The sequence below is a fragment of the Neolamprologus brichardi genome, chromosome 15 (genome assembly GCF_056152115.1).
Source record: "Neolamprologus brichardi isolate AB-2024 chromosome 15, ASM5615211v1, whole genome shotgun sequence".
Taxonomy (NCBI): Eukaryota; Metazoa; Chordata; class Actinopteri; order Cichliformes; family Cichlidae; genus Neolamprologus; species Neolamprologus brichardi.
In genome coordinates, this window is record NC_142118.1 from 16981310 (window position 1) to 17118316 (window position 137007).

At 39.9% G+C, this 137007-nt stretch overlaps 2 protein-coding genes across 4 annotated transcripts; both read left to right on the forward strand.

Annotated features, from left to right (window-relative positions):
- The first annotated feature begins 2842 nt into the window (after positions 1 to 2842).
- Positions 2843 to 24513, forward strand: nudt14 (nudix (nucleoside diphosphate linked moiety X)-type motif 14). 2 transcript variants are annotated; one of them, XM_006792711.3, is made up of 5 exons: positions 2843 to 2995; positions 12599 to 12642; positions 18478 to 18542; positions 19999 to 20290; positions 22512 to 24513. In XM_006792711.3, the coding sequence occupies exons 1-5, from the start codon at positions 2915 to 2917 to the stop codon at positions 22759 to 22761; spliced, it is 732 nt and encodes a 243-aa protein (XP_006792774.2). In that variant the 5' UTR covers positions 2843 to 2914; the 3' UTR covers positions 22762 to 24513. The 2 variants fall into 2 exon arrangements, with proteins under 2 accessions (XP_006792774.2, XP_006792775.1); XM_006792712.3 differs by lacking the exon at positions 2843 to 2995 and adding an exon at positions 7180 to 7240.
- Positions 24514 to 42808: 18295 nt separating this feature from the next.
- Positions 42809 to 86436, forward strand: jag2b (jagged canonical Notch ligand 2b). 2 transcript variants are annotated; one of them, XM_087852012.1, is made up of 25 exons: positions 42809 to 43132; positions 43785 to 44105; positions 59861 to 59915; positions 65315 to 65572; positions 66193 to 66253; positions 68598 to 68728; positions 70069 to 70188; positions 70492 to 70602; positions 70720 to 70833; positions 72403 to 72516; positions 72889 to 72995; positions 77083 to 77245; positions 77355 to 77516; positions 77650 to 77763; positions 77921 to 78034; positions 78203 to 78316; positions 79895 to 80011; positions 80300 to 80327; positions 80846 to 80931; positions 81802 to 81915; positions 82190 to 82305; positions 82709 to 82957; positions 83052 to 83183; positions 83416 to 83566; positions 83694 to 86436. In XM_087852012.1, the coding sequence occupies exons 1-25, from the start codon at positions 43064 to 43066 to the stop codon at positions 84215 to 84217; spliced, it is 3645 nt and encodes a 1214-aa protein (XP_087708138.1). In that variant the 5' UTR covers positions 42809 to 43063; the 3' UTR covers positions 84218 to 86436. The 2 variants fall into 2 exon arrangements, with proteins under 2 accessions (XP_087708138.1, XP_087708139.1); XM_087852013.1 differs by lacking the exon at positions 72403 to 72516.
- The last annotated feature ends 50571 nt before the right edge of the window (positions 86437 to 137007 follow it).

The following is a 137007-nucleotide window of genomic DNA, read 5'->3' on the forward strand; positions in this document are numbered from 1 at the left end:
TCATTTGTTGGAGGAAGTCAGCCCCATCGAGATTGGAGCTGTGCAGATTGTTTTCCATTATAAGGCTGTTATTGATGTGAGAGGGTGACATCATGCTGCCTCGCCCTCACAGGCAGCGTTGGTGAGAAAGAGCCTATCTCTTATTCATTACTCAGCACAGCGAGGAGGATGGACTTGTCTTCATGTTTCATCCAAAAATAAGTTGAGTGGAGGTTTTAAGAGTCCCCCCATCCCGCAAAAGGGTCACTCCAATAGCTAAACTCAAAGCAGAAGACTGGAGCATGGAAATTGACTAGTAAGTACCTAAATATGCTGTAAAAGCAATAGTTTAACATTCTGGTGAATCAAGCAGTCAAAGCTATAGCCAGGCCTAGAGAACAGACACATTTTGGCTGAATCTTGGTTACTTTCTGGCACTAATGACTCACTTACTGCACTTGCTAATGCTGAGGGGGGCCAGATGTGGCCCAGAAGTCGTAAAGAAGGCTTGTCATGGGTCAATGCAAGTATTGTGGTTCAGATGTAGCCCAAATGCCACAGCACACCTGGCCTCTGGTTCACACAAAATGGACCTGTGGCTGTTGTCATATAGCAGAATGACTTTAAGAAGGATGAATAAGACTTCAAAGTTCCTATGACTTTCAAAAAGCACTTTATGCACCAGTCTGAGCAACTGAAACCCATAAAATACCAAACCTTTCTTTTATGTTTCAAATCTAGAGTGTAAGTTTTCTCACTTTTTCAGGGCATTACGGTTACATTTCAAAGGCTTATATTTACCAATGAAGACAATGAAGACTATTTAATAGCAGTTTGAAAATTAACCTTGCACTTTTTTACAGTATGTGTTAATCAGTGGCGTAATCTTGCATAAAGAGAATATGCAATGCCATTTTTAGTATATGAAATATATTTAAGGCCATATTTGAACACAAAGAGTTGTCTGTCTCTCTATGTTAGTCCAGGAACAGATTTGCAACCATTCCAGGTTGCGCACCGCCTCTTGCCCCATGATAGCTGGGATAGGCTCAGCCCCCCTGCCACCCTGCATTGGATAAGCAGAAGAAGATAGATGGATGAACGGACCATGTATAAAAATATGAAGGTACAGGAACCCTCTTTCATTAGATAGATTAAAATAGTGAACTACTTTCAGCTTCCTCTGGCAAAAAATGCCAGACAATAACATAAGTCATGCTGCGGCCTGTGAATAATGCAGTACTAATTTGAGACTGTTGGTAATAGCTATGCCACTTTTATGTAATTCTAATTCTTAGCTTAATCTTCGTAGATATATAGGTATAATCTAAATATTTTTTCCTGCATACTTCGCCTTTTTTCCCTTTTTTTTTAGAAAGTCCTTTCCTCGTGAAGACAACATCTAATAGGCATGCAAAGGGGAACGAATTAATGGAATGCCAGCTTTATAATAAAGGCAGAGTAACACCATGTCCTGGCTTGCATGGCCGCTCATAGCTGGTAGAAAGCTACAGCTATGGGTCCAATCAGCAGCTGGTTACCCTATTTGAAGCCTGTTAGTACTGATCAGGGTTTTATGACAAGCTCAAACCTGTACAAGTAAAATTGTAGAAGACTTATAATAACATAGCCCATCTTCATATCTTAAGGGTTTAATTCAAGTGCTCACATTTTACTCACATGTCAAAAGTTGCCAGCAGGTTTATTTACAGCAATAAATTGGTGTCTGTGTTACGATAATAGCACTCGGTCTCTTGTGATCTTTCACAGGATAAAGTAACTTTTATTTGTATGGCCCAATATCACAAGGCACAAGGCCTCAAGAGACTTTACAGAAATCTTTGCAGCATACAATACCCTCTGTGTTCACAGTCTTGATTTAGATAAGGAAAAATCCCCCAAGTATCAAAAGAAAGAGAAAGGAAAAAAGTGTGTACAGTTGATGGACAGACATAAACAGTACTGTAATAGTTTGTCTTCCAGACACATATTGGCTACAGCTGCCTGTCTTAGAACATCTGCCAATCAAAGTGGGCTCAAATCCATGACTGAGTAATGAAAAAGGAAAATTCACCCAGCACAGAGGAAAACTATCCACACAGATCAAAAGGCTGTTAACTTAAAGCCGTTAACCTTGGGTTCTGTGCTGAATTGACCCAAGTGGTATTATTAGGTGGGATAAACAGTCAATATAGGGTAGAACCTCATGTTAGAACTGACTGGATTTAACATCCTGGATGTGGTTGTCAGTGGTGATGTATGCATGGAGTTACAGAATGTACAAGTCAGGGTTAGGAGAACGGAAGAGTTTTTTGAGGTTTTTGTTACAGTAGCCTTTTTTGAAATGCAGTCAACTTGTGAGAGCCAACCAGTCAGAGAATACAGATTTTTCCCTAGCAATCAGATGCTGTTAGAACAGTCTCTAGGCCTGCGTGAGTGAAGCCTTAGATGGTTTGACTGCTGTAGCTGGCTTTGAAAAGCTGACAACTGCAGGCTGTTGCATTTTTATTGGTTTCAGTCATCAGCCACCACGTTTCCCTTTGCACAAAGTACATTGTCTTGCCATCTAACAGGTATCAGAAGATAGCTACATCCTTTATCCTAGTATTATGGGCAGCACTGGTGAGTCACGTGGAATGTATAGTGTGCAATTTTGCATTGTCCTTGGCTCTTTAGGTTAATTTAGACTAATCATTTAAAGATAACTGGGGCTAAGATGATGCAACAAGATAAATCTGCTCTTTTCTTCATGTACATGTATTTATATTGTTATATAAATTAACGCCATTCATTTCATTCCCCCCCCTTTGTTGTTCCCTTACTGCCAAGTCTCATGTCCTTTCCCGGCTTCCGTAGGCATTCCTTCACTGTCAGTTAGTGTGCGGGTGACAGACAACAGCGGTGAGCCTCCAAATCTAAGCTCCAAGTGTAAACTATGGAAGAGATTAACAACATTGAAGTGGTTCCGTGCACAGAGTCTGACTATCTAAAGCCGTTCAGGGTGCACTATAGCCAGGTGAGTTATTATTGAGTAATAACGGCTAGTAGATGCTGTTGGATGATGTAGGCTAACCCAACCCCCCCACCCCCATTCATTTTTTTTTAGCATAACATGAAGGCTAAGCCGACCTTAAACACAATCACTGACAGCAAAAATTGGCATTACATGCATCACGACGACAAAAAGAGGTCTGTATTTGGTCTGGTTTGAAACGCAGTTACCTCTGTGTTTTACGAGACAGCTAAGCTAACAGGCAGCTATGAGCTACCATGCTAACGGTAGCCTGCTGCTACTGCAGAGGGTTTTTTTTCATGGTTTAACAGAGGCACATGCTTTATATTAGAGCGAGGAGATGTAGATGGCTCGAGTTGGTCTTTTTAACGTGAAAAGAGAGGGGTTTTTTTGCGCTATTTGCACTGTAAAGACAGGCGAGACTTGTTGATCTCAGCTGTCAAAGTGACCCAGTCTGGTGGGTCTAATAAGGTCGAAGGTTTTGAAAGTTCAGATGTGTAGAGAGCTAAGTTGCCCAGGCTTGTGTTTGAGCGACACTGAGTAGTTTTGCCTGTTCATATCGTTTCGGGATTTAAAGTGTCATGCGTGTGTTTGTGTTTTATTGACCTGCAAAAATGTGCAGATCGTGGACAGAACATAGTGCAGAGAAACATGCACCTACCTCAGATCAGCATCACTCTTTTGCATTAAGTTTCAATTAAGAAAATATAACTATAAGTCTTTTTGTTAGTATCAACCTCATGCTCCTGTCTTAAATATAAACCATAGTAGATGTGCCTTTATATTCAAACGCTTTAGTTTAATAAGGCTTACCCAGTCATTTTGAGTACCTATATTTGGTTTTTCAGTTATCAAGCAATTTGAGTCAGCATTATTAAAAGATGCAGAGAGGAAAGGTTGAGATTGTTTGGAGGTGTGCAGAGGAGGGATAGTGAGGATATATCCAACAAAGGATGTTGAATATGGAGCTACCAGGTAAGAGGAAAAGAGGAAGACCACAGAAAAGGTCCATCGATATAGTGAAAGAGGACACGCAGAGGGTTGGTGTACCAGGAGAAGATAGAGATGGGGGGCAGATGGTCTGCTGTAGTGGTACCTAATAGGAGCACTCGAAAGAAGAAGAGAAAGAAAATTGGACTGTTACTGACCATGCCCAATAAGTTTCCTTAGTGAGGATGAATAGTAAATAAGTCAGTATACTTTTGCTAATGTGATTACTAATTCTGCTTGTAGGTATTTTTACGGACTCTCTTAGTGGCTCATCATCAATTTTAGGTGTGTAAAAAAATAAGCCTACTGAACTTTTTTAGAAGCACTGCAGTTGTTACTTTCACTGCACCTGAACACATGGGAAAAAACAGGAGAAAAAAGTATTTGCAAAAGGAAAGCTACTCCTCTGAGTTTGATTGTTTTGAGAGATGTAGCATACACTGATGAAATGAACTGATAAGCTTGTGAACTGGTTTTGATTCCCCTCCCCAATAAAATTTGGTTTCTTTGTCAGTGCCACAATGATATTCACTATTTCTTCCTATCAGTTACAAATTATTCATTCAGTCATTCATTTAGTCACGCTGTGACTCAGATCATAGTGCCACAGTTATCTCACATTTTTCTGAATATGAATGCAATGCAGTTCAGTGAGGTTGAAATAGCGAGTGCTGATCTCCAAGTCACCTAAAAGAGGGGAAAAATGTGGGTGTTTATGCTCATGTTGATGGGATTCATTTTTTCTAACTAGACTTTGCTATTCCTAGTTAGCATTCAGGTGTAAATATGACTTAATCGTTTCAAACATGTCCTTGGTTTTGCAGCGCTTCTTGTGCAGAGTCAATTGTCTTGTAGGTCGATAATATTTATTATCCAAGGACATGGGTGTCTCAGGGGCTTGCGGGTGCAGTTTTAGTCACTATTCATCCATCCATGCCAGCATCTATCTATGATCTATCCACCTTTAGCTTCTCATCCAAGTGGTGGTAAAATAATTTAGGCAGTGCTGATTATCTCTGACCAAAATCTGATATTCATTCTCATCGTTTACCTCACTGCACTGCTTTATATATGCATCTTAAATATGAGAAGGTCTGGGCTTCCTAAAGTGTCCCCGCCAATGAACTTTGATTGACTTTTTTTTGGTTAGCCATTAAAAATTTACTATAAAAATTGTCCTCCCACTAAAAACAAAGTGTGATGACTGTGTCCTGATGGTCTCCTTGCAAAGTGAGAAGTGCTTCCTTACCCAAACACGGGCGGCAGTCCAGGATGAATTTATTTTTAGGTTTCAAAATATTTGTGCAGTTTCTCTGTTGCTGGGCTATGGATGCATCTCTTGGTTGTGTAAAACCTGGATAGTGACTGTGGTGCTGAACTCATTCTTAAAACTTAGGAGCTGCTGAGTTACTTACACAGTAGATTATAAGAGCACATTAATGACATCTGTTTCATGTAATTAGTACATGCCAAAAAAGATTCTTTTGTATATTTTGTTTTGGAAACAAATGGGGGAAAAAGGGCTTTTAATTGGTATTTGAAGTGACAAAGTGGTTTACATGTATGGAAGCTTCTTTTTTGTATTGTTGTTTTCAGTGTAATCCAGAAACTCAAGTACCATGGTACTCTTTTTGGGAGTTTGTCCCATTTGGGGTACACACCTGTGACAGCAGAGGGGGAAGGTTAAGCTTGTCAAGAGGATGGTGGAACGGCTAAAGACAGCAGATGGACAACAAAAGAGATGACGGGTGGACCCTCTGTGTTTCTCTCTCTGTCCTGCCTTCTCTTTCATTCTCATCATTTCTGCCGTGCACCTCAGGAGGGGCTGTTCAGAGACTCCCCACAAAGGCTTTTCAATCATGCCGAGGGATCATCTCTCCCACAATCCTTTTATGTTCATCTGTACATCTTCAACTTCTGCTTTTGGCCATTAATCGAAATCTACTCACACTCACAGCAACACACTCCAAAAGTACATAATGTCATGCATAAGAGGCTCTCTGCATCATTAGTGTTTATTGGTGTTTTGTGTCGCTGCTCTCGCCTCCTTCTCCAAAGCAGGTGATTGTGCTCTGTTGACTCTGGGAAACCCCTCTTATCTTTGTCGCCTCGTGCTGACAGCGAATCACGAGTTTGTGCTTAGAGCGATATGATTACCTTCTATTTATTCATTATAATGATTTGAATTATTCATCTAGAATTATGTACCTCGTGCGTCTTTTAGCCAGTGAATGAATATGAGATCTTTATGATCTTGAAGCGCACATTTTCTTACGTGAATGGTTATTTATCTGCTCGTGCTTGAATCACAGCAGTTAACTGATTGCCATAGTGATTATCTGCTTATAAATAAGGGCACAGTTCCAGGAGGATATAATTATTAAAATTATTTGTTCACAACACAATAACAACATGGGTTATCACAGTTTAAACAGTCTAGATTTAATGAATAACGGTTCCATCAATTGTAATTATTTCAAATGTAATTATATAGGTTTGCCATGAGATAAATGCGTTAAAGCAGCGGTCCCCAACCCCTGGGCCTCAGACCGGTACCAGTCCGTGAGTCGTTTGGTACCGGGCCAGGGTCAGGGTTTTTATCGGTTTTCAGCGTTATTTTGTTATCGTTTTTATCGTTAACTCGGTTTTCCTGGGTCTTTTCAAGTGTGTTATGAATAAATCTTCTTTTTTTTCCGTACCGGTACTAGTTTTATTTTGTTGTATTTATCCGTGACACCTTAAGGCCGGTCCATGAAAATAATGTCGGGCATAAACCGGTCCGTGGCGCAAAAAAGGTTGGGGACCGCTGCGTTAAAGTATTTGATTTCTTCGATACTCTACGAAACTTTTCTTTCACTGAAAACACTATGTCCATAACAGAAACACTATGTTATGTTCATTTAGACTCAATTTAGGCTAATGATGACAGAAGATAGTGCACCAACTTTCTATGGTCAGTTTAGTTAATCCAGAGAGAGCATCTAGTTTTTGTTCCCCTGTGAATAAGTTCCAGAAACTAACTAAAATCCACCAGAGTTGTCAAAAAAAGACATCAATACTGAAATATTAACCAGTACTAAAAATGTTACTATTGGATACTCAGTTGCAACAGTATTGATACCAACAGTGCTGTCTTGCCTCTTGCAGTTGGCATACAACTTCAAACAGTAGTGCTGGAGACAGACTGGCAGACAACCCTTCCTTCAGTAGCAGCTGAAGTAGTTGACATTCACAACACTTTATAAGGAATTTTGAGAGGTCAGTAAAGCTCCTGTTTCAAGAAGAATGACGTATTGTGCTTGCTTTATGGTACTACTTTTGTGTCTGGTGAGGCTTAGAGTTAGGAACACGGCGGTTGTGACTGCTTTAGCCTCCTGTCTGCTAATCGTATCACTGACCTGGACTTCTCAACCATGTTCGTGGAATAATAATGTAATGGAAGTATCTAAATAAAATAATATGTCTCAGTGTGTGTATGGTACAGACCAGGCAGGAGGTTTGAAGTTCAGTTTGGTGAGGTTCATATTGATGGCACTGATGTATACTGGCCTTGATTTGAGGTTTATATACTCTCTGTGGATTTCACTGGAGGACACAGTCAATTTGTACTTGGAAACTGCGTCCTTGAGAAGAAACTGCACATGCTGTTTTTTTCCCCCCCTGCACGTGTAGATGTTTTTTGTCACTTTTAAAACACGGTTGACCGTTGTAATGATAGTCCTGCTGCCTTTGTCGAGACAGCAGGGTCAAACAGAGAGACTATAAATGAAACCAGGAAAAAAACTGGAGCGCGTATGATGAGACTCAAAGGGAGCTATTGTATTTGAGGGTGGTAGTTAATTTTTTTTATTCTTGCTGCAGCTGTCTGCTTTATAGTCAGCATAGAAGGTGTGTGTGTGTGATGGTTATTAGACTTTAAGCACCTAAAAGATCAAGACCATACATCCCTCCCTACAACAGCCATTCACGTACGAGCCTGTCATTTCGGATGGCCAAAGCCAGAGGGACCACATTAATTTCAAGGTCCTGTGTAGCCTGCTTCTGCTTGCCTTGCTCTCTCTCTTTCTTTCTCTGCCTGTGTCTCTCTCTTTCCCCCCGTGGGCTAATCTCTCTGTCGTAATCCGTGTCGGCCATGATTCTCCATCTCCCCTGGGCCATTCAAGCTGTCCCCGCCTCCCCTCTCTCAGCAAGTGGCCTGAGTAATGAGGGGAACCCCGCCATCTGTGAGTGGTGACAGGAGACTAAAGAGGGAATGTGTGTGCACTGACACATTCATGCAGTGCAGTTTTACCTTATGTAGTAGGTCACTGCTGGAAGATAATGTGTTGTATCTACAGTGTTTTTAACAGTAATCATGGCCAATTAATGGTGATGTACTGTAAACAAACCCTATTCGAGGTGTTTGCTAGTCTCTTTGTGGTGCTGTCTGAAATTGCTGACAACATTAAGGTATTTCTTTAATCTTGAAATCCAGATGACTTTTTGTTCTGTTTTGCTTTTTTAAATAGAAAGACCTTCTTGGATGTTATTTTTATCCTCACTGTTTCATAACCTTGAGTTTGTGTTGTTACCAGAAATGTCTGTATAGTAGTTGCAGTTTACTCTGAACTGATGGTGCACCTTTCCTGCACATTTCTTCTGCACTGAGCAATTTCAGAAGCTTGCTTAAATCAGCCTTTAGATGCATTATTGACCACCTAAGCATTTTTGACTCCTTTTAGCATTTGTTCCAAGAGATCTGAAGGTTTTCTTCGGAAGGTTCAGTCTCTGTCTTAAAATCTTGCTCAGATTCTTCTTGTTTTGTGTTTCTTTACCGGGAGGTTGACCAGGTTGTTCTGGGGGTTCTCAAGATTATTCAGCTGCCTTCACACAGAGTCTCTGGTCCTGTGAGAGGTCTTGTTTTTGTACTTGGCTGTAGGGCCACTTTAACCATAACCTGCCATAGCTGGAGGACTGGATTATAAAATGCCATTTTATCTCAAAGTATAGCTCTATTGTATATTTTAATGTTTCTGCTGTACAGCAATGCAATGTATAGCCTCAGTTTGACAAAGGCTCAGTTCTGAACAACATGGATGGGTTTAGGGGCCCTAGTGCATGCATTTGTAACCATTCACTTATGCAAATCCCCTGCAATTTCCATGTAATAGGTTCAGTGATGGCAAAAATATTCAGCCTCAGCAGAGCATTTTCCAGAGCCAAGCATTTTTATAAAGCAACAAGCCACGAAACGTGCATCCCTACCTCAGTCATGACAAAATGATTTATCACACACTCCATCACCATACCAGCTTTGCTTTCATAAGGAGAAGTGAAAGGGCTTGGTTTCATATGATGGCATGTAAAACACATATACTAATTTCTGACATGGAAGGATTTTGTGAGTAATTACACCTGCAGCATGTCTGCAGTGTTTTAATCACATAATATCAGGCCTTTAATAATGGCTGAGCATGAGATTATGTATGACTCTCATTGTTCTATCTTTTTTTCTTTTTTTAGTTCAGTCAGTTAAAATGTATTGTTTGAATTTAATGGAGATCTGACAAAATAAATCTTCTTTTAATATTTTTTTTGTCACTGAAATTGGAGTAAAAAATGTATTTTTATTTACAGCTGCAATTTTGGAATAATTTATACAATTACATGAAGTTTAAAATGTAAAAGCTTTTCATTGTCAATTAATTAAGAAAGGGAAAAAAACATTTCAGAGGCTTCAGCCAATAAATAATTAGCATTTTTGAGTGACTTTGTTGCAGTGACTTTTTCACTCTTTCATGACCTTTAGACAGGAATTCCTCTCTTATTTGACAAAGAAAATGTCTTCAGTTAATCACTGAGTGTTGCTATCTCAGCTTTAAAATAAAAGTATGCAGTAAAATTGCATATGTAAGTGGGCAGTCTTTAACTTGTGGAACCAAATAAATGAACATAAATGTTTTATGCTTCCATTTCACACCAAATCAGGACAGTTAATGGTGCATGAACAGAATTATCCTGGCTTGGCTTCATGCTAAGGTCATGTGACTATGACCTCTTACATCATGCGCTGGATGGCGTGTTCTTGCAGTAGCTTGCATTTTGTTGATGTGCATTTTAGTTCCTTTGCTTAGACGCAGATTTACAGAGGGGATAGTCATGTAGTAACACAGCTATTGTACAGCGCAAATTATGATATTCACTTGTCTTCAAAATATTTATCAAGCAAAGGTAATCAACATAAGACAGAACGGTCTCCTAAAATGTGAGTTTTTTTGGTCTTGTAAATATCATAGTTTTGAGTCGTATGGCTATTTTGTTTGTTTGTTTGTTTGTTTGTTTTTTGGTGAAATCCGTGTACCTCTTTATGATTAATTATACCTGGTTAGTTCCAGCAATCACTTGCCATTCGGTGAAGGAATATATGTTTTATCTCAAAGGATTTGTAGTTCCCAGAGAGTCACTGACCAGTTTGTAGGATGGAGAGACTGGGATCTAAGGCATTGTTTTCATTCAGTCATCCATCTTTTTTCTTCTGCTTTATCCCATTTAGGGTCACAAGAAACACCCGGACAGGTCGCTATTTTATCACAGGGCTAACACAGACAGAGAGCCACATATGCTCACATTCATACCTATGGGCAATTTAGAATAACCAGTTAACCTAACCTCACTAACTGCATCTATTTGGAATATGGGAGGAAACCAGAGAACCCACAAAACATGCAAATTCTATACAGAAAGGCCCCGGCCATTTAGTTACTACGCTACAGATGAAACCCTGAATAAATGAATGAACTTTTTTAAAAAAAGAAATGAGTAACTGATAATAAGGGTGCTAAATAAAGCCTCTTCCTTCCTTCCAAGCTTGCCGTGCTCATTTCTTTCTTCTTTTTTGGGGGGGGGGGGCTGATTTTGTTTGTGGAACATACTTTGAAAGGAAATTAACTTCCACACAATCAAATAGTTGTGATTAAACTTTTCCCTTTCAGATAGAAATCTTTAAGTTCCATATTGCAGCTTTAACCACAAATCATGTTGCTACAACAGCAGTTATGTTGTCTGATTGAATCAGTGAAATTAGCCGTACCACCTCCCTTTTTCTTGGGTGGTACTGAAAACAGCTCACTAACACACCGTGTGTTGTAGCTGGGATAAGCCTGTTCTAGTAAAAGTGTCATCCCTGCGTTTGAAAGAGCTCGTAGGTGGAGAGGAGGTGCAGCCTAAATTTGAATCAAGGCCATATTTCTTCAGGCATAGAAAATGTAGGCCAACTTTACCATATTTAAACAGCACTGGATGCAGAGATAGGAATATGCTAGGTTAATGTGGTTATTTCACACAGGGAGAGCTTGTTGATGGTACATGAACCAATTATTTAAATGACAAGTAAGAAGTCAACCTTTGGCAGCAATGATGGCCTCAGGTCTTCTTGGTAATGATCCTATAAGCTTGGCACACCTTTTCTTTGGAAGTTACTCCTGCTTTTTCAGCTGTTTCCGGAAAACAGACGAAAAAATGTTGTTTTCCATTACTCGTGTAATTGTAGCTTTGATGAATGTTGTTTTTATCTGCCCGACTTATTCTTCAGTGCCACTGTATTGGCTGAGTAAATGCTGGAAATAGACAAACATTTTGGTATTATTTCACCTTGAGTATTGTAACATTAGGTCATGCTAGCTTTACACTGGCCTTGCTGTATGTAGAAAGCAGGTTGACCTTGAGCCTTATCCTGACATTTTGACCCAGGTGATTTATCCATGTAGCTAAATGTAGCTTTAGGAATTCAGTTGATTGAAGCAATGACATGTATTGGCTAATACATGCTAAAAGAAGTGGACATGCCAGTTTTTATATTTTCAAAAAGCAGCAAAGCTTAGAGCATGTAGCTTTCCATTGAACAAATTTGGCTTTATACATTTCGGAACAAACTCCAAATACCTTTTCCAGCCATTTTTACTGAAAATAATTTAAAAGAAAGGAAACCAAACTTTCAGGATGTTAGCTCATCATTTTACAGATGAGAGTCACATGCCAGACAATGCATGTGTCACAAGCTATAAATTGAAGCCCTGTGATTTCTGGAATATCTTTGTCTGTCTTTTGTGTGGGTAACACACTTCCTTTGCAGCTTGATCATAATTATACAGATGGAAATTTACTGAAAGAGTGAAGCTGCATGTTATGTCAATGTGCTGATGTGTCCACAGAGCTTTCAAACACAACAACTTCTGTCACTTAAGTGTTTTATTGTTTAGTTATCATGAATCTCTCTCTGCAATTGCGAGGCAATTGCAAGGCATAAAAAGAAAACACGTTTTTCGTGGTGCTTTTCTTTTGCTTTGCATCTGCAGATGTTTTTATTGGGTGCGCTTTTTTCAATAAGACAACATTAATTGTGCGGCAGTTGTTACTCTCAAATATTCTTGTTAACCAAATGAGAGGGGATTTGATATCTTGTCATGCAAATCATATGAAATAAAACAGGTTATAATACACTGATTGCAAACTGTAGGCACTCTTTATCTTTTTAAACACTTTGATTGACGCAGCTGGAACCCAGCAGTGTTTGAGAATTACTATGAGATCATACTTTTTTTATTTATGGTGTTTTATTGTCATCTTATTTCTACGCAGAATGGCACAAAGAAATCGTGGGACTTCATGCGGACCCATGACAGGTAAAAAACACTTTCAATTTACTTTTACTGCTCCTGTCCTTTACTTGCATGTATATTTACTCAATACATCTTATTGGCAAACTAAATGGCTAATAAATAATACCAGACTACACAGAAGAGGTAAGAAAACATTAATGTAGCCTGAAATGAGACCTTGACACACAGCATTGTTATTGTTGAGAAACTGTATAACATACATGTTTATGTCAGGAGAGGTTATTCAATCTCGAGAGCTTGTTTTAAACATAAAGCCGTGCTCAGAAGTTTTCTCATTATTGGCAGTTTTTTTCCATTTGTCGATAATGGCTCTCACTGTGGTTTGCTTGAGTCCCAAAGCCTTAAAAATGGCTTTGTAATCCTTTCCAGACTGATAGATGTCAATGACTTTGTTTCTTACTGGTTCTCAGGTTTCTTTAGATCATGACAAGATTTGTTGCTTTATAAGAATTCATAATTTCACAAGTCGGAGCAATAACATTTTTAACGTCACTGGGATAGTGAAGTGAAGTTTAATGTTAGATTGCTTTATTCATTCCAAAACCTGTTTTGATGTGTGTTTAGCATCATTCCAGTTGTGTACAAGTTTTAGTTGTCTAACTGTTGAGTAAAGCTTTAAGAATTTGGAGGTAGTTCTCGTTTTTGATTATTCCATCCACTTATGCAGTGTACCATTACTACAGGCAGTAAAACAACCTCAGAGCAAGATGCTACCACCACCATGCTTGGCAGTCAGTCCAGTGTACTTAAGTTTAAAAGCCTTTAGTCCTCCAGACATACCTCTTGTCATTCTGGCTATGTAAAACGGCAGTTTTCGGACCATGGTAGGCTTAAGCCTTATTGGTTCCTAGATTGCTCCTGAACATCCAAACCAATTTCCTCTCATCTGACTTCTCTGGTATTTTTACACCACAATGATCTGGTTTCTCTTAAAAATGCATTGTATTTGGAGGATCGTCAACCTTAACACACCTTGTTTTGAAGAAAGCAGTGCCATGCAATTCTACAGGGAAAGTGGCAATAAATGTCTGAACTTTATTGGGGCTCTGTAAGAGAAATATCACACATTTGCGTCAAAGCCGTAATTCCAACTCTCAGTCTGCCATAATGCCCTGAGGTAAGTCTCGGGTTATTTCAGCCCCATTTTGTTCTACTAATGACCCCAAAGAGAAGTTCTTCTGAAAAATAGTGCCACAGAGGGAAGAAGCAGTTAACCCAAACCTTCTCTACCCCATGTGGATATTGCGAAACGGGTTAGTCCCCGTGGGGCATGTATCAAATAGACCCTGGATTGTTTTGCATTTTTGTGCAAGTGTGCATAGCATTTTCTTCTCAGCAGGATGTTGTCTTTCAGAAGAACTAGTCAAAGATTTGAAAGACAGATTTTTTTTTTTTTTAATCAAAGGCAACATTAGACTAGAAAAGACTGTAGTCAGAATGGTATGAGATACATTATTGAATACATTTTTTCAGCTTGTTTCTAAAATTCTTATGAAGATGAGTTTGTGGTGACGTGCACAGTTATTCATCTGCTTCATAAGCATGCACATTTACCAAGATTTGTGGTTATTTGATAAGTGGCCTCCTGGGGAAATTACAGTAGTTAATAGAAATTTCATTTACCAAGATTATTAAAAGGTCTTTACCTGACAGTACTGCATAAATAAATACAATTAAACTGTAAGGTTAACTGATAACCTGGGTTTTCATGATATTTCATGATATTTCATGATATTTCATGGTGTATCTGGTTCAAAGTCTTTCCCTTTAGCTTCTTCTGAAGGATCCCAAGGGTTTTCCCTCACTATGTGGATTATCCACCTATTCACATGTATTCCACATGTTATGGATTCATCTTCTTGTTGGACAGGCCTCACCTCTTAAGGCCTGTCAATATTTAAATATTTTGACATTTGGTTGCTACTGGACATTCCAGGCTCTATTTGCCTTGTTAAACCTTTAATGTATTTGCCACCCATGTGTTTTTCAATCGACTGCTGCATATCCTTTGCTCTCATTGGTAGTCACTTCGATTGCTCTAAGATGGGAAAAATTTACCTCTGTACCTGCCCATATCGTTTTGCCCGGGGGTTATTTCTCCCGCTGTCACTTGAAATTGCTCAATGTAATTGATATTCTATGGACTCTGATTGCCACACAACTGCTAATAGATCCGTGTGTGGATATTGCCTTAGATATAGTACTTAACTCTGCACAAGGGGAACAATTTACTCTCAGTGTAAATACGACAGTTGACTGTAAAATGTTCAGCGGCTTTTGACTTAGAGGTGCAGATCCTCAATCCAGGAGCCAAGGATTCTGGAAGTACATGCTTCATTAGCTGCCACTTATCTAGAGAAAGTGCTTACTTTGTTTGCACAAGCAGGGTTTGACCTGAAAACTACAAAAACACATGAAACTGAATTGCTCTTCCATGGGCCTTTCAGACACAACAGCACAAATTACTTTATAGGTGAGTCACGGATGACAACAAACTCTGCAACATTTTTAACAGAATTAGCAATACCACTAGGGTAATAAAGTATCTGAACAGTATATAGTTTTACCTCTTTAACTTATTTAAGAAACTGTTATTTCTATAGAGCTTGGAGAGCATTAAAACTGAAGTTTGCATATTGCCTTCTGAGAAAAGCTACCTGACTGTAAAATCACACTTGACTGCGTGGAAATGGTTTTCCAAACAAGACAAACATAAAAACTACACTCTAAACTATAATTTAGATCATTCATACTTATGGGACATCAGCTTCATGTCCTTCTTTGCCTGATAGGATGTCCTGTTTTTATATATGTGTATTAAGATGCTTGCTGATAAACCTTTGGAAATAGGAGGTTTCTCATTGCAGAGGTGCCATTCTTATTGGTTTGTAGTCCTTGTTCATAACAGAAAGCTTCACATAATGAGTCTGAGAATAAAAGACGCTCAGAGGCAACAGAAAAGCAAAGATAAAAATACAATTATTATTGTGTTAAACCCTTGTTTGTTGTTTGTTCTAATGCATTTTAGCTTGCTGTAAGTTTTATTAGTTCATAATGTGGCTCTGTTTATATCAATAAAGAATTTGCATCTTATAATTCATTTAAAAAAAAGCATTTAACATTTAAAAAATATAATATTACGACACTTGACTCATTTAAACCAAAGCTGGTAAATTAAAGAAGGGATGTGGTTATGTCCTTGGCTCCGATCTGACAGCAGAAGATGGATTGTGTAGCCTTTAACCCATTTTTTTTTCTAGTGGGACTTGGGCCAAATAATAATAATATCCTTAAACCATAAGCTTTCTACCAGTAGTCACCTTAGTCCTGCGTCTCATACGTCTGCCTTAACCCAGATTTCCCGCTGTTCAGCCAGATGCCCCAGAGAGAAAGCTTAACCGTGCATGAAAAGTCCTGAGTGTCTGTTTAGCCTGCTTCTTGGTTTAACTGTTAGAGCTCTTTTTTTTCACCAGGAAGCAGTAGAAGAGCAGTAATGGTGTGTAACAGCACTATAAGACCATGACTTGCCACAAGGGACAGCTCCAATGCCTCAGGCCTGTGACCCACTTTTTGTCTACATCCTCCTCACTTGTGTCTTGTGAGGTGATATTGCCCTACAGCGCAGTCTTCTCGTGTATATCTGTAATCAGCTTCAGCAATATCAGTGTGAAAAAGAAGCTCTAGAAAGATGCAAGGGAGGAGGTGAAAATGGCTGTTCTGTGTTCTCAAGGTAAGAGCAAACAATGGAGTATGGCGAAAGGAGCTGAATAGATAAGTCGCAGAGTTTGCTCACTGGATCCAGATATGAATCAAAGGCTTTTTAATCAGTAACAGAAAGACAGTTGACCTTTTTCTGAAGCTGTTTTCAGGGCCATGAGGTGGTATATTTTATGCAAATTTATAAGGATCCCCACAGTTAATTCCAGCTTTGATTTTAACTTGTTATTGCTGGAAGTGCAAGTTCAATTCTGCAATTTTGAACACAAAAGTGTTTTGAAAAAGGACCCAACAAAGCAGCGAGCATGTTTGAATTTGTAAAAATGGCAAACAGTTAATGGCTGTCATAGTTTACAGGCCTACTTGCTGCTACATTTATTACCTGGTGTAGTCTCCTTTACCTTTTTTATCAGCTTTAAGTATGCACAGTAGAGGTGTTTTTAATGACTTTTTAATCTGTGTGTGCTATGATCTGTGTTTGTACCAATCAAAGTGAGGTCTGTAGTTACTTTTCCTTTGATTTAATGCACACTGTAGGGACTAGACATTTGTTTTCACTGAAGGTTAAATGAGGTAGTGGATTCAATAAAATAAACTACAGAGGGAACGATCCTGTTTTTAAGAAGGATTAACCAGTCAGCTGACATTACACATGTTTGAAAAGGCAAAACTGAAAATCTAAAACGCAAACAGACATTAACCAAGTATCAGCCCAGGAGCTGCAGCTAGGTGTTGTACCAGCAAACTCTTGGTTCCTTCTTTCCATGGGAAAGACAGGGCAGGGCTTCCTGCCGCCTCAGACGCATCCGCTTTCCCAACACAAACCCCAGGCCTCAAGTCGCCACAAACGGCAACAGTCAGACTCTCACACACATACACACAAACACACTCGAGCTGTGACCCACCTGTGCCTATAGAACTCTTTGGGTGCCAGTGGCGAAGCATATCATGCTGACCTTCCTTCTATTTTATCTCCATATCCTGCTTGTTAAGAGTCATTGTGAATATCAGCAGTGAAGCAAGACTCTTATTTTAGAAAAGTGTTCATTTTGGCATACCATTTTATTTTTAGTGGCATGTTATTTTTAGGTCTTTGTAACAGGAAATGTCTAATACAAAGGTTAAGTCAGGGGTATGATGGTTCCGTTTGTTTCTAGGTTATGATTTTTGTTAAACACTGAGATGTGTGTCTCCCTGAATGGCACAGAACTACGTAACATTTTGTATATTTCAGTTTCTTTTCCCCAACTTTCTTTTTAATGTTAGTAAGGGTGGATTTTCTTAACATGGGCGTCTCAGGCAGATGGCTTTTTTTTTTTTTTTTGCACAGAAGCCCCACACACCTGCTTTTCACATCTTCTATTTGTTAAGGGTAACCAATTGGACCTAGGTTTATTTAAATGGAGAGTCCCTGAAACAACTCGTTTCAGACAGAGGATGAACCAAAGGACTAAGACCCAGTAGACGATTAACCAGGATTAATTATGAACTGCAGAATCAAGTAAAACTACTTTCAAGTGGATGAACATTATAACGGAAACCAGACACAATGAAACACAGGTATGATTGTTTAGCCTCAGTCACACAGACATAGTGACGAGAAGCCCCCCCCCCCCACAAGTAGCATCTTGCATTAAGTTTAAAGTCACGACATTGCCTGTGTCGTGCAACAGCTGTGATGTCACTATTTATGGTGGCTTTATACTGGTTTTGGAGAATGTGCCAGGTAAAGAAATTTGGTAGAGTTGTAGTTTTTACCAGGCGGTCTTCTGTTTTCAGGAAGTCTAAGTATCTCTGAGCTCCTGTGCCATGCTGTATGAGCCAGGTTAAAAAAAAATCTAGCAGTTGTGATCTTACTTTTGGTTGTCAGCTGGCAAAAACCGGCGTTTGGACCCGACGCTTGACCACCTTTATACATGAATCCAGGGTTCTTTGACTTGTGCATGTTTTAGACTGGTGATTCCATCACAAGGGATTTAAAAATTGGTTCACCACTGACTTATTGCTCTCTTGAACTTGACGTCACTGCACCAGTGATGTGTCATTTTGGCAGGTAGAAAACATGTTCTTTGAGAATATTTTGTTTAACTCTGCCTTTCTCCCACACCCCAATGTCTGCAGTGTATCTGTGCTGATCTTCAACACCACCTCACACTGTTTTGTCCTCGTCAAACAGTTCCGTCCAGGTAAGTTTAGGCACACCAAAAACACTGCAGTAGGGCTGCCACAAACGATTATTTTGATAGTCGACTAGTCACCGATTATTTTTGCGATTAGTCGACTAATCAGATCATGCATCCATTGGACGTAAAACATATAGATTATTGCACCAGCAGCATCTGCTCTTATATAACTATCATTAGCTTACAGCTGTGTTTAAGGTATGTGCTAACTAAAAATAAAGACAAGTTGATGGTTTATTCAATTTTAATGAAATTTGCAGATTGTTTCGGTGAAGTTTAATAAACTCCTTGCTATCTAAAATCTAACAGGACACTCGAGCATCTCACACTTCTGATAATCAGTTGTCTGCTTGACGTTTGTTCAGCTGTGTAAAAACTATAACTTTAATCTCAGCCAAACCGATTTACTCAGGAACAAATAAAATACTAAACAAAAGCCAAACAATAACATTTTTAAGTTATCTAAGTGACTTATATATGTTTAACCTGAGTAGCGAAAGACGGCGGTGGGTTTGAAAACGATTTGCCGGGAGTCCGGTGTTCTCACGGGCTCTAGTGAGCCTTGCCCCCGGCTAGCTATCGAGCTAGTGGGTAACAGACGTCTCCGAAAACGTCGGAGCGCTTTTAAAAATATGTGGTGTCTTGATAAACTGAGCAGATATTTGAGGTTTACACAGCTACATTCTCGCCTGAAAATATGTTAAACGTTTATTTTGTGACCCAGAAAGAATAATAAGAGTAATATTAAAACTAATTAGCTGCCGCCATTGTTGTAAACTGAGCTGGGCTGCGCTATTAATTCTGGGACACAGCTTCTTCTTCTTCGGGGTTTAACGGCAGCTGGCATCCTTGTACATGCAGTGCTGCCATCTTCTGTTTCAGTCCGTTATTACACTCTTAAATCCTACTTATTCCTGCGTCTTTTGGGATCTTACAAAGCTTCAAACAACGCGTCGACTATTAAATCAGTCGTCGACGATTTTGATAGTCGACGTAATCGTGACTAGTCGACTAATCATGGCAGCCCTACACTGCAGTACAGTTTATTCAATTTCATTATGTTCACCAATCTAGATTAAGTTTGGTATACATCCTATGGACATCCTGTGCATACTTTTTATTCAAATGAATGGAAGCAACAATACAGACTCATAAATAGACTGCAGGAGGTCCCATTACAATGCAGCCTAGCCACCTTTGTTAGTAGTCACCAGAGACTTTTGCATAATGGCGTTTATTAAATTCAAGGACACCTGGGCACTGATTTATTTGTTTTGTCCGTTTGTTTTGCCATTTTTTTAAGTATTTATCTGCAGTGCAAAATGAGATTTTATTTTAAACGTTGAGCTCAATTTATCAGACAATAAATGTTTAAAGATTGAAAAGTAGCCATTGCAGTTAAAATTAGCTTTTTTTACCCGAGTGTATTGGCATTTTCTTCCATTTCTCCCACCATCAGCTGTATACATGTGTGAATGGGAAAAAGCCAAGACGCAGCCACCAAAGTCTGCTGAAAAAACCGAGGAGGGTGCTGCAGAAGCCGCGACGGAGTCTCAGGAGGGCCAGTCAGCCTCAGAAGGGGAGAGCTCTTCTCAGTGGCTGCCTGCCTCTGCGGGGGTCACCTATGAGCTCTGCGCTGGCCTGGTGGACAAACCTAACCTCTCTCTGGAGGAGATCGCCCGTCAGGAGGTGCTGGAAGAATGTGGCTACGATGTGCCAGCTTCCAAGCTGAAGAAGATTACTTCTTACAGGTTAGTTTTTTGGGTTTATTGTGCATAATTCCAAAATAATTTACAGCTGATGGTTAGTGTTAGGAGCACTCGGTCAAGGTCTTTTGTCAAGTGTCTATCAACTCAAATCACAGGAAAGTCTCAGTGCAATGTTTTTCATTATCTTATGTATCTTATCTACTTTAGTCACTCCCACTGGATTTCTTGTCCCTTAACAATTAATTTCCTATTGTCCTATTTTGTTATAATTTCCTTTAATTATACATTCTGAACTTCCTTGTGCAGCATTTACTAGTAAATAACCTACATTTGCAGTGTTTAAAACTTTTAAATGATATATACTGTAGATTATTGGAGCACACACACAAAAACTCCTGTCTGTTGGAAAGGCTTTGGAAAGCTTTATGGATGGATTTTAAAAGGTGCCAGACTGAAAGTGCATATTAGTCAAATCATGTGTGCAATTTTCCCGTGTGATGATCTGCCAGTGAATAGCAAAACCAGTGCTCCCCTTATCCTGAGCACTGGGAGTGATATAAAGTAGTTTTCAAGTGAGTTCTCAAAATTCACTTGGAAAATAAAGTAAGAAGACTTAAATAAGACTTAAATAACCAGGCAAATATTATAACTTTTTGCCATTTTACTCTTTCAGCTAATAGGTACAGCCATTGAAAATGAGCTTAGTCTATAAAAGCTGTCATTGTTGGATTGGTATATGACTGTTATTAACCTCTGATATGTAGACAGGGCTAATATATCAGACAATATTAGCTGACATATCTGTATCTGCTTTTATAACGGACAATAAATAAAGATGTAAAAACTTAAAGACGAGAAAGGAGGAACACCCTTCACAGCCATGCTAGTGGTGTTGATGTTACATAGTTTATCCACCAGAGGGCACTCTACAACATTCCTGTTGGCAATACTTGTTTGGAAACGCAACAACTATCTCATCCGAGAGTTGGGCAGAGCGTAAACGATTAGTCCATCACTAGTTATGACACTAAAGCAAGATTATTTTTAAACTGCATTATCATAATATTTTAGACTCATAAATACACATAACCAATCCGTTTATGCTTCGTGTGTCTTGAAAAGGCTATATCGTATTTTTTTCAAATCACTAAATATCGGTATCGATATGGGTCTTAAAAATCCTATATCAGTCTGGCTTTAAGTCGGATCATTCTTTGCTCTATATATGAATGTTTTTTGCTGTGATTTGGTGCTCTTTCACTAGTTTAGTCTGTAAAGGTGAAAATAATGCCTGACAATTACCCTTACAGTGGTTTAATAGTGCATTAACACTGTTTGGCAGTAGCTCAGAAGAGCACCTACTGATCAGAAGGTTGGTGGTTTGATCCCTGATTGCTCCAGTCTGCATGCCCAAATATCTTTGGGCAGGATACCAACCCCAAGTTCCTCTCCAATTGATTCACAATCCAGTGGATGCACAATCTGATGCTTCCATTGGATTGTGAATGTGGATTGGATTGCTCTCATGAATGGGTGAATGATGCATTTTGAATAAAGCGCTTTGAGTGGTCAAATAGAGAGATTTATAAGAACATTACTTAACAGTCTTTGTGACAGTGCAGGGTTTTTTGTATGGTTTTGTTTTTTTGGGGGGGTTCGAGGAAGTTCTGAAATTATAAACTAAAAGTGCACAATTTATATAAGTGACCTGAAAATAAGCATTAGGCTAGTCATCCATCTTTGTCAATGTATTATTAGCTGAGTAGAGCTTGAAGCGGCAGTGAAAAGACCCAGGAGACGAACAGTCCCAGATTAGACAGCAGCAGCTGGACAGCTTTGAGTGATGACTCTCATAAGGACGCTTTTGATATAACTCGCACACCACCTCCAGCTCTGTTGGTGTTGTCTATGACCATTGTTGTGTGTAGGCTGCTTCCATTATACAGACGGGGATCATCTTAACCCTCATAACACCTATGAGGGTGTTTCTGACAGAAGTACTCAGTATACTGAAGCTCTCTGCTAATAGCAGGCAACCTGAGGGCACTGTCGCCTGCGGCAGAGATTTAATATTTTATTGAAATGCTAAAGAATTTATTGTTTTTACACCATATGGTTTTTTTTTTTTATTATTTGTTGAGTTCTTTGTTTTGGTCTCTAAGAGTGTTGTGTTGATACTGAAGCACCAGCACAAGACACTCAGCCCTGTTTAAAAATGAAAGAAGATGTCCTTTTAGATTTTTTATTTTTGTCTCTCCTCCAGGTCGGGTGTAGGTGTAACCGGTTCCAAGCAGACCATGTTTTACGCTGAGGTGTCCGATGACAACTGCGTCAGCCCAGGTGGAGGTGAGCCAAAGGAGGGAGAGCTTATCGAGGTGGTCAAAGTCCCGCTGCACGAGGCCATGACGTTTGCCTACGACGAGCGTATACCCAAAACCATGGGCGTCATTTTTAGTTTCATCTGGTTCCATAATAACATGTCTCCTAAGTACAAGATCTCCACCAATGTGTAACTAGTATTAAAATAAGCCCTCTTTCTACAATTTATTCCAGATTAAATCAAACACTGGCCCAGCACACTTACTCCTCCCCTTAAGGCTCTTCATCCTGTATTGCCTTTTTGCTTATTGGTACATGATGAAGGGTGGGCCCCTTGTCTTGTTGCCAGCTGGTATCTTTAAGGTTTGTCCTATTAGCTTTTTTTAAAAAAAACAATTGTTTTACGTGGTCCTAGCGTTTTTCCTAAATACAAATATGCCATAGCTGGTTGTCACTGGCACTTTTTCTCTTCTTTTTATACGTAAATCATTCATTTACTGTGCCATTTGTTATCAGTGGCTGCATATCACAGATTTCATTTGCCTGCCCTTAATTAAAGGAATACTCCACTGTTTTTTAAATTTTATTTTAATGTCGATATTAAATATTATCTACATGTTAGTGTTTTTAAAATCAAAATTTGGTCGAGAAAAAGGCCTTTAATGTTATTTAAACTTGTATTCTCCATTGCTAGTTGCTTTAGTAAAGAGAATTTAAAGCTCCAGTATATATGATTTCATAATACTATAACAATATTGTATTTTCTATTATTATGTGGAAATGCCTCAAAACCAGATTGGAGGCTACTGAAAACCACTGTTCGACTAAATTAAACCCAGTTTCAAAATTATTTGTGGTCAATGCACTGTATTTCCGTTTTCACACATTTTTGCACATGATGAGAAGGCTTGCAAGTGAAAACATTCCTCTTTCTCACCTCTGCTACATTAAACGCGGCTGTCAGTATTCATGATTAACCTCTAATGTGCTGCTGGTTACCTTCAGTTTGCCAGCATTTCCACTGAAATCTTGAAAGCATTTTTGCTTTCCTGAAAAAGTCTGACTGTGACAATGCAAAGCACATATACAGTAGCTACTTTTTGCACTGTTTATAATGTAAAGAATAGATAGAGAGATAGATGAGGTTACAATAAACAGTGGAGTATTCCTTTAATCCATGATCCAGTAATGCAAAAACTATACTAGTCAATCATGGGGCCTTGTAATGATTGGGGTATTCAGGGATGCCCCATTTAAGTTCTGAATCATAGCCTTCAAGCAATACTTACCTAAGTACTCCAGGCTGAACAATCGTAGTATCATTGAAATCAGCCCTTATCCTTTTCATCAAATTCTTCGTGAAGTCAAACCAGTTAACATTAGCAAACACTTACCTCTGCGCAGAGGGCCTCAGTTTAATTAACTCAATTGCGCTGAAGCACGATCCTGATTAAAAACAGCCTATTTGTAGTTGGAGACACTTAAATCCACTTCTGGTGACATCTTCACACTGACGTGTTACAGGCGTTTTCAAGCCTGTAGCACATCAGTGGAGTCTCAGACAAACAACAGTTTGTTTCGTTTTTTATTTTGTATGTTTGTTTTTTAGAGTTTTGGAGGAGCTCAAATGTATACTGTTGCGGACATGATGTCTTAAGGCAGTAGCCTCTATTTTTCTGTTTTTTAGATTGTTTATTTTTTGCACACAACATCAAAGTTACATTATGAACCCGTAAATCACATCAATATTAATTAGAAAAATGTTCAGAAAATGTAACCCATGTGAAAGTCTGATTTTTATAATAATTCATTTGCAAAACTCACATGCTGAAAACCATTAATGCACAAACCTGCTCTGTCTCTTATTGTATGCTTCTGTACACTACATGCAATTCACACTGAGTACCTGCTGTAAACATAACATTTATTAAAAGTTGATTGGAGAATGCTTTTCAGTTGTCACTTATAGGCCTAGAGACTAGTCACCGAACTGTGTATTCCCTGACCAGTTGGTGAGTGATTCCTCGATGTTGTTGCCTTTTTTGTGATTGCTTTCATCGCTAGCAAATTGTTGCAGTCGCCCTTAGTTTTCATGGAAGACACAGAGATGAAAACACTAATTGACCACCAAGAATCTGAGAAAGAAAAAGTGGACTACATCCTGGACACTGGGAGTGGTTCCCTTCAAAGTAAAAGTTGTGCCTTACCGTTTACACCAACATCTTCCAAAAACCACAACTTTTACTCTGAAGACCAAGACTATCCATTTGTGTTTACATTGGACTCTTCACAGTTTTAGTACCACTTTTCGAACAGTTTTCAGGTGTTGGCAATATGTTACGCACTGTATACCTCTCTGTAGCCGATTTCACCTCACAACTAGCAACAGCCTCTAGCAACGACTCGCCTACTGATTAAGAAATACCCATTTTTCCCTAGTGACCAATTATTACCAACAAGCCACTGACTGGTCTCTTGTCAGCAGCCTATAGAAACCTTAACAATCAGTGGTTGCTGGAGTGACCAGTGGTTGCCAGGCTCCTGCAAACCAGTCTCTTGACTTGTATGACTGGACCCTTAATGGTTGAAGTGGAAAGGGAGGAGCCAGTGAACAATTTTCCACCAGTAGGAGCAGGCTAAATAGTTGCTGCGCACTATTTAGCAAAAAGCAACCTGTTTTTTTAGGCAGTGGATCTGCATTCGTAGCTTGGGTTGTTTTAGTGTAGGCAAAACTAGTTTTAGGTCAGTGATTTGTAACTTGTAATGCTGCAGCTATTGCGACAGTTCGAGTCACCTGCTACTATAGTAGTTCTCTGAGTGAACAGCTTGCCATGTTCAAGTTGAAATGACAGTACCCTGTCAAATGTCACACCCTACACAAGTAGGTACTTGGTTTACTACATCAAAATGAATATTCATAAGTATCAGAAAATGAGACGCGCCTCTGAACTCACAAAGTGATTCTCAACAGCAGCTTCTTAAAATCTCAGGTCCAAATAGTCCAATCTTTGATTATATTCAGAGTGGATCTCTGAATGTGATGATGACCAGCATGTCTGTTACTATATTTTCGCATTTCAAAATCACTTGCAGCTTCACTAACTAGGCAAGAAAGTTATCACTAATACTATAAAATGTTAGTGTTTTTCTTCACTCAAAAAGGGCTGGTACATCATTCATTATTTAATATGTGAGGAAGAGAACCACCCCACCTTGTAGTTTTGTTAACAAAATTACATATATAGATGTACAAAAACCGAAGCAAAGCCAATACTGTCTTAAAAAATTCACCTTCAAAGACACATTTCATTATATTAACATTAGTACAGTAATAATAATAAGAGAACTACATTTTGAAACAACCATTAATAGAGCTGAAATCCTTATGGTGCACCTGCAGAAATGTTTTTTTTTTACGTCAGAAATGCAATGAGTGAGTACAGATAGTGACAACAAGCTTAAAGTAATGCAGTGTAATATAATAGTAAATCCTATATTATATACAGCCGCATTTCTGTACTTATCTCTGTAGTTTGGGTGGAGAAAATAATTCTACTACTAGCATTACAGACAACATTGTCCAAAATCAGCACCTCTCTGAAAGAAGAGCACGTTTAGCTTTAGCAGCCAGGTGCGCATATGAATAAATACTCTAGGTTAATATGAGCAATCAGTCTAGCATTTTTTCATCATCTTTTCATGCACCAAGAACAGCTGACAATCAAAAGTTCAACATTAATTTTTCTTTAAACCTTATGCTTCTTATTCACTTGGTTTACGTCTATGTTTGTGAGGCTCTTCTCCTCTGCATACTAAGAAATCCAGCAGAGAGAAGAGCATAACTTTTGGGCATATCCCTATAAGTGTGTCATGGAGCCAGCTGAAATTCCATCACCCGCGCAGATTAAAAAAAAATCAAAGGTTGTATTTTATTCCACACACTGACGCAAACATTTGGGGAGTAACTTCCACCCAAATAGCTTAGAAAAATATGCATAATCCTAAAGCCATAAATATAATTTGTTGAGCTTCTTTGTCCTTCGTCGACCATGGATCGTTCCTCGATGTGCGATTGTAGAGTTTGCTCAGACTGCTTGAAACATTTGCTCAATAGGTTCATATTTTCTCTCTCAAATGCATTTACTTTTGTGAGCGTGATATCGGGACACTTTGGAAAAATGTGGAAAGCACCTTTGGAAAACCATGAGATTACTTATTAGTGTTACACATTGTACCCCTAACAAGACTGCTGTATGCTGCCTGACCAAGACAAATTTCAGTATTTTGCATTGATGACAACGTGCACTTGCCATGGGCTTGTTTCTGTAAAGTTAGGGAATACCCCAGCATTTATTTCCATCCAGAGTTCTATTAGGATTTTCCAAAGGTTTCATCATTGATGATGGGAGAGTCAGACTGCTGTATAAAGCCTTCTTCAACAAAGATCCTCAGTGTGGATAAAGCGCTCTCCAGTCTGCCGTAACCCTCGAACTTCCCATTCCCATTAATGGGAAAAACCTAGTAATCTTTACCTTACCTTACCTCAAGCAACTTGAGGCCACCAATGTTGTGATTTCGCAATATATAAATAAAATGGAAGTTAATTGAGTTCAGTATCTTCAGGTTGTCAGCTGACCTTTTTCTTGGGGCACGTAATGTTCTCGAACCTAAACCTGACCAACTGAAGCAACTTCAGGTCATAATGCTGATCCCACAGGATGTTGTGTGGTAGGCATTTCACCCGCCTGTTCTTCCCCAAATATTCCCATCAATCTGATGACCTTTTTCCATTGCTCCAGGGTCTGATCTCCATGCTCCCTAGCAAATATAAACCTCATTTAAGCCATGTTTTCTTAAAGCAACATAGCTTCCATTGAGCACTCAGTGTGCACTTAGAAATATTTACCTTCACTGTTAAACATAGCCTTGATGTTTTTTAGTAGTTTCACCATGTAGGCCAATAATTTGACCATTCTGAAATGGACTAATGGCTTTTCCACAACCGCAGAATATCTTCAAACATGGTTGCTTGAGAACTGCATTGGTTAGTGTTGGATAATCTGTTAGCAAAAACATATTAATTACTGCAGTAATTATACAGTTGGAAGGCTTTTATTTGTTTCCTTAGTTAAATTCAGATGTGACTTATTTTGGCCAGACAGTGTATTATATGTTCTAACATCATAAATTGCTGTTAGCGTTCAGAAGTTACTCAACACATCTGCAGTCCCTTTTCTCTCATATGACAATCGTACAGCCCTTTGTTTTTTTTTAGGTCAAAGTGGATCTCAGCACTTGTTGTTTGGTTTACTGGAGAACCTCAGTGAAGGATTTCCAATGGTGCTCACAGTTTTCCATTGTCTTGTTCTCATCTAGTATGGTGGAGTATAATAGAAGTATCACACTTGTGTCTAGAAATAACTCATGAAATGTGTTAGCCATGAGGATTCAAGGCTGGAAGAAACAAAATATTTTTAGAAATGTGTTTTACCAGTGTTTGCTTCTGATTTGGCTCAACGTAAAAGCCATGTTAACTTTTTAAGGCCAGTCTGTAACTTTTAACGTGCCTGTCAAAAGTGAAGAGCTGCACAGTGACTTCTCTTTAGGCTGAAATAGATTTGTTTGTTTGTTTGTTTGTTTGTTTCAGGCAAGTATTATCAGGTGATTATTTCCTAACACTTTCCCTTCTAGTTGTCAAGAGTATTTGGTGAACATTGCTGAGAATTTGCAGCAGCATTATGACTCACTGACTGAAAATAAAAGTACCGTCCATGCGGGTGAATAGCAGCTGCAAAGTGGGAAGGATCGTGTCAGATGTCTGCTAATGTGATTGATTGGTGCAGAGAATTCGGTTGCCAAAAGAAGCACAAACAGAGTGGTAGCACTTCAGGTTCAGCTGGTTCGGCCAGCTTCAGCCGGTATTTGAGTTATTTTAGTTTTGTTTAACCTGTGGAGTCAAAACGTATTACGTATTCTGTGTTATCAGGCCTGCTGTTAATTTTGTACTTAGGATTTTTTTTTCCCCATTGATTTTTTTTTAATCAGCTCTTGTGCAATCTTATTTAGTTAGAAACAGCTGTGTGTTTCTGTGTTAAACACACATCTTTTGAGTGTAAAGGCAATCTCTGAGGTCTTTTTTTACTGATTCAACACTGGTGACTAACATTATTCTTGGAGACTTATAGGAAAGGTTTCACAGTTTTGGAGGAATGTGGTTATTGGCCCTTTTTTTGGTGGAAATTAATTGCAGACTGATGACCTGTCTGGGCAGTTACAGGGATAAGGACTAGAAACAGAGGAAAACCCTGACACAATGCTCCCAATAGTCCAGGCCTGGGACCACCACACACACACACAGATCTTTTTTTTGCATTTAATGCACTATACTACGGAGCAGCGAACAAGAGACGTCAGAATATGAGAACAGATTCTCTTCTAAACTGTGAAATGTTTTCTTCACACTTCTGTGTAACGAACAGGATATCGTGTCCAGACTTGAGTTGAGTTTTGCTGTTTTCACAAAAAACATTTCAGCCATCTTTTTTTTTTTTGTCGTCACATCTGAGCGAACAGTAGGCATTTACGTTATTCAAGTCGTTTTTGCTCAGTTTTTAACTACAGTCATTATGTCTTTGGCTCCAGCACCTTCAAGCCGTGTACCTGAATGCCACAAAGACGGAGCATTTGCTGCTACTGCTTCTCTACTAGACGTACTGGTTGCATTGTGCTCTCTGTGTAGACACTCAGTTAGCTTTGGCTTGCTGATAACTGTTGGCTGCAGCTCAACTTCATTGTGTCGGCGCCACAGTGTCAAAAAAGCAAATAAGCACGTTTCGTCCGTTAACTGTCCCTTTAGGTCTACCAGTGCAACAAGCCTAACCTGCCCCTCTGCGACAAATCTAAACACATTTTTGACAGTTTAGAGTGAGGTTGCAGACTGTGCTACAGGTAAGCCATATGCTACTTGTATTTAATATACAGGAAAACTCATATTTATGGTAAGCAAATGACTGAGTATTTCATTCTTGCCTATGCTGGATTTTCAACCATTTGCCCAGCATTTCTACCTCCATCACTCAGGCACACAACAAAGGTGTTTTGTGTCCGTTTGCTTGACCCTAAGGTGTTGAAATTCTCAAAAACAGATCAGTAACGTGGGAACCCAGTGGTTCCCTGTCACAAAATACTTCATTCATCAGTACTTTTATAGCTGTACCCTGCCCCCATGGCTATGCTGTAATTGCTTCTTCAACTGTGATTGTTTTTTTGTTTTCTTTTGTTAATGGTTCGTGCACTGTTTGACAGTCTCTTTCTGTATTTTTTGACGATCTGAACAGCAGAAAATACATTTAAAGGTGCTATGTGTAGTATTGAGTTATTGAAGAAGGTGTAGTACTGTTAATGATTTTGTATCAAGTCCAAGACTAAGTCACTTTTGCTTCTTAATTAGCAGACTGGTAGCTGAATATTCGGAAGCAACAGAGGCAGTGAAGGAGCTCAGTGACTGTATGTTGTAGCACATGTTATTCTATTAGGCAGTGAAAATCCTACACATACTACCTTTAAGTGAGCAAAGTACTCTTTTTCTTATGGTAAAGACATAAAGAAATTTGTCCAGTTGTGATTTATTTTTTTTCCCTTTTTGGTGTCTTAAACTGAATTTGTGTTTTTAAGAAAATATTTTCAGAAAAAGGTACAGGTATGAACATTGCATATTTATGAATTTAACATGTATTTTATGCTTTATTAAAATGTGTATACTCATTGTGGGCAGTGTTTTTAGTAATGTTTCGATTTTGTTAATTTATTACCTAAATGTTAAAATATTTAACTTTCAAAACATGACACTTGGTACAAACATACAGGATATTTAAATATGATACTTTGCATGTGCACTGTGTTGGATTAAACTGCATTCAATTCAAATAAAAATGGGTTTGATGCCCAAAGTGTCTGTTTGTGCTCTGAGTATTTACTTACTTTTCTTTCTTTGCGTAGAATAAGGATCATCATATTTGTGCATATTTTATGTCATTTCTTTTACTGATGTTTATTTGTATCTCAATAGGCAAAGAACAGCTAAGTGGTTGAAAAAAATAAGGTTTTCAGAGGAAAGGTGTATAATGCTACTGATGACTGTGCTTGACATTTCATTAGGTACACTTTGCCAGTACCCTCTTTTGCCTTCAGAACCGCCCAAATTCTTTCATGTTATAGATTTAAGAAGCTGCTGGAAACATTCCTTAGAGATTTTGCATCCCAAGAATGCTGTATTGGATTGAGATTTGGTGACTGTTCAGGCTATTTGACTACAGTGAACTCATTTCCATGTTGAAATGATTTGAGCTTTTTGAGAATAGTACTCAGTGGTCATAAACAGATGGACATGGTTAGCAGCAATAATCAGGTAGGCTGTGGTGTTTAGATGATGCTCATTTTGTATTAAGGGGTCCAAAGTGTGCCTAGGAAATATCCTCTACATCGTTACATCACCAGCAGGAGCCTGAGCCGTTGATACAAGACAGAGTGGATCCATGCTTTCATGTTTTGGTTTTTTTAATCTTCTGTTGGCACCTTTTGGTGAACTTTAGCCTCAGTTTCCTGTTCTTGGTCGATGGGGTTGCCACCCAGTGTGGTTGTCTGCTGCTGCAGCCCAACTACTTCAAGGTCAGACGTGTTGTGCATTTAGAGATTTTTGTCGGCATACCTTGGCTGTAACAAGACATAATATATTTGAGTTACTGTTGCCTTCCTATCAACTTTAAGCAGTCTGACCATTCTCCTCTGACCTTTGGCATCAACAAGAGATTTTCACTCAGAAAACTCACCAAGTAGTTTTCTCTGCAAAAACCTACAGATGGGAATATCCTGGTAAATTGTGGGAATATCCCGGTAAATTAGATCAGCCCATTTGGCACCAACAACCGTGTCACATTCAAAGTCTCAAGTGTTGTCATTAAATTTTGTTGATGCAACTGCTTATGAATGTCATTGAGAGTCTAATCTGTTACCCAAAATGTATTGTTTGCATCAGACAGTTCCATTCACTTCATAGTAAAGCAAAAGATCTGCTTTTTCTGTGGCTACCATAAAATCTACATCACTTCTCCGTGCCTGCTTATATAAACCTGTCAGTGGCCTTTATGGGGCCCTGTGATATGAATCATCCCTCTTGAGAAAAAAAAAGGCATCTCGATAAGACACAACTAGCTGTGAATCAGGAAATGAGACAACACATTTATGCAAAGAATCCGCCTGTAAAGATAAGCCTGAGCAAGTGTAAATTCATCATGATTTCTTTTTTTCTTTTTTTTCCCCCAGAAATGAAAATGGGCTCTTTTTTTTTTCTCATTTTACCCGTGGTGATTTTATCTGAGGTGGCTCATTGAAGGTGTTGTCTTTCTTATGGAAGCATTGTTACAAAGACAAAAATGACTTTCCATCACAGTCAAAAGTTCATCAGTCAAAGGTGTTATCCAATCACAACTCTCTATCACTTTCATTTGGAGTATTATTTTCTTTTCTCTGGCTTTCTTCAATGCATGTTGCCTGGAAACAAAATCGCAACAAGTCACACTCCCTCCCATTTTAGCATCAAAACTTGCTTCTCTGGTAACGCAACTCCTGCAGAAAGCACGCACAGACACACAACAGAGTTAGTGGCAAGAATTTCTTTGACCTTTTAAAGACAGACAAAATGAGATGTTTCATCTGTTTGCAGGATTGGTAGGCAGTTTTCTACAGATTACAAAAGAGTGGTTTACATATCCTTCAGTAATGTATTAAAATATATTAAAGACTACTTCGAGTAGAGGGACATAGATGTTTCACTTCTTGGCAGGAAAAGTAGGTTGTTTTTATTATTTTTTATTATTTTCTTTCACCTACTGTATCCAAGGAATTGGGTGGGCCAGCCTATGCCGGCTTTCATAGGGTGAGGCAGGGAATACCATGGACAGGCCTGCAGTCTATTGTTGAGCCATTCACTAACCTCCATGTCCTAAGATTTTGGGTGGAAGCTGGAGAGAACCCACCCATGCAAACCCCACATAGAAATACCTAAGCTGGCCACTGACCCTCTCGCTGGAGGAAAGAAAAAGTAAAAACTAAAATGCAGAGGCAACTTTTGTATATTTGGATGACACGGGGAGCATGTGACAGTCTATTTAACAGAGTTTGCATTCATTTAGAGTCCAGCAGACAAATGTAACCCCAATGTGCAAAAACACTCTGTTTGTCATGCTGTTTGATTTTGGACATACAATTGAGTGAGTTGAAAGACAGTTAAATCAAGGAGACTAAAATATACCTTAAGATACTTTTATCTATGTATTTTTAAGTTGTTTTCACCATCCTTAGATCACTAGAGAAGCTGAATCTGATATTTGAGTCAGCTGAGTGGCTCCCCAATGAAGCCTCTATTCTTACAGACACTGCGCACATGATCGACAATTGTATCCTCAACACCATCTTAGGCGAGGGTGGAGGGGATGGGTGGATGCATCAGTCCTTATGTTGTGTCCCTGCTGCTTTCATGTTGTAACTGGATGCATGGGATGTCTCTGTTCTCCAGAGACCATCTGGATGTGTGTGTGTGTGTGTGTGTGTTTCCACAGCAGATGGATTACCACTCCTCTTTTTCTGAATACAGTCCATTCACAGGTGGGATCTAAAACAAGCCCTTTGAAAGAAAGTCCAGATCCAGTAACTACCACTGCAGGTAGAGGATACACTGAGATGCACCAAGCCAGAATTCTGACACACTCTCCATCTGTATGCTGATAAGATCTTCAACCTTATATCAATCAATACAAATCTTCAGTATGCCTTTGTGCACAGCAATTCTCCTAACCTGTAGATTTTTGTATTCTGTGTTTTTCTTTAACTGAAGGGCTAAATTCTGTACTTAGTGGGTAGAATTACAATCATATTCCCAGCTGATAAGATACACTGGTTAAACTGCCTCATCTGCTACCTTTTCTAAGAGCCTAGTGGGAAAATTTGGACTGTCATAAGTACACATGTTCAGACTTCTTCAGCTGAGGACAGTCTTGGCTGGAGAAGTCACTTTGACGAGCGACGAAATGTTTGCCCCACTGAAAACGTTACATCCAGATGAACAGAATCAACTTTTTGGAATTATGTGTACTCTACATTTTCTGGAGGTTTCATATTGCTCCTGTTAAATAATTTTAAAAAATGTAAAAATGTTGGTTTCTGTTCTCATTGTCATCCTATTAAAATTCTGAAAGCTCTTTATATTTACCCTGAAAACATCAGTGAATTTTCTGATTGGATCAAAGGGTCTATGATATATCGGGTACAAATGAAATCACTTCAAGATGTCCTGCCCTTCTGCCCTTAGCTCCTAAACAGTTAGGTCATAACCCTGGATTAACATGCCATTGTGCTTTGAGGAACAACAGAAGAGAAACTGCATGGTCCAAAGTGATAAACAGACTTCCATAGGGACCAGGTGAATACCCATAACCTGTTTCAACTTTAGAGAGATAATATCAAGCAGGCCATAAATGATTAACTGCTCTTTTTTGCAATCTGTTGAGTTCTTGTGCACGTGTACTGGCCTTATCAGTGAGGTAAATTTACAAGGCTCTGGGATTTCCCAGCTAGGTTGGGTTAAAGCGAGCCTCTGCTTCTAGTACCTCCATACCTGGAAGAAGTCAAATAGGAAAATGTTATCTGCTATGTTAACACTGACAATAAGGAATCTGAACAACATACCATATTTCACTTTAGCCCTTTAACCAGCAGTATTTAGATAATCTGAGCATCATATCTTATCTCTCAGTACAGGGGAAATGAAAGAGACAATAATTTAGGTTCAGAGGGATTAAGGACTAAACCCCTGCAGCTTTTTCTTTTCAAAATCTCACTCATTGTTGACGGTGGTTACCTTGCTGAAAAAACACTAAATCAAAAGGATCTTCGATCTGTTTTAGACTTGCAAAAATGTTTTAATAACTAAAAGATTAAATTAAGTTTCTTGGAAGCAGCTAAGAAGTGTGTCAAGGTTAAGTTGCTTGTTCATGTTGCCAAACATGACCAAGCAAATCGAGGCATACATTATGCAATGAGATTAACTTGCACAACTGGTTAACATCATGAACACAGGCGTTTCCTTTGTAAACCATTCGCAAAAGTGTGTGCGTGCTCATATCTTAGCTGGTGTGGACCGTTTCCCTGTTCGTCCGGTGTTACTGTAGTCCAACGATGCTTTTCCAGTTAGTTTGGAAATGTCTGTCACTTTTCCAATTCTTTAAACAATAAATGTGTCAAACAAGCCAGCATGGGCTTGGAAAAATGAGCTCTCTGTAAGAGAGCACAGAAATGCATGCGGTACTGTCGCTGGAGCAGAACATAAGGGTGTGAAAGAGGTAGAGGTACGCCTGGGTTTCAGCGGTGGCTAAACATGCGCTTTTATCGCAGCGGAAATGCACCCTTTCCACACACTTGCTGGCTTACTCAGCCATGGGGAATTACGGGACAAAAACTGGGAACTTAAGGTCACTGAGGCACAAAGCTTCTTTGACCTCATACTGATTCACGCTTCAGAAATTACACAAAAATTTAATCTGGTAGCCATGTATGAAAAATGTATACTAAGTTTGGATTTCTTAAGTCATCTGATTTGATATGGAAAATGTCAAGTATCAAATTAGCTTGGTGTCTAAGTAGTTCTAATGGAAGATCCAGTTCAACTGTAGGCTACATAAACTGCTGTTAACAGTACTTAAAACTGCCAATCCCTGCAAACGACTTCCTTTTTTTTGAAACTGTCTGTATGCCAAGGTATGGACGTTCAAATCCAACTGTCATATTTCAAATAGCTGAACAAAGCTTTCTAGTCCTGGACTGTCTGTTGCAAATTAAGAAATTATTTTCACTGAAGTGAAGTTGAAGTGAGCTAAAATTAATATATCGGTTGGTTTAAGTGTACTACAAAAAAAAAACTGCCTCAAGGTTGCAGAGCTTATTTTGTCTGCTAACTCGTCAGTCAGGCTCTGGAGAGTTCCCTTTGGCAAACATGCTTGGCGTTGTCCTCACTTCTGCTTGTTTAGGAAAGGTTACTGCAGTGTCTTCAGACGCTTTCTCCTGGCAATGCTTATCTCAGCTCTGCAACATCAAAAAAAAAAAGCAACAACCGTCAAGAGCCATAATTTCCTCCATTTGCCATACGATATCTTTGGTCAGTAGGTGTTACGTAGGCTATTGTTACACTGGACACACTGGTCAGCAGGTGTCACATATTGTTAACATGTAAACGTGGATAGTTTAAAGTTAGCCTCAGGATAGGGTGGCAGACTTTTTGGGATATTAAATATCATTCAAGTAGACATATAAATCCCAAATCATTAAAGATTTACTAGCCTTTTTAAAATGAATAGCTCATCCTTGCTAATGCCAGGTTCAACCCACTTTTTCCTTTCGACCTACCTTACTTGAGAAGGAAACATCCTCAGGGATTTGGGTCTGTACTGACATGTGAGCATCACACAGTTTCTTTAGTTTCTATTTGTCAGCTGCACATCCACGATGTAAATCTCCCGTTCCACCACATCCCAAAGGGGCTCTAATGGGTTAGGTAACTGCAGAGGCCGTTTGAGTACAGCGAACACATCGTCATGTTCAAGACACCAATTCGAGATGATCTGAGCTTTGTGAAAAGATGTGTTATGCTGCTGGAAGCAGCTAAGAGAGGATGGGTACACTGTACTATCCCCCACACCATTTCACCACCAGCACCAGTGTGTACCATTGATATAAGACAGGATGGATCCATCCTTTCATGCTGTTCACGCCAAATTCAGACCCTACCATTCAAATGTTGCAGCAGAAACTGAGACTTATCAGACCAGGCAATGTCTTTCCAACCTCTCATTATGCAATTTTAGAGAGCCCATGTAGCTTTAGTTTCCTGTTTTTAGCTGGCATCCAGTCTAGTCTTTTGCTGCTGTAGTAGATCTGCTTCAAGGTTTAACATGTTGTGTGTTCAGAGATGCTCTTCTGCATACCTTGAATGAAAAGAGTAGTTATTTGAGTTTGCCTTCCTATCAGCTGAAAGTAGCCTGGTCAGTCTCCTCTAACCTCGCCTGTTGAACTGCCACTCATTGATTATTTTCGCTTTTTTAGACCACTCCATAGCGTAGTGGTTTATATATTTGTCTGAGAAGTAAAAGGACTCCACTTAGAGGCTGAGAAGATAGACAGTTCCCTCAGAGATTACGTCAGGAAGGCCATTAACTACAAAAATCTGCAAAATGAAATACGCTACCCTGTGACAACCCCTTGAGAGCAGCTGAAAGTTACTTATTCTCTGTAAACCCTAGAGATGGATGTGCGGGGGAAATCCCAGTCGATCACCATCAACCACGGCACCTTCGGAGTCACTTCAATCACCATTCTTGCTCATTCCAGTGCACAGTTTAAACTTCAGCACGGCCTCTTGATCAGACCTGTGTGCTTAGTTTTTAATTACAATTTGCTGATTTTCTAATAGATAATGAAAATCTAGGTCACAAACTAGGATGGTCGTATTTATTTGTATTCTTAGAACATTATTGAGTTTTATGTTGTTGTGACACAGCTCATACTATACGTGATCACTTATACTGGTACTATGTAAGTCTGAGTGCTGATAACGTTGTACATGTCAAGATAGTTTATTTTCAAGGCTGAACTCACAAGCATTTGGCAATATGTTCTTTGAACACAAGTGCGCTGGACAAGCTGGATTTCTCAGCTAGCTTGGGCACAGCGGATACGGTAGTTTCCCCGTTCCTATCTTGAAAGTTTAAACTACGGGTGAGATGTTCTTTCAGCTGATATAAGTAGATAAACTGTACCTAAAACACTTTATTTTCATTTAGGTGCTGTGGGAAGGTATGATAACATTACTTCTGTAAGCGAATGAGTTCTTTTATCTCCACTGATAAATGGTACCTTCTTAAAATGACCTCTTAAAAGTGCAGATAATTCAGATAATGCCCTCACTTGAATTCAACCATTAATTATGCTTGTGCTACTGCACACACCGATCAGCTACAACACTATAACCAGTGATAGGCAAAATGAATAACACTGATCTTACTGATACAGTATGGTCTGTATGATAAACTTCCCCTGCATTCATGTGACCTGTAATAAGACTATTTGATTCAAAGTACTATGCATATGAAGAAAGAAAGGAGCATATGGTTCTTGGAGCACCACCGTCGGTTTTAAAACAAGCAATCAATATGTTATTGTTAATTCAAGGGCTTTTACATCAACTTACAGCCATTTTTACACACAATCCTCCATTTTTAGATGCTCAGACTCATATTGGACATTTGGCTGACAAGTACATTCATGGCCAGGTGAGGCTTGTTCCTCTTATTTCATGACAAATGAAGCAGACTTAATATCTAAAGTTAATCCAAGGTGTTGAATTTCACTGAGATGTCAGTGCAATCCAAGAAGGTTATCATTAAGATGAAAAGCTAAATAAAGTAGCCATCAAAAACCTTTGGAGTGGCAAAATCAACAACCTGGTACTTTCTTTAAAAGACTAAATGCACTGACCAACTCTGCAACACTAGAAGGCCTTTTAGTACCCTGATTATAACACTTAGACCTGAAAGTGAATGGCAGTGAATCCATGGTTAAGGAGAAACAGTCTCACAACATCTAATTAAATGAAGTACACCTTCGAGGAGGTAGTCTAAAGAGACGCCTTCATGAATGGAAATGCAGAGGCTTTGACTACAAGGTGTAAACCACTGTTTCCGCTGAAGAACAAAAAGACCAGAGTAGATTTTGAAAGAAGACAAATCTGAAAGAGCCAGCACAGTTCTGGAAAAAAAGTCTTTGGACTGGTGAAATCAAGATTATGTAGTACCACAGCGATAGGAAGAGAAATAAGTCATGACGCCGATGAGCTGTAGTGTACAGTGCAGATGAAACTGAAGGCAGAATGACTCACAGCCAAGCAGCAACTGAAGGTGGCCACATTAAAGGTCACTTCAGAGATACTGAAATCAAGAAACCTGACTTACACTGACTACAAAAATACACACTATATGGCCGGCGAAATGTCTTTTACCAGGTCAGGTTAGTTTGCTTTGGAGCAGCTACAATTCTTCAGCCTTTTCTGACATGCGTGTAGTGGCATAAAGCATAGACTAGATCAAAAAGAAAATAAAAAAATTATTTCACAGATAATAAAGACACTATCAAAACTACAGTAGATAAAACAACAATAAAAAAACAAAAGACCTTGAAAACCAGAAAGGACAAAGCCATCAAGGTGATCGTTACGTTCTGAACCTAAACTGCCTCTCTAAATAGGAATATTGCAGTTATTGATGCCAGTTAAGTAGGTCAAGGGGGAAAGGTTGTGGCCACGAAACAAGTTTGGTCAGTGAAGGCTGAACTCTAGAGGTCACAAACGGAGGTCTTTAATCATTCAAAGTCCCTTTTAGAGACATGAGTTTGAATAAATCCACAAGGGAAATAAACTGCTATTAAATAGTAGTGTTTATGGTCCATGTGGACCGGCCTCTATAATATTCCTCTGAGATGCAGCCATCTGCACTGTAGAAATCACAGACCTCACTAAGTATTTGGAATTCACTCTCCTCCGACCAAGGTAATGAAGCTACCCACCTCTATTAAAAATCCGAAGACATCAGCAAATGATCATCATCTTCGTAGCCATTAGAGCTTGATGAAAAACAGCACGCCTCAACCTTGACCCAAGCCACCTCCACCACCCCCGCCAAACACCACCACCGCACACACACACACACAGAGTCCCCGAAAGATGCTTAAAGATAAAAGAGAATCGACCCGTCAGCCGTATGTACAGAGACTGGAGATCTGAAAGGAGAAAAGCCATGAAAAATGGATGAGAGAAGAAATCCACTTCACCTCCCCCCTGGAGGCTGGCAAACCCCCCACAGCGCTCCCACTCATAATCCTTTCTCCTCCTGCACACACACTCCTCTCCCTGCGCCTCAAACACACGCATGTGGTGTATGCAAACAGGAAGACACGGTAGGCACACACACCGCCTCAGGTCCTCGGTAGGTGTTAGAATTCATCAGTTTGGTGCTAATATTAGTCTTTTATAACATTATAGATGTTATCCGTGACTGATGTGATAAAGCGAGGCTCCATGAATCTTAAATTTATTGATTTATTTTCTCTTGTTGGGATTCAATTCAGAATGCGGGTTTTTTTTCCCCTTTTTGATCAATTTTATAAAAAAAACTAATGTATTAAGAATCCTTGAGCTTAAAGATATGCTGAACAAATTGCATTAGTCACACATTTAATGGAGAGACTCATATTAGTGATTCATAAATGTCTAAATGCTTTCACAGACGCGTTTCTACTGTGACATGAAAACAGGTCTGGCTATTGAAGTGCTGAATATGGGAATAAAAGCATTTTTAAATATATGCTTTTAATGCAAGAGATTGGTTATGAATAACCTTCATATATAGAGGACTTTAACAGGTAAATCTAAAGCCACATCTATCTCTTAGGCTTTACTCTAGGGCTCTCTGCTAAACATTAACACCAGCATCCTAATAGCAATGCAAACATGCTGGTCACTGCCTTAGTTTAGCAACACCAAAAACCAATAAGACCAGTAGCAACAGTCCTTTCATCCATCCATCTTCCACTGCTTACCTAGGGTCATGGGGCTGACTTGAACCTATGCCAGCTGTCAGACAATGAGAGCACGGTGCATCCCGGGCAGGTCGTTAGCTCCAGTATTCAGTAAAAAAGAAAATTATTGGCTGTAGTTTGAAAATTTATGGATCCCAGAGGGGAACATTTGTGTTTGCTTCATTGGCAAAATATCCCAAAGCCACAAATACCACTCTCATGATTCCTTTTAAACAGTGCAGACATTGGGTCAGTAGGTTTAAGGTACCGCACAAGAATTTTTAAGCAACCAAAAATTTAAATACTGTATTTTGAGCCTGCATCACACTTTTTTGGGCTGACCACAAGCTGAACCATTATCTCCCAGCATGGAACATGCACACTCTTACACATTGTTCCTTTGCCACCCAAGACTATTTACTTATCCAACTTAAGGCACTAACATGTACTTGTGACAGCGTGTGAAATGTTCCAGTCAAAGCGACTGCAGTGGCTTAGGATATCGGCGGCCTCCTTCAAGGACTATCTGACAGGTTGGCAGGCGCCTGATGAGGAGGAGACAGTGACATGAAAGGAGGCTGAAGGCTGCTGTCACGTACATTTTGAGTGGCAGCTTATCCTGGTAGCGTGGCAAATGTCTACCTGAGCCCGTAGAATTGTTGTCATAGTTTTTGGCCAGTTTATCTGGGTACTCGTGGCAGTGAATACTGCCATTGTTTAACAGAGCAATGTTAGGTTTGAAACAGAGATGTTAGTTTTCTTTAAATACCTCCCATCTATGACCCATGCAGTTAATGCTGCAGTCAAAAACATCCAGTCCTGTTAATATGAGTGCACATCTTACTTAAAACCTTACATGATTATAGTATTTAGCAAAATAACAAATAAAGGGGCTGCTAAACTACTGGATATCGGGAGCTTTAACCTACAAATCGTGCTCATGCTTAGGTGTGGCTCATAGTACTGAAGAAAAACAATATGTGGACACTCTAGCTCAATCGGGTCGAAGATGAGGAAGTTGTAAAAGTGTAAATTAGCATTAGATTAAAGGAGAATTCATTCTTAGTTGTGGGTGAATAACTGGAATGGTTAAAGAGGGAGCCTTTTCACAGCAGCCTTTTTCACAGCAGGTGCTTTAGGTTTCGGAGTGAGCAGCCGCTAGTTGCAGCTTGCCTATTAGAAGTGGCCTTAATTCACTTCTTCAATGCAGGAAGAAAGAAATATCAAAAGAGCTTGAACATGCCTTGAGAAATGATTATTGCTGTGCTTATAATGGGCTTATAAAGCATGGAAAAACACTGGTAAGGACTGACCATCTGTCAGGGAGGACCAGATCACCTGAGTGCGCTGTGAGGAGATGCAGGTATCCCAAACATCTGTTTCTGTGAGCATGTATGCCTCTGTGTACAATCTGAGAGAAGAGGAGTCATTTTATATGACCAAACGCGCTTGCTGCTGTCGTTGTGTTCTTCGAGAGGGGGTCACCTCCACTCCTCGTGGAGTATAAAGGCAGCGGAATGAGCTGAGGACAAGGAAGCTCATTAAGTCAATAAGGGAGAGGTTTCGTTGTGGATTTATGTGGTCAAATCAAAGAGCAATGAGATGCAGCAGAGAACAGAGAAGCAAAGGAAACAAGAGAAAATGTATGATGGGAAATGCTGCACCAACAGTAGGTTTGTGTTTTTAACTTAAGATCCACGCAACACCTAAAAAATACAGGAAAAATTCGAACATGATTTCATATTTTTAAAGTTGACGAGTATTGCATAGACAGTAGAGGGCGCTCTAAACTGCAATTCGTGGACTGAAAAGTGTTGCGTTGTATGGAGTATTTTTTTTCCTTCCTCTTTTTTTAAACCTTTAATCGCAGTTAATGCTTCAGAAATGTTGATGATTAGATTAAATACAGTTGCACCTCTTTATTTCTCCATATCACTTCAATAACGGTGTTAGTGGCAACAATTTTAAGCATTATTAGATAAAATCAAAAGCAACCACTTGAAAAGAAAATGAAACTGTACTGTAAATGAATCAAATAATCCCCGCAGATTAACGCCAAACATTTAGCACACTTGTAGGGCTTATTATTGTTAACTTTAAGAGCAAATCTTTTTTTTTTTTTAATGTGCCTTCTGCCATCGGGCGTCACTTCATTTAAACACCCATCCAAATTTGTCTCTGGGCCTAATTAAGACTGTAATTAAAAGCAGTAAAGCACAGCAGCGCCGATAAATTCCTAATTTGACATAGGCTAATGGCCATGCTCATTATAATATCTTTGCGGCCGCGTTTAATTAAAGTCGACCCCTGCTTTGTTTGCACGCTGTAATGCGGTTTGTCTAAATGAAGCTCAATAGAAAGGCAGTACAATTCAAGTTTTGGGAGGAGGCGGAGGTGGAGGAGGATTGAAGCGGGGGTTATTATACTATTGTCCGCCCCTTAATCCGGTTGGCTCAGAGACTGCCCGCAGGCCAATTTGTAAGTGGTTTGCGGAGCTGCCAATCACAGCAGACATCCTCTCCTCAGGCTGTGGCAACGAAACATCTCAGTTGCTGTGTGGAGAGATTTGACGGAGGGACGCTGCTGTACATGGACCATCACTGCGCCTGCAATCCGCCGCCTGTTCACACACACGCATGTAATGCCTCGCTGAAATCTGGACGTACACGTTGGAGACGACACGCGTGTCAATATTCCATCTTTGCATGTATGGAGAGGAGGAACTAGTCGCCGGGTCCGCGGCTGTTTGTCTTTTTTTTTTAAATCGTCCCCCCCTCCCCACCTCCACCTCCACACATATCACTCTAATTAGTCGGAGGCATGTGGAATCTCACCAGGATTAGGAATTGCTTCCCAATAGTGTGCCTGCTGTTGACGTTATGGACGGAGGTAAGAGGGTGTTTTTTAAAAAAATAATTTATTTATTACTCATATTTAATTCTGCTCCGCATAATTAAAAAAAAATGTTTAAAATTAAAATTAAAAAGTTGGTGGGGGTGGAGAGATGCGTTGGCTCTCCGGCGACGCATATTCGCGTCACATTAATCGATAATTGAATTACGTAGCCGTCAGTTGTGGAGCATGTGATCGTGTTACCATGACAAGTGTAAGGAATTGATACAGGCAACTCTCCATTTTGGTTTAATGCTGACTCCTTTATTTGAATTTCTTCATCTTCTTGAGGGGAGAGAATTAGGCCTGAACCAAACAAGTTGTAAGTTGGATTGCATCAATTGGCTGCTGCAGCGGTTAATTCGCTCCCGTCTGAGAGTAACCTGATTGTCTAAAATCCCAGCGTGCAAACTGTACGCTGTTCACGTGCTCCATTCATGATGCAGAAAAATATTGTGGCACATCCACCCAATCTCCAAAACCTCTATACCGTTTTAAATGGAGAGTAAGACTCAGATTTGGCCACTTCCATACTTTTTTTTTTTTTTTTTACGCACCAGATTAAGATGCATAAATTATGCTGTAATTTCTCCACAAGAGCCTATATGTAGTCCTCTCTATTAAGAAAATGTATATACGTTGGTTGTAGGTGTCCCAGTCAACCGGCTATTTCGAGCTGCAGCTGATCTCCGTGGAGAATGTAAACGGCGAGCTGGCGGACGGGGAGTGCTGCGACGGTCCCCGGAGCTCCCAGGACCTGAGCTGCACTCAAGACGAGTGCGACACTTACTTCAAAGTGTGCCTGAAGGAATATCAGATGGAGGTGGCCACCACTGGCTCCTGCACGTTCGGAGCTGAATCTACGCAAGTTGTCGGTGGAAATACGTTTTCTCTTAAGGGCGCCAACAATAACCCGAATAAAGTCGACGATGCTGGCAGGATTGTGATCCCCTTCCAGTTTGCTTGGCCGGTGAGTGATTTCTCTTGCTCCAGTTAAGCCTTTCTTCACCCTTTCTTCAGACAGTGCATCATTTTGAACCCGGTTTAAAATGTAGGGCGGGTTTGGGTTTTTTTTTCCCCCTCCTTGTTACATGTACCCGCGGGCACACGCGCGCGCGCAAGCACACACCTGCAGAAACTCGTGGGTAGAAAACGCTCTGGTATTCTGCATAAATGAGGTTTTCCCCAGCAACACCTACCTGGAGAAAAGTTCATATTTTCAAAATAAGATCCACCAGATTTAAAAAACAAACAAACAAAAAAACCCCAAAAACTACAGCTAACAGTTGCTTCCAAATTTAGTTGACAGTCAGTTATTTTGTTGATTATTTCATCTAGAGCTTATTTCTCAAAGGTCTGAGCAACACATCAGTAGCTGAAACCCCCCAAGTTGGTTTTGCTTTTTTTTTTTCTTCCTATTTTAAAGTGAGTAAAATTTCTGACCCATTATGAAAACTATTGCAGATTACCTTTAACTTTTGAGCAGCTATATCAACAATTGCTTGCCACAGCTCAAATTGAAGCGATTCTCCTTTATACTGTTAAGACTGGAGGCAAGAACCTGTAAAGGAGTCGCAGTTGGAATAGATTTAAAGCAGTGATCCAAAAATGATTTTGTAGCATCTCCCACCTCCTGTCTGTCTTATTACAGAGAAGCTAGACCTCATTAAAGGGGGTGCTTAGCAGCATCCTGTCCTTATGAGAACTGACACACATCGGGGCTAAATGATTGCATGCTTCACAAGGATCCGATTGCAGTTACAGTGTTTCGCAGTGTCAACTGGGTCATCTTTTAAAGTTGCCCTGATATATGAGAATTGGCTTTGTTCCAGGCCACCAGCTTGCACCTGTCAAGGCCGTGATGGGGTGATTACTCTGAAATGCTTTGATATGTAGATGGTGGCGGGTGGGGAGTGCTTCTGCTTTTATGGAGAAATGGTTACGGCAATGCTTTTTACATCAGCAAATTGCTGATTTTAAAGTCAAATCAATTTATTGAGCCTTAGCTCGTTAACTTAAAGGTTGAACCTTATTGTTTGCTACTCGCAGTTTTGTGGGGTGATTGTCGGTGTGTGGGAGTGAAAACTCCTACTTTCGCACATAGCAACATTCAACAGCCAAGTTTTACAGGTGTAGGAGAGTGAGGGGATGCAGCCTGGTTGTAGGTGCTGGTTGGATGAATTCTGTAATACAATAATGAGTGTGTTACATTATGCTCAAAGTTTGAAATATGCATTCAGTTGGAGTGAATGATGCCTTTGGGTAGTAGCTCGGTGTGCACTTCTGGCTGGTTTTGACAACTCTCCGCACCTCTTCAGCACCCAGGAGCCTCCTCTCATGCTGTGCTTGCCAGGTGGCTGCTTGTGGTCCTTCCAGGCCAGTTAACCTCATTTCCCTCCAAATAACTGATAGCTGATAAAGGAGCAATTTTACTGTTTGAGGTTTTTATGATAATGAGTGCTTTCCTTTGGACACTCTAATGTCAAGCACTGTTTTCACACAGCCTCGAACACCTAAAGGCGTTCTTTACTATAAAGTAGCCAGTGGAACTCAATATGCAAACGCAGACGTCTGACACAGTTGGAGTAGACGTTAAAACATCTTTAAGGGGATGTTTTGTGTCAAAGGAACTGTACTGCACATTATTGGCTGCTGTTTAGACCAGGATGTGTGTGCTGTCTTTTGAACTGCTGCTGAGGATGGATGACAAAATCAGCAGCAGTTTCCTAACTAATTGAGTGCTTCAGGTTTTATTATGATAAACTAAGTGAACTTAAGTACAAGTGGTTGACCAATAGTGAAATAACAGCTGCATTTACTTACTTTTTAGGTTCAAAGGAAATAATGTCTAGAAGTATTTGGATACAAAGGCATAATTTTGAGTGTATGTGATTATTTGTGCAATAAATATTCAGTTTAAGTGGAGATGTTTAGCTTTAATTCAAGAGGCTGGGAGAAATCCTATTAACTGTTAAGGAATTAAAGCCATTAGGAGCTGTAATGTGATTGGGCAAATTAACATGATCATAAATTAAAATATTCATTTTCAATTTATTTATTTATTTTTTTTTTTGGGGGGGGGGGTCTGTTTTTTTGTTTCTTTGTTTTCTTTTTAACTTTTCACTGAATCTGAGCAAAACGTTGTGCTCTACACTTGAATTCATCGGTCTTTACCTGTCTTCTGTCACATTATTGCGTAAACATCAGCAAGCCAGTGACAGCTGGTTGGAAGCTCCGAATGGCCATATGTTAGACTCCCTGCCCAGTGTTGTAGAGGTGATGTTGTATTCCTCGGATCATGAGCCGTTTTAGTCGATTCTTGGCGTGCCTTATAGACATTTTATTCTGTTCCTGGCGCCAATTACTGGTTTGCACCTCATGCTAGTGGAACTGAACGATAATACATCTACCACCTGGAGCAGGAGTGGGCAATTAATTTCCCCATGTTAACCTGAGAAAATGGGCCTGTTGTGGAGGACTGCACCAATAAGCTTCTGACGAGATAAAATTAACAGTGAGCAGTGAGTTCAGCTCATTGTTGAAGTCTCTGCTCACTGTGAGCTCAACAATAAGGGCCCGTTTTCTCATGTGGCCCCTTGGGAACCTTAATTGCCCACTCGGGTACCTGGAGGTGTTCTTCATTTGAATTGATCCGACAAAGGGATTTTTCTGTACCATGGAAAGGATTCCGGGATAATCAACAGCTTTTGTGCAAATAGCCCAAAGGCTATGTTAATTGCCTTTGATCCTTTGAAAAGGATGGAGCACCATATTTATTAACGACTTAAAATGCCTGAAATCTTTCCTCAAACTGAGGCAGTCTGCTGTGTCCAAAATGACTTGATAAAAGGCTAAAAGACAAAAAAAGTCAATGTCTAGCAATATATATTCACCATCAAGTTATATTTCATTTGAGTTGAGTATTCCTTCGAGTCCAACTCAAACTTCATATGGACTAACTACATGGTTCATATCTCATAAAATATGAACCACTGAGGATCTCAACAACTTGAGGCAGAGGTGAAGAGGGCTGTTCTGGTGTGTCGTACTTCTGTTAAGTGCCCGGCTGATAACGTCGCAGTATTCCAGTGCCAGATGTCACAACAAGTCTTCAGGGTCACTGGCTGTGGCCTTGTTTCTTTCCTCACTGAAGAAACAAAGATGCAGTGTACTATTGGCTGTGTCATCTGGTCAACTGCCCATTTCGAGCCACATGAAAACCAGCGAGGGCTGGACTCTTCTGTCATCTTGAATCAGGCTTGAGCAGAATGAATGATTTTATTCCTGCTCCCAATTTTAATCCTTATCAGATGTTGATGTCAACAGAAAAAAATCTGCTTAGGTTTTTGATGATAATAAATGTTCTTGTTCTTCTTGTTCTACTTAAACATACACTTAATTAGTCTTACACTTTCTTATGAAAGCGGAAATTTGAATTCTAGGATCTTGGCTATGCAAGTCTGTGCGTAATTTAGATCGATGGTTATGTTGCTGCTAAAGACACTAAGTTTCAATTAAACCGTTCACCTAAGCTAAATCTGAAAGTGAACATTTAATCTCGGTCTTGTGTAGAGCACTCAGGCTGTAACAAAAAAAGGTCATCATGTATTCCTGGAGACGATTGTCTCCACAGAAATAATGGCTCTATACATCATAGCTTCTTGTTTCATCTGTTCTTCTATCATCACACCAGTATGATTCAGCTGCTAATGGCTGATTTTTATCCATCTTTGGAATTCTCCCAGTGATTCTCTATCTTGTTGTTCTCTTGACAGCATGCCAGTAAAAAGACTGATTAGTGATGCCACCTCTGAGCTCAGCCTCCACTTTCTTCTTCTCTCTCTCTTTCTTCAGTCCTAAATTTACTGCCTATACTCTCGTGGCTTTAAATCTTTTTGTTAGACCGACATTCATATTGTAATTAGGATGTCACCAGAACCAATACTTAGAACTTTTGATTCAGATATTCTGACAACACGATGAAACTTGTGTTTTTCTTTATTACCGTGGGTACCGTGTGCAGCATATCTGCCACTACAGTTCTTCTGGAACTGAAGGGGGCAGCATATGTCTACAAGTGTTCCAGTCTGTCCTTACATACTGAAGAAGAAAGATGTCCATAAGCACGCAAAAAAAACAGCACATGGAAGATTGCGACTAGTACAACTGCTGTGATGTGTCCACCCTAACTTGCGGATAGGAAAGGCAGTAAAACCAATATCCAAGTGATACTGTCCAGCTTTGTAGACAAAGGGAGGAAATCCTTTAAATTTAGTGAAGGAACTATCAAGATCTGTCCAAAGAATTCGAGGGGGAATGAGTTTCAATGCAACATCTCTTCTTAAAATATTATTTTTCTTAGGAAATATTGCTATTTTGTTTGAGATAGCTGGCATTGCAGCTGAAAAATCAACTGTGTTCCCAATGCTAACGTTCAATCTCGTAATGTTAGTAGGCAACGCAGGAGCCATCCTAGCATTTCAGTCTGTGTCCTGTCAATAAAATATAATAATCTTCGGAGGGACTCTGCGTAGAGCTGCTGCTGCTCCACATCAAAATGACCCAGCTGAGGTGGTTCAGGCGTTTGACCAGGATGAGCGCCTCCTGCATGGGGTGTTCTAAGCCTGTCCTACCAGAATAAGGCCTCGGGGTAGACCCAGGACACGCTTGCATCTTTCGGCTGGCCTGGGAACACCACTTCCATGTTCACTTGAATAGGCTGGAGGACGAGGGACGGGGAGGTCTCAGCTTCTCTGCTTAGGCTGCTGCCTCTGCAAGCCAGCTTCAGAAAAAGGATTGATGGATAAAAATCTGTTTCCCATAGAAATCAATCAGTCTTGATATTTTTTTTATTTTTATTTTTTGTTTATAATCGCAGCCATCGCCATCTGGTGGCCTTCAAATAGAATGCAGGTTTTTCCACATAGAATTCAGAATGCACCGAATTGGTTTCATTTGTCCAAACTGGAAACGAAATCTACCACATCTTTGTTAGACATTGCTTTGTGTTTGGCTACTATCACCCATCTTGTCTGTAAATTACTGAACATTATGGTGATGGAGCTGCTCTGATTGGAGGTTCTTGACTTGGGTCCCAGTTGATTATGTGCGGACTGGGCCAAAGGGGAAAAAAGGAACAGACTCAATGATGGTTAAATCAGGGTTAGGCTAGTCATTTCCCTGCGTTTCCATTATTTAGGGCAGACTAGGTTAATCACTGATTTTCTTAATCTTGGCCTTAGAAAGATTAAAAATAAGCCTATTTGCTCATTAAAATAAAAACAGCGTTCATGTTTAATAAAGCCCATGGACCTTATGCAATGTAGATTCACATGCTCCAGCTCGCAGATGAGCTGACCAAGTTCGTGCCTTGTTTGGCCACTCTTATTGAGTTTCCTTTTTGTTGGCTCATGCTGCGTGCGCACTTCTGGAGAGCAAGTGAAAGAGAGAGCCACGTCTTTCTTCCATTTAAACACTAATGAAATTGCCGGTGGAATTTCTTTTCCTATCTTTCTCTCATCCTCCCTGCCCTCAAGTGACATCAGCCGGATCCGTTTGATGTGATCCTGCCTGTAACTCTATCCGCTCCAGGCTTTGACATGTATCAAGCCTCCATCCTCACTCTGCTAGTAAATGGATGTAGGGAGGTAGTTTAAACTCTACTGGGATCTACACCAGGCATCAGTGTCTTTAAAATGCTTAAACTACATGTTTCTTAAAATAGTTTGTTTCCTAGAATAAAGAGTTTTTAAACACTCTGACCCATCTATGATAAAGGGATAGTGAGTGTGCTACAGGTTGGTTTATTTGTTCTTCCGCTCACGCACTCCCTTAATGTGTAGTTGGTCTCATGCGGCTGATTATTTCAACTGTGAGCAGATTTGATTCACAATTAAATGACATCTTAATTTAGCCGTACCTGCTAAATTTTATTTTACATAACTCTTTTCTGGAGCAAACATAAATTATTGGAATTCCTGTTTCATGCTTCTGTTGAGAATAAAAGTACAAAAACTTGACTGACTCCTAGAAGATGGTCAAGGACACAGTTGCCAACTCAATCATTGTGCTCGTATCAAGTTATGAATTATACATCCTAGGATAAAGATGCACATTCTAGGATACTAGGTAGTAATTGTGTAATTTAAAGTATGCTGTGCACACATTTGACAGGTGTGAAGTACTTGCAAGATGAACGGAAAAAGGAAGTGAAGTGGTTGGATACTGCATCTAGCAATATATATGCATATCCAACACCACATATCACCTATAACATGCGATCTATTTGCTCCTGACCCGTTACGAGAGTAAAACTCCGTAGCAGACGAAACCTTCTAACACAGAACTCTTTTTTTTATTTTATGTCTTATAAACGTCAGTAAACTTGAGCTTGAGCAGTAGAAAATGTTCTTGAGTATCATTGCATTTCTCAGACAAGCGGACAAGGATTCTTATTGATGCATCTGAATATGAGAATGAAGCAGAGCATTTCAGTGCTTTGGTGATGCAGTTTGGCTCATGTAATGTAGGTCTTTCCTCCTTCCTCCCCTCTCTGGCTGAGGCGGCAGCTATATTTTTTTTTTCAATGCGCATGCACACACGCAGAGAGAGAGGCTAATGCAGGCTGCCATGGTTAACCACACCTGATACGGAGCGTGTCAGAGCTGTTGCTAGGAGACGGCTGCATAGGCCTCTAGTAAACAATTATCTTTCCTCTGTGTGGCTCCCTCCCCCATCCATCCTCCTCTGGTCCCAGGGCTGGTCTGTGGAAAGCTACTCACACGAGTCTCACCTGTGATTCAGCGTTGTTCTGTATTGATTATACAATTAGCCACTCGCACTGAACTCCCAAAGTGACATAATGGGACGTAAGAGAGCCTTTCTTTTTTTAAGATGTGGTAGCCTACAGTTTTATTACTTTTATCTTTGCATGTTCCTGTAAGCTTTACTGCAGAATGAGATTTTTTTGTTCCTGAAATGATTGTCCATATTCTTCCAATTTTATTTTAAAAAAGCCTGTAAATTATTAAACAAAGAGGTAAACAGATTAAATTTCTCAGGCAGTAGCTCCACACTTTGGGTTCTGACTTAGCGGACTGACGTAAACAACACTCCAAATGCTCTATGCTACTGAGTGAGGGGGGCTTCAGTGAACTGTGATGAACTGACAGTTGGTTTACTCCTAGATTATCATGAAAGCCTCACTAACAACTGGATCATTTCAGTCTTTACAGCTCTCATCTTTTACAGTTAAGTGCGATTACAGATTCAATCTTTGGACATTTATTGCAGTTTCACGCTCTTTGACTCGTGTGTCTCAAATGGGAATCAAACCTCTCCTAATGAGCTCGTAAATACAATGTTCATGTTCTTCTCTGTGTGCTTGTCAAAAAAAAGAGGCGTGAGAAGAAAATGATCACTTCGGCCTCTTTTACTGGTCGCTAAGGCTACGTTCACACTGCAGGCGAAAGCGCATCAAATCCGATTTTTTTTTTCTTTTCTTTTTTTTTTTGTTTTGTTTTTGATCCTATGCTACCCATATCCAATCATGGTGTGACAGTGTGAACGGCACAAATCCGATATTTTCAAATCCAATCTGGGTCACTTATGTATGTGGTACTGAATCCGATACATATCCGATGTTTTAGAAAGCGACTGCTGTATGAACGGTCAAGTCGCATTAAATCCGTCTTTTACGTCACTGACACAAGACAGACGCCAACTATCAGCGCCGGAGAAGCGCCCAATAAGACACCGCAAACGCTTCCTGGCCATCCGGTGAAACTGTTGGGAAGACAATGTTGGAGAAACGTTAACATTTTATTTGTACTGTATAATCTGCAGATTCTGACAGAAATCTGCAACTATCCTTTGAAGCACCGCTCCTCTCTAAAACAGCAATAAGGATAATTATTAGGTTATTTACATTATTATGTAAATAACAAAAGCAAAAATTGGGAAACGTGAAGTCCGAAGTCTTTATATTAACGGCCATCAGTCAAACAATATTGTTTGCTCTGGGTCTAAACAGAGCGCGTTGTGTGTGACATCTTCTTTTGCGCATGCGGGCCGCTTTGAGCGTTCACACTATAGCGCGTTTGCTGTCGCATTTTATTTGTAGTGTGAACGAGCAGACAAAAAAAAATCGGATTTGATCAAAAAATCGGAATTGAGCATTAAGACCTGCAGTGTGAACGTAGCTTAAGTCTTGGTGAGTGAAAGTAATGCTTCTGTTTTATTGTAAAAACAGTCATCATAATTAACTAATTAATTGGCTTTGGATATTGATCTTTAAAAATAAGTCGACTAAAAATAAACCGTAAACGCCAAGTTTGTTTTTAAAAGGAACAAAATCTCTAGAATCACAGCTGTTTTCATCAACACTGGTAAAAATGTTGCAGATGGGTATTTTAAGATGTGACACATCCTGTTTCCACACTGTATGAAAATAAGCTCATTATTTTTCTTTGGCGTAAACCATATTTTAACCAAACCACTGCACTGTGAATGCAAATGGGCTTTAAGTTGCCATTGAGCCATTTCCCGTAGAGTCATGAGAACACCTTATGCAAACATAACCAGAGGCAAATTGACGCACAAAATTTCAAATTGCATCTGCGTGGTCCAACATGCAGACTCTTGTCATTTTCAGTGGTAAAGGTTTCAGTTCAGATTTCATTGATGTAAGCAGAAGAGGGAAAATGATAAATGAATAAAACGGCGAGATTTAGCACAGTGAATCTGTTCTACAGTGTACCTACTGTAATTTTATAACATCCGCTGTGTACTTAATGCCTTCCTTAGCTCGACTACATCCATAATGTATCGAAGTTTACTATCTAAATGTTTTTTTGTTTTGTTTTTTTTAACAGTTTATCAGTGTATGTAAGGTTGGTAACTGAAGGATTTTTGTTTTTAAAAAATCCTGTCTAGAAGGGGACTGCATGTGCTCTTTTGTTGTGATCTCACAGGTACTGAGGGTGTATTCATGAACGCGTTTAAGGCGCTGGTCTGAGTACTCTCTCGTGGATCTGAGCTCATGGGACAGATGGAGAAAACTCCACTGTTTACGTCTGCAGAGTCTCTGCTCAAAATGAAACTGATGTGTTTTCAGATTTACTGTAAATGCACAGTGCACCTGCTCCACCCTAGTGTGTGTGTGGATTTTTTTTTTTATTCTGCTAAAGATCAATGATATATTTGGTATTTTTCACATTTAAAACACTGCAGCAAAAGCACTGTCTGGTATATCGTCAGTCCATTTGGTAGCCAGTGTTCATATTAACAGAGGAAGAAGTGCAATTGGTCTAAATGAAGTAAAAAGGGGGGGGGGGGGGTGACACCTTGATTAAGGTGTTGTACTTGATCTACAGATGTAGGCTCAAAGTTACACCTGAAAGGACTCATAAGCACTGCTGTATGACATCAACTGAACTCCTTCATCACAGGTGATGGTCTTACTTTTTTTTTTTTTTTTTTTTATGGTGGAAACCCTTTAAATCATATCACAATTTCTTCTCCAGTATTTTCACCACATACTTTAAAAGTCATTATGTCTCTTATTGTAAAAACATTGCTTAAGTAGGTGGCACAGTGAACTGCTTGTCAACGAATGCTGCGCATGTTATTTGTATAACTCTGTTGTACAGTAAGTTGTGTGTCTGCACATGTGTGTATTTCCATGGTCACTCTGCATTGAAGCGTGTTGTTGTGGCCCACCACATCCCCTGCCTCTTGTTAAATGAATGGTGTGCAGGTGCGAGAGGCTCCTTGTGGGGGTAATTAAAGCATGTCATTACATGGGCAGTTAAATTGTCACTGTTCTGTTGAACTTGTTTGAAATGATAATGGGGCTATGCTGGAGGCGGTCCTGTGTTGCACTCCAGTCAGGAGCCCTGTTGCTTTGGATCAGGAATTAGCCTGTTAATGTTTCTGAAGCACGCTTATTTCTCTAGTACCTCTTAGACCTCTGAAGGCAAATTAACTCCAGAGGAAGTAATTTGCAAATATCCAAGACGCTGCAGTAATGGAGATTTAACCTGTTTGAACTCTGACTTGTTTGTCTCACTTGGCACGCATCGGGATGAACTCATGACATGTGGCATTTCTGTCAGTAGTTTTGTGACTGTCAGCCTTGTCAGTGAATTATTTTCAGCTAACTTGCAGCATTTATACATGTTCTTTACTCGGGCGTGACAAACTGCCTTTGTAGCGTCACCCCTCTCATCCCCACCACATCTTAGCTTTTAGCTTATTTTAATTGTAACTCTAAACTAGCACACGGCGACGCCGAGCTCGTTAGCCTTTGTATACACATGTGCATGTGTCAGTGTTTGTTTTGCGTGTAACACAGTCTTGGATTATGCTGGTTAATTAGCACCAGGAGGGGAGGGGTTTGTTGTATTGGAAGTGCATGGGTAATGACCCTGTTGGCATAGTAGCAGCATGCTCAATGGGCCGTGTGTGTGTGTGCACAGCCGGTATATGCCAGCCAGCCAAATGCCTTGCCTTCAGTACGAGATCTCTTGGCACACGACTCTGGCAGGCGTGCAGAACTCATAGCCCTCCACCTCTCTACCCGGAGAGATGCGACTGTCTGTAATCTGCTTCCTCAACTACACCTGTGGTTGCAATGGTGAAAATAAATGATGCCTAACTTGACTGCTAGAGGACATTAAAAAATAAACCAAACATAATCCTGTGATTTATTTGCCAGCTTCTCCTCCTTTAAAGATGTTAAAATCACAGGATTATGTCATAAATATTTGATAGGTTGATGACATTAATCATATATTTGTGTGCTCTGAATTCTAATTGTCTTTATGACTGAAAATTAATTTCCTAGTTTTCCTAGTTTTTCATACCTGGAATCCTGGAATGGCCACCGTGCTGTTCCAACACTGATGTCAAGAAGGGTCAAAAACCATCCAACCTTTCTGCCTGCCAACATATGCAAGGACTTTGCCACTGGAGGTCTTTGATCCTTGCCTCTGAACAGATTGAGGAGCTAGTCTGAGAGATTTACATTTGAAGTCCACTCTACTGGCAGAAGTGATGGGAAGGTCACAATTTTATTTTATTTTTCAAATGTTTTACCCTAAAATAGCTGTACTAATAGCTAAAATCCTATACCCGAGCATGCTTTCCTTCCCTTGGAAACTTCTCTGCTTTGGGGTTGCTTGATTACTGATCCTGATTCATTAGGAAATGGCAATACCAGATTAATTCTGTTATTTCTCACCTTACCTGGTACTAAATATTAAGGGTGACATAGCATGTCATATCTCTCATTAATCCAGATTTTTAGCAGTTCTTCCAGAGATCCTGTGTCACATGCTCTTGTGTCCAGTCCAGGAAGGACTTCTAGTGCGGTGCCTTTACACTAGAATAGTGTAAACTCGGCCCTATTAACATCAAAAGCTGGGATTGACATCGCAGATTAATGAAGATTACATGTGGCGATTACTGGCCATGGAATGAATTGTGATGACCTTTTGTCCCATCAGAAGGCAATAAATCAGGAGACATCAGTTAAACTCTCTGTAGACGAGCTTGGAGGTGGCCATATAGGCTACTTTCAGCAGACATGCGAAACAAAAATAGCTCTAGGACACAGACGGGGCTTTTTTTGTTTTTGTTTGTTTGTGTTTCCTTTTAAATTGCGAGTGCTAATCTGAGACCTTTTTTATAGTAACTATGTGAAAGTTGTTCTCAAAGCTCGGTTGATATCCCAACTTTCCCCAGGGGACAGAAATTAGTCAATCAAAGCTGTGATCTACAAAGCAGACGCACCCCTCCAACGATACGGAATTGTTGGCAGACGGGGATGTTGCATGGGATTACACACCAGCCCTGGATCTCACATTCTCAGTATTCTTCGAATGCAAACCCGCACGTCGCCCCCACATACAGAGGGCTGACCCCTCTTTTGAAAAAGAAGCGTGCAGATCCCATGCTTAGTGACCCCAACCTGCCCCGGCTTCCACTTCCCACTGCCACCTCTCTCTGTTCCCCGTCCCTTTTATTATTTCAACAGCCACCTTCCACTCACCCATCCACCCATCGTCTGGCGTGGGAACCTACACCTGTAGCTCTCCCCAGACATCACTAGTGGTACATCCTTTGCTTTTATCAGCATTGTGGTCTACTGTGGAGAGTTAAAATAACTACCTGGAATAGATAATGATTTTTTTTTTCCTTAAATGTCAGTGCATCATTACCTCAAAGTCACTGAGTGCATCCAACAAACATCCTTTGTTTCTCACCATTGCTCCCCCTTCTTGACTTGAAAGCTAGGATTTCTCCAAGTAAATCCTCTAATCCATTAGGAAGGGTTTTGGAGATTTGACTGCAGATACTTTGTAGTCTCAAATGATGTATTTCACGCTGTCAGACATGGCTGATGTGTTTTGAGTTGAAAAAAGGGCAGGTTAATGATGTTAGGATACTTTCTGAGTCTGATTATATGATTAGGACTTGCACAGGAGCCACTGGCGGCTTGTTTTGACTTCAGCAATTCAACTGTGCTGCTCAGGCTCAGTAGCACACATGCTGACACTAATTGTCCCCGTGCTGACTGTGTCTCTTCATGGACAATGGTTTTGATTGGAATGGGGGTGAGTTACGGTGTTGGGACAAGGGTCTTTGTTCAGTTGCCTTCACCCCCTTCCCTCCCCCACTCCTCCCCTTTATCCCTCTGCCCATCCATCTATCTTGTTCCAACCATTTGGGCAGCTGTCACTTAATCCAGCTAATCACAGACGGGGACGGTCTGTGGGAAACCAGACTAGTCCATGGCTTTGCTCATCCCCAGCGTGCGCTGATTCGGGACTGTTTACTCAAACGTTTACTACATGTAGACATGTAAGGAAGCCTGGACTTAAAGTAAACCCTAAAAGGTGCAAGTCACCGTATGACCACCCCTTCTTTGTTTAATCTTTGAATGTGCGTCACGACGAGGTTCGTCTCTCTGCGTAGTCTCACGAAACAGACAGGCTTCATTCTAAGATCTCCTGTTCCAAATGCATGTATTGCCACTTATAGTTCCTCTTTATATCCTCTGGCATATGCACCCACCCATCCAAATGCTCTGAGTGGGTCGGCCAGCCCACCCTTTTGTTGTTGGGGGAGGGTGGGTGTTTAGAAAGGTCAGAAGCCGTCTACGTGTCGTGGGATGATGCACGTTCATGTATAATAATCCACGTTTGAGCCTGCATCTGTTGTGTGTCTGCGGTCGGATGGGTTGCCAAAGCTTCCGGCAACAGAAGCACGAGTCTGCCGATGCCCTGATCCCCTGATTTCTCTTAACTCCTAACTATAGCTTTCCATCTCTTCACGCCAGCCGCCTTTTCTCTTCTAATGTTGTCTTGCCTGGATACGCACAATCTCATACACCTGCACTCCCAATCCTTATTAACCCAAGCCCTCCCGCTCACACCTATCCTGTCATCTTCCATCCCGTTCTCTTTTCACCAATGATCTTCCACAATAACACTCCCCTCCCCTTCCTCCCGCTGCCACCCACAGCCAGACAAGCCTCTTTAATCCCACAGCCCAGCAGCAACTAGCCTACCAGCTTGTTGGTCCCCCAGAACAACAACGTAGGCAGACGTACACATGTTTTACAGTGACCCTCCCTGATTTCTCCTCCTCATTTCATTCAACTTTAAGTAGCTCAAATACTACTACTATCTTTTTTTTTTTTTTTTTTCTTCTTCTTCCATCCACACTGAGATTAATGCCCCGTCATTGACATTACACTAGAGATCACAGCAGTCACACTGGCTACTACAACTGTCACTGGCGGTGACGTAACGAGTGCTATTTAGGTCAGCTAGTTGCCTAGCAGTGTGCCCTGCAGCACACCAGCTAGATTACTGTGATACTGGTTAGTTTGGTTATTTTGTGTGCTGGTGTTTACTCAAGCAGCATCAGCTGTGCAGAATGCTCAAGTTTTTGCTGCATCGTTGCTTAAAACGCAAACGGTCGTCTGGTTTCCATTAAGTGTGAATAAAACAATTTCAGTCCATAAACTGACTTGCACTAGAGTGGGCAGTCTCATCTGTCCATTGGTCAAGGTGAGTTAAGCAACCAGAGGAGCTTTTACGTTAATGAAACGCCATCAATAGATCATCAATCGTATCTTTGCTCGTCTTTATTATTAATTGCACAATAATTTCAGCAGAGGGTAAAACCCATGTAGTGCTGTCGTACTGGTTAACTGTAAAGCATAACTTGGACAGAAACAAGATAATCCCCTTAGCTGCTGCTTTCTTTCACTGTCTGACAACCAAGGATAAAGCCAATTCATCTCACACAGCTTATACTGGCAAAGTGACCGTACATTTTTGCAGATTTTTCTTTTTTTTTTTTTAAATTTCTTTTTTGATAAAAGGCAAACTTAAACTGGAAACTGAAGCAGGAAAGATTGGCTTTGGTTTTTTGGTTTATTCAGACAAACAATAAATCTATGGCTCTTTACCTGATTTGATCTCCATGATGGCACCAACCTTGGGTGCCAGAATCTTTGTATAATGGCTGCTAAACTTCATTAAAACAAAATCAACATGAGTGCCTATAGATTCATTCTGTTCCACTGGATTGAGCCAAAGAAAAATTAGACATCACTTTTGCACATTAGACTGAAATGTGTACATGTGATCATAGCCCCTGCCTGACATGTACTATATCTTGTAGTTGTATTCCTGAATGGCTCTTATCTCGTTTTGATGTGTTTGGACCGCTCTGTAAGGGTACAAAAACTCTTTTAAACCAGCTATAATCCCAATACCCAATGCGATGCATTATCTTCCTGTCATGTACTTTTCACATCGAAGTCCTGTTCCCTGTCTTGGCTCTTTTCCACAGTTGTACTTGTTGTCTTACACTGTCAATGAAACCCAATGATTCAGCAGTAACTTCAGCATACCTTTGGATAATGGGGCCGAGGTCCATATGAGACGCTGTAGTAGCAGTAAAATTGATTTTTGTATCCGTGCGTGCTGATGTTTGAGAGCAGCACAACTGAGGCTAAAATGATCATCTCCATGGTTCGGTCTGTTTTTAGGAAACGACTGTCGTTATTAATGCGTACTGCTGTGATTTTTAGGAACAAAATGACAAAGGCTGTTTAATGTTCCCTCCTCTCCCCCCCCCCCCCCCCCCCTAGTTACAAAAAACAAAAACTGATTGGAGAATATTTCATTGTCCTCAATTCCTCTTTGTCTTTAGATTTAATGTCAACAAGGTTACCTTCAAGACGAGTAAAATAAATTGAAATTCTGTCTTGCATTGCTCACTGGGTTTCGTGCTACAACAGCCATGTCACAATTGGACTGGTCACAGTAATCACTGAATAAAGTGGAACTTTTCATTGTACAGCAGGCATTACAGTGTGGCCTGTCATTAATAGTCCCAAACATTTGTGCGTGCATTGGAATATAAGGTGTACTCTGATAGACTCTGTTTGCATCTTCATTTACTGGAAATGCATTGATTTCTGTTTCATTACTGAAGAGTGTGATTGTAGAAGGAAAAAGAGCTGCAAAAATGCAGCTTATGGACACAACTATTACATGTGCATGATCCCGAAGACTCCTGTTGTTCACATTATACCAGTCAATGGCCAACACTTGGAAAGCTCATTTAGGCCCACCTGCACAAAACTGAAATAGTGAGTCATAAATACCATGTGACTAATGTCTTTGTTTTTGCTTTTTCCTTCAGCGGACATACACGTTGATTGTAGAGGCCTGGGACTGGGACAACAAGACACGAGAAAGTAAGTTTAAACCTCACCTTCATCATACTGCTTTGGATTTCACTATGTAGAGTTTGTCAGTAAGAAGTGTTCAGTACAAATCTTGACTGGCGCTGGATTTCTTTGAGTTTAGTATCGACATCCGTACTTGAGTTTCTAATTTGATTTGATTGCAATCCAGTGTGTGTAGTAAGGTTTTTTTTTAATGTATTTTTTTCATTATTTATTTATTTATTTTAATACCGTAATGAGAGCATCTTACAGTTAAAAACACATGACGCTACATTACGTTTAATCATTTCCACTAAAATGTGCCAAAGATCTTTCCAGCATATCCTCCAAATTTCTTAAATACTTTGTGACACATAGTTTATTGATAGCTTAATGGCAGAGGTCACGAATTACAGGACAAGACTCCTTATAAAGAATACAAGCCTTGGTTTTCCTTGGCTATGTTGGCTGTGGCAGTCAGTTTTGACCAGCTGTATCCTGTTTTCCTTTGTTATGTCCGCTGGGTGGACTCCTGTAGAGCCTCTTTTTTTCCCCCATCTGAGCAGTAGCCCAGTCTAGGAGGAAGAGGACACATTGAGGCATATAATGTCTGCATGTCTAGATGTAACTTTGATCTGTGAGGAAGGTGTCATTTTTCATGTGTCTCTATTAACTTTATGTGCATGCAAGGGTGAATTAATTTTTGTATTGAATCATGCCATCCTGTCTTGTCCAGTCTTGAGCTTGTTCTGTTTATATGAGGTCACTGCATCCTGTTTTGTCCATAACATCAAACACACTTCCACTTGAGAATGCAGACAATGGAGAAGAAATAGATTTTGACATCATCACTCTTTGATTAGACTGTGTAGTCTCCTGTTTCTGCACTGATTGTGTACATTTACGGTAATTAGTTCTGATGTTTCTGAAGGTGGTACGGCCCAGTTGTTGAGTAACAGACCAGTTGGTTATCTGCCAACTACTCTCGCTTTAGTCTCAGCCAAATTGCTATAAAGAACATGAATTTTTTTTTTTCCCCCAAGACATGGGACTCCTCACCAAGATGAGAAGGAAAATGCCAAACTATAGAAAAACCTTAATTACACTGTCCTTTGAATCTCAGGCAGCTTAGATTTTTTATTTTTTTTTATTTTTATTTTCATTGTCATTTTCAGATGTCATCGGATTTTATGTCCCAAATTTCTTACCTTAATGCAGTAAGTTCAAGAAATAACAATGTCTGGGGAAAAAAAACACATTTGTTTTGTTTTTTGTGGAGGATGGTGGGCCAGTCTGCAGTAGTAGCAAGCTTATGTCAGAGTTGGGCAGCTATTACAGCTTTTCTCAGCAGGTGGGAGGGTTGGACAGGTCACACGTGAATTTGTCTTGTCAGGTATCTTTTTATTAGCAGTGGTGTCTTGTGCTTTTCTTAGCAACGTGTTAGAAGTAGGTTTATTTCATGAGTAATGGTAAGGCAACTTTTTATAAATGGGGAGACTTGTTAGAAAGACATGGACCTCATTTCCAGTAGTTCTAAGACAGCGGTCCCCAAACGTTTTTGCGCTACATGTCAGACATGATTTTCACAGACTGGCCTTTAAGGTGTCGTCCATAAATACAACAAAATAAAACAATACAACAAAGACAAAAACTGTGGTATTTTGTAAATACAATAATAAACGTGAATTCACTGTGTAATTGTAACTTTATTAGCAGCGTCCTCCTGAAATGCGCCAACAACATTGAGAGTAACATCGTCCCCTCTGCCCCTTAATGCTCTCTGGTCGCTATGGTAACGCGTACATATTTCTTTCAAAATAAGACACACAACTACAATGCAGGAAAAGACCCAGAGAAACAGAGTTAATAATAATAAAAAAAAAAAAACAACCTGAAAACCATAAATTTCACACCCAAGCCTGAACTCTCGCATCCTGGTACCAAGCGACTCCCGTACTTGTCTGTGGCCTGGGGGTTGGGGACCGCTGTTCTAAGATGTCAAGCCTTCATCTAGATTTACAGAACAGAAAAGCATCACCTGAACCCCTTTGTTACTGATGGTAAAAGATTTTCTTCCACCAAAACATGCTTTCACTTGAGCAAACTTGTCATATATCATATTATATCATACGATAGCTAGTTAGCAACTACTAAAGCACCAGTCACACAAATCTAGAGACCTATCAGTGGGTTTTTTGTCTTCTTTTGTCTTCTTTGGCTGCACTGACTGGTCTGTAGGCCTTAGTAGAGCCAAGATCATGAACATTGAAGCACCAGTTCTAATACACCAGATCTATACTGGGCCAACGCCAGAACACCACATATTGGTGAGAATTGGGGTGCAACAACCAAATCCGTAGTTTGATCTATACTAATGGATACATGTGGAACTGCAGCTTGAAGCCATTGTAACTATTGCAAGAAAAAACAAAAAAAAGGAGTCTGTTAAGTCAGTTGGTAGTGCTGAAAAAACAGTGCTTGTATTAATATGGACACCAATGCTAATGAATCAATGCTGGGACATATTCAGTCTTCCTTCCTCATGTTTCCCTGTTCGTCCCCATTGTAGTGCTCCTTTGTCATTCACTTGCCTCTTCAGAGACCTCCTCACCCCAGTGGTGTACTCTGACTCACTGTGTACTAGAGGTGCACTCTAACTAGAACCTGTAGCAGGTGGAGACTTTGTTCAGAGTTTGCAGAACAGAACAGGGTCTGCATTTGCAAGCTACTGCAAAGTTGAATATTCTGGAGACACGCCACTCCAAGTGTAGCCATAATTCACACTTGTCATGAGCCAGCGATACTTAAGTTTTGCTTTTGCGTGTCATTGAACTATTTGTCGTTTTTGCACAGATGGATTCTTTCTTCTTTTTTTTTTTTAAGCAGCACTACTTAAAGTAGCACTCAAAGGAAAAACACAACAAATTCTTGAATGACATGTAAAATGCAGAAGGTGAAGGTAAATATGTTGTAGGTTTTTACACCGCCAGCAGGCAAGTGTTGTAATGAGGGGAAAAAGTAATTATGGTGATCGACCGCTCAGGTGATTATTATTTTTATTCTTTTTCTTCATTCATTTTCATGCAGAATGATGTGTAAAAGATCAGTTAAATTCATGACATTCTCAGTCTGAGACATTAAGTTGAACTTGTCTGGCCTGAGTCAGCATCAGGGTCATGTCTGGTCCTACGTAAGAGCCTACCAGTGTGTCGAAGATGTCGGTGAGATTCCTCTCTTCCAGCGTCATGTCCTCCATAGCACCCCTCTTCCCTTCCCCCTGTGTCCTCAGGAAAGGCCGCCGGCTGTTTTCCTTGTGTTTATCGAGCAGGAAGTGGACTGGACTGGGTGGCCGGGCTCAGTGTTTAGACGCTTAGTAGCAGAGACCAGCTTGGGCCCCGAGCCCATTGTTCTCTATCTGGCAACCACCGAGGGTTATTTCTGTTATTGTTGCTTAATTTTGTCTGACATTGTCAGACCCCAGCAGAGGAATGTGTGTGCGCTTGTGTGCGTGTTCCTGCTTTAAAATGTCTTCGGAGCATTGAGCCCAAAGCCAGGGAGGAAGTCACAGGCCCCCATATTTCCACAGAGATTGTTCTCCAGCTTTGACTCCACTGTGAAAAGATTGCCTGTTATTTCATTCTGCCCCTCAGAAGTAGACTGTTTGAATGCTAGAGGATGATTGGCTTTAAATGTTTCACAGATGCTTCATGATGGTGCTCGTTTAAAGCTCACAGATGATATGTGCTGTTGCCAGAAAATTGACAATGAATTTCAAGAGCGCTCTTAAAATTCAGTGGGTACAATTGAGTGTGACTGTACGAATGGATAGAGGGTTCCACATCGGCGTCTGATTTTCAACTTGCTTCAAGTAAATTAGTTTTTAGTCATCCTGATAAGTATACCTCAGCCTTTAAACACTTAGTTAACGGAGAGACTTCTGCATCAAGGTTTCACTCCTTAGATAGTGTTTTTTTTTATTTTTTAAAGTGCTTGATTGATCTTCATTACCTTTTAAGTTGATGATAGCAAGTGGAAGCTTATTTACAGAAAGCAGTGACTTCTGATGCTGAAAAGCGAAGCCACCAGAAAGTGCCACAAATTGCAGTATCTCAAAAAACCTCCTGAGAGTGACTGAAGATGCAAGTCAGGTCCAAGAGACTCTCATATTAAAGTCTCCAACTGTAATCTGTAATCTTCTATATAAAGTCTACTGTTGACACTCTGTTAGATGCTGTGGCTCGGTCTGTAACAGACGGACAGAAGCGTGCAATAGGCAGGGGGGAAAAAAGTGTGAGGATCTCAGCCTTGGTAGTGGGTATTTGTTGGTTATTGCACAGCATGTGTGCCTTATTTATGTGGTCCAAGTGTTTGTCAGAGTCTGAAATCGGATCTGTTACACTTTTCTGTATTTTGTCTGTTAAACTAGTCGATCATTTTAAATCTGGCTTAAATGTGGAGTCTACCATACGTGTAGGCACCGCCTGTGCAACAAACATTCAGACTTAATATCTCTGTAAATGCTCAATACCAGCCAGATTTTTTTTTTCCCATAGCCTTGGCTGTGTATTTTCAAAAGACATCCTCGCTATCCTTAACGGCAATCTCAGACACAGTTCTGGTGGTGAGCAGAGAAGGCTCCCTCACTTGCTGGTCAGACCATCGATTTGCAAGGGGCAGCCAATCAGAAGAAAGCTGGCTTAAAAAGAGAGACTTTGAAATGTCTTGCTTTTATAAACGGGGAGAACTATGCGGCTTTACTTTGAGCTATGAGGATTGTTATGAACTGTGAATTATACAAATTAACTTGAGGGTTGAGAATAAATATGGAGCATTACAGAGCTTCATAAAGTTGCACTGAAGTCTGGGACCGCCTAAAAATTTAAAATGAGTGACTGTAGTTGGTGTTCGTGTAGGGAATAAGCTGTGGTGTTCACTTTGAGGAAAAAGCTGGGAATGATTCTTTACATGGCACCAGGCAACATCAGGCTGTACTTAAACACCACTTTCAATTTACCTATTGCATACCTCTTATTTAGTCACGTTAGACTCTTCTCTCCCTCCTCTCACTGTAAGTGTAGCTGCTCTCAGCCGACAAGAGGTGTGAAAGTGAAATGAAGTGAAATATTAATTCAGTTTATGGCAGGATATTATTTTAGCACAAGTACAATAAAAGCTTCCAAACCTTGTGTTGAACATAACAAGAGAAAGGCAATAATGAAATGTCATCGTCTGAGCTTCACACTTTGTCGACTCAGTTGACCACAATGATCAAGTCAAAAAACTAAACTGCCCTTTAGATGGACGTTTTGTCAGGACACCTTTTGAGTGGACTAATATCTGATCCAGTGTCAGGTTGAGTTGCTTTATATGTGGTGAGAAGGAAGTGAGTCTGAATCGCACTAACTGGTGTTCACCCCGTTTTGTTTCAGCTGAGGAGGACCTGCTGATTGAGCGCAGCGCCCGCACTGGCATGATCAACCCTGGTGACCCCTGGCAGACAATCATGCACGATGGGCCCGTGGCTCGCATCACTTATCGTATCCGGGTAAAGTGTGACGAAAACTACTACACCAGCACGTGCAACATACAGTGTTCTCCTCGTGACGACTACTTTGGCCACTACCGCTGTGGACCTTCTGGCACCCGTGTGTGCCTGGAGGGTTGGATGGGCCACGACTGCACAATAGGTGAGCTCCTAGCACCTTAGAATGTCTTCAAAAATAAAAAATGCGTGAATGAATTGTAAAGATTCGCTGCCTTTTGAGATCTGAGATGTCTTTTAAACTGTTTCTATTAAGTTTGGGTTCAGATTTTCAAAGGGAGTCCGATCAGTTTACTCTTTACTGATCATCAAGGCTATAATTATTAAAGTAAGATGGCAGAAATGTGCAGTATGCATAAATAAACGTAGAATGTTTGGTCAGGTCATTATTCTAAAGTCTAGCAGTGTTGAGGTCATGCTTGTGGGTGGTGTTGGAGAGAGTGGGGGGCCCTCAATAAATCATCCAACTGACCTTAGAAGATGAAGGGTGAAAAAGGGGAGGAGAGCGCAGAAGGCCTGGCTTGTTTTTTAAAAAAAGAGGGTGGTGTTTTATGCAGGCCATAAAGTTGTCTAGTCAGGGTGCCATGAATTTTCATGTCTTGTTGCACTTGTTAGGATGAAGGCAAACAAAACAAACCAGCGTCTCTACCACCCACTTTCTGTCTTGGTGCCCCCTTTTCTCCACTTCTTTAATTACCTGGGTTGCATGGGATGGGAAGAGATGCATTTAAATAAACACATTTTGTTTCTCTTTTTCCGTCTTAGCGATCTGCAAGCAAGGTTGCAACCTGTTACATGGCTCATGCAGTGTCCCAGGCGAATGCAAGTAAGATGATTGGGAAGATTTTATTTGATATGCAAAAATGTGAATCATAAATGCGGAATCTTTGTCTGTTTCTGGCGCTGTAATTTTCTAAATGTATCACATGTCGTAAAATGTTAGATCACTGTCATATTGCTCATGCATTTTTAGATGAAACTTTGGGGGTTTTTTTGTTTGTTTTTAAAACATACAAAATTGCATCGGCATTTCTTAAAAATTCAGCAGAGGAGCTAAATCTGTGGGGGTGGAAAGGCTGGATTTAAAGCAGAGGCACCTTCACTTGTCGAAGCCTGTTGTATTTTGTGTGTGTGTGTGTGTGTGTGTGTGTGTGTGTGTGTGTGTGTGTGTGTGTGTGTGTGTGTGTGTGTGTGTGTGTGTGTGTGTGTGTGTGTGTGTGTGTGTGTGTGTGTGTGTGTGTGTGTGTGTGTGTGTGTGTCAGCCTTTCCCTCCCTCGTGGGCATCTCCACCTCGGTTCAGAAGAAAAGGGCAATGCCGTACCAGCCTTCTTGTATTTTTAGCTATCCGAAATCCTCCTTAGAATACCAAGCACCTCATCAGGCTTCTGCAGCTCGAACTGAAGAAAGGGACTCGTCTTGGTGTGTGAATTTGACCACTGCAAAACGTGCTGGGAATTGTCAGATGCTCTCCCCATCCGCATTGCAGTCCTCCTCGAAGGGCAAGGGACAGGAGCGGAAATGAATATCCCGCCGTGTTATGTACATTTCCCAAAGTGGAAACGACAATTAGATAAAGTGACGTTGGATGTCCCAGTGAATCCACGTTTCCAGGATGTGGTACATCCCGTCGTCATTTCGCCACCCCCGTCTTTCACCTGCTGTATCGGGGGGGGGGGACCGCTTGCCTCCATGTGTTAGGAAAGAGTGTTGGCCAAAAGCTGAGGAATGAGGGAATGGTGTTTTCTTGTGCCGTCCTTATTCTAGTTAGCGCATTCTTCTTAGTCATACAAAATGTCAAGTTGCAGTCAACAGGAAGTGTGACATCAATGGAAGAGCAGCAGTAAAGAGACTTCCTGCAGCGGCATGAATTTAATGATGCCTCAGGTCACAGAAAGCTTGCATCAAATCCCTTGCCATCTCCCTTTATTCCCTTTATTTCATCAAGGTTTTATGGGCTTTGCCTCGTCTGCCACGGGCTTTTGAGAAACACAAAGGCTAGTACGTGCCTGTTGTCACACTGCAGTATTGAGGCTTTTTATTAGCCCGCATTAGACTTGTTCTGACATATTTAAGAGGTTTGCTGCAGTGTTTCTAAGAACTCCTTAGATATTAATTGTAACCCTTCTATATGGAGTTTTGCCAAGTTTCATAAGTTTGCCATGATGATCCATTTGGCAAATGCCATGATGATCCATTTGGCAAAATAAATCCATTGGGTATCCTTGTTGGTCTTCAGACAACAATTCTGACGGCTAAAGAACCAAATGGGACAGGCAAAAAAAAAAAGTTTCATAAGTTTCACATTTGTGATTAATTATATCAGTAAGGACAAACTACAGAATTACTCTTTGGATACGTTAAAGCAGTCTCCGTGTTCTTTTTAGTGTTATTGCCAAATTGCTGTCAAGCTCTCTGGTGGTAATTGAATACAGTGGATGAAGCATGCCAAGTCTTACCCTGATACCCCTGGACCCCACAGTCTGAGACTGGCTGGAAGAGGGGGTTGGAAGGGGGTGCTGAAAGCTCAGAGAGGCAGCGGTGCCGTCTGCAAGGGGCTCAAAATAGCAGCCAATTGACAAGACAGCTGCCGTGACAACATTTCAGCCTTGGAATAGCCGAGTACAGTCCCGAAGCGTCGGACTGCTGCACATAAACACTGTATACACACAATCACCTCCAGCCACGCACTCACAGAAACATCACGTCACCCTTGTAGCCCCCAAATCTGCCTCATCGCATACTCTAACCCAATGCACTGTAGCTACTGGAAGTATCCTTAACCCCTGTTGCCCCGGAATGTCACCCTCTACTAAGATTAGTTGGCAGAAGTCCATGGGATGTGTTGACACTATAGCAGGTACAATATTAGGTTTGTTTCCACAGGCTCTCTGTCACTTGTGCATCATTAGTAGCTACAGCAGCTCACAGCCTAATGGATGTCTTTAAGAACTGTTCTCCTTAACAGACGCTATTTTGGTTGTGGTGATTTATAATCAAGCATGAAACCATATCAGTTTCAAAACTGTTGGACATAAGTTCCAGATTGTTTTATGTAGATATTTTAAAAAGATTGATTCATCACCGATGGGTGATTTCACTATATTAGGATTCGGACCATGAAACCAACAATTTTTCAAGAAGCTGTTCATGGCTGTGTTCTTGTTTGGCAGGTGCAGATATGGCTGGAAGGGCCAGTTTTGTGATGAATGTGAGCTTCATCCTGGTTGTGTCCACGGGACTTGCAACGCCCCCTGGCAGTGCAACTGCCAGCAGAACTGGGGCGGTCTGATGTGCGAAAAAGGTATGGAAGAAATGCTATTTATTTTATTTTTTATTTTTTTACAAAATGTACTCACAGGGACTCGCAACACCAGGCAGGGTGAGTCATTGTTGACGTTCCTCTGCTCCCCCTCCAGGTACAGTTTCTTGGATTTCATGAGTAATAGATGAGCAAGCTTCTCACACCCTGACCCATTAACATTGAGGAGTTACATTGATCTTTATATTATTATAGTTATTCAGTTGTTACAGAATTACACTGTTTACATGAGATCTGAATTATATTTACTGCTCATTTTCTCTGAGTGGAGACCGGCGGCTGGATAGTTTTACTGCTTGTGTGATCTGAGCGACAGCAGGGACACCCGATCTCCCCCCCCCCCACATCCCTTCGTCACACAGGGCTCTTCAGGGGATGAGAATGGGCCCTAAGATCCCCAGCGGAGACTGATCCCCCTGCTCATTTATTTACCAGCCTTTAGGGTGACCTGGCTTTTAGCCTAAAGCTGGTGTGCGGCGATCAGTTAGTTTATTTTTGGGAGTTTTAAAATAATGAAGCAAAGAATATAATTGTGAAAAACTGCATTTATACAGATAAGCAGACTAAGTCTACACAGCTAGTGGTCTGGATACAGTAAAATTAATTTTAATGCAGTGCAGCAGAGGGGTTGAGAAAACACTGTGCTTCCTGTCAAAGTGGACAGCTGGTGCTTCTTGCTGACTGAGGAATCTGACGAGCTTTCTCTGCTCCAACGGGATAAAAAGTGGAACAAGGCGAGAGCTGTTTGTTCCACTTGTAATTGTTAAAGAGAATTATTGGTAGTGTCACTTCAGAATATACCAATACAGATCAAATTCTAGTATTCAGTTCAACCAGGAACAGTTTTGTAAAAACATTATTTTGACCTGCATTAACTCATATTTGGCAGTGTGCCTCTGTACCCGTGTCAAGGTTGATGTGAAACATCACAAACACATGTGTGGCAAGGTCAGACACAGCATGATAATGTAGAGGTAGAGGTGGGTTGCAAAGGGGTTTGCATGGCCAAAAACTGGCTAGGCAGGTTAAAGCAAATAAAATGGCATTCTCAGTATGCAGTTTGCCAAATGGGTGTGTTGAAGTGTATTACATGAGCTAACAGCTGTCATCTTTGATTTTTGTTTCTGAGTGGTGAAGTTGTAATCCTCATGTTCTCTCTGAACATTCACTTATCACTTAATATCAAACTTCTCTCTACGTGGTTGAAAATATAGGGTAAAGTGAAAAAAAAGACAGCTTCATAGATTTTCTGTGCTTCACTCTTTGCAACCTTGAGTTGTCATTTCACTTCACGGTGCATCTCCCCGCTGTTTTTGCTCCAGATCTGAATTACTGCGGTCGCCATCAGCCTTGTGTTAACGGAGGAACTTGTATGAACACCCAGCCTGATGAGTACCACTGTGCCTGTCCAGAGGGCTTCTCTGGAAAGAACTGTGAGATAGGTGAGAGAGAATTCACTCCCTGGAGGTGGGCCTTCCATGTACAGCATATTTTCTGCCCTCTCCTCCGCTGCTGCCGCCTCCTCCTCTCTCAGCTTTACTGGCCTTTGTTTTGCTAGTTAGAAATACATGGCACTTTTTCTGTGAACTTATTTACAGTTTGTAGGGAAGGCATCCAGCAAGACAAATGGAGAATTGTATTTTATTTTTTTTTAACAATACACTTTTAAAAACAGGAAAAAAATACCCAAACATATCTCATATGAAATTAATTTTTCCCTTTCTTCCACACTATTGTTTCTTCAGCTGAGCACGCCTGTGTTTCCAGTCCCTGTGCAAATGGTGGTACATGCCGCGAGGTTCCAGCAGGGTTTGAATGCCAGTGTCCTCCAGGCTGGGATGATCCAACCTGTGCCAGTGAGTGTCTTCATTTCTTTTCTACGCACATTTTTATTTTTATATGATGAAAGTGATTTCCAGCCATGAAAATTAGGTTTTTGATTAGTCAGTCACTTACCTGAGTATTTTCCTCAGATTTGGATGACTGTGCTTCCAGTCCATGTTCTCATGGTGGAACTTGCATTAACCTGAAGGATGGATTCGAGTGTGTGTGCCTCCCTCAGTGGGAAGGAAAGACCTGCCAGATAGGTGAGTTTTGTGTGCATACACATATTAGAGTGTGTTTTTATTTCAGCCGGGGAAGATGTTTTTCTGCCCTTTTCCTGTTTGTTCCTTTTCCTAAAATAAATAATTGGCCTCTGACACGCAGGCATAGCATTGCTCATCATTTTGGAATGAAACTGCTATGTCACAAGGCCACAATATAGGATGTTGGTATCCTGAATGAGCTGGCAGCTTCCCACAGCGTGACCACCTTTTTCTCAATGACTTTATGAGATACCAAAGCATATCCGGCTGTTTGCTGGCCACTCTCTGTGGCATTCATTTCTGTAGAACCCCCCTCTCCGATGAGCGGACGTGACCAGCATAAAGTCAGGAAATGGATTACAACCGGTAAACAAAGTTGGGTTGCGTGTGTGGGGGTAAAGGCAGGAAAGAGATCCCAAGAGTTCAGTGTCGTTTTACCAGCTCCGGTCTCAGTTTACAGGCAGCTATAGGCCTCCTGTCTTACCTGGCCATTGGTGCATGTGTAGAGTTTGGGGTTTCATAGAGAAGACAGGTGTGTGAGGGGAGTGTAGCAGGACTCCCTGCGGACTGCCCTCTCCTCCCCAAACACCCTCCACCCTTTTGATACCTGCAGGTGGTTGATGTTTGTGAGTGAAACTGTTAATCTTTATTGAACAGGTCAAAGTGGTGTATAGAATTACTGTGAGGTTGTCTATATGGTGCGCAAAACATATTCAAGTTCTAAAATAAACTTTACGTAAGACTTAATTACAGTACTTTTCTCTCAGTCTGGCTAAAATCTCTTAAGCAGGGAAAAAACACCCTGTGATGCAAATGGGGAATTTGAATTTTTTGCGAAAATGACATCGACTCAATGCACTACAGGATAACTCGGTGCTAAATATTAAATTCAGGTGAACAGAATGAGGACTGCAGATTTTATCACTTACACTGAATTTGAAATTGAGATCCTGAAAGTAGCTCGGCACTTTTACTCTTCAAAGTTTGTTTCCATGTATTGTGGAGTAAAGGCTTGAATAAAGCTTTTTGTGGCTCTTAAAGCTGTGTGAAGTCTGATACAGTGCCTGAGGTGTTGTCGCCTGAGCCTGCGTCATCTAGACTATAGCTTTGAAAGTGGAGAGAACTCTCTGGGTACAGAAGCGAGCTTATGTGACCGCTGATCTTAACCAGCAATGTTTTAATTGGTCAAGAAACTGAAAAGAATGAATATATTTATATCAAATTTTGTGCTTTTGAATTCCAATAATAGGCAGGTAATTTTATAGAAGTACTTGGTTGACACCAACTGGACAAAAAACTTATTAGAATTAAGGCACTTGAGCCATTAAATATTAGACGTTCATAAAGTTTTGTAACTCAGAAGTTGACCAAAAATCCTCATCATTTAAACTGTTCTTTGATTAACTCTTTACTCCTCGAACTTTACCTCACTCGAACTTCCGAGTGTTCGATTATACAAGAGCGCAAGTGCCAGCAGGCCTTCAAGCTGGGTTGCTGGTCTCTTTCCTATCTTCTTGTCCCTTCTCTGGTTTCATTCAATTGATTGACTCCTTACTCCTGCCTTCACAGATGCAAATGAGTGTGAGAGACAGCCCTGTGTGAACGCTTACTCTTGCAAAAATTTGATTGGCGGATATCACTGCAGCTGTTTTCGGGGATGGTCCGGACAAAACTGTGACATCAGTCAGTATTTCTCCCTTTAAAGTCGCTCCTAAATCGATAACTATCCTTCTGGCTGCTCTCAGATGTCTCCTCCTCACTTTCTGGATGCACAGCTTAGGTGTACTTTGGCACCGCTTACTTTCCACACGTGTGGCAACGTGTTCCTTTCTCGTCTCACAAACCGAAACTCCAGCTGTGTTATGCATGCCCCGTTACATAAGAGTCTATCTGGCACCCTTCTCACTTCACTAGTTTTTTGTTTTTTTTTCTTTTCCAAACTTTTACTTAACCTATGCACAACTGATAGCGCAGCGTTCACTCTTTTAGTGGAGTAGCATTTTTAAAATGTATGTTTTCAGGAAACTTGCTCATTCTTGTTGTCTTTCTCTTCAGATACCAGCACCTGCCATGGTCAGTGCAAGAATGGAGCAACTTGCCGCGCTGTGTTGGACAGCTTTGTGTGCGAATGCCCACCGGAGTTCACTGGACAGCTGTGTGAGGTGAGTCTCATGTTACCCAGTTTCTACCAGTGAACAACTGCAATACATAACGTAGCAGTAGGCTTCATTTATTTATTTTTGCTGCGAGATGCTGACTAACCCTTTATTACATCTTGTGGTATAAAATATGAGAGGAGAAACTTGTTTTTGCTGTAATTCCATAAACCAATATCATGCAGGATTTATGGTTTGTGTAAAGTGCTTTGCTGCCTTTCACATTTCTGGACTTGTTGGCCTCACCAAGGCACATTTTTGGTTTTCACAATTTCCCGTTTTCAAAGTTTGTTTCAACAAACGCTTGTAAATTAGTAACGTTGATTATTTGATCGATCCAAAACCAGAAGTTTCACACACTACCTTAACTTGAGCTCTTTAGTGGGGGGGTGGGGGAATTACCTCCTCAACATGTCCTGAAGTTCGCGCTCGCTCAAAAGAAGTTTATGGAAGTAAAAATGGCAGCTACAGAGATGGTAGGTGTTGTCGCAGCAGTATATCAATTTCTGCACAGTTGTAACTTGAATGGAATTTTCTCCCCATATGCTAATCAAGTCCAAAACCTCAGTTTCTCTCCATTGACTCGCTCAGTCTCCAGTTTCCGCCGCCGCCATGCTTTCTCGTTTGCCTTCTCCGGCGCTGATAATTGGTGTCTGTCTTGTGTCAGTGACATAAAAGACGGATTTAATGAGACATGACCGTTCAAACAGCAGTCACTTTCTAAAACGGATTTGAAAATATCAGATTTGTGCTGTTCAAACCGTCATGACATGATTGGATATGTGTCGCATAGGGTCAAAAAAGTCCAATTTGAATGTAGCCTAAGAGACTGACCTTCAGCTGGAGTTGATCACACATCACACTGTGGCTGCCTGAGGCGCCTAATGCTTTGTGGTTATATGCATGTAAATCAGGAGATGATATCTCTTATTATAACCTAGTCTCATGACCGTAAAAAGGTGATCTGTTTGTTTCACAGATCTTCTGTAAACGTAGAACATTAACAAAATGCCATCATAGCGACTAATCATGTGCAATTGTACCAGCACTGATGGGGAAATGGTCTCCTGTGAAGTTGGATGCTAGAAAACGTGTTGTGAAGCAAAGCGGCCCATGAATTAGAATGTAAGTGTCATTAAGATGGACTAGAAACTACAGTATACAAATTGCCCTAAACTATAAAGACAACCAAAAAGCCATAACACAATAGTCATCTGACCCAGCAGATCATTAAACTCCCTACGTGCCAAATCGCTGCTGTGATCTGCCAAAACGTGCAATGTTGTCAGCCTCCAACCCTGCAAGCCAAGTCCACGTCACAGGGCAACTTCTCTTAATTCATACTTTTATTTCATAAAGATGCCACATATTGGTGTCCCTGCTGCAGCCCTTCATGTATGAAGCGAGTGTTTGAATGTAGGTTAGCAGTGAGGAAACCGACACTCGGCTGCATCTCTTGGGCCCTGAATGGAGGACATTGCTGGTCAGGAGCCAATCCTGATTTAGCATCTCTACTATAAATATGAGCCTCTCTGAATGAGGGGACTCTGGATTTCTGCCCGCATACTACAGAGCTGTAATGCCTGCTGTTGCAGGGCCGTATATTCCTACCCCGCAGTGCCAAAACTACAATGCCTCCAGCATCGTATTTCTCTGATTAGTATCTCTACACAATCAAGTGCTTACTGGATTAATCAATGTCATGTTTGCCTCGGTGTTTCATGTCTTCAGAGAAAATGGGTACAGAAAAAAGGGGACAAATATGATGCATTTACTTTTATGGTTGTAGACATGCTTAAATTTGGTGAATTTTGTGAATTTACTTAAGGGGCCAAGCAAAAAAGACCTTTATCTTTTTATATTCAAGCACACTTACTAGTGTGACTCTGTGAATATCACTTTTAGTCGGTCAAGCACTAGGTCCCAGCGTGAAATATCTCATATTTGCTGCCTTGAAATCCATTCATGGTTCCTAAATATCTTAGTGATCTGATTGGCCAATGTTTTTTTTTTTTTTTTTAAGACTCTTGTTATGGAGATTAAGCAATATATTAAACTATCTCTGAGTTAATTGAGGTCATGAGGTACCAGCTGCTGAATAATGATAAACGAAAGAAATTCTAATCATTACACGCTGACACAGCAGGACCCAGGTGGATGCCCGCCTCCATCTGCACAATTATACATCTGGTGGATGTAGTGCAATAGAAAGATAATATCCTACATGAAACTACTCGCAACACGGTGAATGCCATCTAGTGAGATTTTATTCACGCGAAAGCAAACATCTCTAAAGCAAGAGATAACCAAAAATGGGCAACTTGCATCTAAACAATCTTAGAGGTGTGAAGAAAAAAGAAAACAACAAAAAAACCTTCCAAGAATACCCAATTTAAACTTTGCCAGTTTTCTCTTCAGAGCCAACGTTTCTTGTGTACCAAAGGACTGTTTATGACCACTTGAAATGGTGCATCTTGCAATTTCGCTTAAACTTTGCCCGGGTGGTGCTGGTGACGAGAGCTTCTGTCTCCTGTAGAAAACTTGATGACAAGTGTTTTTGGACAACATGGATACGAGTTGAGAATAACAAAGAAAGAAAAGAGGGGGTCAGTAAAATGTGAGTCCTCAGTTGCCAATCTACATTTAATTGGGCCCTTTTTATTCACAGAGGACATGTGGGTGATCTAAGCGATCGCCAAAAAGTCTGGCTAGACGCAACAAAAATAAATTATGCAATGAAACGCACTAAATTCTGGGCTCTCGCCTGCTGCATTAACAATGACTTTTGTGCTCTGGACAGCACAAGCAGTTAACAGTGATGTTCTGCAGATTTATTACCTTCAGACGTGATTCCCTGACCACACACGCGCAAATACTAAAGAAAGAAGTCTGGCCCTGACACTTAAAATAAACTGTGTGTGACCACAAACTTCACCAACCCCGTTGCCCAATTCCATCTCCCTTTTTCAGCACCTTAAATGGCAACGGGTTGCAACCCAGAGTTTATGCACAGTTATGCTCTGTTTATAGGAACTGAAAGATTTTCTGTCCAATCCCAGAAACGCCGTACGTATAAATGGCTGAAGTTATCACTCTGACCTCTAGGCAGCTTCTCTTTGTGTCAGAGGATTTATATTTATGTGTTCGCTTGTCTCTGCACGATGTGGAACCAGCTTCATAATGGATAGCCGTTCTTTTGCCGGCTCAGTTTCGCATTCTGACTCCTCTCAAAATAATCTTGAATGATAACGCAGGGCAGAGATGTAAAACCGAAAGCATGGATTCTGTTGATGAGCTTAGTAAAAGTTTCTGAGGCTTACATTGCTCGTCCACTTACTCAGTTTGTTCTTAATCGCAGAGGCTTGAGCCAAGCTAAGCTGCTCACCTTCAGACTTTAGCTGTCCTTACTCCAGCTGGCCTGATTGCTTTATTATCATAGGCAGTTTAATGTGATGATAATGTTTTCTACCACTTAGAAACTCTTTTGTCTATAAAATGGACTGATTCTTATATAGCACGCATACAAGCATTTCCTTCTATACTCAAGTACAATCTAACCAACATTCATACACATTCACACTCCGATGGGCACATCCGAGAGCAATTTGGGGTTAGTATCTTGCCTAAGGATTTATATTTGGCATGTAGACTGGGGAAGCCAAAGATCGAACCACCAACCTTCCAGTTAGTAGCTGATCTGCTCTACCCACCCCACAATTCGTGAGCACTTGTTAAAGAAAACTTTGCTGAGTGTACTAAGTCACACCAGTTTACTGTATTGTTTGCCGGGGTTTTGTGTCCAACATCAGGCTGTTAGTTTGAGGAAGCATCCTCAACATTTGTGCTTGCGATGACCTGGTGAATACAAATGGACTGTTTTAACATATAGTGCTTTAGATCATCTTGGTCTCCATCATCACCTGAAGAAGACACCTGGCTGTGTAAAGATGATGGACTACTATGTTTACTGAGTGATTTTTTTTTTTTTCTTTTCTTTTTTCCCATCATTGGTCTTATAATTGCAACAGTCACTCTTTTAATGTGTATATTTTGTTTGTCCTCCCCCCCCCCCCTTCTCCTATTTTTTCTAAAGATCCCAAGCTCGACATCTTCTGATGCCTGTGATCCAAACCCTTGTGAGAATGAGGCCAAGTGTCATAGCATGGAACAAGACTTCTACTGTGCGTGTCCTGAAGGCTACGAAGGAAAGATGTGTGAAAGGCTCAAAGAGGATTGCCAAACCACTCCATGTCTAGGTGGCTAAAGGAATCTGCAGGGGGGAAAGAGGCTGGACTAGATCGATAATATAAGAAAACACTAAACCTGAAACTTGTTTTTTTTTTTTTTTGGGTTTATTCTTGACAGCTATTGACAGCTGCAGCATTGCTGTTGCAACCAATGACTCGGATGGCATACAGAACATACCCTCCAATGTCTGTGGTGCACGAGGACGCTGCATCAGCCAGCCTGCCGGAAACTTCACCTGCGTCTGTGATCCGGGTTTCAGTGGCATCTACTGTCACGAGAGTACGTAGAGACTTGAGCTTTCAGATTCTGGAGGTGCTGTGTGGTCTGTAATTCATTTTTGGGGTGTTTTTCTTTTCTTTTATCCCTTTCAGTACATCATTATATACGTCATATCATTTTCTTTTTATTTTAGATATTAACGACTGCATAGGCAACCCATGCAGAAATGGGGGAACCTGCGTTGACAGAGTGAACTCATTTCAGTGCGTTTGTCCTGATGGATGGGAGGGCCAGCTCTGTGACCACAGTGAGTGATTTCCTGCTAGTGTTTGCGTCCTTCTTAAACACAATCACGGCCCGTTTAAAGAATCTGCCGCCACTGCGTTGCTTTGTACCAAACACGCCACAGTTTATGCAAAAGTGAATGAAACACTTGAATCATAGAAACCTTCCTCCTTCCTCAGATGTCAACGAGTGCAGGCACAATCCTTGTAAGAATGGTGGACAGTGCATCGACCTGGTAAATGACTTCTACTGCAACTGCACCGATAACTGGAAGGGCAAGACCTGCCATTCCCGTGAGTTATCTGCCTATGTGTTAATGGGTGTGTTTATGTTCACAGCTCCAAGTAGTTCCAGCTCCACCTTTTGTATATTTTTACAGCTGTAAAACTGTAAACTGATGTCTACATTTATATCATTATTGGATGACACAAATGATTAATTAATTAATTTCCTCTTGCCAGGTGAGCGCCAGTGTGATGAAACCACCTGCAGTAATGGAGGAACCTGCAATGACCACGGGGATACCTTCCGCTGTGCATGCCCACCTGGTTGGGGAGGAAAGACGTGCAACACAGGTGAGGCAGAAACACAATACTTTAAGGTGTAAGGAAGCTAATGGCTTCGTTTTACGGGAGATTTTGTCAGAAATCCAAAAACTTTAAAATGTTTACTGAATGCTTTTCGCTCTGCTTTGCCTTCACTACACAGAAGACGCATGGACCAATCATTACGGCTGCATTTGTAGTTGCCGGGAGCTCTTAATGCTTTTCATAACTATGAAATGGGCTGTTTCCGTCACTGGCTTAAATTGTCATTAATGGACACAATGCCAGGCCTAACCTTAATCCTCTGAACAAGCTGAGAAATGTGTGTGGGTGAGGCTAAGCCAGAGTAATGCTTATGATGAATTCAAGGATGAAAAAGTTTGGCTGTTAATCAGCCCTGATTTTAAACCAACTGCAGTTCCTTATAGGGGAATAAGTAAATGTCAGACAGTTAATCATGTTAATAAGAAACTGTCACAAATTGACAGGAAACATCCACTTGTAAGATGTATTCAGAGTTTATCAGAAACTTTTCTGATGCTTTATATTACTGACATTATTGTATTTTAAAACTAAGTGTAGGAGACGGATCATGATCGTCTTTCACTCATAAACCTTATGGTGGGCAAACTTGGAGTAATAGACGGGATGTCTGTTGGCCCTTCCTTAAAGAAATGTCATGCAGTCTTATACCCCCTTCACTTCTTGAAAAGAACTGAGAAACAACCAGCTGTGTTAGTCTCGATTGGTTAGATTCAGAGCAAAACAGGCTACAGTGATTGCTGTAAATTTGCAAGACTTGGCGTGTCTTTTAATAACCACATAACTCTTAGAACAGCCACCTCTGACCGGCTTCCATTGTTGGTGTCGCATTTCAGCAGTTTAATCCGGTCTGATCGGTGAGCCAACTTTAGGTTGACGAGAAAGTTGGCAAATGTTTTAATCGTTTAATGTTTTGGATTCTGGTGACGGTCCTGCTTTTCTAGGTTACTTTTGAGTTCATATAGAAACGGTAAACATGACAAACACAATGACATCAGCAGTTTAGCATTTAAAAAAAAGTGGGACATGAAAATTCATAACAAGTGAGCAAAGTACCCATTTTTCTGCAGAATAGAACCCATTATAAATATCTGAATAGCACTCATGAGAGACCAAACGGTTGACCTTACATGATAACCTGAGGGCAGAAGCTACACCGCCATATGGAGTGGATGATTCAGACAATCCAATATGGTATTAGCCTTCCAAGGAGGACCTCCCTGAGAGCTTACTTTTAGCTAATTTAAAGGCTGGCTGGAATTAGTGGGACAAGCATGTCCCAAATTACCAACGCCTTTCACAAACACTCAGGTAACAAGTAATTATTCAAGCCTGTTGCTAAAAAAATAGTAAAATGATGATAAATACAGGCTGGTAGAACATAAAATAGCTGTCTATAGGGACTGTACGGTAAGTTTATAATGTGTAGGAAACCTGTAACCTTATTCCCGGTAGTTTAGTATCACCCACTTGCTCCACTGCTTGGAATCATATACCTGTGTATGTGTTGCTCTTTTGGGTTTTGACAGTCTAGGGCACCTCGTGACTCACTCTCTCTTTCCATAGCTAAGAACAGCACATGCGCCTCCAGTCCTTGCTCTAATGGAGGGACTTGTGTGGGAGGAGGCGATACCTTCACCTGCATCTGTAAAGAGGGCTGGGAAGGCCCCACCTGTGGACAAAGTTAGTTTTACTGTATAACTTCAAATATAACTGACAGTAAAATCACCATAATTCTGTGTTGGGTGTACTGTTTTTGAAGTAGAGGTGAAATCTGTTGCAATGGGACATTGCAGTTTTATTATAAAGTTTGCAAGTAACAAAAGCTTGAAACCCATGATCTTATTAGGCTGGGATTATTGCTGCATTACATGCATATAAATAATAGACTTCGGTCAATTCAGATGTGGGGGCCAGCATGCCACACGTATGCAACAAAGATGATATATTACTTTTTCTTTTCTTCTACAGATACAAACGACTGCGACCCTCATCCATGGTATGTAACATTTTTCTTTCCTTGCACACTTCCCCAGCTCCTTCATCTCCACGCTTTACTCAGACCTTACAGGCTACAGGGGTGAAGGGCCACTAAAGCAGTGGAAGTTGTCCTTAAATCAGGCCACAAAGGGGCATCTCGCAGAGGAGGGGGCTCAAATATTGAATAGGACAGTGAGAAGTGGGAGTTTTGTGGGGAGGACAAGAGTCCCACCTACCCTGTGGTGAATGCAGGTGGGGGGTAGAATGGCAGAGAGGGGGTGTACGTGTCCATTCTTTCCGTGCGACCTGGGGGGAAGCTTGGCTTTGAGGAGGAATGGAAGAAGGCCTGATGAGAGGAGGGGAGGGGAGGGACTGGACACACCTATTAGCATTTGAAAGGTGGAGGCTTGTATTGATGGGTTGAACTGAGTCTTGTGACACCCCCCACCCCCCCACAAAGGCATACAATCGATGTACTTTGTTGTAGCTGGAAGGATGTACGGTTTCATCTAACTGTCAGTTTCTTTGCTCCCTCAGTTACAATGGTGGGATCTGCGTGGACGGAGTCAACTGGTTCCGGTGCGAGTGCGCCCCCGGTTTTGCCGGACCTGACTGCAGAATCAGTGAGTGATGACATGAGGTTATGATGAACAGATTTTGGATGTGATGGCTAAAACCAACCGCAATGATATTCCTGATGAGAACATGATTAAGAGGATTGCTACATGGAACAAGGGGTGGAAAAAAGTATAGGGCGTGGAAAAAGATGGCTGTATTGACACCTAAATGTGAGCCCGAGACAGACCCCTCTCACTTTCTCTTAGTCCTTTAACGCCTTGGGGGGTCAAAGGTCATCCCTCCTCCGTACTCACACAGTCACATATTCACACATTGAAGACAAATAACCCAGTGACCCCGAAATTCTTCTTTTCTGCTCCTTTGTTTTGGACGGATAGCCTTCACCTTTTTTCTGGGGCTTAAATTTGAAAATTCTCATTCAGACATGTTCATGTGAAATCTGGGTGACAATGGCCTGGAGGTTCCCACTGACACGGGAGGCGAGGCTTTGTGATTTTTATTTTGCACTTTTTGGAAGCTATTAGTTTTGACTGGCTGTTTTCGGGGTTGGGGGGGGGGGGGGGGGGGGGGTTTGTTTGTTGGTTTTTTTCCCCTAAAGCATCAAATGCAATAGATGGATGGATAGATAGATAGATATGATTGTGAGCGGGGGAAAATGTGACTGTTATAGTTATTTTCTATCTTTCTGAATTAACTTTGTCTGTAGAACAACATTTATTTAACAATGCACAGCCAATGGTGACTGGTTGCAAAAAAAGGCATAAGAAGGCCACGTCTTGTTTTAAGATGTCAACTTTTTTCCAGTAGCTCAAAGTACTTAAAACATCAACTTTCAGGGAGCTTGGAAGACTCGTAGACCTAACTAATGGTTTAACATTTTGTCTTAAATTTTGGTGTTTTTCCTCTTTGTTTAGACATAAACGAGTGCCAGTCTTCACCCTGTGCCTATGGAGCCACCTGTGTGGATGAGATCAATAGTTTCCGATGCATCTGTCCTCGTGGAAGAAGAGGAGCCAGATGCCAAGAGTGTAAGCACGCTCAAATTTAAGTGATTTCAGGATGAAATCACCTCCTTTAGATTTACATTATTGGCTAAAGCCATGGAGTATCTTAAAAACAAAAAGTGTTGCAGTGGCACAGTGGTTTAAGCTGAGGGCTTTCACTGTCTGGTTATGACATCCAATTACGAATGTTGTTATCTACTGCAAGGGGCTTAGACCAGAGAGGAGAGCTGCAGGCAGACAGCTGGAGATTTTAAAACTGTTCCATAAGTGCATCATGGTTCTTTCTTCCTATCTATAGTCATAGGCATTGGGAAAACTTGCCACTATACTGGGCTGCAGTTTCCACATGGCAGCCACTGGGAGGAGGAGTGCAACAGTTGCCATTGCCTCGATGGCAAGGTGGATTGTACAAAGGTAAGAGATTTAATTACCATCAAAACGGCGTTCTGATTAAGAGCTCATCGTGTTTCTTATTCCTGGACCCTAAAGTTAAGTAACCGCCTATGATTAGAGTTTAGCCTTCAAGGTACTCTTTTTTTCGCACCTTTGAACAGATTCCAGGACTTGTGCTATTTTTAGATGGCTTGATTGGTGTCCTGTTATTAGCTTTTCCATTCTGTGTCTTTGAGTTCACAATGGATATTAAATTCAAGTGTGTCCAGAGTAAGAATATTTCCAGAAGCATGAATGAAAATGCTTTCATATGACATCACACTCCCACATGATATTTTAACACGGTGACAAGTGACGCAAGAAAGAAATGGCAATGCGAATGTTGTCTTACGTCTAAGTGAATATTTTGACCTTGTGACACCAGGTGCTATGTGGTCGCCGTCCGTGCCGGCTCGAAGCATCGGGCCGTGACCAGTCCTGTCCAGCTGGACAAGAATGTCTGGAGCATAGCTACTTCACCTGCTTCTCCCCCCCTTGTCATCAGTGGGGGGTTTGTTCAATGGTTGGACCTCCACCTCCACATGTAACCACCAAGTGCCAGCCAAACAGCGGCCATTTGGACAACAGCTGCGGCCGCATAACACTCGTTTTCAACAGAGACAAAGTACCGCCGGTGAGTAATCAGCCACATATCGCTTTGAACCGTTTAAACTACTTTTTGTGTTGCTTCTGATTGATGCGTTTTGGGTTTTTGTGTATATCTACAGGGAACAACAGTGGAGAATATCTGTTTTGAGCTGAGGTATCTTCCTGATACTAGACACTTGGCAAGAGATCACGCTCTTCTCCTTCTCTGTGATCTCTCTCATTCAAATCAGGATGCTGTAGAGGTGGCTATAGTAAGTAAAATTGAATTAGAGTGGTGATTATTCCATTGCCTTCTAAAACAACCTTATTCTAGCTCATGTTGGAGATTTTAACAAGCTTGATTGACACAGATTTATGGGTGGGGGCATAAAATGCACAAACAGCCATTGCCTACCATACAACCCAAGTGGCACACTCAATAAGATGTTTGGTTGGGACTTCATGGTGTCTTATCTCTTCCTTTCTTTTTGATTTGGTTCTCAGTCTTTCCATCCAGAGGATTTACCTGACCACAGTCTGATCCAGGAGACAGCCAGTGCCATTGTGGGCACCTTGTCCAAGCGGCACAATAGCACCATAATGCTGGCAGTCATTGAGGTCAAAGTGGAAACCCAGGTCATGCGTCCATCAGTGGGTAAGGAATGATTAACGCAAATGTTCCACAATGGTTTCATAGGGCCAGCCATTTTTAGTTATTGCTGACGTCGCACTCCTACTGACTTGACTTTTTCTATAATTTCTTTCCATGTTGATGTCAACAGATTACCTGGTGCCTCTACTATGTGTCGCCTTTTGCTTGCTCTGCCTCTTCTGCATCATTGTATGTGTTTGGTGGACACGCAAACGGAGAAAAGAGCGCGAGAGGACCTCCCGATCAGCTGCTGACGACAGCGTCAACAACCAGTGGGAGCCACTGCGGATCGTTGTGCGACGTCAGCAGGAGCAGCAGCAGCTGAAAGAAAGCAACAGGGAGGCTGAGCAGGAGCGCAAAAAGCTCATGGGCCCCTCCTGTCGGACGTATGATGAGGAGGAGGAGGAGGAGACGGAAGGCGAGCTTGAGCTCGAGGAGGAGTGCGGTGGAGCAGAGGCGGGAAAGCAGCTAGTTTATAAGTACTCTAAGACTGCAGTGCGGCCCAGTGGAGGAGTGATCTGCACCATGCACAGCTCCAGTTCACCCCTCAAAGCCCCCCACCGGACCCCAGGCTACAGTCCCAAAGACAACCGCTGGAAAAATGTCAGTGCGGTCCTGACTGGTCAGAAAGACCTCAGAGACTATTGTGTATGAGAGATATATATAAACAAATGAGTTGCAGTGTGGAAGCAAGAGAAGCTGCAAGGCAGTGACTATTTTTAGTTTGGACTATTTTTGGACAGAAAGGAAAAAATGCTTTTTGTTTATATAAGCCATTGTTTGCTTCATTTTCATGTTTTCGTCACTGTCACCTGAAGTGATTTTTGATTCAGGAGGGCTAGAGCACAGTGAACATCCTTTTTTCATTCTGTTACCTTATTTTCCTTTACATGTACACAGAAGGAGCTGAGATGTAATGATATTTCAGGAGGCAAAAGAAGCTCCTTGCAATTTATGTTTATGGACTTGTTGGTAAATGGTGAGTCACTGATATGGATTGAGGGAAAAAAAGCAGGCTGTATAATTTTATTTTTGTTTGTTTTGTTTACAGATGATTATGATTTTGTTAAACTATCAGTGGGTTCCTGTTCAGTGTCTGTTGGGGAGATACACATTAAAGGGAGAGAAAGGGAAGGGTTTTATAGAGACATGGACTGTTGTTGCATTCACAGTAACAGGAGAAACTCTCCCTTTGCTCTAGTTTCCTTCCAGCTTTGCCCACCTGTGGCCGTCACACGCCAGCCTTACCAAAAACACTTGGCCTGGAGGGGAAGAGGGGGCAGAAACCCCAGTGCCTACTATGTGGCCTTCCTTGTTTTTGTTTGTTTGTTTTCCTTTTCTCCTGTCTCGTTTTCTTGGCTGAAAGCTCTGTTTGACGATTTTTTGCAGTATTTGAGTTGGTAGCAAGTGCCTTTCTAAGAGCTGCGTTCAGGCTCCAAGTTGCGCTGCCCAGTTTGACCTCCTTGTTCTCAAATCTCAAAGGGATATGTGTACATGTAGACTTCAATTTCACAGCAACGCCATTCAAGGTATTTGATCAAAGCAGAAATGAATACTCTGTACATACATGTAAATACTAAAGGAGTCGCTGTGTATATTTGAAATAAGTAACTTAAAAGACAAGTCACACATTTTTATTATTATTATTATTATGATTAATATTATTTTTATTTTTTTTACAACGCCATTCCTTTTATTTAATGCCAGTCCAAATAGGCAGGTTTTATAACACTTAATACTCAGAGTCCCGCAGTTAAGAGTTAGGAACATTTACAATGAGGTACCACCTATGAAGGAATTTATGAAGGGTTTATAAATGGTTTGTCTTTTTTTTTTGGGGGGGGGGGGAGGGGGGTTATTATGTGTGTATTATGTGAAATATGAAAGAAAGAAAAAGTGATGTTTTTTTTGTTTTTGACCTTTACATTATGTGATAGAATAACTTTCACAGATGTTATTTTGGCTTTTTTTCAGTCTAGCATGCAGTCTCAATATTAGCTTCCCTTTGTGTTTTGTTTGTTGTTGTTGTTTAGGGCGGGGATGTATAGACAATTGGCAAAGTTAGAAGTAGGAAGCATAACCTGGATGTTTTATTTTGTAGGAAAATGTACTATAAATGCTTTAATTTTGCTCTTAACTGTTGTTAGCTCTAAGATTTACTTGCTATTTATTTGTAAAATCATATTGCTATTATGGTCAAACCGCTCTTTTGCTTTCTTTTTCATTGTTTTTTTTTTTTTCTTTTTTGTCTTTCTTTTCTTTTTCTTTTTTTAAAGCTGCCAATACTATAGCCTTAACAAGTTTCCAAACCATTTATAAACCCATCACAAACCCTTTTATTTCAGGTGCCTTAATGTAACAATGTATTGTTTGTGTTATCAGTGGTCGTGTTATGTTGTTGGGGTTTTTTTTTTTTTTTTCCTTTTTTTGTTGTTGTTGTTCCACTATTAAGGCAGGTAAGACATCTTGTGGTGTACTGTGGTGTGCTTTATTCACTTGAGTAAAGTGCACTGCTGTCACTTTACTGTCACGGAGATTTCTAAAATAAAACACAGATGGATGGTTTAAAAACAAAAGAAAAACCAGTCCACTCTTGGCAGTTTAGAGTGTTCTGAATGTGGATGTTGGGTCAAATGTGGACATCTTGCATTAGCATTAGCTTGGTTTAAAGGCTTTAATGAAGGGAACAATGTTTGCAGATGCAGATTTTTCTTTGCCATCATGCAAATGTGTTTTAAGTTACCAACTCTGTTTAAACAGTTTTACCCCTTTTCATATCATGTCATTGTCTCAAAACGCCATTGTATTTCTGTAAATGGGACACAGCAAAATAAACAATTAAAGCTGCATCACTGCTGGTGTTAAAAGCTGAATATGCATATTGTATACATTTTATTGTACAAGGGACATGCGTTAATTTTGTACAAAGCAAAAAGGGTGTTTCATTGTTTTAAATAATCATCCTACCTATTTATTAAAGCAGTTTTGACACACCATGATTACGCTTGTAATATTTGGTTTACAGTGCAAAAATCATCCCAAAACAGCCAGTGTAAATTGAGCAGCAACATTTAACGATTACACACATTCTGATTTGTCAATGTATTTTATTTTTTTAAATTAAATCTTGCCTTATACTACAGTCAGTCTAGAGAAAATGCTGATTGGAGATAGTGGGACACCCAAGATGTATGTCATTCTACAATGAACCTCTGAAATCGTTGCCCTTGAAATGGTTGTTTCAAAGACAGGGACCAGATAAGCAAGCACGTGCAATCAATGGCTGTCCTCAAAACAAAAGGTCAATCAAGGTGGCAATAACATAGGAATATGATGGAGTCATCGGTATACACAGAAATTCACGTTAACTAGTTCCATCCAGATAGGATGTCAGATTTAAAATAGAAACTTAAAAGTGGGAATACAAACCAACTGAGCCTTGTGATTGAAAGTGGTTGCCCAGAGGCAATTATTGAATAGTTGAGTAGTAATTCTTTTGGGAGCAGTTCACCCTGTGATTTTACAATATTTGTCCACAGGGATAAAGACGAAAGCACAAAGTGGGCAAAATAAGCTGCTCACTAAATTTACTTCTGCTCAATAACTGTGCATGTATTTGTATTTGTAATGACACAATACAACCTGTAACTGCTAGCATTTACCCCAGAACTGCCATCTTCTGAATTTCTGCAGCACTTGCCCTTGCCCTCATCTGTGTGGTCTGTGAAGGACCTGGATCGATTGATCCAATAACCTCGCCAGCCTCCCCACCGTCCTGTCATCACTCATGCTCGCACCACACCAATAGAATCTTGTCTCCTGCTCTGGGCCGATCTCTTCTCTGCCAATGGGAGACTGGCGTGATCGTCCAGGCCACATAAGGATGTGAATGTTTCATGAGTAATGTTATGGTGTGTGGTGTGGGTGGGACAACTTTTTTCCTCCTCGTTCCCATGGGTAGCCCCAGCTGGTGCTAATGGGACCTTCCTTTGTCGGAAAAGCCAGATCAGCTTACAGTTTCGTAGGAGTGATGGTGTTATAGCGGGAGAAGGGAAGTCAGCTGATTATGTTTATGGATATATTAATATATAGATGACTGTATCATTTTAGGAAGGGTTTGGCTGGTCTTAGGATAATTACATCCTGTAAAAGAGATCTGGTGGACATGAGTAACCGATATCAGAATGTGGTGTTTAATTTCTGCAGAAATACTGTCTGCAGTTCTTGCTGCTTTTAGTAGTATGACTCAGCATTTATTGCTTTGTGCTCTAAACAAACAATTTGTTTGAGCATGGCCATGCTCCTCCTGCTCTGTATGAGGTCCTTTAAGGGGGGCTATCATGCTTTCTATCTCCATATTTTTACCCTTGGACTCTAGTGGAGTATCTCTGGATAATTCACAGTTCAAAATAATCCATATTTAATTTAAACAGTTAGGGCTTGGTACAGTTTATTCTCTGTATGAAATAAGTTGTTTTCTCTGGTCACGTGTAACATATGCATGCACCATCAAGCTAGATCACACTTTATTAAGTACACCTTGCATGAATCTAGGCTTGGACCACAGTATGGTTTGAGCAATGTCTTTATACGTGATGGCATGAAGGTGCTGAAAACATTCCTTAGAGATTTTGGCTCATATTAACATGATAGCATCACACAGTTTCTGCGTATTTGTCAGCTGCACATTCATGATGTGAATCTCTCGTTCCACTACACCCCAAAGATGCTCTATTACATTGAGATCTGGTGGCTGTGGAAGCCTTCACCAATCTGAAAGTGACTGCAGTTCGACTACAATGAACCTAAACTGGTTCAAGAAACCAGTTTAGGTTCAAGAAGGAGCCATCAGAAGATGGGTAGACTGTGATCCCAAATTAAAGGACGTGGTCAGCAATATTACCAAGATAGGCTGTAACATTAAATAATGCTCAATATCCTCCAGTGCATTAAACCACCTCCACAACCAAGCTGAACTGTTGATAAAAGGCAGGATAGATCCATGCTCACATGCTATTTATGCCAATTTCTGACCATACCATCCGAGTGTCACTGTCAATGTCATTATGGTGAGCCCATGTGAATTTTGGCCTTAGTTTCCTATTCTTAGCTGATGTGAGTGACAACTAGTGTGGTTCTTTGCTACTGTAGCCAATCCGCTTCAAGGTTGGCTGTGTTGTGCTTTTCTGCATGTGTTTGTATGTATGTCTCAACAAGGCATTTTCTCCCAGAGAACTGTCTCTCAGTGGATATGTTCTCTTTTTGGAACAAATTAGAGATGGTTTTGTGGGAAAATCTTTGCAGTTTCTGAAATACTCAGATCAGCCCTTCTGGTGAAAACAGCTACGCCATGTTCAAAGTCATCTTTCTTCTCCATTCTGCCCTGTGTATATATGACAGAAAACACAATTTGGTTTAGAAGAACTTGACTAGCCTTCTCAGAGGCCTAACCAAGACCCCATCCAAAAGCTGGGAAGCTGTCATTGAGCTAAAGATTTATTCATTCTCTTCGTCTTTGGGCGGTGATGGAGAACAAATCCGTGCAACTAGGTTCCAATATCTTGTGGAAAATCTGAAGCTTAAAGAGTGGAGGTTATTATTAAAGCATGCATATGTTGTGTAGCTCTTACTGTTACGCTTTTTTCACGTGTTATATTGACGGAATCTTGGATTGACTCGATCTTCTGTACTTACATCGTTTTCAAAGCCATAAGAGTCCCAGCTAAGAACTGTGAGATCAATGATGGCATCACACATGCTGTAAAAAATTTAGCCATGTGTCACTCTACTTACATGCACTTACTTGTAGCTTTGTTCTAGCTGGGAAAAGGTTAGGTTAACAGGAAACTAATTATTTTAATCTAGTCTGATTAAGTCTGTTATGTATATAGTCCAGCATTCTGAATCACAAATTTGCCATTAGAGAGCTTTTACAATATGCTCTGTAAAACGTTATTTGCTTGACCTACATTTAGTCTGTTTCTGCTTTTAATGCCAACATCAAATTTTTAAGTCTAATCTGGAAGCATACCAATATTTATTTATTGCTGTTGCTTGGTACAAGGAAGTAGGAGTGTGATGCCAAGTTGCTTTTGCGACTGTCGGCATCAATTCCCCCCACATACCCCAGACTGCATCAGGAAACTGACACCAGATTCCAAAAGTGTCTCTCCACAACAGCCAAGGACATTTCAGTGCTGCATTTGTAAACACGTAGTACTACTACAGACAGCTCAAAATGGCTGAAAGGATTCACAAGGGACATAAACAGCTAAATATTAAAGGTCACGACTGCTTTGCTTCATTAATTTAGAGGAGGTTGTACACTCTTTTATAGACACATACTCCCTCTGCACACACAGGCAGACTGACTAAGTCTGAGATGGTATTTTTTTCTGTTTGCTCTGCTCGCTGTAGCTGCTCTGTACATCTGTTGATGTGGGTCTTTGGGACCATCTGACTGTAGAGGCAGCTGGGTGACAGGATTTAAGGCTAAGCCCCTCGTCCCTTTAAACACACATACACACATAAGGTCTGCTCACACGTACACACGCTGAACGTGGCCCTTATTGGACATCAAGCTGGCACGTGCTGGTGGACAGCGGGGTTGCAGCTGGCACTGTGGGTTGTTTAAGGCAGGGAAACAAGCAACAGTGGACTGACTGAGTCTGTGTATGTGTGCTGGGGGAGTGGTGTGTTTACTGGCACTGCAGGTCTCTTTTGGCACTGCAGAAACCCCGACACGTACCCTCTGCACCAGAAGGCGGGCACAGTCTTGGCAGAGAGGAGGAGATGGCTGGGGCTGCAGGAGTGCAACAGAGATCCATAGCAGCTTTTCTGGGACAGCTGTTCGATGTGTGTGTGTGTGTGTGTATGAATGCCATGAATCTAAATAAACGAAGATTAAGATGAAAATTAAATGATTTGTGGCTAAACCTAGCATTTACACTGAGACAAATAGATAATGCAACACAGACACAGGTTTAATCACTGAAATTTAAACTGATTCTTAATTATAACTATTTCTAATATTGATCAGTCTGATGATCATTATTTCAAATTCATTAAATATATAAAAATTTCACATTAAAGGTAACAGGATTTTATGGAGTAATTTGTTTTTGTTTTGTTTTTAAGCAGTGATAATAAAAAAAATCTCAATTTTGATTGATTAAAATTCTATTTATTGACTAATAGTTTTTTAGCTCTAAACAAAACTGAGAGATAGATTAGCTACCTAGCCTCAAAAACAATGTTACTTGTCCTCTGGGGATTGTGTGTGTACATAGATATTTACATGTAAATCATTCTTCTTCACAACCATGGAAGCAATTCAAAACAAACATGTTGGATTTTGCAGGGTCAAAGGAAAGGTCAAGAGGCCAAAAGAGGATAAACAAACTGTGAATTTTAATCTACTTCCCTACCACAGTCGGCAGCCACTCTTGTACATGCATGCTCATAAATTGATACCTCTGGTTTAAACGTGTTCTTTAGCAACTGGTGGTGAAAAACAAAGTGCATACATTACACACGCATTTATACGAAGATGAAGATGGAAACACTTATGGTCAGGGCTGTGCTTTTTTGAGATTTTGCAATATTTGCCTCCACATATTCCATGCATGTCTGTTTGTACATGCTCAAATGACAGTGTGCAGTGTAACCTTACACTCTGCGCAGTGATACGCAAGGTCAATTTGCCCCTCTCCCAGCCCAAGAGACACCAGGGAGTGTAAAACACCCTCAGGAGCTACTCATAAGCAAATTGCAATAATGTAAAGTGCAGCGAAACTCAAAGGTAACTGGCAATACACACAGTGAAGCACTATAGTGATGTTTTTACTGTTGTGGTCAGAAGTTTACCTACACTCATCATGGGCAGAATTGTCACGATAACTTTTAGTGGCTCTGCACTGATACAAGTTTGAATTTATTTAGGATTTTCTCCAATCCACACAGAGTCAAAATTATACATGTAGGCTACAATTTAAACTTACCAGAAATGGAAGGAAATTTGTGTTTGGTCGATTGTTTATGTTATTCATTTATATAAAATGTATTTGTGGGCTGAGTATATGGCATCGGGGTCTGATCTAGTTCAGTCAAATGTAGTATACGTGACCACTGTAGCAGGGTCCTTGCTCACAGGTGCTGCACTAATCAGGCACCTGCTTGTCCTAGAATCTCAAAACAACATCCAATAGCAAGCTAAGCTTTTGGGCAACGGCAGAAAAGATTTGGCAAGTTTTTAATGGGCACAGCCCACATACTAAACTTGGCTGCTTTCCTTTAGAGATGTAGCACTATTTAAGGAGAAATAAATAGGCTTTCCAGTCATATAAGAGTAACTGCCAAGAAGGATTTTACAACAAAGAAATAATCAATCAAACACAAATTTCCTTACTTTTTGCTAGGTTTTAAAACCATTTGATGAATAACTAACTGAAGTGATGCGATTATGCAGTATTTAACACGGTTGCCTAACAGCATCAAGGTTCTGGGTTTGAACCTGCTGGCTGGGGCCTATCTGTGTAGAAGTTTTTACACTAGAAGTATTTGCTTGTCTGCCTTCACACGCATATGAACTTGAGTGAAATCCCATTCTTAATCCGTGGGCTTTAATATGATGTTGGCCCACCCTTTTCAGCTACAAGAGCTTCAACTCCTCTGTGAAGGCTTTCTGTGGGGTTTCGCAGTGCATTTGTGAGGTTAGACACTAATGTTGGACAAGAAGGCTTGGCTCGCAGTCTCCACTCTAGTCCATCCCAGTAGTGTCCTCTCGGGGTGAGGTCAGAACTCTGTTGAGGTCAGTCAAGTTCTTCTACACCAAACTCCCTCATCCATGTCTTTATGTACCTTTCTTTTTGCACTGGAGGGCAGTCATATTGGGCCATAGACAAACTGTTCCCATGAAACTAGGACCATGAAATGATCCAAAATGTCTTGATATGATGACGAAAAATAAACTAAGTGATTTCTCACTTCAAATAATACGTCTCCACTGCTCTGGAGTCTAGTGGTGAAGGGCTTTTCATCGATGCATCCAACGCTTTGCATTGTGCATTGTGTGATGTATGGCATGGATGCAGCTGCTTGGCCATGGAAACCCATTCCATGAACCTCTCTACGCACTGCTGATCTGAAGGCTAAATTAAGTTTGGAGGTCTATCGTGATTGACACTGCAGAAGGTTGGCAACCTCTGTGCATTATGTGCCCCATATCCACTGATTTTTAATAGTTGCTGTCATTCCCAGTTGTTTCCACTATGTTACAATACCACTAACAGTTGACAGTGGAAGCGAAAAAAATTCACAACTGGACAACTGGATACACGAGAGGCATCCTATCATGGCTCTTGAGAGCGACCCATTCTTTCACAATTGTTTGTAGAAGCAGTCTGCATGCCAAGTGTATTGATTTTATACAACTGTGGCTATCAAAATGATTGGAACACCTGAATGCTATGATTTGCATAGGTGAGTGAATACTTTTGGCAAAATAGTATGTGTTCTCCCTGTGTGTGAATGGGTCCTCAATGGGTATTCCAGTTTCCTCCCACAACCTCAAGATTTACATGTTAGGTTAGTCAGTGATTGAGTGTGTGTTGTGTGTGTAATTATTTTTCATGCGGTATTGGTCTTGTGAATCATACAACCTCATTTTATAATGCTGTTCTATTTTATCTTGTAACTTCAACACAAAATTGACCAAATTATCTGCCAACAATTTCATTCACAAGATTGCCTTCTAGTAAATAAATCTAGAAATAACTGTTCAAGGCCAACTTGGGCAATGTTAGCTCAATTGAAATGAAATATTTCCCTATACCTTTACAGCCTTAACATTAAAACACTGATTTCACTTTACATAGTAATGTTGTAATTTTATAATACTACATAATTTATCGTAGATATATATCTCTACAGAACATAAACTTATATTTTGGAATTCAAGTACACTTTGTTCACATGCTTTAAGTGTGATGTTGAGCAAAAGAGTTTTATTTGTGGTGGATTTGAACCTTAATTAAACCTTAACATTGCTGTAACATATACACTCTTCATTAGCTAACTTTAGCTAGTAGCCTAATAGTACCCGTAGCTTGCAGCTACAACAGCTTGGAGCTTGCTATTAAATATTTATGACTCATTTTAAAGGTAACTGTTCTGCCAAAGATACTTCAAACTTTGTGTTGAGATGTCAGCCACCAGAGCTTTATATCACTGGCTGTAAGTATAGGCTGCTTGTCCTAACGTGCATATTACAAGTTGAGATTTTGGTTTCGGTTCACTCCTGTTTCTCGGCTCAGTTCATGTAAGCTAACACTGACTGTTCCTCTGCTTTAGTCTTGGTTTCTACTGTGGGCAGTAATTCCATGAATTATTACCTTTAGGGGTTTATTTTATATGTTATTTTATTATTCTTTCATGGTGCTGATTTATGTTCCTCATAAATTATGAACTGTGAACATAATTAGACATAAGAGGATTTTTTATGCTCTTCAAATTACACTGTACATTACTACCATTCTGCACCAGCTTATGTCATCTACAGTATTATGCAAATATCTTGAGCGACCCCTCATTTCTTTAAATTCTGCTAGGAAAACTGGAAATAGGTACAGAGATTTATTGAAACGTACAAACACACATGAAAATACAGTATAAATACTTTGTATATTTCTAATAGGCTTGAAAGTCAGTATTTGGTTTGACCACTTTTTCTATTTTTATTTTATTGGTTAGCATTCAAATCTCTCAATGAATAAAGAAGAAAGATTTACCACAAAGGAAGAAAGTAAGGCTAATCAAAAAGGTACTGGCTGAAGCACATGCTTATTATGCCAACTTTTATCCATCAGCACAGCTTGAACTCTCTTAGGAAAGCTTTTTTGTCATTTCTTTAAGCAGTCTTCAGAAATAGTTCTCCAGGCTTCTTGAAGGACATTCAAAGCTCCTCTTTGGATGTTGATTGCCTTTTTTTCCATTCTGTGTCAAGATGATCCCACTCTGCTTCAATAACATTGTAGTCCAGGCTCTGTGGAAGACAATGCATGGCCGATTTACGCTTGAATGATTCATAGGTCAGTGTTAATGTCCCAAAAAACCCTTTGAAAAACCCAATGAAGGAAGGCTATTTCTAATAAAGAACAGGTTAAAAAGGGTTTCACTGACATCCATGTGAAGGTAAGTAGGAGTGTTTCTGTTTAGATTTTTGTGATGGAAAAACACATTTTTAAAAAGGAAACCGACCCATTGTAAGGTTTTGCTGATCTTTTCATTTTGACACTCCTATATGACTCAGTCTTGACGCAAATGGTTTAGAGTGAATAATGAGATAATGAATGCGTGACTGTGTAATATCACACATTCCAGGTTTGGTTTGGGCATGTCATGGAAATATGCTGCCTTGAGCCATGGCAAGTATAGATGAGCCAGACTGTGTGTTTTAGACATAATGCAGGGAGGAAAGTGGCCACCTTAATCATGCTCAGACTAACTCAGTGAGGACCCCTGATTCACGTCTCAGTCACAAAACAGGGGGCGTGAAAAAATGGTTTACAGCTGCAAATTTCCCCACATTGAAATGATGTGTTGCACCTCTTAATAAGTGAGTGAACAGCTCAGTTAAAGCATGTAGAGGCTTGGTGTTCTGTTAAAGGAATTTTTTGGGTTAAGGTAATATTTCCTACACGCCCTTAAAACTGTCTGACAGTGTACGGTCATTTTCATTGTAAATTATGCCCTGGATTTACGTTATCAGCGACCATGTCAACATGGTCGCTGATAACATTGATAGGTGATATTCAGGTTTTTTCTTCCTAAGTAGGTGAAAAAAAGGAAAAGAAAGTAAGCATAATTGATCCATGCACATTACAAGACAGAGAGATGATGAGTCTTAACTATCTTACTTGACATAAATCAGTGCCTTTTCTTTCCATTTGTGACTATTCTATAAATAAAATGTGTGTTGTGAGTAAATTGAAAAGGAAACATTCAACAGAATGGAAAATAAGGTCATTTGTCTGACAGATAAATTGAGTCATGGAACAGGACATGATCCCAAAGACACAAATATACAGTGATATATTAGGTATGCTTTGATATGAACAGAACACAAAAGCAGAAAATTTGTTTAGGTTAATTGAGAAATTGTCTTGCAGAGCTTGATTATTTTGAATACTCCCAGCACTGTTTGCATTAGAAGAAGCAGATGGTGCACTTTAGCTAAACAGATGGATAAGCATAGTCCTCAGCTTAGCTTTCTAACTAGTTATGAAATGCATTACTGGGAAGTTAATTTAACTGTACATATACTGTATAGCTCCTTAAGGTCTTGTGTCCATCATCTATTCTTGGATGGATCATAGTTACTGTGGTGTCCAAAGGAGGCACTACAAAGTATTATCAGGGTTAATGCCCTTTTTGTACCAGCCTTTTCATTGAGGCATTGAGAGCAAAGAAAAATGGAAAAAACTGCTCTGTGCCCAATTCTGGCTGATTTTTATGCTGATTGATTTTATGCTACAGTTACATTTATACAGTTATACAGTTTAAGATTTTCCTCACACACAATTTTAAAAATAACGTGTATGGAACTCAAGCAACTTCCGGCTTTCAAGACTCATTAATGTTGAAACGGGTCTCCTTCATATGTCCTGTGTTTGTGGAAGAGATCCTTTCCACAAGAAAAGAAAATCAATTAATCAGAAACTGAAGTGATCCTTTAATCAATTCTCTCAACTTGACACTTGACAGGTGTGACCCTAGAAAGCTGATTAGAGGTCAACTCCATCAATTCAATTACAAAGAGTAAATGAAAGGATAACTGAAAGTTACCATGCGAGTCCTATATAAAAGAAATTGATTGAGTTTAAGCCAGTGATCCCCTTTACTCATTAAAAACCTTTGGAAAGTGCTATAAATTGTATTTGGCTGCAACTATTGCCATTATTTCACTTAGATAAGCATGAATAAACAATAATTGCTCATTTTCATTAAATAGGCTGCCCACAGTGAAGGCACATTTAAGTGAGATTGGGAAGAAATACAGCGAGGCTAGTAAAACTCTTAGCTGAGGTTGTATAAGGTCATACTGGGGTTTGTCATTGGCACTGAGTGATAAGAGTACAGCTGCTATTAGCGAGTAGATGGATGTGCAGCTTGGCAATAAGTCCGATGTGACAGCTGACTGAATAAGGAAGGCCTTTTATCCTGCAGAGGAACATGTGCAGATACTGCAACTGCTTCTTTATACACTCGTTTCTCTAGTTGATTTCACATCATTTTTGCTTGTTGTTAGAGTAAAACACATCACACTAGCTTTGATGCACATTTGTTATTCAGAGATGGTGATATTATAAGAGTTCAGGCAAATTCAACCCAGATATTTTCAAGTTCTAAAAGCTCATTTGAACTTTCCATGTCCACTTTTTGGAGAGTTCAACCAGTTACTATTTTTACAATCTACCAGCTTTTCAGTTAATCAGTTTCATTTTTTAAAGGCAGTAATCATGTAAGAAAATTCCACTGTGATGCTTTTAAATGTCTAAAATGATTGTATTACTCACGGCAGGAAACTGCAAGTGACAAGTAAAGACTTCATATATTCATTCATTCATTCAAATAATGATTTCAGGTGGAAATGTCAGCTCGTCAGGCTTAAGGTAATGTAAGATAAATCAACAGGGAGTGTTTCGAATACATTATTTGGGGTTTTATTTCTCATACCATTCAATTATAGATCTAAACCTCACCCTCAATCCAGTTTATTGTAACACAAATTTCTGAAATCCTAAGCAAGCTAAGTGATCAGGCGACCTTTCTATAATTATGATTACCACAGCAAACCTAAGTGAATTATCCAGTCACCCACTGTTCCCCCCATCCTCTCCCATCTGTCTGACCAACTTCCTGTTCCCATCTACTCAGAAAGTCCAGACACTGCAGAAGAAAAAAAAAGCTTGTTTTTATGTGACATTAAAGGCAGCCAGCCTTGTTACAGCTTTGCTGTGCGTGTGCTACCTTGTTTGATAGGGAAATTGGATCTAGACTTGAGAGGAGAGTATAATGCGGTTAAAGGCGTCATGAAAAGCCAGCTGTAACAGGATTTCATCCTCTGTGGACCTTCAACTGACTGCTGCCATGAGGCAAGTCATTAGGAAATATCTGCTTGTGTGCATGTGTATGTGTGTGTGTGTTTGTGCATCTTTGCTGATACTGTATGTAGGTAGTTATACTTTATTTGGGGCCTCAATTGGTCGATTTGTTGCACATGCACATTTGCTGCATGCCAGAACTAGTGCTATGAAGAAACAGATTCAGCAAAAAGCAGATCCTAAGGCTTATAGGTGGACAAAGGGCAAATACAATTCAGTTGATGCACACCAGTGAGCTCCAACATTAAAGCCAGTGACAAGTGAAGTGAGTAACATTGATTATCCCGTTACCGTTGTTACTTACGAAGTGAACATTCAGTCGCAACCATCTGAACAGGTTTGACAAAGGCGAATCTAGTAATCTTGATAGATAATGATTGGGTCAGAGTTTCTCTAAAATAGCAGATCTTTGGTGCCCAAAGTTCATTGATGCCAGTGGTGTTCAGAGCCCTGTACAACTCTAGTGTACCCAGGGTATCTGAATTCATTTATCCTAACACCGGCAATCAGGCGGTCACACTAATGGTAAATGGCCTGTATAGCGCTTTACTAGTCCCTAAGGACCCCAAAGCACTTTACACGTTCAGTCATCCACCCATTCACACACTGGTGATGACAAGCTACATTGTAGCCACAGCCACCCTGGGGCGCACTGACAGAGGCGAGGCTGCCAGATACTGGCGCCACCGGGCCCTCTGACCACCACCAGTAGGCGGTAGGTGAAGTGTCTTGCCCAGCTGGGGCTCGAACCGGCAACCTTCCGATTACAAGACGAACTGCCAACTCTTGAGCCACGATCGCTAAGCTGGTTATCAGCTCACCAAGTTAACTCAGGGTTTCCTTATCTAGAGGTAGTGTTAGCAGATTCTGACCAGTCACAAACATGGGTAAGTCAGCTGATAGTAGAGCAACTGATTTTTCAAAGGATGATAAAACAATAGTATTGGAAAAATATGAAGAGGCTACATATAAAATACAAACTTAAAACAATACACAACAAATCAATGTTGTGAGAGGGAACTCACACTCAAGGGATGAATGAATGGGTGCATTTTGGTCAGGAAGTTTGGAAAAGTGATACTACATTAATAAAGTTTAAATGCGGGAAGAAAAGCAAATAGATTTATCAAGTCGCAATAATTTCATTAAGACACAGGAGACACAGATGGATTATGAGTGTTCTTCAATTAAACCGATCTTTCAAAGACAGTTTTAGTTTTGATTCTCCAGCTTTGGTGGTGTTTAACAGTCAATTAAAAAATAAATGTTTTTTATTTAACCAGAAAGTCTCATTAAGATCAAATCTCTTTAACAAGGGAGACCTGCCCAAGGCACCAGCCATACAGACTCAAATCATCTCAAATGTTTTACAAATACACCATAAAGTACAAAATCAACAGCACAGTATACAGTATACAAACACCCATAGGACATCATCCGCTTGACTCCTTCATTGTGTTTCTTATATTGCTTTTAACTTCACCAATAGATATAGGTGTGTTTTATCTTAAGTATGTAAATTATTATTCTTGGTTTAAGATGCGTTGTGAGAAAATGATGTTTTGACTGTTTTGTTTCTCAGAGGTCTTTTAATTTTAATATTAGACAAAGATAAAACAAGTAAAGAGATTATTATTATTTAATTTATCAAGGAAAATGATCTAATCAAATGTACCTAGCCCTTGGTGAAATTTTGTGAATGTACAAGAAAACTAAGAAATCAGTAAGTGGACAAACATCTTATTTTGCACCCCCAGAGCACTCAAAGCGCTCTGGGAGAGTAGAAAATCATTATTTAAGAATAAATCCATTTACCATTACCATTTTCACATCACTCTACCCAAGAGCAGGAATTGTTTCAGTTGACAGAAACAGATCATCGCCTACTTAATTCTCTAGAAAAAGCATCACCATTCCTGGAAGATCCTTTGGGCTTCTGTGTGCAGCACAGCATATAAGATTCAAATGTTACAAAGTATAAGTGCCACAGACTGAAAGGCTCTTTCTCCCTTAGTCTTCCTGCAATCTTGCAAAAGGAACAACTGATACATTTTGAGCCCGCAAACAAAGAATGCTAACAGTCTATAAGAAAAAGTTAATAGTGTGAAGCTAGCTGTTTAGAGCTCTCTATGTAAGTATTGAAATTTTGAAATGACAGGAGTGAAAGATAGGGGTGATGTGAGGTTGCTTGCTTGAACATGATTGCAAGACATGATTTATCTAAGCTGGTGAATAGGGCATTACAATAACAGGAGTGCGATGATATCTATGCATGCATATGTTTTTCCAGTTCAGTAATGGAAAATAAACTTTCGAAATGTTCCTTAAGTGAATAAAACGAGAATATGAGATAGATTTTACATGTGAAGGCCAGAGAAGGATCAAATATTATCCCAGTGAACAGTGGACTTTGTAAAAGGAAACAATCACTTCATTCTTGAACGTATTTCAGGAGGAGCTTTAATCACGGACTCAGTCTTATTGGAGTTTGAAACAAGGGGAGCCACTTGGAGCTCCACTCTGGGATGAACTGTCAACTCTGATGGACAGTCCATGCAGGTTTAAAGACATATACAGCTGAATGTCATCAGCACAGAAATGATAGAAAATGCCAGAAAAGATCAAACATGCTGGATAAAGAAAGGATGTTAAAGAAAAATAATAAATGGCCTACAATTGAGCCTTGCAGGTTAGAGAAACAGTGTTAGGGGAGAATTTGACAGAAAAAGTCCTTTCAGAAAAATAGGTGCAACACCAGCCTATTGCTGAGCCAGAGATAACAGCTAAAACCTTAAGCGTGTTAAGTAAAATATTATGGTTAAGGTCAATGAGTACAGAAATATACACTGCATCAGTCATGATGATGTGGAGGAGTAGCAGCTCTACTCTGAGCCCATGCCTGAGTTCCTAACCCTCTCTCTAAAGGAGAGGCCAGCTAAAGCTAATCTTGTTCTTTCGGTCACTATCCAGAGCTCGTGATTATATTTTATTGTGTTTTCAGTTATTTTGTTGTACAGCATTCTGTGACTTTACGTGTGTGAAAAGTGATCTATAAATACATGTTACTTACTTGGGTTTGCAGCACAAGTTGCCATGGTATTGTAACCCAGGAAGAAGTGAGCTGCCATCTTAGTACAACAAAAACAGGATAGCTCTGAACTTGGTGTACACATGACTGAAAGTCTTAACGTTGGGTGTGAAAAGCGCCAGAAGGGTCTGTAAAAGGAGAGCCATGCTGACCCCTGTCCACTATTGAAAGAGCCTAATGTGAACGTCAGAACTGAACAATAGGAGAAGGTGGCCTGGTTTCATCCTGGTTTAGTTCTGTTGTGCGTGTGAATTCTCATCCCCAGGTGAATAAGGTGCCCTTTGAAGTTAGTGCCTTGTCACGAGATAAAGGTTGACATTAAGAGGTTGGTGGAGGAGGTTGTTGGCCAAGACACCAGCAATTGTGTTTACAGGCTTTGCATTTTGTTTTGCTTGGTTTTCACTTGCTGATTCGTCTTGTTTGCACTTGCTTTTTTACTTTTGCTTTTACTTTGCTGCTCACAGCAAATGCATTCCCTGATGGGGTTCACCTCTTCAAACAGGATGCGCTCTTCCACCCTGCAAAAATCTGTAGAAAAATGGTTTACAGAGAGTTCAAGTTGTTGATCTGACTTTCAAATTCCCCAGATATCAGACGCGATAATCTGTGGAATGTGGTAGAAAAAGAGTTGTGATCCATGGAACCTGCAGTAAAAGGGCAGATGAGATGGAAAATATATCAGAATTTAGTTGGTAAGTGATACAGATAATATCATATAATGATAGATTGACAGATAAGTAGAGATAAATTTTTCCATTTGTTTTATTCTAGCAGCTGTCACCTAAACATGTTTTGTTGTGCTAAAGGGAGTGTTTTTATGTGCCAAGGTGACTGTACATATTTCGTTCAGTGGAGAACAATTTTAATAGCTTCTTGCCAAGGTCACTGCCTTCGTTGTGCTACACTATGTGTGGAATGAGCGAAGGCCTTTGGTTGCAGTGCCTTCAGCAGACTCCAGAGAGTCGCGTTCATTGTGTGGCAGCCGTGGGGGAACAAAGACATTTCCGCTGGAGGAACTTTGGGTTCCTGTCGATAAGGAGGGCAGTGTTGTGAGCATGGACTGTTTATATGCTTGTGTACAGTGGGGATCTATGTAGCACCACAGACTTGCACTTTCCAGACAACAAGTGGTGACTTTATAAATAGTCAACCTTGAAGAAACATCAAAGTGGGAGGGAGAAAATTCTTCCCGATGATCAAGATTTGTCGCCCCAAAGAGGTTCATGTGTATGCTGGAGTTGGAGTTCAGACAGAAGTGTATTTTAAAACACAGCCTGAAGTTAAATTTGACTTCCAAACCAGCTGAAACTAGCCATTGTTCAGAAATATCAGTGTGGTGTTCCTTTCCCATTTAGTCAGCTGACTTTAGAAAACACATGTAAAATAGTTCGATGTATGAGGGGGCAACCAGGAGCGCTATCGATAACCATAGAAAATTACCTTCTGGATTTGGTCTTTAACCATGTCGTCCATGTCTGTGAGCGAACCCTGACATTGCGTAAAAACTCTAACCCCAGGGTAAGTGATTTGATTCGGTTATTCACAGATCCAGTCTTGCAAGAGTGCATTCCATTTGTATTTCCCTATTAGAAGTTATGCATTCAGCCCTGAATTAGAGCTTTCTGATGAAAGACAGAACATTGTCATTCATCCAAACACACTTAGGATTACTCATAAGGTGTTAAAAAATGGTTCAATGAAAAAAGGTATGTTATGGAAAGATACCTTTAAACCTGAGGTAATTTGTTGCCCTCCACAGGCAGCTTCCTGCAGTTTTCAAACCAAAGACCTTCTTCCTTCTTTTAAATTTCTCTCTCAAAAGTCCCATAAATATCTTTATAAATAGCTCTGCGTTATTGATTTTTTTAAAGTGTGTTTTAGATCATTAACAATCAATTCGAGGTCTGTATTTATCTTAAAAATGAGTTATCTCAGCCTTAGATTTAATCTATTTATTTATGTTTATCCTTGAAACACTTCCTCTTTATCTGTAATTGACCGGAAAAGCAGAAAAATCATGACTGATTCAGCTACCAGAAGGAGATAAAATGTATAACATGTTTTAGGTGGTTTTAAGAAATCAGGCCTGGAAAAACTGAAATGTCCAATGAAAAGTGTAAGAAATCCAGTGATTGTGTACATTTTCCTTAAACTATGGAATGATTATGTTTGCTTCCCTGTAGTTTTGTTCATATGTCGATGAAGAAAAAGGCTTTTACCATTTAATAGCTTCCATTTTTTAGTGCATGGTAGTGTGTATTTGCATGCATGTGTGTATGCATGACAGCATTATCTCTTGATCCTCATTCTGCTCAGACCACGGTGTTGTTGGAGCTCTGTGTAAGTCTTCTGATGGCATTTACACACACTGTCTCCTTCCTTTCCTGCTTACTTATCAGCAGCTAATTGCCACCAATAATGTCAAGGAGAAAATGTTACATCTGAACTTTTCATTCACTTATCCTGGTGTTGAGCTGCCGGCTTTGATGTCCCATATTCCCACGGTGGGACTTTCCAAACTGCAAAATTCAGGATGGGACCTTTTCATTTACCCTTCACTATCAGCAGCTTCACAAGCAAAGCACTGGGATGCCTGATAATTGTTTGTTTAGATCAGTGATTAAGGCTTGAATCGCTTTGCTTAACCATCTGGTATACATGTGAAACACTCAAGCGATGTAGTAGGTCTGTGCACACTGTGTAAATGCTCTCTTTGATCTCTTAGGAATTATTTGTTGGTCTCTGTATTTTCTATGTTTGACAATGTAGATGTGTTCAGTAACATTTAATGTTTCTCCCGTCAGATTTCTGAGTTTTGCAGCAGTTTTATTGAAGATTAGCAGTCAGTGGTCAATCTAACCAGTTATTGCTAGTAATTAATAACATTTATTAATAACTTTTTAAAATTGACATTTCTGAAAAGTGAAGCCAATGCAGCATCAATTTCCTATAAACAGATTCTAAATATGAATATGCAAAATTTGGTTAAAAAAACCCAAACAAACAAACAAAAACCCCACAGAGTCTTATTTCTTGCATCACACATCAAGATGAACATTTTGAAACATTAACAATGTTTTCTTTTTGTTTTTTTGTAACTGGAAGTCACCATATTTTGCTGGAGTGCTAACCTTATTAGCCATTGCTAGCAAGTTTAATTAGCAAACTGTATTCATTAACTTTGCATGTGCAGTACACCTAAATTCCAAAATAATAAAATATGAGAATTTCACTTACCAAAACTGAATAATTATGTATTGGATGGACCATAAATACGTTAAAAATGCTCCCCTCCAAAAAAACAACAAAAAAAAGCGCCAACATACTACTTTTAGTTACTCCACTTAGCGGAGGTGGGGACTAACAGCCATGTCCCTAACTCTGGCAGCTAGATGAGTTATTCAGTTCAATACAGTATAATTTATATACTGCTAAATTACAACAACTAATGTCTTGAGGTTATATTAAACTCCGCAATAATACCCTACAATAATACATGCAGTTATTATGAAGGGAGGAACTACTGAGGCTTTGCATACATGTGACCACTAACCACATGACATTAATTTGTCGGCCATTGTGGACATGCAACAACCATGATAAAAATGTGAGAGTGAACAAGGCTCCAGTCTCTCAGGCCACAGAAAAAAAAAATCAGACCTGCTTTTTCTGTGGGAATAAAATGAAGCAACATGAGTGTGACAGATTCAAAATGTATCCTGAATCTTCTGCTGTAATCCAAATATTAGTAAACCATATTTCGCTTTCTCTATATGAGGTTTTCATTGTAGTTTTTTGTTTGTTCACATATGTATACATATTAACATAAAGACTTAAAGATGACATAGATATTAGATTTTCCCTTAAAAAAAGTAGAATGAAAGAAAAATGGATAAAGAGTGTTTAGCTGCTGTTTTCACTTTGTTACTTGGCTGTTCTAATGGTCCTTGGTCATTGCATTGAAGCTCAATATGAAGGGTGTGAAGGGAAATGGACAGGACTTCAGTGACACCAGAGCCACATCTGACACCTGATAAGGAGCTCGAGTGCAGCATGGACACCGGCAGGCGTGGAGCCAAAGACACTCCAATGGCGGCACATTCATGATGAGCGCTGAGAGTGCTGAGAGGTGAGAGGCATGTGTGGAAGGGGGAAAGACTGTTGATCTTCACAATAGACTTATCAGAGGTTTGTGTCAAACTTGTGTGAACGATTTTGTCATTAAATTCATTCTGTTAAAAATGTAAGATTGATTGACTGCACTAATGTCTCTCTAAATAATGCACTTTAATAAATATTTAACAGTAATCACTGAAGAAAGCTTGGTTAAATATAAATAAACACAAGTAAAATTGCACCAAGCATGTTACTTAGTGCTTAGACTGCGGTCGCATCCTCCGTAAATCCTGTGCTGATGGTTTTACAGTGTTACCAGTACTCATCCTTCGGTGGTTGTTTTGACCTGTGCTTATTGATTTTCTCCACAGAGAGAGTCAATGCAGAGATGAGCACTACTGCTGCAGCAAAGAGGGTCAGTAAGTTTACCGGCAAAGGAGGGAGGGAAGGATTTCTGCTTCACACAGAGGAGAAATGAAAGTAAAGATAAAACACGAAGCAAGGGATATCTCCCAGAGGGAGCAGGTTTATTTCAAAACAGTCCCCTGCTATAACTCCTTACAATATATTACAAGTTTGCTGTTGAATGTGATGAAGAAATGAATGTAATCACATCTGCGAGTTTAAGCATCTTGCTTTGTAATGTTATTTGTAAAATTGTGAAAATGTTGTAGGGGAAGCATCTTGGAATTGTCTTGTTTCGGGGTAAAAAAATTTCTTACATTCAGTGGGTTATTTTTTGTCATTTAAAGCAAAAAGATAAATGAGGGAAGGCTGAAAAACAGAAGGATTAATCACAGCCAGCATATGACAGTAAGCAGTAGTAGTCAAGTAATACACTTGATCAAGTGTGTGAGTAGGCAAGTAAGTAGGTAAGTTTTTTTCTCTCTGACTAGTTTATATATTTAATGGGAATGTCTTTTTCTATTGTTTGTTGAGCTTCTGAATACTGATCTATGAATCATTTAGGCATAAAAAGCACCTAACCTTAGGGATGAACCAACTTAGAGTCAATTAGACACTTTGTTACTAGCAGCCTGTCACAAACACATATGATTTGTTAAGATTTCTTTAGATGATTGTAAAAAAAAATGCAGAGTTTGACAGGCATGAAATAACAGTTTTGTACCAACAAGGTGAGCGCTATTAGAGAAAAACGTGGCATGTCGCAGCATTATGTGCAGTGAAATCACACAATGAAACACTGTCATGGATGGATTTCCCTAGAGTCCAGCCCGCAACATTATTGAAGCAGTGAGGGTTCATTTTAACAGGAAACAGAACAAAAGTCAGTCAACATCTAAAGAAGCCTGAAGAACTATTCCTTAAAGAATTGACAAAAAAGATTCCCTAAGAGACTTCAGGCTGCAGTGAAGAATAAATATTGAATTTCAAACTCATTACAATTGTATAAACTCTGTTTTTCTCTTATACTGTATTTCCATTTGTTTTTGCACATTCCAATAGACCGCTGCACTTGTTTGCCATTTGAAGGTTGACACAAGACTTTTGTACAGTATATGCTGTTTAAAGGTTTAAAGGTGGAGTAGCTTCTGTGTTAACCACACGGTTCTTACTGTAACATAGCACAGTAAAACCATGTGGGAAAATTAGCCTCTACAGCTTAAATACAGTGTAAATATTTGTTTAAGGTGTTGCTACAGGCAAAGTATATATACTGGCTGAAGTGTGCTTAATGTGCAGAGAGAGTGAAGTAGGTATTAGTTAAGCAGTATAAATTTTTCAACTGTAGTACACACACTTTGCATTTGTTTCCAGTATCCTTACTTATACTGACCTCTACTGTTGGCTTCCAGCTTTTACAGCTTTCACAATTACACATCTGCATTGTGATCCAAAAGAAAGAGCTTCATTACGACTGAATAGAAGCTTCTTTCTTGGGGGTTCAGACTATAAGAAAAAAAATGTGGGAAGGGTTTAGCCAATTAACATCTACCAGGTCAGCGACAAGCAGTGTTTGTATGACTATAGACCAGCTTAATCATTAATATTGTCCCTTTGCTAAAGCACAATGACCTGCCTAATTAATGGAGCTTCCACCATTCTTGTCTGTTACGCTGGTTGACAATAAAAGGATTTTTGTGGCTCACTAATAAATCAGTAGCCACAGTGATTTAGTGACACTTTAACACAGTGTAACCGTTATATTCCTGTAATGACCATGGTCACATTAGAAATTCCAGCACCTCCTTAGTAAACTGGTTCTGAGAAACTGGCAGTAACCATGAAATCAGGTGTGAAAGAAGGTTAACTGTTAACCAGAAGCACTGTGAGCCAATCAGCAATAGTTTTAAAATGGTCCCTTCATTTAGGAACGTGTCTGCCACCTCAAGTGTTTTTGTTTCCCTTTTTCATCACAAGTTAAAAAAGGAAAAATGAAACAAATTTTTCTTTTGCTTTCTGTTTCACTTGGTCTATATAAATTGCATCAAAACTATTTCAAAAACAGAATTATGTTCATCTTCATCTTGTTTACTGAGGAGAAGCTAAATTTAATTAGCTTTCCATTAAGTTGTGCACCTGCAGTTTAAGCCTCACAGGGCTGTAAAGTGGACTCAGGCACACGGAGACGCACGCAACAGGCTGATCTTTGTTCCAAGCAAGTCGTCCCACTGAGTGCAGGTTGTAATCAGAACAGGCAGGTGGTGAAAGCAGCAAATTGGATGGATCAGAGCAGAGGATTTATGCGCTCGCTGGTCAAGGGAAAAATCTACAGGAGGCAGCTCAGCAGAGGGAAACAAGTTAGTACATTTAGAATATGTGATTATGGACGCTCAGAGTTTGATGTCATCGTGTGCGTCTTTGAAGTTTACACCGCTGGGGTAAAATTATTAGCTGTGGAATAAATTATCTGATTGTGCAGCTCTTTGAATCATTTTTTAAAAGCCAGCTAATTTAATAAGTGAATTTTCATTTTGAATAATACGCCAGCCAAAATGACATATTGTCTTTGAGTTTCTCAGCTGTGAAAATTTACAGCTTTTTTAAGGGATGTTGGGGGGGAGAGAATGAATACAACAGTTCACATGTTACGTGTTGAGTAATTTCTAGTAATTTTTTTTGTCTGATAGATTATTCAGTGAGATATTTAAAAAATAATAATGAATTAATCTAAAATGACAATTCAATACATTCAATAAAAGAACCAATTTCATACAGACATACAGTTAATAGATGCAAAATGTGTTGGACTGAGACATCTTGATGCATGCTCAATCATCCAGGTAAGTAAATCACTGAAAACGCTACGTCCAGATGAACAGAATCAAACTTTGGGGATGTTGGACTGAGACATAATTCTTGTCAATGCGTGACTGAAGAGCAGACTTTCTGCAAAATAATTTCTCTTTACTTTAGAGGAATTAGAGCCATTTTTGATGGATTTGCAGTTTCATGCCTGGGTTAGGCCTTTTTCTGTTATTTCATGACAAATGAGACAGATAATGTCAAAGTGCTTACTATTTTATAGCTTTACACTGTGTGATAATATGAGGCCCAAAGAGATGTCAATGCAAATGAAGGAGGGCATCAGTAGACTAAGAAAACAAAACTCAGAAGGATAGCAGTAATATTTATGGAATGAGCAGTCTGGTACATTCTCAATAAGAATGAATGTGCTAGCCAGTTCAACAACACCAGAATGCCTAAAAAGATCACAGAAGGCAATTAAATTGCATGATGTCAAAATTATTTCTAACCAAAAAACACTTGAGGAGGGAGGGAGGTGCATCACTGTGAGAGTCTTCAATCAAGAAACACCTTCATGAATGTAAATAAAAGAGGATTTACAATGACGTGCAAACCTCTGGTTAGACCCAGGAACAAGAATGGCACATCGAGTTTGTCAGAAAACACATCTAAAAGAGTCAACGTGATTCTGGAAACAAAGTTCTTTTGACAGATGAAATCAAGACTAACTTGTACAGAAATGATGGGAAGAGAAAAATATGGAGGAAGAGAGAAATAGCTAATGAGCTGCCAAACTTATCAGACAGCATTTTACGGTACGAATGGATAATGACCCAAAGCATGCTAAAAAAGAAACCCAGGAGTTTCTCGGGCTTAAAAAATAGGATATAATTCAGTGTCCAGGCCAGTCACTTAACCTCAAACAAATATGTCTGTAATTCCTAAACAGGTTGATTTTATGTTTTAAATCAACTGTGGTGGTGTACAGGGTCAAAAGTACAAGAAGGGTCTTTGTCAAACAGATAATGGAATAAAAAACAATCAGCAGTCTGCAGAAAATTCTAATCATATGTAAGCGCCACAATAAGTTATTAAACTCTTTTGTGTTACTGATTCATAGAGAAAGAAAAATCTTGGCTGAGTATCTGTGTCAAGTCATGTTTAAAACTTACAGCTGCTGACCAAAGTGCTGCACAGCTAAAAGAATACACTAACACTCATATACAGAGTCATATGTGTGAGATGAATGTTGAGGAAAAATGGAAGGAGAGCAGCAGCAGATGCGAAAAACCAGAGGGGGGAGATTTGGTGGGGTTTACCAGAAAGCTGTCATTTTCATCAGCCTCATTAGTTAATTATATTGTCGGAAATCCCATTAGAGTTTTTACAGTTCACTGAACTCCTCCCTTTGTATCAACATCTAGTGTGAGCGTGTGTGTCTTGCGAGATAATATACATAATCCTTTCAAGCAGCTCTTTTTGTTTGGTTTTTCACCTGGTCATTAACTTCCAGCAAGGAGATATTTGAATATTAACTTTTTGGTGAATAAGTGACAGAATAAAAAAAGGCATATTCATCTGTGACTAAAGCCTGCTGAATATCATTCATGTTATTATTAAGAAACTATTTAGTTTACTCTTTCTGCATGCTTTGTTACATTTCAGTGGTTTTTTTTCAACAGTATGTTTATTAATATTTGAGAAATACCAACAACAAAACTGGAAGAAAGCAGTTTTTTTTTTTATTAAGATAGATAGATAGCTGGATAGCTAGATAGAGATATAATTTTCTAAGATTATTTTTAAGGTGTTTCTTGCAGTAAATTGGTGTATTAACTTCTTAATGTTTTAGGGGTAAATTAAAAAAAAATTGAACTGTGGATAACGGACAGTTACATGTACAACAAGCTCCATAGCCTTTGTAAAAAAGCTTAAAAACTTGAGCCAATGACTCTGTAAAGTGTACTGTTCATTACAGTCTTTTATACTCTAATAATAAATAATTGAGGTGATCAAAGGATGTCTAAAAATGTTAGCAATGCTCCTTTGAACATGGTGTAACACACACAAATGGATCCTTCAAGATCAGTTTAGTCCTTAAAGGCTTTGTATCTGTGTGAATGTGTCTATGCTTTGTATAGACATATTCAATTCAGTTGTATTTTTATAGCGCCAAATCACAACAACTGTTGCCGCAAGGCACTTCTTATTGAGAAATATCAACAGCCTCACAGTGAGCACTATAAGTTTGTATCCTTCGTTCTCTCTGGGTACTCTGACTTCTTCCCAGAATCCAAAGACGTTGAGTTAGGTTAATTTTTTATTCTAAATCGCCTGCAGGTGTGAATTGTTTATTTCTGTGTTAGCCCTGTGACAGGCTGGTGACCTGCCAAGGGTGTACTCTGTCTCTCACTCTATGGTAGCTGCAACAATCAGATGACCTACTGTGAGTGGATGGCTGTAGCTCAGGTGGCAGAGCAGGTCAGCCACTAATCAGAAGGTCAGTGATTCGATCCCAAGCTGCCTCCTGGCTGCATGCCAAATATCCTTGGGCAAGATACTAACCCCATGTTTGCCAACTGGTGGTGGTCAGAGGCCCCGGTGGCGCCAGTGTCCAGCAGCCTTGCCTCTGTCAGTGTGCCCCAGGGCAGCTGTGGCTACAATGTAGCTTGCCATCACCAATGGGTGAATGACTGAATGCAGTCCTTAGGGACTAAGTAAAGTGCTATACAAATGCAGGCCATTTGCCATTTGTGAGCAAGCACTTGGCAACAGTGGGAAGGAAAAACTCCCTTTTAACCTCAGGCAGTACCAGGCTCTGGCAGGGGCCGCCATCTACCGTGACCAGTTGAGGGTGAGGGAAGGAAAACAAGACAGAAGACACACTGTGGAAGCGAGCCAGTGATGAATAATAACTAAAATGTTTCTTATTTCCTCCTGACTTTCCCATCTTACTCTTGTTTTTATTTTTTAAGTGGATTTCCTGAAAAGTCCACCATTTCTATGATCCGAGATGTGAGCCTGATCTCACAGGTTAGGCTTCGGTAAATGAACAGTCACACGATTTATTATTCTTTGGTTCACAAAGTGGACCAGCTCTATCAAGTTATCTATCACTGTACTATGAAATTAACAGCATTAACCCTTCAATACCTGTAAGAAAAAACTCAATGTCCTTCACATGATCCAAAGTGGGGCCTTCGAACAGTCCGGCACCTGGAACTGTTTGTGTGCTTAATAATATATTGCTGAGCTTCTCTAAGTTACAGTAGCTTGTGTTAGTTTGTGTACACAAAGACATAAATGTTCAATGATAAAAACACACAGTAGAATAAAATTGTAAGAAGTCATCAGTTGATGCAGTTTAAGGACACTTGTTCTTCTGTGCAGTCTCACCTGGAGCTCACGTTTCTAGTTCATGCCATCATGACCAAAGATTCTTAAATTAATAGTTTAAAGATGTCCATGAATGCACTGCTAACTGCTCTTCAACCTTATATAGATCAACATGCATTTTGAGTAAGAAACACTTTTACAAAACCAAACGCTTCACTGTGCTTAGTGATTTATATGTTTAAAAAAACAGGTTCAGTTTGTAACTGAGAGAGCGGCTCGGTGGTGCTGAATTATATTTCCAATAGAAACACAATTTCATATGTTGTAGTGACAACAGACTGCCACAAGATGGCAACCTAGGCCTACTTTACCATGCTGTTACAGTAAAAAAAGAAAAAGTGACAGAGCCTTGAAAGAGTGACAGAGACACTTTTTATGAACTCATCTGTAACGTGTCACCTTTTCTGTAGAATGAAGAAGTGCTTCCCTTCTTTTTAAGTAAATACAGGCTTACAAAGATCCTCTAAACATGTTTCTGAAATAATCCTAAACACAATCATTAAATCAGAAATGCAAGAAGCAATTTATTTAATCAATGTTCTTAACTTAATTCCTTAACTTATTAAAAAAATAAACAAAAACTTTTCTGCTGTCTCACCTCTGTCAGTGTTCATGCTGTTGCAAGAACAGGTGGAGGTGCAGGTAGGACTTTGACTTCACTGTGGTTTGTATGTGCAGGCAGGAGTGTGACATCCCAGAACAGCAGAGGATTGTGGAGCACGGTGACTCCTGCTGCGACGCCAGCGTCTGAGTGTCCTGAGCTCTTGGTCCTCAGCAGACGGCCCACACACTCATTTATCACCATGTCTTTTACCCTGCCTGTAAGAAAACAAAAAAAAAAGGCTAACATTAGAAACAGCCACCAACCAATTCCTTTTACTCCTCCGCCCAAAAACCAGTGAGAAACACTAGCTAGTATTAACTTGGAATCAAAGTGGAATCAAATCCCCAGGCTCCCAGCATAACATAGAGTCCAACACAAACTCCACAAACTGTCTTGCTTCAGCTGACTTTCCTTCAACTTCTCTCCAGAGAATCTGTTGTGCTCTTTTCAGCACGAAGCCACACTTCTGCTCACTGATCGTCACCTCTTTTTAACCTAGTCTCAGCAACTTTGTCCCATAGCTTGCACATCCTTTCGTCCTCCATCTTTCTTCTCAGCCACCTGATACATACCTTTTCTCTTTCCTTAAAAGCCAGCCTAAGAAATACGATTTTAGAATTGCCCGATACATTAAACTGCCATTTTCAAAAATTGTATCATCCAAATTCATGCAGCGTGGCTAAATTAAGAATGAATTACAAACCCTGGCTTCCTTGCTAACATGATTAACAGCTAAATGCTATCATAGTGGAGGTGTATTACTGCTATGATAGCTCATAGGAACCCTGATTTTGAAATTCAAATTCAAATTTTATTTGTCACATACACAGTCATACACAGTACGATATGCAGTGAAATGCTTAGACAACTGCTCGTGACCTAAAGAAAAAAAGAAAAGGCTATGAATAAGATAGGAAATAAATATGAAAATTAAAAAGGGTAAATCTAACTAGGAAGGAATAAAATAAAAATAAAAAAATTAAGTTAAAAATGAGATAACTGTACAACACAAATTAGAATGAAGGGTAAATTTAACTGGGAAAGAATAAGATAAAATATATAAATTAAAGTTGAAAATAAAATAACTGTACAACAAAATACACAATACACAGTATAGAAATATATAAGAATGTATGAAGAAATATATATATATATACACACAATAACAGCAGCTGTACAAGTATTAACTGGAAATGAAGAATATAATGTCCAGTGTTGTGCAATCCACATTATTAAGTGTCTTGTGCAGTGCAAATATGCTTAAAGTGATTTAAGCGATGAAGTGAAAACAATGTCCAGAATGTCCAGAGTGTGTGTAAGAACTATATGTGTGGGTCAGTACTGTGTGGTGGTGTGATTGAGAGACCGTATCGCCTGCGGGAAGAAGCTCCTCCTCAGTCTCTCTGTGTTGGTCTTCAGGGAGCGGAATCGCTTTCCTGACCTCAACAGAGAGAACAGTCCAATGTTGGGATGGCTGAGGTATTTCACGATCTTCCTGGCCTTGGTCCAGCACCGCCTGCTGTAGATTGAGTGCAGGTCAGGAAGCTAGGAGCGGATGGTGCGCTCAGCTGAACGTAAAACCCTCTGTAGAGCTCGTCTGTCCTGCATGATGCTGTTCCCGAACCAGGTTAAGATGTTTCCCGTCAGGATGCTCTCTATGGTGCACGAGTAAAAGTTCACCTTGGAGGGCAGTTGGAAGTCTCTCAAGCGTCTGAGGTGGTAGAGACGCTGACGGGCCTTTTTCACCACGGTATTGATGTGACAGGACCATGACAGGTCCTGCGTGATTTGAACTCCGAGGTATTTGAAGCTGTCCACTCTCTCCACTGGGCACTCGTTGATGACGGCGGTCTGGTAGTTCCTCTCCTGCTTAGTGCTGAAGTCCACTATCAACTCCTTTGTCTTACTGACGTTTAGAAGGAGGTTGTTCCTCTGGCACCAGTTCTCCAGATTCCTAATCTCCTTCAGGTAGGGCGTCTCGTTGTTGTCAGAGATCAGGCTATTTGTCAGAGATCAGAGATCAGGCTGATACTGACCTATGTATTTATCAAAACAAATGATCTGATATTACAAAGAAAACTAATTATTGCTTTTTACAGTATTAGCCCAGAGTGATGTAAGACAGGGTGGTAAGTCAGCCATAACTTGCTAACAGCTTGTATCTGGTAGCTTTTTCACATCCTAATCAATTTTGTTGTCAAGTGTGTCTCATATACACTATTATCTCAGTCACAGTACAGCATGCATGAATCACAGTAGATGCACAGTAGTGCAAAACAGCAGGCAGTCATGTATGTGTCGCCACTGTTTCGACTGAGGCTAGCTCATACATGGAATGCAAGCAAATGCTGCATTTGTGTGCAGATCCATGCACTGCTTAAGCTTCCCTTTTTTAACAAATGGTGAGCAATAAACAGAAGTTTCAGCATTTGCTGCATTGTCAAAAATTTTAAAGATGGTTCTGTCCTCCCGCTGTACCTCCTCCTTCTCGCTAAGGCTTCAGGACAAACCGTTCTGCTGCTCCCAAGGCCATTGATACTGTTTTGTCCCTCTCTGGACTCTGTAGATGAGTGCAACCACAGAGAAATAAATCAGAGGAATAAATGTGAGTGATATTGCTTACACTGAACAGCAACACCCAGGTAAGGATTATGTACACAGACTGACACAGCAACAGGTCTGTTGTCACTTCTATCAGCCAATCGGGGCTAGACTTGGTGTTGCTTAGCAGGGAAAGAAATAAACTCAATGATAATGACGTTCCAGTTTCTCATGAACACGAATCACTTTAAGCAAGTCTGCAGGTTTCATTTTAGTGTTTTTAACTAAACTCTTTTGATGCAATCATTCTGAGTGCAAATCAAAAGTTGGACCTGTTCAGAAGTGTAGTTGTCAGGCATGTAACCATTCCTGAAATACACCACAGTGACCTGTTTGCCGTCCCTGAAGTGAAAGTGACATGAAAGACACATTAATCTATGTCGACACACAGCGACCTCCATCTCCTCTTCATCCAGTTTGGAGGCCTTCCTTGAAGTCTCTCACGCTGCTGTCTACTGGGAATCCCCACATGCGCCTCTTCCCCGTGTCTATGACATGTGACAAATATAATAAAATAGCAAGGAATTATAAAGTAAATGACAAGATTTTCCATTTACTCTAATTTAACAGTAGTCTTTTTGCAGAAGACAGTCATTTGGTTACTATAGTAAAAACTATTATGTCAAATTAACCAAAATGAAAAACAAAATCACCTAAACTTGAATTTTTCACTGCCTTCTGTAAAGTGTCAACAAATGCAGACACTTGGCTGTCTTCAGCAACAAAAACGCCATCATTTTTCCTTCTATTAGTCCGACATATGATCATTTTAAACTTGGAGAAGGCTCTCTCACTCATTTATTTTGGACTTGCCCAAATAGCATAACTATTGGTTGGACATTTTTAAACGTTTTTCTGATATCTACAATTGCACATTAGACCCGGACCCAATAACTACATTGTTTGGATCTTCCTCTTCCCTTTTACACCTCAGCTCTGCTGCACAAACTACAGGTTTGTTGGGAATGGTAATTGCTAAGAAAATTATCTTGACTTGATCTTGAGTCGGATATTGTACCAAAATTCAAAATGTGGCTAACAGAACTGACTGCTCTATTGCACATGGAGAGGATTAGGTACACATTAGCGGACAAACTTAGTAATTTCTTTGATGTGTGGCAGCCATTTTTATATCATGTATTAATACAAAGTTCTCTTTGATCAATCACAAATAATTCAGCATACCACCTCAGCGTTTTATTTCTGTTTATTGCCAGTGTTGAAGTAGTATCTTTATTGTTGCAGTGTAATCTTTTGCCTTATTTGTGTGTTTTTGCCCTTGCTGTTGTGTTGTCTGTTTTGTTTTATTGTTTTTTGGGGTTTTTTTTGTGTCTTTTTTTTCTTATATATATTCTTATAAAAACAAACAAACAAAAACACCATCAAAAAGGTCACGGTCATCAGAGCAACATCAGAGAAACAATAAAGTCTAACCATGGAAGGTTCATACAAATACATGAATAAAAACACAAAAACAAATAACATCAACAATGAGCACCTTTTGTTTTGCTGAAAGTGATATAGCTTTCTGTTACCATCAACTGAAACCGCCAACATTTCAGGTGTGCATGCTGGACAGCTGAAGCTGACGTCACAGCACAGCTGGTCTTCCTCATCGAGAAAGCTGTGCTGCAGTGCATCGCTGTTGGCATGCCCAGTCTGTATGTACAGAAATATAACAGAGGAATAAATATTTGCATCTGCTTATTGAAAAACAATATCAAAGAAATACTTCACCCACACTTAGTACGACGCTCCAACAGTTTTGCAAAAGCTTCCCTGGAGGATCATGGAGAAAATACTTTTAGTTCCTGGAAGGAGCTCAATGGTCTAAAGTGTAAAGAGTAGACATGTTGATAGATGCTGGCTAGTGGCTAATATCCACTCCTAATCAGGTCCTTTAAATCCGGGCTGCACTACTGCTGGCATGTTTGACATCTGTATATCGCCTGGTGCACATCATAACGTCCTTGGACCAAAAAGAAAAATAAACAACATGAATAATACACCACTGCCTTTACAGATTACTTCTGTTAATGCAATACCATGTTCTGATTGTACAGCAAGGGCAGAAAACATGCTCCATCACACTATGTTCAAATCCATCACAGAAACCTAAATAGCAGGTTGCTGTTTACTATTAATGTTGATTAAAATCACTATTTTTCCTGCTGACACTGTAAAGTTTACGCCCCCACAGGATCAGTTTCAAAGCTTTACTGTTGGCCTCTCTTTTTCTCTACCAGAAAAGAGAAAACCACTTAAATAGATTATTTCTAACTGGCTGTAGATACATATGAAAACCAAAATTGAGTATCTCATGAGGAAATACGTTGTATATTGGTGCAATTTTGACCATCCACTCTAATAATACATGTGGTTGGAGAAATGGCTTTAAAAAACTTCACTATGAGCTAAGAGTTAAAAGGACATTTGTCAAATTCATGTGTTTTTATAATTATTAAAGTTCTCACATGCTCAAAGACATAAATGTCAGCCAACAAGGCATCGCTCATCAAGCTTAGGTTGATGTGGCAACACAGAGGATGACCAAAGGTTTCTGTGTCAGTGAGACATTTCAGCTGGTAAGGCCGTGCTTCTTTCCAGCGCTCAGCAGCTTTCTGCTGCCAAAAGGACCCACTGCCCTACTTCTTTGAGGCTCAGGAGATATTGTTGGAGAACAATTACACAAATTACACATGACAACCTACGTATTTTTTATTGGCTTTCCAGGGGCGATTTTAGCCCCAAAATGAATCAAAGCACCCCCAAAGATTTCTTACTTTTTTTGACAATATTTGCTGTTTGTGTGACACACTGCTAAAAAATATAAAAAGCATACAGTAGTTGGTTGAGACATAACATTTTAACAACAAAAGTATAGATACCCCCCCTCCCAAAATGGTTTGTTCCAGCTCGGCTCTCCCCTCCTCTGGCTCTAGCACCATTGCTGCCAAAGCCATGGTGGCAGACGCAGCGGAGCGGAGGTGTAAGTGCCTGGCTTAAAACAGGACATATTAGCTGCATTTAACCTTCAGTTACTCTTTAAATAGTTAGGTAGGAGTCAGACCATGTTTCTTTTTGGCTGAAAAACATTACACCCAGGTAACCTGGGTTTAAAAAAACTTGTTTTCCGGCGATGTTTGCTACCCTACAATCCGTCCTACACTGTAGTAAAATCAGCGACATTTGACCGTCCTGTTTCTCCCATTGAAATGTATACAGCCTATTTAAAATCTAAAACTTAAAATTGTCCGTAGCCTCAAGTTGTTACCACTGTCCTGTTTTAAATGGATACTAACTAGCTAACTGACCGAATGCCCATTAACCTTATAACTCCTGTTGTGTGTGTGTGTGTTTGTGTACAGAGAGACAGCCAGGTTCATAATGGATATAAGCAAGTTTTTTCAAAAAAGGGAGCCACATTCAGGTAAAAGTGTAAAATCAATGATCCGTCAATCAAGAATAATGTTGGATCAGTGTTTCAATATTTATATCTTTTATTAGATGTTCATGTGGTTTGGTTATTTGCCTTTTGGTTGAAAGTAGACTGAGAGAGGACTTTTTTATTAGTGATCTTAATAGTATTTTTTCATATTAATGTAATTTTTCATCTAATTGAATACAATCTGTTTGTGTGTGATTGTCAGTCCAAAGAGGGAGCGAGGAAAGAGGGGAACGTGAGGAGAAAGTACAAGGTCAGGAAGAACCAGGTAAGCAAACAGACAGGGAACAGTGACGGGCACAACAGAAACTGTTAAACTGACAAAGAGAAAAAACCTGATTTTACTCACACAATCTGGAAGTTGTGTCCTCCCTATATTAAAGCTGTTATACAGAATCTGCTTAACAAACTGGGTTGAAACATTTTGACCCTCTTTAACAACATTCCAACATAACATTATAATGGATTGGGGAGATTAAAATTAATGATATATTTTTATGTGGTTCAGCCACAACTCTACTAAAACCTCAGCCAGTAATAGGTAGGCCAACTTTTGGACCGTCCAGTTGTCTGTATGACTGCCGCAGTATGTGCACCACATTTGCGCACTATCAGAAACTGCCAAACAGCCCTGGTGGAGTGAGGAGCTGTAAAGAGAAGCAGATGCTCTGTTTATATTATAAAAATGTTTTAAGCTTGTTTCAAAGATTCTGTACTGCAGCTTTAAATGTTTTCCAAAAGCACACACACACTTATCAGTGTTTCCTAAACTTTTTACAGTGTGTACCACATGATAAAAATGTCAAGCTCTCCCAAGTACCACTATGAAAGCATGAAACCCATAAATCTTACAACACAAAATTAGTATTATTAAATTAGTAAAATTAGTGTCTGCAGTAAAGATTTTTATTTGTAATAATTTATTCTGTTTTGGGAGTGTTTTTTATGTATCTGTATTATATTATACATACACACTAAAAGTGAATCTCTGTCCAAAAAATGCACTCAGTTTACTTTTTACTGACTATGAGTATCATTCATTATTCTCCCCCAGTAATTAAGGTTACCATATGTATTTTTTTTTTATTCCAATCCATTCTTCTTTTGCAGCATTTAAATAACCTTTATTAGATTTGATGGTTTTGTTACAGACTTTTCAAAAAAGTGTTTTGCTTTTCTTTCACAAATGTGGGGATTCAATTGTGTTAAAATGTAAAAAACAGTGATGTCATGTTTTGTGACGAGGACCCAGGCACAGAGAGACTTGATGGATTTAAGAATCATATGATTTAAGAAAGAAATTTGCGGACTTGCACAGAGATGCTAAAATTATGATGACTGATAACGGAGACGTGGACAACAGACGACGAGGACAGGGAGGAACTGGTTTAAATGCACCAAGGAGACAGTCAGAGAGAACTTGGGACAACTGGAGACATTTAAGGATGAGAGAGTGACTGAGAGAGACAGGAAAGAAGTCTCATTGTGACGAGTAAAGTTTATCTTGCCTGGCTGGGCAGCTCTCTGGGTGCTCAGCACCCCAAAGCCCTGCTTGGAAACCTGCTGGCACCACTATGTTTTCACCAGATTCTTCAGCATCAGCTTTTTTGCCTCTTTTCAGCACACCTACCTAGTCCCACTCATCCACTTTATCTGCTCATGGCTTTACCCACACTGACCACTACTTCAATTAAGGTAAATACAACCAGGTCATTATGAAAAACACACACAGCTTATCATCTTATCCTTCTACAACACCTAAAATCACTCTGTTCATTTGTTTGCTAGATTAGCCGCTAGCACACACACTGTGTTAGAGGCTTGTTGCTACCTAGTTAGCGATGCTACACACCTGTTACTCTGTATTTTTCAATGATTCAGCACTCCTTTGGTTTTCTTATCCATTTTTAGACAGTAATGAGATCAGCTGCACACTCCACAGAGGTCCAGAGTTACTGTTCATAGCAAAAGTGTAATGCTGTCCTTGGAGATTTTCACATAAGACTGTGAGTGTGTAATGGTTTAAAAGTGTTTAAATGTTCAGAGCACTCTACAGCCTGGTAACATTCAAAGTTTGAAAACAGCAGCAGAAGGTATCAGTACTGTAGTGTAACTTGTTCTTTTCATTTCATAATAGTGAATAGAGTCCACATGATTATCAACAGCTACATCCACCCGGGGTGAAAGTAGTGTGGGAGACCATCAGGACTAGGGCTGTGTGATATGACCAAAATCTCATATACCGATATAAAACATCTATCTTCCCGATAACGATATAAATCACAAAAGTTTAACATTTTCTGTAAATTCTGTGAATCTTGGGTTGCTGAAGTGTTTCCAGCTGGGCGTCGTGTACCTGGAGTCGAGTGTTTTAACCGATGCATGAAACTACACATTTTTAGACATAGGTTGTAAGTTTCCTTTGTGAGTATTTATTACACGGCGTGCTGCGGGGGGAAGTCTGTTCTAACGTTTGAGTCTAAGGTTTATTTTTTAGCACCTGACGGCTCTTTTTTGCTTCTCATCTGTAAATACTCTGCATACTTTTTCAGGTGATTCCGTTTATTTTGAAAAGTCTCAACAGGATCTTGAGCTTTATTGTGAAAGGTTTATGTGGAAAATAAACAAGCAGACATCCTATTGTTTTATTCCGTCGTTGTTGCTAACGACAACGCATAAAAACAGGCGCTTGTCCATCCGTAGTGTGGTTATATTAACTATAAGAGAAAGAGAGAACTTTAAGAAATGAATATAGCCACTACAGTGACCATCAGAACGATGAGAAAACGATAGCGTAAAATGAAACGATAGACGTTTTTATATCGTCATCCGATATATATCGTTATATCGAACAGCCCTACTGAGTGGTGATCTAAAGATCATCTAGCGTCAGCTGCATAAGAGAACAGTTCCACTAGAAGGCTGGTAACCTCCCCCCTTTGACCCTTGAGCACAGATGTATAGTTACATATCAGTTCCTGCTTATCTCACCTGAGATCTTGAGGCTGAGGTCACACTGGCTGTCAACGTTTGCAACTGATGCTGCTGTCCTCTGTCTGGTGACGCTCGCCTTCATTCTGCCCTCCCCTGTTACTTTCACTGTGAAATCACTTCCTGTGTATGCACATGAGCAAATTCAATTCTTATTTTTAAAAAACAAAAACATGTCCCTTCTCTGTTTCTCTCTCTTTTAACCACAAATGCAGAAGATATGCCCATTGTTTAGCTGTGCATGGCTCAAATGTCTTTCTTATCACAACATCTATTTTTTAGGATTTCAGTATAATGATTACACGCCCAGCAAGTTTTCTAGAAGAAGAATTGCCTATGTATTTTTAGTAGATCACGCAACAGCACAATCAGTAATAATTTCAGTGCATATGCAGTCAATTTTCCTGTTGCTAACTAGCTCAATGCATTACAGACAATTAAAGTGAAGATATTGATGGTGTAGACATTGATTCTTGTCATGTTAAGTTATATTTCACACATTCTGGCACAAGAAAGATGTTCTGGCTGTCTTTATTTGAAATGTTTGTCTTTTCTTCTGTATAATGGAAATAAATGGCATCTGAAAAACTGAGGACCAGTGTTAAACAGGAACACCCAGTGTGTCGATGGGTGTTCCTGTGCTGTGAACGAAGTTTGTTTAAAACAAAGATTTAAAAAAAGAAAAACCCAAGAAAACAAATGATCTGGAAGAAAGAGAGAGACAGAAAGTGAATGCTGAGCTCCTTATATACCTTCAGTTAAACAATTAAGCACAGTGACAAATATTACTCTAAATAAGCCACTCCCCTAATCTAAATAGTCACAATAACCTGTACGTAGATATAGAGGACTAAGGGCCATCACACATATTTATTCAGAATAAAAGTTGTTTGTGTTTCTGTTTTGGGAAATGTCAAAATTATTATGCACAACAGCAAGTACACATTAAAAATAATCAAAAAGACAAAGTAACACGTGTCGTATGCTTGACTTTGACTTCAGTTTGTGTGTGTAGGAGGGAACTTTTTATGTTACTGTCAAACTAGCTCATTGTTTGAACAAGTGGTCATATGGCACAATCCAGCAGCCTGGGTTCAAGTCTGACCCTGGCCCTTGGCTACATGTCACCTCCACTTCCTTTACTGCTGCACTATCCAATAAAGGCAAAAGTACCCACCCTCACATAAAGTTAAAGAAGGAAAAACACCCGTGTTATGTAAGCTTTTATAAAGTGTCTTGATGCGTTCTCAGTCATCCAGGTAAGTAAATCTGAGACTGAAGAAGTCACTTGGATCAGAAACATTTCTCATTGAAAACATTATGTCCAGATAAACAGAATCAACATTTAGGGCTTTTATAAAGTGCATATTGAGGGATGGTCATTCAAGATACTTAGCTGCCTGTCAATTGAATAAAAAACTAGAACTGTGTGAATAAATACATAAACATGTTCACTGAAGTCTAGTGTATGTTAATATGTGGCTTCATAATTGCTAGCTGTCTTTTGGTCCTGCTTATACATACTGGTAAAATCCTAGTGATGTTTACTAGACAGGACCACTCTCTGGTCCTGTCTAGTAAACATCACTAGGATTTTGGAATTCTAGTTGCTATGACGTTACTGCATAACAGCATCATATCTGCAGGAGAGCAGGTCTGATCACACTTCTCAGGACACATTTGAAGAGGTAAGACCAATCTACTGTTTTTGCTGATCTTTTTTCTTTTTAGATTTCCCGTGTAATGTTAGGAAATGGCTCAAATTATTTCCCCAGCATTGTTTTTCCAAGTAAACCACTTTTTTATTTAGCTACACTGGAAAAACAGCTATGATGGTCTGTCAGTCTTTTTGCTGTAATCAGACTCTTTAAATGTATTTTCATTTTGTACTGAATCATTTTCATTTGTAATTTTTTTAAAGTTAAATGATGTGTCAATAATTCACTGAAAGAGTTAAGACGTTATTTTGTAGTAACAAAATGCTAGTATTTTGACTAAACTAGTTGATGCTGCCAAACAGATTTGCATTTTTCAAAATGCATTTTCTGAATGTAATTTGAAACATTGAGAAAGTTATAATATGTGATACATAACTGTGTTTTATAATAGTTTTCGTAACTAACTTTGATTTGACTCTGTGATTTAATCTTGGATAAAATTAATACTGTGTTATGTTGTCACACCAAATATATCTTCTCCTCAAATCAAGTAAATTTAAAGGGCTAGAAAAAGTCTGAAAATATTAACAGTAGTTACAGCTTGAAGACGTTTCCTGATTTAGTGTACCTCTATAATGATTTTGATTTCAACTCAAGGCAGAAACAAGGAAGGAGCTGGATCCATTATGTCAGCGGAAACCAGAGGAGAGGACACAAGATGGGGCAGAGCAAAGGGTGTATCAAACAAAGGTACCAGAAGGCAGAAGGCAAAACCTGTGAGTAAGAAAACACATCACACACTCCTGTCAAAAGGATAATCTACATTAAAATCAACTTTTCAGGTATGACATTAGTATAGGACTGAAAACTATTCTGCTGATAGACAGAATCTTTAAAATTACTTCAGTTTTCTTGGATGGTACAGCTGGGTATGCCACAGGTTTGGAGTGTATAGATATACATATATTGGATTTAATCCAAATACTAATGTGGCAAAATTAATGTTATTTAACCAGCATTTTATTATAAAATCCTATTGGATAACTCTTATTGTATGAAACAAAAAATATCCCATGTATCAAACTGGTATGATCCAGACACATTTATTGTTTCTTTAATCACCAATTAAAAATCATTCATGATTTGTGATCAGTGTTAAAATTAAGCATTTATATGATTATTTTGATTAACTGCTGTGATTCAATCTGAAAGCAAATTTGAGTCTATTCAGAAAACAAGACATTTCTAATTGACCTCAGACTTTTGAGCTGTAGTCTACATTGTAATGATAGTGTATGGTTAGTGATTAGAGCAGATGATGTGAGACTATCAGGAGAGACTGTTAAAAAGTTATGAGCTGTCTTGATGCAGAGAAAGTGGAGTTTGTCATCCTTGAGCTGCTGCCAAGATAGGCAGCTGGTAGGATTGAATGATGCTCTGCCTCTGTGCTCAAGTTCAGACATAGGCTTTAAGCAACCATGAGCCACTGATAAGCGTGATAGATTAATAAGCATGTATAAAGTGGACTTGTTAAACAGCTCTGATAGGAGAAAGTCAATGAGCACGCAATAAAGTGGACTTGTTAGGGCCAGTTTACCATCAGTCTCGCTAAAGTTTAACTTCATTTGTATTGAAAGACAGACTTTAAAGAAAATTCTTATTTGAAACTGGTGACAAAATCCAGGTCAGATACAGTTACATACAAACATACAGTACACACTACTGCTCAAAGGTCTGAGGTCAGTTAGAAAAGTCCCTGATTTTAATAGAAAATTGGCTTTATTGTAACATCACATGAAGGTTATCAGTAATGTTTTCACAGCTTTAATCAAATCATTCATCATCCATAAGTTGTGATGGAAAAATGTCTGCAAGTGTGCAGGAGCCCATTTTTAGAGACAATCACTCCTGTGTTATAATGTTCATTGAAGTTTATCAGGTCAGACGACCAATAGATGATAAGAAATATAATTATTTAATGCAGCACACATATCAGCACATAGTTAGAGCTGGTTCGAGTATTTTTTTTTTTTTCTAACTTTAAAGCACTGCACTGGTGTATTCCTAATCTGCTGTTTTCTGTGAATGTTAATAAATGTGGCTGTTTAATAACTCATGAAATTGAAGAAATGCCTTGTAAAACACTTGCCTCTTCATTTAAACTGTGATCCAGTGTAAGTGGGTAATCCGACCACTAGAATGCACTGTTACCCTACTTAAAATCCAGGGTTCTCTCAAGTTGTTCAAATACAGTGCACAAGGCAAAATGTTACGGACTAAGCAATTAACCCCATAATTTAAAGGAAGTGAAACAGCTGAAAACTTAAAACACATGGGTCTTTCAATGACAACATAGAGCTAGAGATAACCCTATTTGGAGACTTTTCAGAAAAAGAAACAACATACAGGTGTGTGGTTGAGACAACTCATGTTTACAATGTTTTGTTATAGCGGAAAAATATAGTTTGCATTTGGCGTCCAAGCTCAGTAGGAGGAGCACGTCATCTACTAATTGGAAGGTTGGTGGTTTGGTTACTGGCTGCTGCAGTCTTCAGGCCAAAGTATCCTTAGGAAACCCTATTGTTCTTGGACGCCTTCATTGGACTGTGATAGAAACACGGAGGCATAGAAAAAAAATGCTTGTGTGAACCTTTAATAAGGCAAGTTGTATAAAGGGCTTTGAGTGCTTGAATTGAGTAGAAAAGTGCTATATACAAACCAGTCCATTTGTCTTTTACCGACCTCATTTTATATTTCATGTTAACTTTGTGCATTTTGTCTGAATATCTCCCTGGAGCCTGCAGATTAACTGCCGTGGCGGAAGGGTTGAAACTGCAGGCAGCGATGTAGGGCAGCAGTGCACTGAGGAGGAGAGTGAATGTAAATGTAAAGTGTGTCCGATGTGGTGCAGCTACATTTGCATGCGATCAATATAAAGTTGTATGTGCATGTGATTAAAAACAAACAAACCATAGAATTGAACTTTAAGGAAAACTGAGGAATATAATGAAATCTAATAGCTGATTCCACAATATTCAGAATGGACTTTTTTGAGAGGACGGGGCATCAGGTCAGTGTCAGCTCTGAGTGGAAAAACACGCTAACTTGCTGTGAAAAACTCAACATTCATGGCAGGTTTCTTGGCAGTCTTTGACAGACAAGAAGTAAATTCACTTGGGCACACTTCACTTTTAAGAAGTGGTAAAACGTCCTAGTTGGTGGTGGGTGAGTGCACTGGATGGAGCAAAATCATTGGTTTTGTCTGTCTTGGTACATTTCTTTTTTCATGCTGAAGTGCTTTTGAGGTTTTTCATTCTGAGGTTTTTACCAAGCAGGAAGTAGGGGTCTGCATCCAGTCAAGAGGTAGAATAGTTTCTATTCCTCCAGGTGGACTGCTCAACATAAAGACTCTCTACCTTAAAAGTACATTATGTGGTTACAGCCAACTTCCTTGTAAATGTTTCCTTCTTTACACCCACAGCATACTTAGAGTAACTTTATTATCCACATGCCTTGGCGACCCAGTGGATATAGCTCTGCTTTGGTTTCCATTGTATCTTGATGAACTATCTGGAAGCTGCACACTTACAGTCTGTCTCTGTGTCAGATCCAGCTTGGTGCCATTTGAGAAATTAAACACTTTTCACTAAATTTGAGAAACTAAAATTATGTAGCTGAAGTTAAATGCTGCTTTTGAAAAGCTTATTGCTCCTGCCTTCACTTTTACCTAAAACTGCACAGGATTTCTTGCGGTTTAGGGAGGTGTGCAGATGACAGCACCAGTCTTATTTTTTTTTCTTAACCGAAAATGGGTAGATCTGATTCTAGAGCAGGGACCTTGGATCACTTTCTCACAATCTTTACATATTTTTAAATTTCTAATGTGTAGCTAGTGTATGTTCCTTTTGTGTGTTTTCATTATATTCACATATAGATATTTTATATAGATACACTAAATATGTATAGAATATATTCTATTTCTGTACATTGTTTTTCCACCGTGACGCCAAGTGAAACGACTGCGAGGGCTTGCCCCACCCTATCACGTGACCTATTGGGGATACACGAGGCCCCCTGAGTGGGTGTTGAAGGGATAGGTTGTTTACAAACGAACAAATTTAAAGAAATCCACTTACCTTCTTTTTAAAGCTCTTGAAGCTAGCATGACCTGGAACCTTCTGCAGATATTTTGATGCTTTAAAATTGGTCACTGGTCATTGTCGAATCTGCAGCTCACAGCTTAGCAGTGATTTAGTTTTTAATTTGTTCAGTTTTGACTCACTGTCACCGCTGCCATTTTAATCTGAATTTCCTATGATTGCAGTTAAAACGGGAGTTTTTTGATAGAGACCCTCAGCCATGATGGCACGGTGGTTTGCACTGTTACCTCACAGCAAAAAGGTCTTAAGTTCAATTCAGTCATCAGGCCGGGGTCTTTCTGTGTGGAGTTTGCATGTTCTCCCTGTTTTTGCGTGGATTCTTTCCAGGTGCTCCAGCTTCCTCTCACACTTCAAAGACATGCAGTTAGTGGGGATAGGTTCATTGGAAACTCTAAATTGCCCATAGTTGTGAATGTCAGTGCGAATGGTTGTCTGTGTCTTTGTGTTAGCCCTGTGACAGACTGGCGACCCGTCCAGGGCGTACCCTGCCTCTAGCACTAAGACAGCTGGGATAAGCTCCCGCGACCCTGAAAAAAGGATAAGTGGAAGAGAATGGATATATGGACCCTCAACCATCTGTAGTTATGCTGCTATAGCTTCTCCCCTCTTTTTACTTCCAGTTCATTTTAACTAATATCATTAATGTTTGTCTACTCTCTTCTCCTATTTCTTTTCTCACCACGTGATTACGATGCTGTACTGTTTTTACCTTACAATATAAAATGTCATAAAATGACTGTTGTGTAAATTAAGTCAGCAGGGATTATTTCACTTTAATAGTGTAACTGAAAGTCTAATGAAGGTGTAAAGCATGTCTGCACCTTTTTAAATGACAGATGTGTGTCCTATAAGAAGAAGGCTAAGGATTTTTATCTATCCTCATCCTCAGAAATGAAGTCCAGATCACTGGCATCTACTTTTTATTGTTTAGGGAGGATAGTGAATATTTCTTGCCTTTGAGTAGAGACAAAATCCTGACTCTTGCCAAGAGTCTAAAAGTATCTCAAACAATGTTCAGCCCTCCTAGTATAAACTGCATCATTTTACACTTTATACTAGTAAAATGATGTCATATAACACAATGTGTTATTGTGTCTGCGTCTAAAGTTGCCGGTCTCCCTTAATCTGTGGAGCAAAACAAGATCACATAAAATCATTTGGAGTCTCAATGTGATCCTGGTTTGCATGATTCATATGCAAAGTGAAACTCACCACATCATTAAATGGCTTTTAACTTTGCTCACAGGGAAACCCAATCCCTTGATTTTATGCAACCTTAGGACTGCATAAAATATCTACACGATTCCTCTCAATCTGATTTGAAGCAAGTAGAGATTGTTGCTTTGAATAAGATGATTTTGGTACTGGATTCTTTTTCATTAGAAATGCAGTAAAGAAAATGGATAAATGTGTTTGCTGGTGTACATGGAAGGTAGCCATATTATTACAACTTGCAGTCATAAAAACACAAAAATAACTACAATTATTGTAATCTTTATTCTCTGAATACAACACCACTTTCCTCGAAATGTAACCTATGGGAATTAAAGCTTAAAAATATGGTTTTAAGTAATTGTGTGGGCTGTGGGTTCGCTAGCTATTTATTTTTTTAAAACCTGGATGGTTTTAATTGCTTTTCTGAAGAACAGCCTCACTCCCTCATCACAACATGTACTGAAAGAGAATGCGAGGCACGGAGCTCGCCAGCAATAAATAACCTCTTCAGCCTGTTACAGGAAACCAGCAGCAAAAAAAAAGAAAAAAGAACATGAAGCTGACACACACTCGTACGCACACCCACACACTCTGCAACCTTTTCTTTTCTGCCCGTTTTTCCAGTCTTCCTCTGTTATTACTCTCCGTTGTCTTTTGTCTTTTTTTTTATGTGTAATATCACCACGGAAATTTTATCTCCCGAGTCCACTCACACAACCTGGAACTCGATAGCATCAGTTAACAAAAACCAGTGAACCGCAGCTTTGGTGAAAATGCAGTTATGTGAGGAAGATTTTTGGATGTTTTTGTGACAGCTATATAAATGCGTAGTGGTCCATGACAGCACTCAAGTTAAAAAGAAAAATTAGCACTCTCAATGTTGCTTTAATACATTTATTAATATAAAATCCATTTCATTACAAGTCTGAAAACAGCCAGCAGGGGGGAAAAAACTCAAGGCAGGTCCCATTAGGGTTTTGACACACATGTTAAGTTTCTACAGCCAGGAAATAATTTGAATGCATTCATCAAACTGAGCAGAAAAAGCAGGGGGTGATTTTTGTGCAGTGAAGTAATAATAACCTGCTTTTCCTATTAGTGGGTTTTACTTATTTAATTTAATTTACTCGCTGTTTGGTCAGAAAAAGTAAGAAAACGCAAACATATGTTCAGAGTGTGCAAGTTATTCTTGACTAATGTTGCATCAATGGGTAAAATCATTAGGAAGTGCATTTTTTAATAACATCACTAAAGAAATTCACTGAGCAGACACTTCAGATCTTGGTAATACTATGTTGGAGCTCTTTTTGTCTTCAGACGTGACGGAGTTCTTCATAGCATAGATTCAACAAGGTGCTGGAAACAAGCCTGACAAATTTGGGTCCATATTGACATGATAGCATCACACAGATTTCAATTTTCAATTTCAGTTTTACTTATATGGCGCCAAATCACAACAACAGTTACCTCAAGGCGCTTAACATTGTAAGGTAAAGACCCTACAATAATACAGAGAAACGCCAGCAATCAGACAACGACGACTCCTTGTGAGCAAGCACTTTGGCGACAGTGGGAAGACACCTTTTTTAACAGGAAGACACCTCCGACAAACTAGGCTCAGGGAGGGGCAGCCATCTGTTAGGGGTGAGGGCAGGGAGACAACACAAAAGACATGCTATGGAAGAGAGCCAGAGATGAATAATGGTGTACAAACACATGAAAAGGGGTGAGAGAAGGAGGAAGCCCCTGAAAGGCCTTCTTCTTAATAAGAACCACAAATAAGCCTGCAGTCTGCTCGAAGTGCTCTAACAAGGTGATATGGTACTATCAGGTCTTCTATAATATGCGGCCTGATTTTACAAAACCTTGTATGTGAGGAGGAATATACAGGAATATATAAAATTAGAAATATGCTCTCTCTCTGTAGTCTCTGTCACTACTGTCGTTGCAGCATTTGTCAGCTGCACATACACAGTGGGAATCTGCTTTTACACCACATCCCATAATTGGAAATCTTGTGACCGTGGAAGCCATTTGAGCACAGTGAACTCATTGCCATGCTCACAAAACCAGTTCGACGCAAGACGGATTTAATGTTGTTCATGTTAAATACTGATCCTACCGTTGCAACGAAAATGAAGATGCATTAGACCAGCCGATGTTTTTACAATCTTCTATTGTCCAGTTTTACAGTTTTTTCTGATGGCTTGAGCACATTTTTTGTAACTATTGGCTATTTTTGCAAAACTCTACACACAAATAAGAAAACTCTTCACCCAATAAGCAAAACATTGTAGTTTTCTTGTAAAAGCGAATAACCCTTGCTTACAGTTTTTTCTGATTGCTTAAGCACATTTTTTGTAACTATTGGCTATTTTTGCAAAACTCTACACACAAATAAGAAAACCTGTCACCCAATTATCAAAACATTGTAGTTCTCTTGCAAAAGCGAACACAGCTAGATTAACTCTTCACACCTTCGTAAAAATGGTGTTTTCGTATCAAACAGTACACACAAGCCATCATCTACTAAGCACACAATGCGCTAACTGCACACTGATGGTATGAATAAAAAACACATCTGGCTTTTGCTTTCTCTGTGCACAAGGTAGGCTATGTCAGTTAACTTCAAGTACTATTATTCACACACATCAAAACAAACATAAGTGTTTATTTCCAAGTATAGGATTATTTGCAATCGCCATATTGACTATATGGGTTTCTTGTTCTGCAGTGAACATGCTTCCTCTGCCCCCAGCATCTGGTCGTCTAGCAATTCTGTAAAGTAACAATTTCAGTATTTTTACATCTATGGTATTGTTGTGCTACAAATCTTAGTGCAAAGTGACTGTACTAACTGATTCTCATTTCAAAACGTCCTTATGATGCTTGCTACAGAGTAGTGGCTCGAGTTAGGCTGAACCCGTTGGCCAGCTTCCCTCAGGGTCATTCCACGGTTGATTACATGGTCCACTATTGTAGCTCTGATGTCATCAGCAATTCTATTTCTTACTCTTCTTACCCTTCCTCTCCCCCCTCCTCGTCCTCCTCTCCCCCCTTCTCATCCTCCTCTTGCTCCTCCTTGTCCTTGTCGTCCTCTTCATCCTACTTCTTCACCTCCACGTCCTCTTCCTCGGCCTCCTCTACTTCTCACTCTTCCTGCTCCCTCCATTGTACTCCACACACAGAGCTTACCTGTATTATAGTGCTTAGGCTGATTGCAAAGTGAACTAATTATCTAAAAAAGTTTTCACAAGTGAAAGTGTGCCAGACAGTTGGCAAAATAGTGTTAATGATAGCCATACATGTGTATAATTTTGCTAGGAGTGTGTTGGAAATTTGGTAATTGAGTGTAAGCAGTGAGTTGTGCCTACAGTTTTGCAAAGTGTGTGTTACAAAATTGCAAACTGAGTGCAAAGCAGTGTTTGTGCTTTTAGATTTGCAAACTCAGTGAGTGGTTTTGCTATAAGTATTAATAGTTTTAGGAATTGTGCTATAAGAATCACAGTTAGGGTTTAAGCATTCAGAAAAAACTGTAACTCTCCACACCTTTGTAAAAATGGTATTTCGGTATCCAACAGTTAACACAAGCCATCACAGCACACAATGCACCAACTACACACTGATGGTATGAATGAAAAACACATTTGGCTTTTGCTTTCTCTGTGCACAAGGTAGGCTATGTCAGATTGAGGTCATACTTTTGTCATAGGTCCATAAACATAGACGGATCCAAACGTACTGGTGTTTATTCACACACATCAAAACAAACACAAGTGTTTATTTCCAAGTCAAAACGAAATAGTAATTTCACTGAGGAAAAAAAAGAAACCAGTCTACATCGTGTCATCTCTCTGGATCTGGCCACAAAATTTTGTCTACATCACATGCAATGTCCTCTAGTCGAAGGCACTGGGGAAAATATCTTCTGGAATTTTACATCTATGGTATTTGTGTTTCTCATTGGCATATGGCAGTGCTACAGATCTTAGTGCAAAGTCACTGTACTAACCGATTCTCATTTCAAAATGTCCTTATGATGCTTGCTACAGTGTAGCGGCTTGAGTTAGGCTGAATCCGTTGGCCAGCTTCCCACAGGGTCATTCCACGGTTGATTACATGGTCCACTATTGTAGCTCTGATGTCATCAGCAATTCTATTTCTTACTCTTCTTACCCTTCCTCTCCCCCCTCCTCGTCCTCCTCTTGCTCCTCCTTGTGATTGTCATCCTCTTCGTCCTACTTCTTCACCTCCACGTCCTCTTCCTCTGCCTCCTCTACTTCTCACTCTTCCTGCTCCCTCCATTGTACTCCACACACAGAGCTTACCTGTATTATAGTGCTTAGGCTGATTGCAAAGTGAACTAATTATCTAAAAAAGTTTTCACATGTGACAGTGTGCCAGACAGTTGGCAAAATAGTGTAAATAATAGCCATAAATGTGTATAGTTTTGCTAGGAGTGCGTTGATCATTTGGAAATTGAGTGTAAAGCAGTGAGTTGTGTTTACAGCAGGCACGTGCAGGGGGGGGGGGGCAGAGGGGCTTGAGTACCCACCCCTTTCCTGATGGGTGCCCAAAGTGCCCATTTGTTGAGGCAACTTTTTAAAAAAAATTATTATTATTTTTTTAATGTGTGTGTGCGTGCGGAGTCCTGTCTGTGCCCCTCAACAACAATATTTAACTATTAATCACAGTTTTGCTAAATAAAAGGATCTGGCTTGCATCAGTCACATGATCACATTTAACCAATGATCGCCCTTGAGGGGAGAACGCGCTGGTTACAAGCCAGGAACGAGCTCACAAAGAGCACGCACATTTTTTGCAGTCCGGAGCTGTAGGAGAAACACAAATTAACTCAGAGACACAGACTGATGCGACAAAACCAGTAAGTCGGTGTACAGCGTACACTGTAGTGTATAGCACACAGGAGTATTAACTTATTATGTACACGTTGGTATGTTGAAACAAACGAGCGTGCTGTGTGTGCAACAGCGTGACAAACATTACCTGTCCACATGTAGTGCTGGTCATAGCTGCTAGCTCACTGGGTAAGGCTGTCACGGGTCTGTAGCTCTGTCACCGTTTTAGGGAACATATTTAGTTTTAAAGTAAGTTTCCGGGCTTTTCCTGCCTTTCTGGAGGGATTATATTTCACTAAAAAACGATCTAATATGCATGTCCACATAATTATGCATTATTATAATTATAATATATTAAAAAACACAGGCTGTATTTTAAAGAACATACATTAAGAAGCAGATTATATTAGATTTATATTTTAAATAAGACAAAATTTGGATTTTACAACAGTAAAATGATTGTATCTCTACAGTTTAAAATTGTAATAAGCTTTGCCCCTGCACAGAGTGGATAGTGAAACAAATGGAATCATCATAATGACATTATTTCATATTTATTACTTCCCCCTCCTCATTGCTTTATTATTGTAGCTCTAGTAATAAATAATAATGTAAGGATTCTGGATCAGCACCATGATGCCGATAGTGTATACAGTATTCTGAAGAAGGTCTAAAATGTCACTGTGTGCATGCATGTGTGTGTTTTATTTAGATGGATTTAAAAAAATTATTACTCATGATATAACATTGTCCAGACATGCCTGGTAAGGACATGAGGAGGAAACAGTAGGAGCTGTGAGAGGCTACTAAAGGCAGTGCTATAACATTTTTCTGTCATCATTTTATTATAGATTAAGTGCAAGAGTTGTTTATTTCTCACAGTTTTTGTTGCCTTATGGTTCCAAGCGCTGTCACCAATCTTTGCATTTTGTTAATATCTCATGATACTTGTTTAATCAGATACCATCTCTCCTATTGACTTTTTAATGTCTACAGTCTCAGATCAACACAGCCCTTCCCTTCCCATATTAGATTCTTGATGAATGTGTGTTGTTGTTATTCAGCCTGGTTCAATGTGCCCCTTTTTAACTTTGAGCACCCGCCCCTCTGCACGGCCCTGTTGAGCACCCGCCCCTTTAAACCTTTCTGCATGGCCCTGTTGAGCACCCGCCCCTTTAAACCTGTCTGCACGGCCCTGTTTCCTAGTCATGGCCAGCACCTGGTAAATTCATAAAGTTGGACTCGGGTGAGAATGTTTGGAAAATAGAGAGCAAGACAGGCAGGCTTCTTCAGTAAGTGGGCAGGCAGGCACACCAAGGTGGAATCTGCACTGTTTCAAACTAAGAGGCCTGAATAATTAAACTGCCACAGTGAAAGCTTAACAATTCAAGTATGGGAGGAGATGCCAAGGTAAATACTGCTGGAGAGGAGAATCGGGTGGAGACTGGGGCAGCGACGCCTATTTCTGAGAGGAATAAACAGAGTTAATGTTTATACACACACACTGTTACCCCCTACCAGGGCCTCCAGTGCAGGGCCGTGCAGAAAGGTTTAAAGGGGCGGGTGCTCAAAGTTAAAAAGGGGCACATTGAACCAGGCTGAATAACAACAACACACATTCATCAAGAATCTAATCTGGGAAGGGCAGGGCTGTGTTGATCTTAGACTGTAGACATTAAAAAGTCCATAGGAGAGATAGTAGCTGATTAAACAAGTATCATGAGATAATAACAAAATGCAAAGATTGGTGACAGCGCTTGGAACCATAAGGCAACAAAAACTGTGAGAAATAAATTAGGCTCTACCTGTGAATCACTCTTTGCTTCTCTTCTTCCCTCCATCCCACCATTTCATATATCACTCTCCACTTGCTGTCTATCTGAGAACAAGGCACAACTTGGTATTGCAATAAACTATAATTTAATTATCCACACCTAACAACCCTTGCACTTAATCTATAATAAAATGATGACAGAAAAATGTTTTAGCACTGCCTTTAGTAGCCTCACACAGCTCTACTGTTCCCTCCTCATGTTACCAGGCATGTCTGGACAATGTTATAGGCAAGGCAAGTTTATTTGTATAGCACAATTCAACAACAAGGTGATTCAAAGTGCTTTATAGAGACATTAGAAACAAAAACAAATAAAAAGGACGATTTAAAATTGATTAAAACAAGCTAACTAACTAATTAATAAACAAACAAACAAACAAACAAAGCAGTATATTAAAACAAAACAGCTAAAATCAGAACAGTAGATAAAATCAGTAGTTAAAATGTAAGTTTTGAAATTTAAGCTTAAGTGCGGATTTGGTGCTTTATTTAAATGCAGCTGAGAATAAGTGCGTCTTCAACCTGGATTTAAATAAACTGAGTGTTTCAGCTGATCTGAGGCTTTCTGGGAGTTTGTTCCAGATATATGGAGCATAAAAGCTGAATGCAGCTTCTCCGTGTCTGGTTCTGACTCTGGGAACTGATAAAAAACCGGATCCAGATGACCTGAGGGATCTGGAAGGTTCATACTGGGTCAGGAGGTCACTGATGTATTTTGGTCCTAAACCATTCCGAGCTTTATAGACCAGCATCAGAACTTTAAAGTCTATCCTCTGACGGACAGGCAGCCAGTGTAAAGACCTCAGAGCTGGACTGATGTGGTCCACCTTTTTGGTCTTAGTGAGGACTCGAGCAGCAGTATCTGAATGAGCTGTAGTTGTCTGACTGATTTTTTTAGGTAGACCTGTAAAGATGCTGTTACAGTAATCAAGCCTACTAAAGATGAATGCATGGACTAGTTTTTCCAGGTCCTGTTGAGACATCAGATCTTTTATCCTTGAAATATTCTTGAGGTGATAGTAAGCGGATTTTGTTATTGTCTTAATGTGTTTTTCTAAGTTTAGGTCTGCATCCATCACTACACCCAAATTTCTCGCCTGGTTTGTGGTTTTTAGGTGTATAGATTGAAGTTCTCTGGTGACCTGTAATTGTTTTTCTTTGGCGCCAAAGACTATTACCTCAGTTTTGTTTTTGTTTAGCTGGAGAAAATTGTGGCACAACCAGTCATTAATTTCCTCAATGCATTTACCAAGAGCCTGTACAGGGCCTCGGTCTCCTGGTGACATTGTGATATATATTTGTGTGTCATCTGCATAGCTGTGATAGTTTATTTTGTTGCTCTTTATAATCTGTGCCAGTGGGAGCATGCAAATGTTAAACAGAAGGGGTCCCAAGATGGAACCTTGGGGAACTCCACATGTGATACTTGTCTGCTCAGATGTGAAATTACCTATTGATACAAAGTATTTCCTGTTTTCTAAGTATGTTTTGAACCAGTTTAGTACAGTTCCTGAAAGACCTGTCCAGTTCTCCAGTCGTTTGAGTAATATGTTGTGGTCAACTGTATCAAATGCTGCACTGAGATCCAGTAAAACTAAGACTGACATTTTTCCACTGTCTGTATTCAGACATATGTCATTGAACACTTTGGTCAGAGCAGTTTCAGTGCTGTGGTTCTGTCTAAAACCTGACTGGAAGGCATCATAGCAGTTATTCTGTTTTAAGAAGTAATTGAGCTGTTGAGAAACTGCTTTTTCAATGATCTTACTTAAAAATGGGAGATTTGAGATCGGCCTGTAGTTGTTCATTGGTGTCTTGTCAAGATTGTCCTTTTTCAGTATAGGTTTTATTACAGCAGTTTTTAGTGATTCTGGAAACACACCTGATATTAAAGAAAAGTTGACGATCTGTAACAGGTCTGACTCCAAAGTCTTTGAGACCTTTTTGAAAAAACTTGTTGGCAGGACATCTAAACAGCAAGAGGAGGAGTTCAGTTTACCTAAGATGTCCTCCAGGTCTTTGCTGTTAATAGGGTGAAACTGTTTCATGGTGTTTAAACAGTTTTTCGGTGGACACAGTACATATTCTGGATCTGCTGTTGATGT

Bases quoted from the DNA above. Each gene is read 5' to 3' on its own strand.
- nudt14 (XM_006792711.3), top strand. From the start codon at position 2,915: ATGGAAGAGATTAACAACATTGAAGTGGTTCCGTGCACAGAGTCTGAC. The intron at 2,996-12,598 runs GTGAGTTATTAT...ATTTCTACGCAG, and splicing joins TCAGGGTGCACTATAGCCAG to AATGGCACAAAGAAATCGTG. The intron at 18,543-19,998 runs GTAAGTTTAGGC...TCCCACCATCAG, and splicing joins CGTCAAACAGTTCCGTCCAG to CTGTATACATGTGTGAATGG.
- jag2b (XM_087852012.1), top strand. From the start codon at position 43,064: ATGTGGAATCTCACCAGGATTAGGAATTGCTTCCCAATAGTGTGCCTG. The intron at 77,517-77,649 runs GTACGTAGAGAC...TTTTTATTTTAG, and splicing joins TGGCATCTACTGTCACGAGA to ATATTAACGACTGCATAGGC. The intron at 83,567-83,693 runs GTAAGGAATGAT...TGATGTCAACAG, and splicing joins GGTCATGCGTCCATCAGTGG to ATTACCTGGTGCCTCTACTA.